The sequence below is a fragment of the Canis lupus genome, chromosome 10 (genome assembly GCF_003254725.2).
Source record: "Canis lupus dingo isolate Sandy chromosome 10, ASM325472v2, whole genome shotgun sequence".
In the NCBI taxonomy this organism is placed as follows: domain Eukaryota; kingdom Metazoa; phylum Chordata; class Mammalia; order Carnivora; family Canidae; genus Canis; species Canis lupus.
The window spans coordinates 10526944-10671122 of record NC_064252.1 but is presented as its reverse complement, the minus strand read 5'-3'; the positions used below and the strand labels follow the sequence as shown (position 1 = coordinate 10671122).

At 39.2% G+C, this 144179-nt stretch overlaps 2 long non-coding RNA genes across 12 annotated transcripts; one reads left to right on the top strand and one right to left on the bottom strand.

The window, feature by feature from the left end:
• The first annotated feature begins 16065 nt into the window (after nucleotides 1–16065).
• Nucleotides 16066–66103, top strand: LOC112677889 (uncharacterized). 11 transcript variants are annotated; one of them, XR_003147256.3, is made up of 10 exons: nucleotides 16066–16193; nucleotides 28590–28715; nucleotides 28982–29148; nucleotides 29503–29557; nucleotides 34453–34522; nucleotides 38331–38871; nucleotides 39757–39882; nucleotides 40704–40840; nucleotides 60709–60745; nucleotides 60954–64620. It is a non-coding gene; the product is annotated as an uncharacterized LOC112677889 (long non-coding RNA). The 11 variants fall into 11 exon arrangements; XR_003147258.3 differs by lacking the exons at nucleotides 28982–29148; nucleotides 29503–29557 and having other exon boundaries at nucleotides 38331–38459; nucleotides 38740–38871; XR_003147257.3 differs by lacking the exon at nucleotides 29503–29557.
• A 12687-nt stretch (nucleotides 66104–78790) lies between these two features.
• On the bottom strand, nucleotides 78791–131761 carry LOC112677807 (uncharacterized). The gene is made up of 9 exons (XR_007413365.1): nucleotides 131595–131761; nucleotides 130377–130541; nucleotides 124250–124378; nucleotides 115260–115442; nucleotides 113885–114059; nucleotides 91818–92726; nucleotides 82792–82827; nucleotides 82330–82433; nucleotides 78791–81330 (listed from the first exon to the last, which is right to left on the bottom strand). It is a non-coding gene; the product is annotated as an uncharacterized LOC112677807 (long non-coding RNA).
• Between the last annotated feature and the right edge of the window lie 12418 nt (nucleotides 131762–144179).

Below are 144179 nucleotides of genomic sequence, written 5' to 3'. Positions count from 1 at the left end.
GGCTGGCATAAAATAATATCAATAAGCAACTACTGACTGTGTACTGTAGTTGAGAGCCTTTGTGCAGGATTCCATTAGATCTAGATTTCATCAGGTGTGAAACTTTAGGAATGTCATTTATTGTATTCAAGACTCATTTCTTTCATTTGTCAAATGGGGGTTATAAGGCCCTTGTGAGGATTACATTTTAAAAACTGAATGTAATGTGCCTAGAAGAGAGACGATGCTGTGTCTATAGTATATATTATTATTATTGCTACTTCTGTTGACTATCAGTGAATCACTGTTATCAGCTTTCCCAGGGTAACGGGTTCTCTCTAGTTTTCCTTGATCTGAAAAGATTTTTACTTCTAGAAGAAGAAGAAAAAAGAAAGAAAGCAAGTAGTCAAAGAAAGCAATCAGAAGCTGTTGACTTTGTTTTAGTTGTGTTCTCATTGGCATCATGTATTATCACTTAGGCTGATATGTAAGTTCTGTCAGGCCTCATGTCTGAGTGTCGTCAGGGAGGAGTGGGACTGGGGTATACAAGGCTTGTTAAAGCTGACTTTGCTTCAGAGACTTGGGTGCAGAGCATTGTGGAAGTCAGCGAGAGGCTGTGACATGGTGGTTTGAGGGAAAGGGAGGGGTGTCTATATCGTAATTCAAACCTAGAGGCAGATGTAGTGAGTGTGATTTTTAGAGATCTGTCTGTAAAGGGCTGGGCCCCTGACGGTTGACCTGGGTCTCCATGGTAGCATCTAGTCCTGAGCAGGGAGGCTGGCACAAGGGTGAGAGGATGAGATGCTGACCTGAATATCTATCTGGTCAAGCGCACTGCAACAATTCAGGAAGACGAAGGCGGGCAGGGTGTCTTGGGCTTGGGAGTTTGAAAGAGTGTCAGAGCTTTTCCATTGCATCAGATTCCTGCTAAGGTCCTGTGGCTGTAAAAATAACAAGACGATTATGTCCTGCCTGTATCAGTATTGGCTCAGGCCCCAGGGTATGCATGGGCTGAGACTGAACATACTGGAAGCAGGGAAAGGCCAAGATAGGGGACTGTCAGTGGTCTTTAAATGGCAAAAGAAACATGAATTGTAAAGACAAGTGTGTGAAATCAGTAGCCATACTGGGATAAAAACTCTATATGATTGAGGTTATGACTCTTCTCGGAGCACTCAATTTTCAGAAATACCAAGTATTTTTGAAGATCTGGCACCATCAGGCATCAGCTGTGTGACCCTAACTCAAAAGATATCGGAGAATCAAATGATGTAATGTTTGTGACTGTCAAGTACAAAGTCCTGTATAAAAATGAGGTAGTGGGATGCTAACACAATTCCTGGAAGGAGCCCTGTAATATTTTGGGGGCTAAGACTCATGAACTATAGGAGATGAGGAAATATAGCAGGTTTTTAAAATTTTTTGTTTCTTTGAGGCTGAAACAAAGTCTAATTCTTTAAAACTTGCCAGCTCTTACTGATAAAAGATGCCTTTAAAAAGGTTTTGTGTTTCATATTACAAGAATGTATTGTATAATTGTTTTGAATCTTTAACTTGATTGTTTTCTCTGTATTTGTCTGACCTCGAATGTTCCCTCCCGATGAAAAAGACCATTCTGTGCTTCTTGTCACAGAGACGTGATGTAACCATGGAAAAATGGAGAAAAACCAGTGTCTACTTGAGTTTCAAAAGCCTAGGATGTTAAAAAGTTAAAAAAAGAAAAAACATTTATGATGTAGGCAAACAACTCTATAGAGAAAACATCATGAATTAGAAGAACAAGGCTTACCCCAACCCTGAGACCAACCAAGGACTGCCTGAGCTGGAAGGAGAAGGGAAAACTAGAAATAAAATGGTGGTGGAAAAGTGGTGAGCTCTGGGATAACTAAGAACCTGAGAAAATCATTGGACCAGAACAGCTTTTACCTACAGGTCAGCCAACTTCTATTTGAGCAGAGTAACCATACATCACCTAGAATCAAACAAATAACACCTTTCAGAGGGATGTTGTTCTTGATTTTCACAAAGGATTCTGGGAAACCCACTCTATTTCATTCTAGAAAAATCTGTTGATGTCTCATAAACCCTAGTATATGATTTCGTTTCATATTTAAACAAATATGGTTGACATTCTTCTTACTCCTTGTCACTGGAGCAGTTAAAGAATAGTACAATATGCGAGCGTGTAAGAATAGGAATAATGTATTTGCTCTTTGACCCTGGGAAAAATAATGATTAATGGAAACAAATTTCTCTATGTCCATATAATTTACACATACTGCTACGGATGCATCAAGACATTTATTAGTCTAGATAGAAAAATCAAAGGATAACAAACAAGAGCAGAATTATGGATAGAAATATGCTTATTCTTATGCTTGGAGAGGTTTTCATGGGCTGGAGTATGTTTTTGGTAGAATTCAAAGCAATGTTTATAAGTCTGTCTCTTATCATCCATCCTGCTTGGGGACACCCACTAGCAGATACATACACTTACCATTTTCATTTGCACATCATTAGCATTAAGAAGGTGAGCTTGTTGACTTCAGGAAGCACTAGTTATTAGCATATTCACTGGGGCCTGGATTGCCTGGGCATGCAAACCTATTACTTCTGAGTCTTTACAAATGGTGCTCAGGTGTTCTGAGGATTTTGCGTAGACGGCTGGAAATCTTTCTAAAACTTAAGGCATCTATCTATTGGTGAGTAAGTATCTACCTAATATCTATCTATCTATCTATCTATCTATCTATCTATCTATCTATCTAGTATCTATTGGTGAGTAAGGCATCTATCTAATAGAGACCTAGCACCTAATGATCTATAATTTAGGCCTTCAAGTGCAGCAAAAATGAGCCAATATAATATTATGGAAACATTTTTTTTTAATGTTAAATAAATAAAGAGGAGCAGGTTGTGTGATCATGTGGGTGGTCCTACTTTATCTCAGATTGGTGAGGTAAGAGTTGTCTTTTGCTTTGAAGAGCAGATGACAAAAGAAGCCTCAGCAGAACAGACTTCAAACATGGGGAAGTGAAGTAAGCTGACTCAAGGGAAAAGCAAACTCGTTTGTTTCTAAGGTGAGTGTCCAATCAAGTTTGCACCTCATGAGAGGGGTAAATAGAGGACAAATCAATTCAATGGGAGACTTTCACTAATTGCTAATATAGCAATTGCCCAGTGCAGTTTAGTTACAATGATTAGTCATTAAAATTATGTGGGAAAGCAGATTCCATTCTTATTTCTCTTTCTTAAACTTATGTAGTTTTTACATCATTGATACTTGACCATGGGGGGTCATTAAACACCTTGATACTGTGCTGCTTCCAAAAGCCCAGGAAAGGAGAAAATTCTTCCATTGGAATTCATTCAAAGACTGCAATATTTCTTGTTTAAACCAAATAGAGCTTAGTATTTGTCCTAATATATATCCTCTTAGGAAAACTATTTACCTTCAGGCCTATTACTTATTTGTTTATTATTATTACTTACATCCTACCGTTTGCCAAGAACAGAAAGCCTATTAAGCATAGCCTACTATTCACATATACCTGCAGTAAAGAAAATAGAAATGATTTATTTTGGTGGAGGAAAAATAAAGAATCATTTGTATCTCATGAGATTTTACCTCCTGACTTAAAAAGAAGCGGGAAGTGGAAACAATGTTCCTAGAGCATCATAAAGGTGTCCTCAGTATATCCCAATAGGATAATGGCTCAACTATCTTCACACAATATGAGCTTTACATGAACTTTCAAGGGATTTTCTCAGATTTTATAAATGTTTTCCATTCTGTTTGAAAATAGCACGAGTAATTAATCTTTGAGCCTTTCTGGGAGCCTATGGGTGTCCAGAATGATTGCTCACTACCTTACGTGGTAAGTTATCTTTGATGTTGTAGCGAAGGTCTCTAGAGAGGGTCTTTATGTGCCTCCCAGGGATGTGAGCAGGCCAAAGGAATTGAAAGAGAAGTACTGTCTGAATATATTGAAACAGGATAATTAATTCTAGAGGTAGAGAGTAACAAGCAATTAGGAAGGATAAAGTCTGATAAAGTTTGTCAGATGGGGATTAAAGTAGTATCTATGGGATCATTGTGCAAATTAGGGAAGATAATGTATGTAAGTTGCATGGGAAATGGGGCAATTCTTCATTGCACAGAACTGTTCCATGCATTGCAAGACTTCTAACATCCTTGGCTTCTTCACCTGTGGAATGCCAGTAAAACCTCTAGAATCATTGTGACAGTCAAAGTTACCCCTGTACATCTCCAAAGTTACCTTGGCAGGGGTAGGTTGGTACTAGTCATTTAGCCCTAGGAGCATTGAACTAATTGAATTTTAGAGAGCCTTCTAGATCTGTACACGTGTGAAGCCATAATTTTGCAGCTTTGTGTTTCTCTTGTTTCTAATCATGGTATATAATTAATCTCCCAATAGGTTGGATAAGATCATTTCAAATATTTTCCCTTCAGTTTTTTTCATTCACTGACAGTACTTTGCACCAAGTAATATACAGTGAAGGTACAAGACATTGAAAACATCAGAGGAATAGGAATCATGATCACAAGTAACTCTTCTTGGGTGAGCTGAGGGACACCAGAAATCTTGGGTAACTGAGTCTTAGCTATTTTTGTTTTTGTCATTCAGTCAAGGCACTATGACCCAAGTAGAAAATGCTGCATAATTGGAAAATGACATGCTGGAAACTCTGGTTCAGGAGTTAGGAAATCCCCACTGTCAATTTCTTTAGGCTACCACACTGGGGTTGAAGTGGGCATACTGAAGGGGCCAGACCCCAGAACCCAATGAGTCTGCAAGTGTGGCAAGTGTGCCCAGGTATTATGACAACAGGACAATATGACCCTCATCAATTTATGAAGTAACATCTGGGAAGATGGCTTATCAAAATATAGTTAAAGGCAATGACTGTTTCCCTCAGTGTGTTTTCTGCTTAATTTTAATTCCTGACTCACAACCACTGTGGATGAATCAGAAAAGCAGAGCAGGTACAGAGAAGGTGGCAACACAAAGGAATCACACCATGAACAACTGTAATCTCTCAAAATGTCCATACAACTTTCGAACAGTGGTCGCAACACCTGGGACTTGGCATTTTTCCAAGGACTTCAAGTTATTACATTTTTAACCAGTGTGTATATCCAAAAGTGATAAACTGTCTCATGTAGTTCTGGTTTAACTTCTGTCTCAGCTTTTACAGTTGAGTCTGTGGCTGCTGCTCCAGGGTTGCTGTTTCCTGCCCATTTCCCAGGAGCTCACATTGCAGGGCACAGAAAAAGCCAGACAATTTGTTATTGACCCATCACTACCATTTCCGTGATGGGATAGGGACCCAGAGCCCTTCTAGAATTGGCAAGAGGACACAAGAGGCATGAGGAGCAGCTTCAGGACGCAGACAAGGAAAAGGTAGCTTCCTGGGTCTCCATTTCTGAAGTGAGAAGACCCTGAGTTGGGAAACAAGGCTCTACTTTTATGAGATTTTTTTTCCTGCCAAATATCTTAAAGGTCACATAGCTATTAGTATAAGAATGTTTTTAACCACACAAGTTTCAGTAAAATCAAAATCAAGCGCTATGAAGGAAACCAGGGTTTTTTGCTCTTTGTTTTTTGAAGACCAGGTTAGCAAATGAGGAAAAGTGCAGCCTAGGAGGCTGAATGGCTTGAGGTTCTGAATGGCATGACAGTGCCAGGGAAACCACAGACTGGGGTTTCTACCCCAAAATGTGGAAACATATTTATTTTCATCTTTTTCCTATCTTGAAGACTAGACCAGGACATTGGTGTCAAAAACTAATTTTCATACCGCTCAGCAAACCAGTAACACCTCCAAAACAGTAAAACATGAAGGGACTTGCTCCTGGCAATGCAGGGACTTCAGGTGTGGCTGGAGGAAGAGCAGTCTCCTGATTCTGCTGACAAGGAGGGCTACATGTTTGCTTTCTGCTCCTCATTAGAGACCGTCAGTGGGAAAGAGGTAGTCTTTGAAGAGATGACAGGAAACGGCTTCTCAGAAGTGAAATGAGAGGCCGTATTTAGATTTATTAGATGGGAGTGGTAGGGGAGACAGGAAGGCAGTCTGGTAGAAGATTCGAGACTAAATGTAGGAGGGCTAGATGGCGTAAGGCAGGGCCAAGACAATGCCACTGGGTGAAATGGATTGCTCCCAGGTCTGGAAAGACTGCAGTTCAGGGGAGCAAGTGGGACTGTGCAGAGTCTGCAAAATGAGATGCTAAGAGGACATCCCACTCCCCCACCTCCTTGTTGGTTTGGAAGAGCGGAGAAGAGAACGCAAGTCACTAGAACTTTTGAGCACAGTGCCTGACACAAAATAAGCCCTCATGACTGAAAGTCACAATTTTATCATTACCATTTTTCATTTTAGTGGAGTGTTTTATTCCCGGCCTGCTGGTAGGCACAGAGGAGCTTTTTCATTAGCGCTTGTTGGCTGGGTGATTAATTGGAGTAATCGAGGAGGTAATAACGGTAGCAAACATTTACTTTGTGTTTACTATTTGAGCATGTGGGCCAGAAATGGTGCCAACCTCTTCACAGGTAGCTCTTCACATGTAGCTCTGAGAGGGGTATTATTACTGTTCCCTTTTTGCAGATGAGGAAACTGAGGCCCAAGACCCCTCAGCTGGGAAGTAGTGGAGCCAAGGCTCAACCACTGGGAGCCTGGATCCAGAAATCACACTCTCCACTAGGACACACTGCAGGAGAAAAAGGGAAATTAGCCAGGAGCTAGAAGATTCTGGCACTGGCTGAGGGCCTGTGTCTGGGCAGCAAATCCTGGAAACACACTTAACGAAGATGAAGTGAGTCTCCTTGCATCGCAAAGAAGCCCTTAGCCCTTAGCCCAGACAGCAGCTGTGAGCAGAGACGGTCTACAGGGCCAGAGTCAGGAAAGTAGGGCCCGTAACTATTTATTCTGCTGTGATACGACCTTTGCATAACCCGCCCCATCTGCCCCTGCACTCCTGGGGCCTGCAGCTCCTTGGCATGGCCTCTGACGTGACGAGGGGAAGCCGCGTGGACAGGTATTGCGGGAACCCCAGCAGCAGGAGGGTATTGACGCAATCCATGCAGAGGAATAGGAATCATAAACACAAGTAAGTCTTCTTGGGGGAGTTGAGGGACAGCAGAAACCTTGGGTAACTGAGTCTTAAGGGTCTTAAGCAGGGCTTCATGGGCTTGGACTCAGAAGAATGGTAAAACTAGGGGGGCAGGGAAGAAAATGCCTTGGGGAGCAGGAAACAAGTATCCTGTGCCCACTCACTTTGTCTTTGTGAGTCTCCTTCCTGACACCTTGGCCTGTTCTGACCTCAAAGCCCTTTGTTTATCAAGGGTTCCTCAGTTCCAGGTTTTACTTGGACCTGCTCTCCTCCATCTACAAGACCTCATATCTAGCGTGCAGCCTTCTTGTTTCCCCTATCACACCTTTTACTGGTTCTGTAATGCTCCCACCTGATGACCGGGTGGGAAGAAGTCTGAGAGGCCCCCCCTTTTTTTTTTCCCTAAGAAGCTGGATTAAATGCAGGTCTTTGAGTGTCTTAGTCTAAGGATGTTAATGTTTTCAAGGAATATTCCTGAGTGTCAATGGCATTCTAAAATAATAAAATTCTAAGGGAGGAGCTTCAGGGCCTGTAGCTTCAGGGAGTGGGGGCATTTTTACACATCCCATTATATACAAGGCACCAGTCACAGAATCAGTCTGCTTATGTGTAAAGCTGCACACTCTCTACGGGAAGCATTTTAAATGAGATGCACGGTCTACGATGCATTGGATTTTATGCTATCTGTGCTACTCTGTATTTTATCTCCTAAACAAATTATCAAGTTTTGTGGGACAGGAACAACTCTCATACATTTCTTGTACTGTATAAGGAAGATATTCAACAAATGTGCCTTTGTGTAACAAACAGGATTAAGGTAAACACTGTAGGAGGATTCATTTGAGGAAAAGACAATCTTAAGAGGCCTATAGCCCAGGGCAGTTCCACCAGCAAGATATAACCCTTTATGAACTTCACAGTTGAATTCAATCAAATCCAAATACTGCCACCATACCCTACAACTAGATTTAGGCCCCTAAAAAATGAACTAGGTTTTCATCTATTCAACAAAGTTTACAGAGCACTTCCATAACCAAGCACTGTTATATGCATTGGGTTATTGATGCTTGTGAGAGGTCATTCCTGCCCTGAAGGTACTCCCAATTTAATGGAAAAGCAGACAAGCAAATGTGTAAATGTAAGGTTCCTACAAAGTGACAGTTCAAGTGTCACGGACAGAGTAACATTGCTCTAGGAGAGCTGCATTTTATTTTATCTTATTTTTTTAGAGCCACATTTTAATAGTAGCCTCTTTAATTCACAAATCATTGAGATCTCACAGTGTCTGCAAACCTTTTTTTTCTCCTAAGGAATCTTTTCCTTCCCTCTCACTAGAAGACAGGGTGGTGCTGATAAGACCCTGTATGACTCAGTTTCTGGTAAAATATTTGACAAAGACCTGTCAGAATGACAGAGATGCCATACGATAAAAATAGTTATTCAAGTTTTCTTTTATGAAATAATGGACCTCATATTTCTTCCCTAAGCAATTCTTTCTTGTAAAATAGTCATTTATCACTAACTTTCTCTTCCTAATATAGTTCTTGAAAAAAAAAAAAGGTTTGATGTTAATCAAAGTATTATCTCTTCAGCACATACCTTGGGGTGGCACAGTTGGTTAAGTGTCCGACTCTTGGTTTCTGCTCACATCCCAGACTCAGGGTTGTGAGATCAAGCCCCGCATTGGCCTCTGAGTGGAGTCTGTTTGAGATTCTTTCCTCTTCTCCATTGTCCCTCCAGCTCTTGCTCTCTCTCTCTCTCTCTCTAATAAATAAATGAATCTTAAAAAAAAAAAAAAAACACTCTTAAATTCAATTTCTGCCACCATAATCCTGCAACTGGATTTCAACTTCTCTGGAAATAAACTAGTTTTATGTATTCAACAAAAATTTCTAGAGCACCTACATAACCAAGCATTGCCATATGCACTGGTGATATGGATACTTCTAAAAGACCATCTGTGCCCTGAAAGAACTCCTAATCTAATCTAACGTAAAAGCAGACAAACAACATAATTGCAAGATCACAGTAAGGTCTGATGGAGATGCCCGTGGAAGATGTGCCACTGGAAGAGCTAATGAGGTGAGACAGAAGAGGAATAACCTTCCAGTTGTAGGACTATAGATTTTGTCTCCTCTCCTCCTGAAATTTGGCACATCCCAAATTCAGGATAACGAAAGGGCATTTTTATAGCAATTCAAGGTGAGGATAGAGATGGAGATTCTTGTAGTATGATAACTTTCAAGAGCGCACATCAAAGAGGAAGTGGTTATAGGCTGAATGCTTGTGTCCCTCCAAAACTCCTATGTTGAAATCCTAACCTGCAGTGTTGATGGTATTTGGAGGGAGGGCCATTGGGTGGTAATTAGGTTATAAGTTTAGAGCCCTTATGACTGGATCCGAGCCCTCATAAAAAAGACCTCTGAGAGGCCCCTCACACCTTCTGACATGTGAGATTATAGCAAAAGGACGGTTCTCTATGAAACAGGAAGCAGGTTCTTACCAGACACTGAATCTGATGGTGCTTGATCTTGGTCTTCCCAGCCTCCAGAACTGTGAGAAAGAAACTTGTGTTGTTCATATACCACCTAGTCTATGTAGTTTGCTACAGTCCTCCAAACAGACTAAGACAAACATCTATTTTGGCAGTAGGAGAAGTCTGATTGTAGTACAGAAGCTCCTTCAATGACTCTCCCCATCCCCTCTTTGGAAAGGAAGGGAGGGAAATGAATAATAGAGAGAGCTCAGAGAAGAGAAGAGAGTGTTCAAAACAAGCGAAGGATAGACTTCATGAGGGGCAGCCAAGTAAAGTGGCTTTAAAAGCTGAGATTGAAGAATCCCACCTTGTTAAATTTTGGAGGACTCTAGATTGGCAGCTAATGACTCAATAGGAAGTTTCGCTTTTTTTTTTTTTTACACTTCATGTGGTGGGTTTTTTTTTTTTTTTTTTCTTCATGTGGTGGGTGTTTAATAACAAAGTATTACATCTCCATTCTGCTGTGGCTGGGGTTATGCAGCCAGATAGAGCAGCATGTACAAAGGTAAAAAGGAAAGAGAAAAATGATGCTTTTCTGGCTTCTCAGTACATCCTTAACCCTCAAACTCTAATCCCTGAAAGCCTCAGGGAACTGCTCCCCTCTGCTTTCTTTCTTACCCTGTGCCGCATCCTTCCCCACCTCCTGAAAGCCTTTCTCTGCGCCCTATGGACCCTGAAGTGAACCATCAAAAACATCCCCCGTATCTTCAGCCTCTTTTATGAGTGTTTCTTGCTTTCTACCTGAAACCTGCCTTCCGGCTGAAAAATATCTCTTCTGTGAAACTGTCTCAAAAGTGACTGTTTTCTCTCTCACAGCCCTCGTACCTCTGAGCCTGGAGGAGGGGTTGGTAGGGATCCTCTTTATTTCTCACTGCCTCATTTCCTTAACGTCCTCTCTTCTGATATTCTTGTCTGTCGTGCCACCGCAGTCACTTACTCCCATGGTCATAACTTTGACCTTGTCCTTGCAAGCAACTGGAACGTTTTCCTAATTTCAAGGTCTAACATTCTGTTTTCTGACCATTGTGTCTTCTATGTTATGACTCTAGATTTATTTCTCTAGGTTCATATTTCTTATGAGTCCTAGATTCAAAAGTTGATGGCTTACTTCACTTCTCCATGTAGATGTCTAACAGACATTTCAGATTTGCTATGTTCAAAATGGAATCCTTGAACCCAAACTCACCCCACCTACACCATCTTTTACTTTTTGTATTAGCCTCATTTTAGCAAGTAGCACCATTCTCTGTTCATCTATATGCAAATCTAGCCATCATTCTTAATGCTTCCTTTTTACTAAATACCATTATCCTGTTCATTAACAAGTCTGGCTCTTTCTACTCACAAAATGCATCGTTAGTCTGTCCACTTCTTTCTGTCTTCATGACTACCCTCCAGTCAAGCCACCATCATCTTTTCCCCGGACCGTGACCCCAGTTGTCTGTGCTTCCACACCCACTCCCTTCCTACCTAGTCGCTGTATCACAAGTCATTTTTAAAAATATATAGCAGCCTGAGGGACCTTTGTAGATCAGATCAGATCTTGTCACTCCCCCGGTCTAACACTTAGATTTCTGTTGCAGTTAAAGTCCAAATTCTTTACCATGGCTTACAGCAGTCTTCAAACTTCCGACCTTCTTTTGGTCTCAATAGTGTCATCTGCTATTGTCCTCTCTTTTGTTCACTGTACCCCAGATTCTTGCACATCACCCCTTCCTACAGCATGAAATCTGTGTTTGATTTTGATATTTCTCTGTCCGGAAATCTCGTCCTTCTGTCTATTCCAAAGATGATTTCTTGCTATCCTTTAGATCTTATTTTATACATCAGCCTTTCGAATTTGCCCTCCTAGATCACACTCCCTAAAAACAAGCCACTCAAAGTACTCTCCTTTACTTTCATTTATTTATTTCCTTCATGGCATGTCTCATTTCTCTGGTTGATTATTAAACCACATTGCTATGTTGTGACTTTGTCTTCCATCTGAAGTGCAGCCTCATGATTTTCTGGACCCTGTTGTCTGCCTGTTATATTTGCTCAATCTAATAGATTACTTAATAGGACTCTTGGGACAATCCGCTCCAGATCCTGTTTTAAAGATATCAAAGTCTAAGTCTCTGCTGAGCTTCTTCATTTTAGTATTGGTACATATGCTATACAAATCTCTCAGTTTCTCTTTTATATTCTGAATGTTGTTGTGGAGTTATTAGCTTCAGCAATCTTCATTTTGAACTCTTGCCAGTTAAAATCATATTGTTCTCTTCTTCCTGCAGTTAAGAAGTAGTTTAGGCTACTTGACAATGGGATGGGTTCTGTTTTATATGTGTGTGCTCTTTCTTCTACTGAAAATTCATAATGTGAGATCATACTTTTGTGAGTTATCTGATACCATTATCCTAATTCAGTTTCATTGGTACATTTGGAAGATAGTGGAAAGATATTTGGGCTTTTGGTTCTGACCAACCTCCACATTTACCATCTTGCCCTTTCAGAACAAGAGTGAATACATTCATGACCACACTGATAAGGTGTTGAAAAGACATGGTGAAAGACATCAGATGTGAGCATCTGACATATTTCTGATGATAAGAGGTAAATAGAATCGCAATGAGATAAGAAAGAGCTAAGTGGACACAGCCCAGAACACATGAAAGGCCACAGTGTAGGTGGTAGACGTTCACCCCCAGCGCATACAAAGAACAGGAATGTGAAGTAGATCAAAAATCAAAAAATATAATTGGAAGCTCTGAAGGGCATATAGCACATATCAGCCTTCATCCATCATGGATGCAGTGAGAGGGTTTATCCCCTTGTTGAATTTGGAGAATACTCTTTCAAATAATCTCATGTGAGAGGAGAGCATGGTATGCTGGTATGAGGATGACATGTGAAATTGGTGGAGCATTTAGGCCGGCTCTCAGACTATGCACCTAAATTAAAGGCAGTTGGGGGATACTCCTGGCCCCACACAAAGCACTTGGAATTGGAAAATTCTAGGGAATAGATGGCTGAGTAGATAACATATTGAGGTCTAGAGAGGAACCCATGCCAGCCACTTACAGTAATCAACCTGACCCCTCAACTGTAAATTTGAAAATGCACAAAGAAGTGCCCGTTATTTCAGGAAATCAGGAGTACAAATAAAGACCAAGGTGATCAAACAGAAGAGCTGACTCCAGGGACCAGAAAAGAACTTTATACATTTTCAATGAGTGCCCTCAGAACAATCCGAGAAGGTACCATATTTGTAAAATTTTCAAAGATTACAAAATTGTACTTATAAAATTTAATAAATTTAAAAGCTAAAATTAAAAATAAAATCAAAGAAATGCCAGAAGAAAACTTCAAGGAAATCTCTTATAACATAAAACAAAATGATGAAGAAGATGGGAAAGATGAAACAAAGTTAAAGAAACTTGAAGGGCAATCTGGGAAGTCCAACATAAATTTAATAGCACTTTCAGAAGAGTCAAGAAAGAAATAAGAGAGAAAGCCATCATCAGAGGGACAATATAAGACAGTTGCCTATATCTGATCAATAATATGGCTTTGCATTAAAATAACCCACTGAGTTGCCAGCATTTTGAATTTTAGGAATTCTACATGCAGACACACATGAAATTCCAGGAAACATGAGATAAAAGACAGGTTGCATGATCTTCCAGAGGTTTCAAGAAAAAAAAAAAACAAAACACTACAGAGGAATGAGAATCAGAGTGGCACCAGACTGCTCACCAACTACCAGACATGAAGTTCTGAAAAATAATTTTTAAGTATAGAATTGTATGTCTAGTCAAACAATAAATGCGATGTGGAGACAGAGTAGTGATATTCTGGAAGATGCCAGATTTCAGAAAATTTACTTTCTACACATCTTTTCTGAAGAACATTATTTGACATTTCTAATAGCTGAGTAATATTCCATTGTATACATAAACCACATCTTCTTTATCCATTCCTCTTTCGTTGGACACCGAGGCTCCTTCCACAGTTTGGCTATCGTGGCCATTGCTGCTATAAACATCGGGGTGCAGGTGTCCCGGCGTTTCATTGCATTTGTATCTTTGGGGTAAATCCCCAACAGTGCAATTGCTGGGTCGTAGGGCAAGTATATTTTTAACTGTTTAAGGAACCTCCACACAGTTTTCCAGAGTGGCTGCACCAGTTCACATTCCCACCAACATTACTCAGCTATTAGAAATGACAAATACCCACCATTTGCTTCAACGTGGATGGAACTGGAGGGTATTATGCTGAGTGAAGTAAGCCAGTCGGAGAAGGACAAACATTATATGTTCTCATTCATTTGGGGAATATAAATAATAGTGAAAGGGAATATAAGGGAAGGGGGAAGAAATGTGTGGGAAATATCAGAAAGGGAGACAGAACGTAAAGACTGCTAACTCTGGGAAACGAACTAGGGGTGGTAGAAGGGGAGGAGGGCGGGGGGTGGGAGTGAATGGGTGACGGGCACTGGGGGTTATTCTGTATGTTAGTAAATTGAACACCAATAAAAAATAAATTAAAAAAAAAAGAACATTATTTGAGACAGACTCTGGCAAAGCAAAATGGAAATCTGGGGAAAAGGTAGCCATGGGATCCAATAAACTGGGGATTTAATCAAGAATACCAAGAAAAAAAAATCCAGTATCACAGTTGTAAAGCAAGCTAGAGACAAATTAGTCCATATATGAACAGAAAGTCCTAGGCTATGAGAGAATGCTCGGGAAAGAAAGTCAATTTTTAGTAACAGTAACATTAAGAAACTAGAGTAAAAAGAAAGATCATCTCATTGTCAACACAAATCAAAATGTAATATGAAAAAAAATCATATGAAGAAAATTAAACGAAGTAACCATAGAGCTGAAAGAAGTGAGAACCAATTTGTGCTTGTTTCATCAAGCAGCTCAATTAGTGACACAGAGTTACATCTCTCTTTGGGTTCAACCCCATTATTTGTTGATGAATAGTTGACTATAATACAATAACTGTAATTTTATTCATTCATTCATTCATTCATTCATTCATTTATTCATGAAAGACACAGCCACAGATAGAGAGACAGAGACACAGGCAGAGGGAGAAGCAGGCTCCATGCAGGGAGCCCTACGAGGGACTCGATCCTGGAACCTCTGGGTCGCGCCCTGGGCTGAAGGCATATGCTCAACCCTGAGCCATCTGGGCTGCCCAACAATAACTATAATATTTTGAACATGAATTGGAACCAATCTGTGGACAAACCTCTGAAAAACTCACTTCTTGTATATAACACATTGTACACATTACAATCTGCAGCCATTAGGAAGCAGAATTGTAGGTAACAGGTTGGATAGCAATGTGAAGCAAGGCAAGTAAATGATCTTATTTTACAAATGCGAGTCAAAGATGGATCGAGGGCAGCCCAGGTGGCTCAGCGGTTTAGCGCCGCCTGCAGCCCAGGGCGTGATCCTGGAGACCCAGGATAGAGTCCCATGTTAGGCTCCCTATAGGGAGCCTGCTTCTCCCTTTACCTGTGTCTCTGCTTCTCTATGTGTGTCTCTCATGAATAAATAAAATGTCAAAAAAAAAAAAGATGGATCAAGAAATATCTATATTGTCAAAAACAGGAATATGACTGTTAAAGAAGTAAAAACAAGCATCACTAGGAAAAACCAGTAGGGGGAAGGAAGGTAGGTAAAGGTCTTTATCTATACTCCCAAAAAGGGAGTCCAAACTCCTATTTAAAGTCGGCCAATCCATGAGATAACTCAAAATAACAAGCACTTGCTTAGAATTATTAAAAAAAAAAAAAAAACAACAACCAACAAACAAAACAACTAAAACCCAACAATAATGAAAACCATTGTCTTGGGGGAGTGAAACCAGGTAGAAACCAGAGGGACAAGGGAGACCTGAGCTTTCCACTTTGCATCTCCAGGGCCTGTCGGAACTTCTGCTTCCCTATGAACCTATTAAGACCCATTATAAGTTACACGAGGCAATCGTTTCACAAGTGAGTTTTTTTTTTTTTAAGATTTTATTTATTTATTCATCAGAGAGAGAGAGACAGACACAGGCAGAGGGAGAAGCAGGCTCCATGCAGGGAGCCCAACACGGGACCCGATCCGGGGTCTCCAGGATCACGCCTGGGCCCGAGGCGCCGCTAAACAGCTGAGCCACCCGGGCTGCCCGAGGCAATCCTTTCGGAGCAAAGGAGCGAGTTTAAGGGCAATACACTACATCAGAAATTCCAGAACATTCCTCCAAGTCAACACAGCGCGCCAGGTATTCATTTATCCAAGACCAGCGTGGTGGTGGCGGTGGTGGTGGGACAACGTTAGCCTGGCCGACGCGTCATCCCACGGCTGCGCGCGCAGCATCCGCTCCGGCCGCGGGGCTCCGCACCAGCTGTGGATGACGGAGTGGGAAGCGCGGCGCGCGCACTGCCTGGCGCAGCCCAGCGCGCCGCCATCTTGAGCGCGGGCGTCCGGGGTCACGTGACCCTCGCCGCGAGGCCACCGTGGCTCCCGACTCCCGCCCCCTAACGTCGTCTCCTGCTTTTCAGAGGTAAGGTCCTCGCTGTTTCCCTCGGTGCGTCTTCCTCCCAGGCCTCACGTCGAGGGAGTAGCATTGCTGCGTTCGTGAGGGTGGGGAGTCTTTCTCGTGGCGCCGTGGTTTCGTCACCTCTGCCCTTCCTCCTCCACAGGTACTGTTGTCTCTGGAGTGTCTGTCAGCTGAGGGGTCTTTGGTGTCAGGTATATCGAATTATAGAAAAATCTGTATTTCGGGGATCCCTCGGTGCCACGTTCCGCCCAGGTCGTGACCCTGGAGTCGTGGGATCGAGTCCCACCTCACGCTCTGACATGGATCCCGCTTCTCCCTCTGCCTGTGTCTCTGCCTCTCTCTGTGTCTCTGTGTAAAATGTTTAAAAAAAAGAAAAAATCTGTATTTCTTTGTAAACTTTTTTTTTTTATCACGAAAACTTTCGAACGGGGACGGAAGTAGACACGTGGCACGCGTGGGCGCGTGCTCGCTCACCTCGACCAGGATCGACGCCTCTTCATGGATTTCACTCTTTTATCTTCCCTCTCGTCGCCTTTTGGCATGAGTCCCAGCGACTCTTATCATTTTAGGTGTAAATCTGTATCTCTAAAAGGTAAGGGGTCCTTCCGGAACAGCCATGATTCCCATATGGGAAGGTGGGACTACTTCTCTTCCAACAAGCCAGTCGACAACCATGCATGGGATCTACGTGTAAATAGACACGCGGGTATGTTTGACCTCACTTCAAATAAGATGATCATTGTCCCAGTATTGGGAGGCAGGTGATGTGTGAATGGACACCTCAGGTCGTGACTCCTGTTTCGCTTCTAAATTTGAGCTCATTGGGGCGCCTGGGAGGCCCAGGGGATGAGCGCCTGCCTTGGGCCCAGGGCATGACCCCGGGGTCACGGGATCAAGTCCTGGTTGGCCTCCCTGCAGGGAGCCTGCTTCTCCCTCTGCCTGTGTCTCTGCCTCTCTCTCTCTCTCTGTGTCTCTCATGAATAAATAAATAATATCTTTAAAAAAAAAAAAGTAAATAAATAAATTTGAGCTCATTGTTTCTGCTGAGTCCAGCTCAGAAGGGGAGCTTCTCCAAAGACAGCAGCTCAGGCCCAAGGCGGCTCTAAGGCCCGGGTGCAGGGGGCTCCTGGGACTGTGGTGAGCCTTCTGGGAGACGGATTTCTGTGCCATGTAAAAAGCATCCTCGCCACTCTCACGTCTGTAAGAAACAGAGTTTTCAAGGTTTCCTTTTCTACTCACACTGCCTCATTGTTGTTACCGTTTTCTCAATCCAAAATAAGATAATAAAAAAAAAGACAAAACACCAGCCAGAGGTGATGCCCCAACATTCCCTTGTTCTCCCCCTTAGCACTTCGACACCCCGATGGTCTGTTGGTGGGAATGGTTTTACTTTGGCTCCAGTTTGAAATAAGCAAAATACATGTAGATATATTTTCTCTCTCTGGTGTGCACATCTTATCTTTTTTTTTAAATAAATTTTTAAATTTATTCATGAGAGACATAGGCAGAGGGAGAAGCAGGCTCCATGCAGGGAGCCTGACGTGGGACTCGATCCCGGGACTCCAGGATCACGCTGGGCGGAAGGCAGCGCTAAACTGCTGAGCCACCCAGGCTGCCCTTCCAGTAGTTTTAATTTGCATTTTTATTGTGTGACTGAGCTTGTTGTTGTGGTCATGTTAATGCTATTTTCATTATTTTTCTGGGAACCATCTGACTTTACCTTTTGTCTATTTTTCTTTCTTTTTTTTTTTTTAAGATTTTATTTATTCATGAAAGATACACAGAGAGAGAGAGGCAGAGACACAGGCAGATGGAGAAGCAGGCTCCATGCAGGGAGCCCGACGTGGGACTGGATCCCAGGTCTCCAGGATCACACCCTGGGCTGAAGGCAGGCACCAAACCGCTGAGCCACCCAGGGATCCCCAGCTTAAAACTTTTAAACGTCGTCAGTATTGGTTTTAATTCGTGTTAAAACTACAATCATGCAGTAGTTTTGTGATTTACTTTAGCTTCTGTCAGTGAATGTTGTCTCTGGTAGTTATTAGTGTGATGTTCTAATGATGCTTAATTTCCCTTATTCCTTCCATATGTATGAATTCTTTATTAATTAAAATTCTTTTCTACAGAAGAGTTGGTCTGTCTCCACCATTTATTTACTAATTTAGTTGTATTTCAGTATAGACTCATGGATACTTATTTTATTGTTTGGCTTATGATCCTATAGTATCATCATTTATTTTGCTATTGTTGCTCTAACTTTGGCCATTAGGAGCTATTTCAGGTTGTCTCCTGCGGTGCCCTTTTAATATGTTTTGTTGTTGTTTTTGTTTTGTTTTGTTTTTGTTTTGCTTGGTTTTGTTTTACCATTTCCTTATTTTCTGGCAACCCAGATGCTTTAGTATCATTTACGTTTTTTTTTTTTTTCTGCCCCAGCACTGGAGTCAGCCAGGGCTACATCCCTTTTCTAGGAGAATGATATTTAGAACCCGCGGTCTGGTTGCTGGTAGGCCAAGTATCACTGTTTCTAGTTTCTTTTAATGAATGGGAGTAGCAAATATAAGTAGGGACGCTTACTTATGCATGCACATAGGTATATGTTTCTGTTTCTATCTGTATACATATAAAAAATAATACTGTTAGTCATAATGTAGCCTTGACACTTCTTTTTTATCCAAGAAATCTTCCTTCCATTATCTGCAATGTGTTTGTATTATTATTCACCTAATATACAAGTAGTTTTAGAATTGCAAGTCTATACCCTTGGAAGGAACAAATTTATCAGAGTACAATCTTTAAATTCTTTTTGTTTCGAGTGTTAGAGTATCTAGCAGAACAGTGTTTTCCAAAGTTACTTCCATCAGCTACTTTTTACTCCATCCTCCTTCTGTGTGGTTATCTTAATCATTTGTAATATTCACAGTCTGCATTGCATCTTTCCCACCTCCTCACTGATTGGTTTTAGTTTATGGAACGTAGAATTTATTCAGTGATGTACAGTTCAATGGATATTTGCCAAATGCATAGAGTTCTATTTCCTTTACCACATCTGCATTCTGTTCCATTAGCGTCCCAGTTCCCTGTGCTGTTCCTTTGTGGTCGTCCCCTCCTCTGGTGAATCAGTGCCCAGTGGCCACTTATTTGTTTCCCTTCCCTGTAGTTCCAGAGCATTATACAAATGGAATTATATGTAGCCTTTTCATACTGGCTTCTTTCACTTAGCAAAATGCATTTAAGATTTATTTATGTCATTATGAATAGTTCATTGCTTTTTATAGCTAAATGGCATTTCACTGAATACACGTACCACAGTCTATCCATTTACAATAAAAAACATCTGAGGGGGATCCCTGGTGGCTCAGTGATTTAGAGCCTGCCTTCGGTTCGGAGTGTGGTCCTGGAGACCCAGGATCGAGTCCCGTGTTGGACTCCGTGCATGGAGCCTGCTTCTCCTTCTGCCTGTGTCTCTGACTCTCTCTCTCTGTCTGTGTCTCTTGTGACTAAATAAATAAAATCTTAAAAAAAAATCTGGGTTATTTCCAATTTTGGGAGCTTATGAATAAAGCTGTTATAGATATGTACATGCAGCTTTTGTGGGAACACAAGTTTTCATTTTTCCTAAGTAGATACCTAAAAGTGGATTGTTGGATGATAGGATTGGTGTGTATTTAAATTTTTTTTTAAAGATTTTATTTCAGCTTGAGAGAGAGTGTGTACATGAGCCAAGGGAGGAGCAGAGGGAGAGGGAGAAGCAGACTCCTTGCTGAGCAGGGAGCTGCTCAATCCTAGGATCCTGAGATTATGTCCTAAGCAGAAGACAGACACTTAACTGACTGAACCACCCAGATACCCTGCTGTGTGTTTACATTTGTAAGAAACTGGTTGTACTTTGCATTCTCATGAGCAGTGTATAACAGTTTCAGAATATACCATTTTGTCTTTTCTGTGGATACCCATTGGTCTTCATGGAGAAAGAACCTTCCAGATGGCACACAGTTATTCCTGGGACTCCCACAGGCTTCACACTGTTCCACTACTCCTCATTTGACCTTCACCAATGTGTCAGTTATTTTGCTTCAACTCTTCTTCCATTTGGGAAAAAGTATATAAAAAATGAACACAAGAATGAAAGAGCAAGTGGACTAACAAATATCCAATTAAAAGTATTGATTATTTCTGCTGGGAAGGAAGAAGTACCAGTGGAGTTGGAAATGCAGAAAGCTTCATTGTATTGATAATGTTCCTTGACCTGGGTAATGGTATCGTTATTATATTATCCTTAATACCCTCAAGCATGTTTAAAATCACATGAATTTAAATAATAAATACAACAAAACAAAACTATATTTATAAACCCTAGGCAGAAGCCAATTTAAAGAGTAGGTTCATGGGCTGTTTTTCTTATGTACGCCTGTATTTGCTTTAATTTAAACATTCACATATTACTTTTTTTACTCAGAAAACACAAATATGTTTTTTAAAACGTACAAACACTAGACTTATTTTTGTAACCCCGGGGCATCCCAAGTTTCACACATTTCAGTGACTTCGTTGATATGAGGTGTCATAAAAGCCTCCCTTGTTTATAAAAAGATCAGGGGAAATGAATTATCACTGTGATAAAGGGTTGAAATTGGGGCAGACTTTGGGGCTAGACTGATGTGAAAATTTTCCAGAATGTCACACATCTTGGGTTTATTTGAATTGTCCCCTCTGTGAAAGCAACATGTTTTGGAATCAGAGATACCACAAAGAAAAATCTGGTCTTCCTTTCTCACTGCATGAAGTAAATTTTTCTTAACTTCCATTTCCTTAGCTTTTAAGTGGTAATAATAAAAACTCCCCTGTTTATGGATATCTGATATGTGACCCAGTTGTGCCCTTTGCTCACAAAGTTCCAACTATAGCTGCCTTCTCTTTCTTTCTCCAACTGGCCCTGCTATTTATGCCCAAGACCTTGATACAGTTTCCTTGGCATGCAGTGCTCTTTCTCCTGGTCCTCCCGTGGCTGCCTCCTTCTCACTATTCGGGTCTCAGTTTACATAGCATTCCCTTAGAGAGACCTTGCCTGACTTTCCAGTGTAAAGTAGCTTCTTGTCACTCTTGTTACACTCTGCATAACTCTTACTACTATGATATTACCTCATTTACTGAGTTCTTCATCATCTATCATCCACCCTATCCCAGCTCGACCATCTTGCATTCAGAAGAACACCTACCACAAAATGAAGGGTCAGTGTATATTTGTGGAAAGAAAGAATGAATAAATAATGGTCATTCTTTTATTGAGAAGTTCTTAATATTAGATAGTTCCTACTAGATGCCTTAAGATCAAGGAATAGAAATTATTCCTTATTCTTTCCCTATCTGCATTAGTCCTACATTCTTTAAAAAAATTTTAATCACTTTTTTTTTTTTCTAAAGTACTATATAGAAAATAGAGCTATTTTCAGGAGAAGAGACTTTGAATGATGTAGTTGGAGGCTGGCAACCTAAGAGATGATCTTTCTAGGCCTGAGGGGATAAGTCCGTAAGAGAAGCCTGATAAAAGAAGCCTCCTCTCTCATATAAATCAAAAGGGAGGGGAGGAAGAGGTAAATAGAGAACAAGTTAAGGAACAGGATTTTTATTATTGATTCAATATGGTAGGTAAGAGATTGGGAGAATCTGAAAATCTTGAGGATTCTGATTTGGGCCACTGGGTGGATGGTGGTGCTCTTTGTTAAGATAAGGGTACAGGGACAGGAAGAAAAGGAGAACCAAGCCTGGAGAAGTAGGAAGAGCCTGGTTGGCTCTCCAGGGTGCGGGGATATATCAAGTGCTCAGGGTCTGGCCTGGACTGCTAGATGGGAGGTTTCTTATCCTCCTGAGGTTGTGGGAATAGCTGAGGTCACTAGGTGGTATGTGTAGAGAACAGGGTCAAGGACCAAGGCTTCAGTTACAGGTAGCACTGAAGGACAGAAAGGAGGGGGCTAACAGGTGGCCAGGGTGTCAGGAGGAAGGATGGAACAGCCTCAGAGAAGCCAGAGGAAGAGAGGCGTGGTCAGCCATGTCAAATACCGAAAGGGGGAGGGTTTTAAGACTGGAAACAAGTCCACTGATTTGCCAATTTGTGGTCACTGGTGACTTGGCAGTCACCATTTGAGAGGTTGGGGCGGAGGTGGTGCGGAACTCAGCGAGTAGTAGGCTGAACGGGAAGTGAGGAAGAAGAGACAGATCTAGTTTGTCTGGTCCTTAAGCGGGGAACCCGGTGCTGCGGTGGTAGTGCTGGGACGGTGCCTGCCGCGTTTTGGCAAGCACGTTACTTACACTGATGGCTCATTTTAAGCATGATCAACTAGGATCTCTCGCTCTCTTTCTAAATGTAGGTAAGCAGTGTCTTTCTGTCCTCAGTGTGTAGAATCATTTTTTTTTGGAAAACCTCAACAGAGATCGTTAACATCCCAAAAGTGCCTTGTTAGTTTAAGTCACATTTTCTGAACTCATTCTGAAACCTGATTTCATCACTCTTGGCTGCATAGTCTTGCTTCACCCCTGCTTCCTGAGCTTCCCAGACTCCTCCTAAGGAACTGGAGATAAGGTGCTCCTGTTACTGTAACCTTTGTGCATGGAAAACAAGAGTGAGCTCAGTTTTATTCAAGGAAAACAAAATGAAACATTTTCACAAGTGTTAGGTTTAGTTACTGAAGGAGAAAAATAGACAGAGGAGTAGAGAGAGACTTTTTTTTTTTTGAGACTTTTTATATATAGCTCAGCCAATCGCGTGAAGTTAGTGGTGCTGAATGTTGGTGGGACCTGGAGGCAGAACGTGGGCAGCAGGTGCTTCCTCCCGGCCGCCCCGGCGAAAGGTTCCTAAGCCACTCTTGCCTTTTTGCGGATGGAGGCTCCGTGTCTGCACCTGAAGAACCCTGAACCCGGAGCTGGGGAGGTGTGGACCCGTGTCCCCACGCCCCCTGGCCTCTGTGGCATACGGCCCAGCACATGTTAGCAGTTTGTTTGGGAACCTGCGGCCTGTGGACATCCGATGAATGGCTTGGGTGTATGCTGACTCATTTAAGAACAACTGATTTAGAGAGCTGCTGGGGTGTGGGTGTTAGTGTACTGTGGTTGATTTTCCAGCATGCTACTAAAAAAGCAGTAGAAGGAAGCGGCAAGTGATGAAGTGGAAGCACAGTTATGGTACCGTTCAAAGTCCTACCTAGTAGTGCCTTCCTTTCCTTTGGGATGCCCCAGTAGGTAGCACCTGAATTCCGGCAACATTTTAGAAATACTGATTATATAAATAGTAAAAATTTCGGGTATTTACCAGGTGCCAGGCATGTCTCTAGATGTTTCCTGTACGTTAAATAATTGACTCCTTACCATCACCCCCTGAGGCAGATCTAATTGTCAGGTCCATTTTGTGGTCAGAGCAGCTGAGGCTGGGAATAAGAACGGTCCTGAGGATACTAGGGCCTCCATGGTGGAGCATGAGATTGAAACCCAGGTCTGATTTAAGTTTAGGTTCTAGGGGATCCCTGGGTGGCTCAGCGGTTTGGCGCCTGCCTTCGGCCCAGGGTGTGATCCTGGAGACCTGGGATCGAGTCCCGCATCGGGCTCCCTGCATGGAGCCTGCTTCTTCCTCTGCCTGTATCTCTGCGCCCCCCCGCCGTCTGTCATGAATAAATAAATAAAATCTTTAAAAAAATAAGTTTAGGTTATTAATTATGAAGTGCTAATGAAAGGTTAGTTTCCTTTAAACAGAAACTAGTGGGCTGTGCTTAATATTCTGCAAGTGTGAGTTCTGTATCTCTTCCAGGATATCTGTACATACATATACACAAAATAGAAGATGAGTGTTTGTCCATTTACTCTGAAAATGTGCACTAAATTGTGATTAAATTAGGCATGTGAAGAAGGGACTATAATCTTTTTACATGTGCTGAATAGATGAGTCCTTTTCATTTCTTCAGGTGGTTAATTCCTGCTCAAAGATGTTCTGAAGGTGACCTCTTGCTCTGGAGGGAGAAGCAGGTGGGCTGCCTTGGGTGGGACTGGGCCCTGCCTCTGGGGAGGCCCAGATTCCTTAAGACAGAGTCTATCAGAGAATCCTGGCTCCATAGAGAAAATAGTTAGCAAGGAGAGACAGCTGAGGGTGAGGGAATTACTCCAGTGGCATAATTTAGTATTTCAGACATGACACTTAATTGTCTGTGAAGTCTTTTGCTGATTCTGTCTCAGAGTTATGGGAATCTTTTTTCCATGGGCCTATTGCCCTTGTGCAATCTGAGGTGGGAGAGCAGTTAGGGGCAGAGGGTTTGCACCCACATGTCTGAGGCTTCATCAATATGATTCTAAAATAGAGACATCTAAAAATAAATAAAATAAAATAGAGACATCTTTTTAATTAAAAAATTTTAACTGCTTAAATTACTAAAGTGTGGAGGGCTACCCTCTTTTTTGGACCAAATGTTAGATATTAGCGCCCCCTGCCTGAACTGTTCTCTGACTACACTGAGCACTCCCCATGACACTTGCTCCCCACCTCCCTCCTCTAGGTCCCTGGTTTTCCCCCTCTGCAATCACCAACACTTGGGGCTGGGCTGCTCTGGTCACCCTGTCATCTCTTGGGAACCATCCTCACACTCTCCCCCTTGATCCCTGTGCTCCCATTTGCCAGTGTGTATGAACTCTAGGGCAGGCCCTTCCAAAATTCCCTGTAATAAAACTGAGACCAAACACATAAGTAGTAAAATTTAAATAACCACTCTTGTACTTGTGGCTTTTCTTAGAGCCCTCAAAATTGCTTAGCTTCCAGTTGGCCACCACCTAACACATAGACCAGTTCCTCCCCATCACCCCATCTATAGGAAGGTCCCAAGCAATGGAAACCCTGCAAAATTCCCCTAGGCCCCAGAGACAGGAAGCAGACTTTCCCACATTCTGCGTGAAGCCACCATGTTGACTATACTCTCTGTACTGGAATAAACGTCTGTCCATAGGGAGTATCCAACTGGGAGTATCCGTTTCCTTAAAGGAAAAACCTACCCCTTTGGTGTAGGTTTAACCTTCAGCTCCCCCAAATCATCAGAACACCTAGATCACACATTAGTGCCTCCCAGCTTCTGGGCTTTCCTTAAAGTTTCATTTGGATTCTGTACACTACCCTGGGTCACAGGGTCCCATACCCCACCAGTGTCCTTTCCACGGTCTTTCCTTCAGCAGGACAGAAGGGAGATTCAAGCACACACTTCTTCCTAGCATCCTAGCTCTTTACAAAGAGCTGTGGGATTTGACACATCCCACTCTGCACGGAGGCCCAAATAGGATAGGCCCAAATAGGATATAGGTTTAATAGGGCAGACAGAGGGGTGCCAGGGTGGCTCAGTGGTTGAGCATCTGCCTTTGGCTCAGGGTGTGATCCCAGGGTCCTGGGATTTAGTTCTACACTGAGCTCCCCGCAGGGAGCCTGCTTCTCCCCCTGCCTGTGTCTCTGCTTCTCCGTGTCTTTCATGAATAAATAAATAAAATCTTCAAAAAAGGCAGGGGGTGGGGGCAGATAGCATGGTTACCTAGGAGGAAACACTTCTTTCTCTGAAACATAATTTGCAGGACTAAAGATTTGTTAAGACACTCCCAGGTGACATTATATGGTACACAGTGTCCCATTTTGAATGATGACCAGCACTCAGAAGTACTCAGTAAATATGGAGTGAGTAAAGGTAGCGTTGACATTAGGGATGTTTCACTGCATTTGGGTCTTCCCCAAGCAAGGTTGGTGGATGTGTGCTTCCTATCTGCATAACAGCAGAACCTCCCTCAAGTATTTCTTTTTTCTTATTCTTTTCCCAGAATAAGGGGACTGTCTGACACAAAGATGAATTAAAATTTCTAGAAGACAGCAGTTTGCTAATTTTAAAATGGTTCTTTCCCTCATTTACTTCAGAATCAGCATTTACTACTATTTTTGTTATTTTAATGTAGTTAAAGTAGAAAGAATAGCAGAGAAGGGATTGTTTGACCTGGATTTGGATCCTGGCTCTGGGGCAGCCTGGGTGGCTCAGGGGTTTAGCGCTGCCTTCAGCCCAGGGTGTGATCCTGGAGACCCTGGATCGAGTCCCACCCCGGATAGAGTCCCACGTCAGGCTCCCTGCATGGAGCCTGCTTCTCCCTCTGCCTGTGTCTCTGCCTCTGTCTCCCTTTCATGAATAAATGAATAAAATCTTAAAAAAAAAAAAAAAAGAAAAAGGATCCTGGCTCTGTCCTTCAATAGCTGTGTGATACAGGACAAATTATAACCTACCCGAAGTTCATTTTCAGCCTCTTCATTTTAAAATGGGAATATCATGAAAACTAAGTAATAATAATATGTTATTTGGAAGAATAAAATGCTATACACATGTAAATTAAAGTTTTGTTGTTATTGTTGTAATTATTCAAGCTTTCACTCATTTCAGGGCTTCCAACATTATATTTTGAGACAGGTTGCTCCAGGAAGAATGTAATGGAAAGCTAAAAGTTTCTGTTTCCTCTTTTTAGCTTCCATGCCTTATTAATCTTTATCCTGAAGACATTAGCAAAGCTAGTAGATACTCCTTTTCCTTAGTTGAACAACTATTTTTTGAGCAGTTACTATAGACTAGATGCTGATCTAGGTGTTGGGGGAAAATGTGAAGATTATAAATTGTTCCTGACCTTGTGGCGTTATAATCTGTCTGGGAATGCAGATTTTGACCATGTAATTCCATAATTAAGTGCAATTAAGACTGGTGTTCTGAAAAAAAGAATTGAGATAAGTGTCTTCAGGTGGCTCGTCCAACCAGGCATCTGCTGCGGTGGCTCTACCTCATTTCTGGCCTTGCCAGTGCCTTCTGTAGCATTGCTTGGGATTCTTCGGACACATCAGCTCCTTTACATTCTTCAGTCACATCAGAGGCTCTGAGGAACTCCTCCCAGGGCCAGTTAGCCCTGATGGAGTTTATCTCCATTTAAAAGGGTTTCTGGGTTCTTTGGAACTATGGGTTTTCTATGCTCCTCAAGGTAAACTTGTCTGGACCTTCCAGCAGCAGCTATGTGCCTGCAAAAAGTTTTAAGGAACTTGCTCAAAGCCCTCTTCATCTGCACCGAGGATGTCTGTCAGTGCAACCCTCTATGGTGTCTTGGGATAGGGATTAGGTTCTCAACCTCTTTCTCTGCTCAAGGTGAGCCACCAGACTCCCAGAGGTCAGGAGTATACAGCCTAGGGCTTACGTCTCAAACTATAATATGACCCAAGGTTATGACATGTTCTATTGACTGACATGTGGAAATGTATTCATGCCAGTTAGAGATGATGTGAGTTTATTGAAAAGAGTACTGGAGTCAGCAGACTGATCTTATTTATTATCATTCAGCTCTGTGATCTGGAGCAAGACTTCAGTTCTGTGGTTCTCAAGTGTGACACCTGTAAAATGAATATACTCATCACTTAAATGAGGTTTATTAAATTGTATGGAACTGAACTCAACATTTATGTATACATATTTTTTTGTCATCTAAATTATTTGGACCCTGGATTTTTTTATCCTTAGAATGTATATTATTTGATGACTGAAAGAACAAAATGACATGTGCATGTTACAGATTGAAGATTTATGTCCCCCTCCCAAACTCATATGTTGAAGCTCTTACCCCCAGTGTAATGGTATTTGAAGATGAGATCTTTGGGAGATAATTAGGGTTGGATGAGATCATGAGGATAGGACCCTGGTCTCATGGGATTATTGCTCTTATAAGAAGAAATACCAGGGATCTATCTCTCTGTCTCTGTGCACACACAAAGAAGAGGTCATGTGAGCACATGGAAAGATGGCCACCACTTACAAATAAAGAGAAGAGGCCTCAGAATGAAGCCAACCTTGCTAGCACCTTGATGTTGGACTCCCTAGCCTTCAGAGCTTGAGAAATAAATTTCTGTTGTTTAAGCCTTCCAGGGCTGTGACAGTAACCCAAGTGGATAATACAGTGCATAACAACATCTTCAAACATTGATTATAAAATAACCAGACGATCATAAAATCGTCTGAGTTTTTCTCCTCCAAACTTACGCAAAATCATGATAGAGCCATAAATATCTTTCAAATACTCTGATCCTGCTTTCTCTTCCAAGAATTCACAGTGACATCAACCTCTGGGGTGGAAATGCTGCATTCTGCTGAATAGAATCTAATTAATAAAATGATAACGTAATTCAGCAATGCATTTTGTAGGCTTTACCACTGGAATTTTTTTCACTCTTCTGCTTTCCACTTTTTAAATCATGGGGGGTGGGGGTCATGAATGCTATTCACAAGCAAAATTTCATTTTGCTTCATTTTAAAAGGTCAGCGAAGAAAAAAATTTACCCTTTGATCTCCTGCATTCTTTTCTCTTTCTTTGGTCTAGTAAGCTTCATTTTAGCAAGGGAGAAGCAATAGGAGAGAAGATGTCTGTGATAAAACTTTGGAGCTCCAGAAAGTGATGAAAAAGACTATGAATCCTACTGCATGGGCTTCTCCAGTTAGAACAGAGGTAAAATGATGTGCTCTGAGTTTGTTGCATAAAAAAAGAGTTTTCCACTTTACATTGAATATTTGTTGGGAATGTATATAAAATAATTCATGTAAACTATCGTTTTTTACTAATGATGGCTGGACTATTCAGAGAGAAAGATGGATGAAAACATAAATGTGTAGATGCTGGTGATACATAATACATTGTTTATTTTCCTACTGCATGATTTGCATTTTCTTCAGTTATGAGTTTGACTTTATACATAATTCTTTTCCTTTTCTAAGTTTTGATTTGTAATGTAACTATCAACTGTCGGTGTCCATCGAAAGATGAGTGGATAAAGAAGATGTGGTTTATGTATACAATGGAATATTCCTCAGCCATTAGAAATGACAAATACCCACCATTTGCTTCAACGTGGATGGAACTGGAGGGTATTATGCTGAGTGAAGTAAGTCAATCGGAGAAGGACAAACATTATATGGTCTCATTCATGTGGGGAATATAAATAATAGTGAAAGGGAATATAAGGGAAGGGAGAAGAAATGTGTGGGAAATATCAGAAAGGGAGACATAACGTAAAGACTGCTAACTCTGGGAAATGAACTAGGGGTGGTAGAAGGGGAGGAGGGCGGGGGGTGGGAGTGATTGGGTGACGGGCACTGGGGGTTATTCTGTATGTTGGTAAATTGAACACCAATAAAAAAAATATGAAAAAAAACAAAGGAAATTTTTTCTCAGTTTTTAAAAACTTTTTCTGTTTTATTTTGAGCTTTTCATTGCCTGGATTTTTTTGTTTATCAAGGAAGAAAATGAGAACCTGAAGTCCTTACTGCTGATAAGAGTTCATTTTTGGATATGTAAGTTAGTTAAATGGCTCGTGGTGGGAGCTAGCTTATTTCAGATAACCATAGATTCTAAAATTGTACTTGATATTTTTATAGACATAGCTGTTTTCTCCCCAAGAAGTGAATATTAAACTGCAAGCATAATTCCAGTCTTATATCAGGTGATCAAGTACAAAGAACTGTTCCAGCACTTGCTTTCTGAGTCAAACAGTCAAACAGCAGAAAACCACCTACTCATTCTAATTTATCACAGTTCTTACTGCTGTATTGTAGTAACGCCTTATCACGCCTTATACTTTATTTATATATTCTATATACAAAACTAAAGTTATAGATTTGGGGGTAGTTTTCAGTGTAGAAACATCCTTCCAAGAGCTCTGGACAGATCAGCCCATTTATAATGTAGCAGTTATGTTTAACAAAGGATTTTGTTATTTTCTCACTCTTTTTGTGAGACTTTGATAGATATTTTGGCCCAAATTAGCATCTAACTTCTTTTTTATATGACCTAAATTCTCTCTCTCTTGTATTTGTTTAGTTTCTTCTAATTACATCTCTACATGTCATATCTCATCAAATACATGAGCACCACACTGATTTGATCTCTGATTTGCCAAAACAGAGAGATTGCATTTATCAAAGGAAGATCAATTCAAACTTTGACTTTCTGGTTGTCGTGTAGCTGTTGAAAAGTTTCATATCCTTACAATTCCAGTATTTTCCCTTTCACTCCCATTCACTTGACTTGATTTTTCCTCTATTCTCCACCTTCTTTTTCATCAACTTTCTCCTCTCCTTGCATCAGTTGCCTCTTTGCATCAGAAACAATCAGTAAAGAAATGACTACTCCCTTCCCTGAGATGGGACCCTGAAGTGAAGGTTGAGTTAGCTTCTGAAGCCAGCTGAAACTATTCATCCTCATTTTGATCTGGAAAATGAGGAAGCTTTGGACTCTGGATGGAGCTGGTATTCAGAGCAGACATTTAATAAGTATTCATATGCCAGTATATAATCAATACTATATGCCAGGTATACAGTAGAAACTAAACAAATTCTCTTATTCTGTGTTCTGATGAGGCAGATAATAGACAAGTGTGTAAATGTGTACCATAATGGGAGGTAGTGATGAAAGCTGCGAGGAACAGTTAGGTAAGATCAGTTGTTGGAGAGGCAGTCTCCCTGAAGAGATGACCTTTGAGGCTGAATGAACTGGGAAGGAATCATTCGAATATGTAGGGGAGGAGTGTTTTGAATGAGAACAGCAAACAGGTCTCTGATAAGGGTGAGCCAAGGGTGTTTGAGAACCAGCTCTGAGGCCAGGGTTGGAGGGGGAAGGGGAGACACTAGCTGAGAAAATAAGCAGACTTAGAAAAATGAAAATGAGAAACATTATGTATTACAACATAAGAAGTCATTTGGGACAAAATAAACAAGAAAGCTGTTGGCTATTCAAAAAGGGAAGTATCCTGTAGCCTCCGCATCAGTGAGGAAGGCTTCCTGGCAGATGATGGCCTTGAGCTGTTCTCCTTCATTCATTTGCTCGTCTTGTATTTGTTGAGTGTCATATAGGTGCCAGACTCTGTGGCAGGTAGTAGTGGTACAATGATGAGCAAAACAGACCAAACCCTATGTCAGAGAGAGAGGAAAAGCAAAGAATTCCAGGAGTAAATATGTAATTACAGACTGTGAACAATGCTGCGCAAGTACAATGTAGCACATGTATGGGAAGAATCTAAGACCTAATGTAGCTTGGAGTATGGTGGGTCATTGGGGAAGGTGATGCTCAGAAAGTGACCACATGACTGGGACCTGGCCAAGCAGGGGGGTGTAAGAGCCACCTGGATAGAAGCAGCAGACAGTGGGGAGGCCCAGGTGAAATGAGTCAGACCTGTTCAGAAAACTGAAATGGCTACTACTGCATGGCTGAGCACAGCAAGAGCAGGTGGGGTTGGGTTTCCCCAAATGGAGCTACACCAGATTGTGTGGGGTTTGGGATTTTAAATTTTATCTTAAAAACAGTGGGAAGCAATGAAAGTAAGGGAATGTCATAATCAGATTGATGGTTTGAGATGCTTATGTTCCAAGCTGTATAGAAAAAGATATTGAAAGAGATCAAAAGAGGAAGTGGAGAACTAGTTGAGAGGTCATTGCAAGAGTCCAAGTTAGGATGATGCAGGCTTAGCCTAAAGTGATGACAGTGGAGATCAAGAGGAAGAGGAGGTATATTTTTGAACTACTTTCATAAGGGAAATCTCAGGTAACATGCAGAATTTTCATTTATGTGGTGAAAAAATTAGAAATACAAAAAACCCAAAAGCTCCAAGTTTTATGCACTCTAATATTCTAATAATGACATGTATTTTAGCCAGTAACCCAGGCATTGTCACTGCAGATTTTGCATGTCAGCAATAATTGTTTTATTTTTGCAAAGTCTTTGGGAGTTTGATTTGCTGATTTCATGCAAATTGCAAGATAGCAGTGCACTTAGTTCTTCAATAAGTAGAACTCCTGCCACGTGCTAAGAACAGTTATAAGTGCTGGGAACACAGTGGTGAGTGAATAGGTCGGATCTCTTTTTTTGAAGAGCTTGTATTCTGATAAAACTGACCTTTCTGTATATAAAGAAAATAAGAGTGGTATATTTCTTAAATACCTCAGTTTGATATAGGAATGTATAAAATTATTTCTGAATTCCTATGAGAAGGACTCCAAACTTCTGTTAAAAAAATTAAAAGGTAAATAAATTAACATGCAGATGAATTACTGGGAAAGTATTTTCCACCAAACTAACGAAGAAACAATGTTGTTACCCTAGAAAAAGATCTTGCATAAATTATTAAATAAAATAGAATCTCCCAGCAGAAAAGCTTACTAAAGACAAAAAAAATAGTTAAAAAAATAATACAAATAGCTTCCAAATAGAAAAAAAATTGACATTAGTAGTAATAAAAGAAATGCAAGTTAAATCAACCAGGTTTCTTCTTTAACACTAGCAAAGATTTTTCCTTTTTGAGTCATGATACTAAGTGGTAGATGGGAGTGGCTGAACGAGTGTAATTTGGCATAGCTTTTCTGGAAAGCAGTTTGGCAATATGCATGGTATGCTTAAAGTGTTAAATCCTTTTTCTTAATTCTACTTTTTATATAACAAATTAGTAAAGCAATATAGACAAAGATTTCTATAAATATAAGTGGGTAAAGTATTCAAGATAGAGCAGATCTTGAACTTGGGAGGTCAGAAAATTATTAGCTTTATGACCTGAATTGTAATTAGGTTTTTCAGAGCTTCTGGAGATTTTATTTTGATCAGCTGTGAATGGGTTGAACAGCCTCAGGTAAGAGCTACACCATCCACATTGGAATCTCTATTTCTTGGTTGGGTGAAGATGTTATACTGATTTAGTCTCAAAATAGGACTATAGAACTTAGGGCTTCCTTACTCTCCTGCCTTCAAAGAGCTGCATCAAGCTTCTTTGAGTCAGTGATTGAGTCAGAGCCTAAACATACCTGCCAGAAGCTCTCTGCTGCCATCTCCAGTCCTTTCCTCTCTCTCAGTGCTACCTTCCACCTCCATTCCAGATTTTAGAACCCCAACACATGCACACACACACGCACACAAGGGGACATGGTGGTAGATATAAAACAGTGGATTGGGAATCAGTAATAATTGGCAATGCTTGATAGTGTGTATGTCAGGTGCTGTGTATACTATGTATATTATATAACACATATTTACACATTTATATATATTAACTCAATCCGAACAGTAACAAAATAGTATCATGTCATAGAAGCTATTATGATCCCCATTTTACAGATGAGGAAACTGAGGCACAGTAACTTCAACAAAGTCATATAGCTAGTGTGGAATTTTTAGGTAGCAGTCTGGGTTCAGAGTCCTGCTTCTTAAATCACCATATCATTCTGCCTCTTTAACCAAGTGACTAGGGTTCATGTCCTGATTCTCCCACTTAACTAGCTAGCAATTAAGAAAGACACTAAACATCTCAGAGCCCGATTACCTCCTGGGAAAAGGGTAGTAGTACCAGCTGCACCGATGTATTGCAATGATGGAGTGAGATGAGGTGTATGAAGTTCCTGACATGTAATAAGTATTCAAGTACTTAGGACATTATTATTCATAAGTGCTTTATAATTTTATGTAATTTTTTACATTGCTTTTGCCTTAATATTTAACTACCACATGCAAATGGATTGCAAAGATAAAACTGTACCTTCCTGAAACATTTTTGGGCTCATTTCTTGTGTCGCAACATTTGATGGTAACGTAGCTTACCAAAGAGTTCTGATCCCCACCTCTTCATCAAGTCCAGACCATTTGTATGACTTGGACACCTATGACTGTAGACCAGGTCTGTGCCAGCTGTGGAGTCCACAGCAGTGAGTTTGACAGAAACTGTTGGCAGTTCCCTTTTGCGATGGTGAAGTGGCAGCTAGGTTGGGTACAGAGGAATTCACAAGTATGTTCTACACTGTGGTCTCTAGATGCAGAATTTAGAAGTGGGCTTGCCTGTATGTCTGATCCCATGAGCTGGTTTCTAAGGAGTGGCTGTGGTACAGAGTTTTATGTCAGTCACAAGAATGCAACTATAAGCACATCTTAATTTACTTTCTCACTTACGTGGTCACCGTTTGCTCATTTTGATCCTGCAGAGTAAGGGTTCTAAGAAAAAGAGAATAGTTTCCTTATATACCCCCAGATTAGAAGTGGAAATGAAAACGTCTTTTCTTAGTAAGTCTATCTGTACAGTGTTTAACAAGTTTCTGTGTTTCTTCATGCAAAATATATATTTGCTTGTTTTCTTTAATTTCCTTCTTTTTTTTAAAGGTATACATTAACTGTATTTAACCCCTTCCCCCAATCTCCCACTTCTTGTATTTTATAGCTGTGCAGATCTGAGGACATTTGGAACCAGCTGCACATCTGGCTCTACTGTTGGCTGAGATTTTGAACCAGTTACGTACCTCTGTGAGCCTTATCTATACATTGCAAATAATAATACCTAGCACATGGGCGTGAGAAAAGGATTAATGGGATATGTGTAATGCATTTTGCAAAATGATTAATTTTTAATAGATAATTTACAGGGCTAGGGAGCATAGCAACGTATAAAAGAGGGAACATATGTAGGGATGAAAAACAAGAGACCAGAACAAAGGAAAGGAGGAGAAAGTATAGGAAGTTACAAAATACTAAATAGGTAAAAGAAAAACAGATTTTATTGTGGAAAAAAGATAGAAGTTCAGAGTTCAAAATAAGATTTTGTCATTTGCCATGCACCACATAGTCAGAAGTAGAAACTAGATTACTACCACACCTGAGACCAAAATTACAGGCTTTCTTTTTACATACCTCAGATATCTCAGGTATTTCCTCCTTCCAGGAATCTTGCCTTGGTGTCATCATGGGAGGAAAACCCTTAAGAAAGTCAAGTAGAAGAGTAGAGACCTTTGATACTTACCAGGAGATGAGAAGCTAGACATTTTAGTCCGTTTTAGAAGGCCATTTCAGTGGAGTTTTGAAAGGAGTTATAGTGTTTTGTCCAGGAAGGATCTATCTTTGTTAGGAACTAATTTGCTTTCATTAATTATTATTATATAGTATTATATTATTATGAAGGGTATATTTCTTCATTGTAATGAAATAGATGGGTATGTACTACTTTATGGAAGTACTGAAGAAAAAAAAAGGAGACAGTATCCACTCTATCCAGCATGTACTCATTGGGTACTTGTTTAGATATTGTGGATACACAGATGGACATATGGCTCTTGACATGGGAAACTGTTCATTTAATTTAATAATAGTTCTAATCACTCATTCTCAAATTTGATGGCTTAAAACAATAGGAACTATTTATCTTTTTAAATAATTCTATAGGTGACCTGGTGGTTCTTCTGATCTTTGTTGATGTCTCTTGTGGTTGTAGTGAAATGGTGGCTGTGACTGGAGCCATCCAGAGACTTACTTGGAATGCTAGGATAAGTGGGCTTTTCTCTTTTTCTATATAATCTCAAGGCTTCTTCTTCACATGGACCTGTTCAAATGTCCGTCTATCAGGTAACTGATATGAGGTGGCAAAAATCAGTGTTCAAGGGGTGGGTGTAGAAGCCTCTAATCCTCTTTGAAATTAAGTCAAGCATTTACACAAAATCTTTTCCATTGCATTCTATTTGTTACTGTGAATCAAAAGCAGAGGTATATTGGGTAATTGACTCTCCCACCAAACAAAAAACTTCCACTAATTTGTAACATTTGCTGATTTTTCTAGTGTAAATAATTCCACCTTTGCTGATTTCAAGCCAGGGTAACACCATTGAACACAGAATTGGGAAGAGATGAGCACAGTTGATTCCTGAGAGCTCACACAAGCTGGCTATGGCATATCACTGGTATATGTCAACCAAGGCTCATTGTGAGAGGGAACTACACAAAGATAGGAACACCAGAATTTGAGGTTCATTGAGAGCCATGTTGGGATACTACCATAGAAGCAAGTAGTCTAATGGGAAGGATGATTCATAAATAGATCATTCCATTATTAGCATTCAGAGAAGGATATGGTAAAAGAGCATATTAAATGTACAGTTAGGAACACAGAGAAAATGAGTGACTGTGCCAGGGTATGTCAGTGAAAATCCATTTACAGTAGAGATGATGATTAAGCTGAATCTTGAAGAATAAGTAGGAGGGAGTTCAGGCAAAAAATGAGAAGACATTCAGTTAAAAGGGACAACATCCAAAAGTCCAAGAATTGATACAGTAAAATTACTTAGTAAATGGCAAAATATATTTTTTTTCTCATGTGATTGTAGTGAGTACATCTTGGCTACTGAAGTATTCTGTGCCATTGTTCATATTCACCAACCCCTAACATTTTGGTGTCTAAATTATGTCTCCTCCCAAACTTTCATACATACAAGTTGCACAAAATTCTTTGTCAGACCATGTGGATCAACTTTTGAAAAGAAATTTGGTTCCTATCAGTAGAAGTTTCCCTAGAGGGCAAAACCAGAAAGGCTAAAAATGTCTTCCTGGAATTTATCCTGTAGGAAATGAGAATCCCTCAATTTCCAAATAGTTTTTTAAATGTATTTTCTATGGCTGCTGTAAGAAATCTTGATATACATTTTTTAAAAGATTTTATTTTTAAGTAACATCTGCACCCGATGTAGGACTTGAACTTACAACCCCTAGATCAAGTTGTATATTTATCAACTGAGCCATCCAGTCACTCCTAAAAATCTTGGTATTATTGGGATGCCTGAGTGGCTCTGTCAGTTAAGCGCCTAACTCAGGGTGTGATCTTATGGGTTGTGAGATCCAGCCCTGCTTTGGGCTCCATGCTGAGAATGGAGCTTGCTTGAGATTCTCTGTCTCCTTCTGCCCCTCCCCTTGCTCATGCATAAGTGTTTCCTTTCAAATAAATCTTAAAAATTTTTTAAATATTTTAATGGCTTAAGATAAAACAAATCTTTTATCTTACAGTTATGGAAGTAAGAAGTACAAAATCAGTCTCACTAGGCTAAAATCAAAGTGTCAGCAGGGCTGCATTTCCTCTGGAAGTTCTAGGGAAGAATCTGTCTTCTTGCTCTTTTCAGCTTCCAGAGTCTGCCTGTATTCCTTGGTTCATGACCATTATTTACATCACTCTAACCTTTTGGTTCTATCACATCTCACACTACACACTTGGACCTTTTCACCTCCTTCTTATTGGGACTCTTGTGATTACATTGTGTGCTTGCAGATAATACAGGATAATCTCCCCATCTCACCATCTTTAACTCAGTCACATCTGTAAAGTCTCTTTTTCCTTATAAAGTAACATTTAAGGGGGGGTCTAAGGGACTGAGATGGTTAAGTGTCTGACTCTTGATTTTGCCTCAGGTCACGATCTCAGGTTTGTGAGATCTAGTCCCACGTCTAGCTCTGCTCTGAGCATGGAGCCTGCTTAGGATTCTCTCTCCTTCTCCCTCTGCCCTTCCCCCACCCCTCATGTGCACACTCTTTCTCAAACAAAACAAAACAAAACAACAACAACAACAAAACAAAACCCAAAAAATATTTATGGGCATTAGGGATTAGAATGTGGACAACTTTGGGGATGCCATTATTCAACCTATTACACACAGTAATATTTATGTTTTAGAAGTATCACTTCTGATCACATGCAGAGTTGATTTAAGAAGCGTGACATAGAAGTTCAGGAAAATAAACAATGGGCTTTTGCAGTAGTGCAGATAAAGCCTTGAGGCAAAATGCGTCATTGGGGAGAGAAAGAGGCATACAAAATTCCCATATGGACTAGGGAGTAAAAGAGAAAAAAAAATCAATGTTGACTCCAGTTTTTGGCTTCTAATAGAGGATTATTATATAATTAAACTATAGAGAATGTATGAGAAATTGATCCAGGGGACAATTAATTTAGTTTGATCCATGTTGTTTGAGTAGCTCTTGGAACATTATGGCAGTGAGGCCAGAGACCATTGGAAATTTTCCATGAGAAAGAAGTCATCCTTGGAGAACATGTTGATTAGGAAGAGGTGTTTAAGAATAGAATTCTAGATTAATAATAAATAATAGGGGGTGGGATGTACAGCATGGGGAATACAGTCAGTAATATATTAACTTTGGCTATGGATGATAACTACACTTATTGTGGTGATCAGTTCATAATGTATATAAATGTGGAATCACTATGTTGTGCATATGAAACTAACAGGATATTGTATGTCAATTATTCCTCAATAATTTTTTTTTCAGAAAAAAAAGAACCCTAGAGACTCTAACATCTGAGAAGAATGGACAGCTAAGGAGGCAGAGAAGGGAAGAATGAGAGGTGTCATTGAAGGAAAGAGATGAGAAGATGTCAAGAAGGAAGGATGGTGTCAGGTATTTCTACAGACATGAGATAAGGCCTGAAATCTATTGGACTATGAAAGTGAATAGAAGATAATGTTAGATTTTATTAAGAACAATTTTAGAGGACTTGTAAAGGCTGATACCGAAGAAGAGTTGAGAGTGGGTCGGTAGTCAAAAAGTAGAGAAAAGGAATGCAAGCTATTATTTCTTGAAGTGTGGCCATAAATAGAATGGAAGAGATTATACAGTCAATAGAGAGAGAAGCCTGTTTCCCTTCAAAATGACTATAACTCACACTTTATAATTCAAGGGAGAGTCATTGGAAAAGAAGACAGTGAAGATAAAGGTATAGGAGGTTACTGGAGAAATACCAAGTAGAGGAGGAGATGGGTCAAGTGCACATATTTAAGGATTAGCTCCATGGACAGCAGTGGAGAAGGAGGTGCGTACATGATCAGTAAGCACATACATAGATACATTTAAGGGTGATATGACAAAGATAAGGAAGCTAAAGCTTGCCAGGCTGCATGTCTTCTATGATGTAGATGGCATTAGCATCTCCTCCAACCCAAGAATTCAAACCTGAGCTCATAAGCTGTGCCACGGATAAGTGTGCATGGGTTTGGATTCCAGCCCATCACTTCCCAATTGGGTGACTTCAGGTGAGTTTCTTAACTTCTCTCAATTTCAGCTTTCTTACCTGCAAATTTTGGATGCTAAGGTTTTACCCCAATCAGACCTATGAGATCAAATAAGATAATCTATGTAATGTGCTTAAATAAATGTTAGGCATTATTATATTGGCACAAACATGAGTTCCTTGTTCCTTCCACTTTCAATAAACATTTTTTAAATGTCTACTTATTTCTTTAGCATTTTAAGATTGCTTCCAATAAAAAGTATTTTAAAGTTTTATATATACCAGTCTGATCTTCAACTACAATATAATCTAAAGAATTTAATTCATAAATATCAGTTTGGCTCAACAAGCAAGGGTGATAGGCTCATGGAAATACCATAATATTTCAAGATTAACAAAATCCTGTCATAAATCCCTATCTGAGAGAACACTTGATATAATGTTTATACTTGGAACACCAGTAGGAAGTTTTATAAATTTCCTTGTACAAGACTTTTAGTCTGTCCTTTCTAAGGTTGGACAGCACCAAGGCTGTCTGTGACTTTGAGGGAGGGAGCTTGGATCATAAGTAAAAAAACCTCTATATATCATTTTAGCAGATTTGGCTAGCCTCACGTGCATACTGAGTTTCTACCAGTGCTGATCTCATTGAGTCTAGGCATAAAACATGGTTTGATTTCTCTCTAGAAATTTTATTCCACAAGTGACCTTGAAAAATGATAACATTTGTATCACCTGTCAGAGTGATAGAAAAAAGGAAAAACACGGAGGTAGAGAGAGAAACAAAAAGAAATAAGGAAGGTTGAGGGGAAGGTAAGAAAAAGAGTTTATGCCTTCTTTTCTCTCATACTGTTAAAAATACCTATACTTTTCCTTTTCTCAATCCAGAAAATGAAGTTTCAGGCTAAGATAGCAGCTCTTACATTCTAATCATCAATTGTGTGTGAATAGTAGGTGAGGAGAAGTTGCCCATAGTAACCAAACTGTAATTCTTATGGAAGGGAGATAGGAGGACTTTGTATCAGGAGTTTGAGTGGAAAGTATATTAGGGACATAATAGCCAGAGGTTACACAGACCGTGATGTTAGTCTCTGAATCCTGAGCAGTGCTCTTAGCCACTCCACTGCGGGGGACCCCATCCAAAAGTTATTTTTTAATAATAATGGGCTGAGAACAGATAGAATAACAATGCAGTTATTTCTCTCATTGAGATTGGACCACAATGAAGTGACCACAGTTTGATCAATATGTGGAGTCGTGGAGTAGAACCATTCTTTCCTACACCCATTGATGTTTAGAACTGTAGTGTTATAATAATAATGATCACTTTTTTGTGGTATATTATTTAATGTGCTGCAGAATATTTTCCAACATTCACTATTTTTTTTGCCTAATAGCCATAAGTAATATTGCGTCTAGTTTTTTTGTTTTTGTTTTTGTTTTTGTCTATAGGAGTTTTGTTAGATTTGGCTTCACTTTGCTGATTTTTACAGAAATAATTTAGAAGCTTTTCTTCCTTCTCTGTGCTCTGGCATAGTTTAATTAGTATTCTAGTTACTTTTTCTTAAAATTATGATAGGATTTACCTGTAAAACTATATGTTCCCAGTGTCTAACCATTATTTCTTTGAATAGGCTTTCAGCCCCTTTCTCTCTCTTTTCCTTTTGGGATGTGTAATCGGACATGAACCTGGAGAACTTCCAGGGGTCAGACCACTGTGAATCTGTGACGGACCACTGGAAGATTTTGGGTAAATTCCAGACAAGATCAAGTGAGTGAATGAACACTCTCACAACCAAGCTGATTGAGTGCGGGGTGAAGGGTGTGACTGGAAACAAGTCAACTAATTAGAACTCCATCATAATATCTCAGTCAGAAATAATGAGGGCTTGTATTAAGCCTCTGACAGCACAGATGGAGAGAGAAGGATATTTAACATGTACAGATGATTATGGGCTGATAGGCATAGAATTTGGGTGGAGAAAAGGACTCCATATAGTAACTCCTGGCTCATGACTGCAACACTTATCTGGACTGAACTGGATGCTGGACTGTGGTGCTATTGATTTGAATTTGGGACCCAAGAGGAGGATCAAGTTTGAAGGAAGATTTGATGAATTCCATTGTGAACATGATGAATAGTAAGTGCCTCTGAGATGCCCTGTTATGGCAGAAAGGCTGGAAGGCTGGAAGAAAGCTGGCAATCGGGGCACCTGGGTGGCTCAGTCAGTTAAGTGTCTGACTCTTGATTTCGGCTCAGGTCATGATCTTAGAGTTGTGAGATAGAGCCCTACTTCAGGCTACACACTAGGCATGGAGCCTACTTAAGGTTCTCTCTCTCCCTCTGCCTCCCCACCCCCAAAATAAATACAGCAAGCTGGAACTCTTTTGTGTATGGGGTAGTGGCCGAAGTCATGGAGTGGAATGAAGCTACTAAGGGAAAAAGTATACAGCTGCATTGTCCAATATGGGAGCCACTAGTCACATGTGATTATTTAAATTTGATCTTGAATTAGTTCAAAATAAATAAAATTAAAAATTCAGCTTCTCAGTTGTACTAGCCATGCTTCAAGTGTTCAAAGACTGCCTGTGGCTTGTGGCTACTGTATTAGACACACATAGACTATAGAAAGTTTAGTCTTCAGAGAAAGTCCCATTGAGCAGCTCTGGTATACAGAGTGAAAAGAGCAGAGATGTGAAATGTATCAGCACCCTGGTATTACTGTGTGGTCACTGAAAGAGCTCAACAAAAAGAGTCTGAGGAGGTGCCTCCATCCACTGAGGGCTTTCTAATGGGCTGGGCTCTGCCTGCTTTCATAGGCTATCTCTGATCTCTAAACTGCCCTTTCGTAGTGGTAATACTAATTATTTTTTATTAAGGCTTGTTAAGGTCTATTTTCCCAAGACCCCAAGCTAGGAGGTGGAAGGACTGGATTTGTAACCCAGATAATACTCCAAATCCAATGATTTTTCAGTTGCTCCAGCATACCTAGCCTAGGAAAACACAGAGACAATGGTGCTGAGAAAAAGAGAAGAAGGAAATTTCGTGAATGTGAACATGGTACCATGGGTTCAACTGAAGGTTAGGTCAGAAAATTGTGAGTAAAGTCAGGTGATTTATTGAATTGGGCAACTAGAAGGTCATCACAGATTTTGTTGAGAAAATTTCAGTGTAGTATAGGGGTTGTGCTGAGGATAGCTGTACCCATGTAGAGCATAGACCAGTTTAGCCTGTCCTTTTAAGAAGTTAGATTTGGAGATTTTTCTTGATACAAAAGATGGTTTACTGAAAAGATATTTCAAGTTTTTAAAAATTACATAATCCCTAAGATTACATCTCCCATTTTTGGAATAGTCAGAAGAGACTAAATCTTATGATACACTCCTTATTGCTTAGTTTCCAACTCCTAACCTTGGTCGGGTCACTAAACTCTTTCGTTTTTGTTGTTTTGTTTTTTTTCCCAATCTGTGAATGAATTTGGAAATATGTACCTTGGTTACCTAATAGGAATGTTTGCACATCAAATGAAGCAATATATTTGATAGTGAACTGTGAAGTGATGTAATATAATACGCTATTCCCAACCTATCAGGCAAAAGTAATATTTAAACTCCACAGATTTATCCACAAAATTTTATGCATCTAGTGGGTGTTTTCATTTAAAGTTATTAGCTCTATATCTCTGGAGAAGAATAGAAAAGTGGATGAGCATGTGTTAAATTTCTCCCACCCAGTCTTCCAGCTTGACACTTGATTTTTGAAACCAAGAACCCTGGGTTCCTGTGGCCAGTTCTGATTTAATCTTTACGCCCTGACTAACTCCATCAAAACTGAAAGAGAAGAGATATTCCCCCCACCCTAAGATCTTTAAAAGAAAAGAAAAATGATTCAAACTTTCTAAGAAAACTCAGAGTATCAGGAAAGGTATATCTAATTGTTTTGTTAACCAGATGAATACTTATATCTAGAACCTGATAAGGTTGTGGAAAAACTTACCTTGGTTCCCAAAAGAAGCAAATCCTAGTGATTACCTTAACTGGGAGCTCCTCAAATTCTCTTTGTTTTGAGCTATGCCTATGACTGGAGATCAGAATGTTACTAGGAACCATTGTGGTTCGATTAAAGTGCATATAAGGACCAGAGGATGTATATTTGTCACTAGACCATGGGAAACCTAAAGGGTGTTCTCATGCTTCTCTAGACCTGGATTCAGCAGCCCAAAGTATTTTCTGCCCAACAAAAATAGTTCTAGGTTCCTTAATTCCCAGGGTTTAAATACTAAAGCCCCACCACATCTATCCCAGCTATGTCTTAAGTAACTATAAGGAGAATCCTTAATATTTTTGGTCAGAATAAATCAGGAAAGGAGTGTAAATTATTTGTCAATAAAGTATTTCTTAGTATCCTCTGGAACTTTTCTAATTAGCCTCAAGGCTTATTGAATGCACAAGAAGTTACTGGAAATGTCAGTTATTAAATAGACTTTTTACCGTAATTGAATGTTAGTGTCACACAGTTCAGACCACAGGCCCGGGCAGCCCAGAGCAAGGGTTGCTCATAGCAAACTGTGCACTGACAGGAAGCAAACTTCTCAGTGGGTCCCACCACAGTGCTTTGGCTTTAACTTGCAGGAGGGAAAAATTATCAGCCACCACCCTGGCTATTGTCACTAAATGGCTGTCATTGAAATAATACGGAGGTCAGGTAAACTATGAAGAAAACCAAAGTTCTGGTGGGATTTTTAAACTCACTCTCCTTTTTTTTTTTTTTTTCTTGAGGTTATCATGTTACTGATAAATGGTCAAAGTAAGGTACAGAGGAAAATCCCTAACCTCTGTGGTGGGGTTAGACCGTTGACTTTGACTGTTTACAGATATTTTAGCAAGAATGTTATGAAACTCATCTGTTTTTCAAATGTATGTGTTGTTTAAAATTGAGATAAAATTGTCATATAACATTATATAATTTCAAGTGTATAACATAATTTGGTATCTGTGTGCATTATAAAATAGTCATTACCAAAAGTCTGGTTACCATCCACTGCCATATAATTGAGCCTCTTCACCCATTTTGCCCACTCCCCACCAATCTGCTTCCCCTCTGGTAACCATCAACCTGTTTTCTGTGTCCGTGAGCTTGTTTCTGTATTGTATTATTTGTTTGTTTAGATTCCACATATAAGTGAGAATATGCAATATTTGTCTTTCTCCATCTGACTTATTTCACTTAGTATAATATACTCAAGGTCCATTCATGTCACAAATGGCAAGATTTCATTCTTTTTAAAGAATGAATAGTATTTCATTATATATATATATATATATATATATATATATACCAGATCCTCTTTATCCATTCATCTGTTCAGGGACATTTAGGTTGTTTTCATATCTTGGCTATCGTAAACCATGCTGCGATAAATGTAGGGCTTGCATGTACCATTTGGAATTAATATTTATGCATTCTTCAGATAAATACCCAGAAGTGGAATAGTTGGATCATATGGTAGATCTGTGTGAGGAATCTGAATACTGTTTTCCATAGAGGCTGCACCAATTGACATTCCCATCAACAGTGTGTGAGGGTTCTCTTTTCTTCACAATCTCTCCAACACTTGTTAGTTCTTGTCTTTTTTATTATAGCCATTCTAACGGGTATGAGGTGATATCTCATTATGGTTTAGATTTGCACTTCCCTGATAATTAGTGAAGATGAATGTCTTCTCATTTGTCTGTTGGCCATCTGTATGTCTTCTTTAAAGATATCTCTATTCAGATCTTCTGCCTATTTTTAATTGTTTATTGTTTTTTTTTTAATTTTTTAATTGCATAAGTTCTTTATATATGCAGGATATTAACTACTTACCAGATATATGATTTGGAAATATCTTCTCTCATTCAGTAGGTTCCATCTTCGTTTTGCTTATAGTTGCCATCACTGTGCAGAAACTTTCTAGTTTGATGAGCTGTTTGTTTGTTTTTGTTTTCCTTGCCTTTGGAGTCAGATTCACAAACACATCACTAAGACCAATGTCAAGGAGGTTACTGCCCATGTTTCCTTGTAGGAAATTTATAATTTCAGATCTTACATTCAGATCTTGAGTTAATTTTTGTGTTTGGTGTAAAATAGTGGTCTTGTTTCATCCTGTTGCACGTGGCTGACCTGTTGCCCCAGCACTATTCATACGTGGTTTTAAGTTATCAACTAAGGACCAAGAATGCATTTCTGGTTGAGTTTGTCTGCTGAATTCCAGACAAATAGGAGAAATTATCACCATCTATACCCAAGATAGAATGCCATCATTGTATAATACTGCTGCAATTCTTGATCAGCTACTTTTCGTCCCTAGTCTTAGTGGTGAGAATGATTTATAAAGTGATGCTTAATTAGCCCTTGTGACATTGGGGTTTCTTCCCTTCTGTTTAGGGCTCATCCTCTTCTGTGTGCCCTTAGTTCCATCTCTGGCCTCCTCAGGATTCTCTACAAATCATTCCTCTGATCCTCCATTGTGCTCAGTGTCCTCTTAAACAATCTTAAGCAATAGAGAGAAAAAGCAAATGAACAAATATCCACCTACAAGTTTTCACTTACCCTGTTAATAGTATCTGTCTTAAATGTCAAAACCAGTGACTTCATCATTATCTATTAAAAGAATGTTTTTATTTTGCTAAGCAGACCCTGTATCCACTGTACTAGTATATCCGTGTATCAGAGATGAGCCCTGCATACTTTCATAGTCTTTGAGTAATAAGTTTACTTGACCTCATGGTAAGTGAACCCAGACGGCACACTGAAGCTTCTTCCTTGATCCTAGTCTGCCTTGCCTCCCTGCCACATGGCTCAAGGTTCCTTCTATGACTGGTGATCCAGAACTCCAGGAGCTTGATTAGCTCTTACAAGTCCTCTTTCCTTAGGATTCAAGTTTTGCATCTGGTAGGAATTCCTATTACAAATGGACGGATTTCCTAAGGCATACCATTGTCAGACTGACATAATTTCACATGATATGTCATGTCATATATCATCAAAATAGGGAGTTTACTACTATGTGGCTAAAGTTATTATTAAAAAGAAAATAGTGTTGGGGCTTCACTAATCATTTTTTTTTTCATAGTCAAATGCTAAGCAAGAGAATAACAAACTTTAGTACTTACAGAAGCTGCAGTCTTTTGTCTACCCTTGCTAGGATTGTTTGATCTGAATGGCTGAATTCTTGTCACTTTAAAGAAAGATGGTACACCGATTTCCTTTTTTGGGAGCCCTACTCTGAACCCAGCCCTTTTTGGAAGGGAGTTTAGCAACTTGGCTGGCCATTAGCAGCCCTCAACACTGGATAAAGCACTCAAGAAGGTCCTAGCAATATCACCACTTACCTGGCTCTTAGCATTATGATTGTCAGGTGATTCCTGCATTCTGGTGACCAATGGGTTACTCTTGGCTTCCTTTACATGTTGAAATCAGCTTGGACTGCATCTGCATTTGTTATGCGTGTGCTTTTGTAATTATGATTTTGGGATGCTGGTTGCCTGTATATCAGGAGTTATTTATAAGCTAGCTTGGTCTCCAAACCCTAGGCCTACATATTTCTAGTTTCCTCTCTTCACCACTAGCCCAGTGTGGGGGACACACCATCTAGAGTATGACCATTTCCTCTTCCAGATTCTGCTCTAAGTTTAAAAATGTATGGAAAGAAAAAAAGCAGAAAGACACTTTAATAAGCAAAAGATAGTTTAATATAGGTATGATGATGGTTATTTACTTAGAGAAGACATGCTATTATCTGTTAATTTTTAATTAGTCAATAATAACATTAACACAATAATAGCAATTCTAGTAAGTTACAAGTGCCACATAACTTCCATTCACTGTCTCTTTTATTGTTTACAATGTCCTATGCTGTGAGTATCCATACTTTCCTTGTTTTATAAAAGAGGACCCCAAGAACTAAATCACTCTGTCTAAGCCATAAGTTAGTAAGTAATGGAGTCAAGGCTTGATTCTAATTTTATTTATATTATGTAAATGGGCTCTTCATTCCTACACTAATTCCACCATAAGTAAACAAATGATGTAGAGTCCTAGCAAGTTGTGATGATGGCTGGGTAAACAGAGCCAGTTAAATCCCAGCCTGTGAAGTTTGCATTTGATCCTATAGGCAATAGGTAGTTACCACAGATTTTTGAGCCTCGGGTTTAATGTGGTAAAACTCACTTTATAGTTGTTGGATATTGATGGCCAGGAAAGATAAAGATGAGTAAGAGGTATGAAGACCATTAAAAAGATCCATAAAACCTATGTGAGAAAATTATAAACTTTCTTTTTTTTTTAAAGATTTTATTTATTCATGAGAGACACACACAGAGGGAGAGAGAGAGAGAAAGAGAGAGGCAGAGACGCAGGCAGAGGGAGAAGCAGGCTCCATGCAGGCTGCCCAATGTGGGACTTGATCCTGGTTCTCCAGGATCACGCCCTGGGCTGAAGGCGGTGCTAGACCGCTGAGGCTGCCCAAATTATAAACTTTCATATTGAAAAATATTAGACCTAAATAAATGGAGATATTATATACTGTGTTTTTTAACATTTATAGATAAGAAGACTCACCATTTTAGAGATACCAATCTTTTCCAAATTAATCTATAGAATCAATAAAATATTAATTGAAATCTCACAGATTTTTTTTTCCAATGGACCTTGACAAATAGATTCTAAAATGAACAACATGGAAAATTAGGGCCAAGAAAAATCACAGCACTGCTGAAGAACAACAGCGAGGTGGGTTATAAGAGTTCATAACTTATAAACATATAATAATTAAGACAGTGTAGGATTTGTGTATACTAATACAAAAAGACCAATGCCAGTGAAGAGAGGCCAGCCACAAATTCAGCAATATATGGAAACTTGGTATTACAGAGTTGGCATTTCAGATCATTGGGGAGAGATAGAGTTGCTTAAGAAATGGTGCTGGGACTATTGCTTACAAAAGAAGTTGGATTCCTAGCTCACACTATACATAATGTTTTTTTCTTGTATGAATTAAGGGCTTAAATATGAAAAATCGATTTAAAATGTTAGGAGAAACTTTTATCACTGTGTGATATGGGAGAATTTTTAAAATCTTAAATTTCTAAAATAAAAACATGAAATATTAAGGATGAGAATGATATGTGTAACTACATTAAAATTAAGAACTGTTCATCAGAGAGTCTATAAGAAAGTAAAAGGATAGACTATAACAGGGGAGCAGCTGCTAACCACAGTATTACCAACAATACATTAGTATCTCAAATGTATAAAGCACTAAAATTGATAAGGAGATAACTACTCATTTAGTAAATTAACACAATAAAAAAGTAGGTATTTGACATAAGGGGTGAATAAGCCTATGAAAAAAGAGTGTGCTTAACCTCATCAGTAATCTGAAAAGGCAAGTTAGAAGTATAATGAAATACCATTTCACAACTAATTTGACAAAATTGAAGAGGTCTGATGATACTCTTAGAATGTTTATTAATACTTTATTGGAGGAAGCAACATAATGACTTTGAAAAGCAGTTCAGCATCGTTTTATAAAGCATGTATATTCTGTGGCCCAGGACTAAATACTCATAGGCATACATCTTAGAGAAGTGCTATGTATGTTTTAATATTCATACAAATCATCTGGTAATGTTGATAAAATACATATTTGCATTCAGAATTCAAGAAAAGATTAAGTTTTAAAAATACATAATTAGACATTTTAGAGAAACTGCAAAACATTCATTCATTCCTTGGACAAATACTTACTGAGTTGGATACTTACCATGTGCCAGACAATTTTATAGTATTAAGGATACAATAATCAAAAGATAGAAAGAAAAGCAAAACCCTCCCTGCATGGATCTTATATTCTGGTGTTTGTGTGGTAGGGGAGGGCATTAGACACAAAATAAATAAAAGGTATAGTATATCTGATGGTGATAAATGCTATGTAAGACTCTAAGCAGAGAAGGGAGGTAGAGAATGCTTGGAGGGGTAGTCATTGTTATCTTAAATTTAGCTATCAGGTGAAGTGGCCCTGAGAGCCTGAAAATTGAGCAAAGGCCTGGAAGAGGTGAGTGAGTCATTTGATTTATCTGAGAGACAAATGCATATGCAGAGGCCCCAAGGCATAAATATGCTTTGTGTGCTGAAGGGATAGCAAGAAAGTTAGTGTGGTTAGATCCAAATGATTAAGAGGAAGAGAGATAAAGATAAAATCAGAGAGGTAGAGAGGGCCAGATCATGTAAGTGTTGTGTAGACCATTGAAATGACTTTGCTTTTACTCAGAGACAAACGAACAGCCATTGAAGGCTTTTAAGTAGATATGTGCTATTATCTGATTCAGAGATAACAGGGTAACAACATTTTTCTTGTTACTATGTTAAGAATAGATGAATTGGAGGAAGGCCAAGTATAAAAGCAGGGAGAACATCTAGGAAGCTATTGTGATGATCCAAGCAAAACATGGTGGTTGCTTGGAGCAGTGTGGGTGGCAAGAAGGGATTGAATTTTGTATAAATTTTGAATGTAGAGGGCATCCCTGGGTAGCTCAGCGGTTTAGCACCTGCCTTCGGTGCAGGGTGTGACCCTGGAGACCCGGGATTGAGTCCCACATTGGGCTCCCTGCATGGAGCCTACTTCTCCCTCTGCTGTGTCTCTGCCTCTCTCTGTGTGTGTCTCTCATGAATAAATAAATAAAATCTTAAGAAAGGACAGCTTTAAAAAAATTATTTTTGAATGTAGAGCTGATGAAATTTCTGAAGAACTGAAGGAGGAGTCTAAGGAAAATGATTACTTTTTTTCTTAAGATAATGGAAAAGTAGTGTTGTCATTTAGTGAGATAGGGAAGAACATGTTTGGGGAAAGGAGTGAAATCCATGTGCTCAGATTTAGGCATTTTTATGTTTGAGATGTTTCAAGAGGAGGTGTTCATTAGACAGTTGGGTATGCCATTGTGGAGCTAGAGAGAAGTCTCGATTGGAGGTATGATTTTGGGGTCATCATAAGTGGTATTTATAGACATGAGACTGGCTGAAATATCCATAAAAGGGGGTGACAGGAGAAGGGGCCTGAGCATTCCAGTGTTTAATGTAAATATCTTAAAGGCAAATAGAAAAGACAAGTTACCTGCAAATTATCAACAATTGGACTTAAAGATGACTTTTCAAGAGCAACAATGGAAGCCAGGAGAAATGGAGTATTATCTTTAAGGTGATGCAAGAAAGAAAGCAAAATTATAGTTTTATACTAAAGGTGAAAAAGAAAAGCCGAGAGAGTTTACCACCAATAGACCACTCTTAAGTAAATATCTAAAGGATGCATTTCAGGATGTAAGAAAATGGTGTTTCTTAGAAAGAACGTCTGAAATGAAAAACAATACAGTGGATGGGGAATGAAGAAAGACTCCGGTATGGCTGGCATATGTCTTAACAATGATATTGTAGACACTAACCCATTTGGATGAAATTGGAAATTGTTTACCAGGTATATCAGAATTGCTCATTCCCAGAGGCTAAGCTGCTGGGAATGTAGATTTCTTTCTTTCTTTCTTTTTTTTTTTTTAAAGATTTTATTTATTTGACAGAGAGAGAGAGAGCCAGAGAGCACAAGTGAGGGGAATGGCGGAGGGAGAGGGAGAAGCAGGCTCCCTGTTGAGGAGGGAGCCCCAACATGGGGCTTGATCTCAGGACCCTAAATCATGACCTGAGCTGAAGTCAGGTGCTTAACTGATGAGCCATGTAGGCACCCCAAGAATGTAGATTTCTAAGTGATCTTGAAATTAATCCTCTCTTGCTGTCTTCAGCATGATTAGCAACATGTTTATGCTGCTTCTAGGTGTTATTACTTGTTAGCATTACTCAAATAAGCAAATATAATTTACAGATTTTTTTTTAATAAATTGATGGGAAATTTAAAACTAAAATTTTTATGTAAAAATGTTAACTTAATAACTTAAGCTCTCTTCAGATCACTTGCCTGCAGGGAAGTCATTTCATGTGGTAAACTTCGTGCCTATTCCAAGAGGGAATTTGGAAAATTCCTATAAGGCAATAAATAAGAAAAGGCAAGTAATGACCCATACATACATATCTACATGGGTTAGATAATTACCATTTTAGGAATGCAGTGTTTTGGGTAATCACTTAAAGACCATAAATGCCATGGTAAGGACTTGAAAAAAATTGCTGATAAATAATTATATTAACGTTTTTATCAAAAGAAAAAAATTACCAAAGAAATTCCTTACGTTAACTAGATGAGAAAAGGAAAACCATCTAATCAATATTAAATAAGTATTTGTTAAACTTCAATACTGATCCAATTTTTCTAAGTAAAAACTCCGTAGCAACTAGAAACAGAAGAAAATTCTTAGAGAATACACTAAAACCCTACAATTAGCATAAGCTTAAGGACACCACATTCAACTCATTTCTGTTATAGTGAGAACAATGTCAAGATACCAGGCATCATAGTTACTGGTTGATAGTGTACTGGAGGACCTATGCAATCTAATACAAGGTAAAAATAGATAAGGGACAAAATTGTTACCAAGAAAGATACAAGACATTATTATTTATATATGTTTGATAGTCTATATAGAAACTCTTAGGGAACCAGTGAAAACATTACTAGAATAAACTGGAGAGATTAAGAAGGGGTATGAATCAACATATAAAAATTCCAGCAATGACCAATTAAAAATGTATTAGAAAAAATATTTGCAGTTACAGAAAAAAAATATAAAATATCTAGGAATAAGCCCAATAATGAATATATATTTATGGAAAAACTAATAAAATTACTGAAGAAGACCTGTTTTTTATTAAACATAAAAAACATACACAGTGTCTGTGTGTGGGAAAAGATATCACTTCTACCCCAACTACATTGTGAATTCAAGAAAATCACAAAATCCTAAAAGAAATGTCATAAGCTAATTCTAAAATTAATATGGAAACATAAATGAACAAAAAAAAGGAGATCATATTTTGGTTCCCACCAGGAATCAAAATACATAGCAAATCTGTGGTAGTAAAAATAGTATGATATTCAAGTAGGAAAAAAAAAAACCCAAAATATCAATAGAATAGGATTGAGAGTCTAGTAATGAGCCTGTGTATATAAAGGACAATTAACTATCCATTTTAGAAAATACAATGAGGCAGCCCAGGGGTTTAGCACTGCCTTCAGCCCAGGGCGTGATCCTGGAGACCCGGCATCGAATCCCACGTTGGGCTCCCTGCAAGGAGCCTGCTTCTCCCTCTGCCTGTCTCTGTGTCTCTCATGAATAAATAAATAAAATCTTTAAAAAAAAAAGAAAATTCAATAATTTCATTGACATAATTTCATATCAATACCTAATACCATTCATTAAAAAATTCAGGTGAATTAAATAATGCTGAAAATTATAAAATATTAGAAGAAAATCTAGGAGGATGTGTTTTTGTCTTTGTGGTACAGTGATCCTCTTAAAATAAATATATTAATGAGTCAAGAATAAAATATAATTTTTAGTACATTAGCAAACTTCTGAATAATACAAAAGGCCATATCAAAAAGTCCGTAATAAACTGTGATAAGTAAGAAGAAGTATTTTTAACATACCATAGACAAATGAAAAATACTCAGAATTTATAAAGAGCCAATGGTCATCTATAAGGAAAGGACAATCTAAATGAAAGAATATGAAAATAATTCACAGAGGAGGAGTTGCAAGTGGAGTATAAACATAGATGACTCTGATGACTATGACTATGTCTATGTCTATGACTATGTCTATGATGACATAGATGACTCTACTACTGGTAATCAAGGAAATGCAACTGATAACATTCACTTACCACATTGAAACATTTTTGAAGTTTTTGCTAAGTTAATCTTTTTTTCACAATGTAATATAATGCAGTTGAAAGATAACCATAAATCTATGCATATTGACACAACAACCTTTCAGGAAAACTATTGCTTCAGAAAACTAATGATATTATCTTGACGTTATGTAAAAGTTACTCTCATACTCACATATGGATATATAGACATACGCTATTTTAGTTGTAGAAGCCGAGGCTGAAATGATTCTTCCTCAAGCAACTCATGGAGAAAATGCTCCCAGGAGTGAACGATGCAGATTAGGACACGGGGAGGTGACTGTGGTCCTGTGTGGAGACCACTGTGTGATTCTGCAGGGATGCTCTGGAGCACTGATTGCACCAAAGTGGGTCCTACCTTGAGGCCGCTTACATCCTCGTGTCTGTCCATTATTGAGCAAATGTGACGTGCCTCCATCTGCAAGGGATACGGGGAGTAGTCACAGGATCGGTTGGCTACAGGCAATTCTCCAGAGAAAAGGGAGGCTGAGTTCCTATTAGCTCTGGCAACAGCAGAAAAGGGGACCTGGTGGGGCAGCAACTGCCTCTACCACACATGCACACGTATACACATACACACCTACACGAGTGCAAACACACACACAAGCAGAAGACTCAAGGAATTCACACAAAACTGGTGAAATGGTGACTTCTAGACAGGCTTGAGGTTGAGGGGTGTTATCAAGATGGACTTTAGTTTTATATTTGTTTTTTAAATAATTACAATATGTTATATTATGCAATTAGAAAATAAGCTTTTTAAAAAGAAGCATTTTACTTTCTCACATAGGAAGGACTCCATTATCCCACTCTTTCAAGCCTTCCTTTCATTTTTATACTTAGTACAAATAGAGTTTATTTGAGGGAACCACATTAAAATTCCAGTGAACTTTTTAATATTGTATTTCATAAGTCAAGATAATTACAGAACTAGCTTTTCTTAGGCAGATGTCATTTCAGTTTTCTATTTATTTAAAGATTTTATTTATTCATGAGAGGCAGAGAGAGAGAGAGAGGCAGAGACACAGAGGGAGAAGCAGGCTCCATGCAGGGAGCCCGATGTGGGACTCGATCCCAGGACCCCGGGATCATGCCCTGAGCTGGAGGCAGGCACTAAACCGCTGAGCTCCCCAGGGATCCCCTCAGTTTTCTATTTAAAATAATGTGATTATTCAAGACCAATTATGAACTGTGAGCAACATATGCATATGTTTAATGAAACAGAAATCCAATGAATATACAATTTCATTCTTCTCATACTTAGTGACTTTGATCAGAGTTTCTGATGTTGAATGCCTTGATGAAGATAGCAAACAGCCACCCATTAATTAGTGTCCTTTTCTGTTAAAAGGAGTAGGAAATCGGATACTCGTACTCTACCTTTTAATGTAGATGTTGTGAAAACTCATTGCCTTGGCCTCTTATTTAACTTGTTTATCTATTAATAACGGAAACGAGAAGAGACTTCAGCCTTTAAACAGGTCCTTCATGCTTCTCTACTTAACCATTAGGTGAGATCTCATCCAGTCCCATGGTTTTAGGTACCCTGGTTGGGCTGAACATACAACTTCACTTTGACCTTTTTCAAGAATTCTGTATTCAATATGCCTAGGTGGCTCAGCAGTTGAGTGTCTGCCTTTGGCTCAGGGCATGACCCCGGGGTTCCAGGATTGAGTCCCACATCAGGCTCCCTGCATGGAGCCTGTTTCTCCCTCTGCCTGTGTCTCTGCATCTCTATCTCTCTCTGTCTCTCATGAATAAATTAAAAAAAAACTTAAAAAAAAATCCTGTATTCAACTGCTTGGTTGAACTTTCATCCTGGACATCTTCAGTTAGCATCTCACTACTAAAGGAAACTCTAGATTCCCCCTCCAGCCTCACTTCCTACACTCCTGTTCCTCATCCATCAGTAAAAGACATTGTCATTTATTCATTTGCTTAAGCCACAAATCTTAGTAATCCTTGATTTCCTTCTTCCATCATTCCCTCACGCCTGATGCATCAGAAAATCATCTTGATGATACCCTTAAAACTTCTCAATCTGTATTTCTCCATCTCTGTTAATGCTGCCTTTGAACATAATCTTCTAGACTATACCCATGTATACCCATGTCGTATTCCATTATTACAATAACCTACTCTCCCTGTTTCATTTTTTGCTTTCCCTCACATACAATAGCTAGAGCATTTAAAAAATGTAAATCAGCACTCCAGCCATCGAAGATGCTGAAAGGAAAGAAGGCTGAGGGGAAGAATGTTGCCCTGACCTCTCTACTACCTAGAATTTAAGTAAAAAATGGAAATAATATAGAAGCGCCTCCTGTGATTAGCCAATTCGCCCAGGCCTTGGACTGTCAAAGAGCTACTCAGCCGCTTAAGTGGACTCACAGATACAGACCAAGACGAAGAAGCAGAGGTTGTTGGCCCGGGCTGAGTAGAAAACTGCTGGCAAAGAGAATAGAATGTCTCTCCCAAAGAGGCCGCCTGTCCTTTGGGCTCGGGATAGTACTGTCACCACCATGGTAGGATGGTGGAAACCCAAAAGGCTCAGCTGGTAGGGACTGCACATGCTGCGGATCCCATTGAGTTGGTGTCTGCCTCCTTCCCTTGTGTCCTAAGATGGGGATTCCTTCCTGCATTATCGAGGGAAAGACCAGGCTGGGGCACCTAGTACCCAGGGAGACCTGTACCACTGCTGCCTTTACACAGGCTAACTCAGAGGAAAAGGGAGCGCTGCATAAGCAGGTGGAAGCTATCAGAACTTCAATTGTAATCATTGATTACAATCAATTGTAATCATTGATTACAGTGACAGATGTGATGAGATCTGCTGTTACTGAGGAGGCAATGTCCAAGGTCCAAAGTCTGTGGCTCACGTTGCCAAGTTGGAAAAGGTAAAGGCTAAAGAACTGGCTATCAGACTGGGTGAGGTATGTGCTGTTGTGTATTTTGTGTACATAAAAATAGTAAGTTCTCCTTAAAAAAATAAATCAGATCATGTAATTTTCTTGGGTAAAACCTTGTGCTGCATCTAAGGATAAAATCCACATGTCTGTGTTCCCAAGCCCTGAAAAGTCTTCCCTACTGTTCTCTCACCTCCTCTCTTATCACATCCTCCTCTCTCAGTATGCCCTGGCCGCGAGGGGCCTCTGCTAGTTCCTTTGTACATGCCCAGCTCACCAGATCCCCATCTAGATGTCACCTCCTCATAGAGGTCTTGACCACCCAGTTCAGTGTAGCCACTCAGTTCCTCTTTCACATGACTCTCATATTTGTCACTGCTGGTCTTTTTCAGCAGTGACAAATATTGTCATCTCATTCAGATTTCAGCCCTACAAGAGTAGAGACTTCATACAGACCATAGCCTGTATGTGCAATGGATCCTGACAGTCGGCACCCAATGCACATTAGTTGAATAAATGGATGAATAAATGCTCGCAAGCACGGCCACTTCTGGAATTGTGGGGGATCTGTGACAGCTGTAACAATGGTCCCTGTCATGTATGGAGCTTCCAGTCGGCTTGGGGGCCCAAACAGTAGAGGCCGCATGAGTAAGCAGTAAGCTGTGAGGTATTGACCATAAGTGAGACAGGTTCAGAGAAGAGTGTGAGAAATGCAAGAGACCTAAGCTCGGGACCTCTGTTCCAGTATTTGCTTACTGCTCCAGTATGCAAATTATTTAACTGAATGTATAGAATTTCCATTCCCATCAGTGTGGTTACAGCAGGAGTTGAATGGTTTCAAAACTGTCCAGTGACAGTTTGACAGGTAAACAGCCTGTCCGGACAACTTTTTCCAGTGCCTTCTCATTCGAGTCGGCTTTCAATAGAAATATTTTGAGTAGGTTTAACGCCTTATTCAGACTGGTCTTGCTAAACAAGATCCAGGGTTGGGATGACCTTAAAGACTTTTCATAGTAATTCTTAGGCAGTAGGGTAAGAGGCACAGTAAAACCCTGATGGCATTGGCATACCAAAGAACACTTGGCTATTTCTGGTTTTTCATTTGAAATTAGCTTTTGAGGGGCCTTAGCCTAATTCTTCTTAGAACCTCTTATTCTTCATTTATTTAACAGGCTACTAGAACTCAAGCCTTAGTGGTAGGTTGGCCATTTAATACTCTTGCCATTGGTCCACGTGGAACTTACACTCATGTCCTTGGGAGTTCTGGTTTCACACAGTAGAGGTAACAGTGAACGTAATTAAATGCAGACTCCTAAAGGCTAAAAATAACTGTCTTATTTTATAGGTTTCTGTTGCCAAAAAGAAATAAGGTATAAAGAGTTTCCCTATGAGAAAAAGTGAGCAAGGAAGACACTGGAAAGGGAAGCTCAGTGTTTCTTGATTTTTTTTTTTTTTTCTTTTCCTCTGGAGCAATCCTAACATAGCGGAGGCTTCAAGAATTTACTGCCTTTGCTTTTCAAATAAATGACTTGGGTGTGAAAAGCATCACATCCGCCCTGTGGTTGAGCTTTTTTTTTTTTTTTTTCTTTTTTCTTTTTTTCTTTCTGTGAGTGGCTTAGCTCTGAAATTCTCTGTAGTGGTGGGCTGGTGGCACTCCCCTGGCCTCTCTTGGAGATTCCTCTCTCGTTCAGTTACTTTCAGTTTACTGACAGACCCCCGGATGGCCCGAGGACAATCTGCTGGTCTCATTTTCTGACTTCAGACTGTAGTGATCATGTCTTTGAAAGTAGGAATCTAGATTTAGGGAAGTATACCATGCACTATTCTATCGGGGAAGCGAGATCCCAGCTTATTGCATTTATAACTTATTACACTGAAACCTCCAATAAACCAAACCCAAATTTTTAATTAACCAGTGTACCCCCACTCCCTTGTTTTCCCCAATTTGACTTTTAGGGAAAAAAGACAGAATAACAACTGTTTGGGGGATGTATTTATTTACCTTTAAAGTTTTCTATTATGTTAGCCGTTCAATATAATCGTTAAGTAAAAAAAATATATATGATTCCAAACTTAGTTCCTTTTATTTGTAATAAAGTGGTATTCTTAGTTATTTCCTCCCATCCTTCAAGGTTCTACATATGGAACATACACCCAAGGATCATACTTGGATAAAAGTCAAAGTGTTACTTTATTAATATTAGCAAAAGCCCTGTACTGCCTAAAGTAGGGTAGCTTCTCATAAACAAGTGAGGTCCTCAAAAACTGGTGTTTAATATATACTTACTTTCCTACATATTGATGAAAATAGGCCTGCAGTGCAAACTCCCCGACTAGAAGAAGTGAAAAGACGGCATCCTCTTCCCATTTCTACTCCTAATCAGGGAAGGCCCTGATCAGATAGGCAGAAACTTGAGGAGGACTCTCTGCCTCTGGGCAGGAAGAGGGCCTCCATGAGATGGACAGTGACCTTACTTCTCCAGGAGAATATGCAGCAATAAATATTAGCTCCCACTGATTAGGGTAGGGAAGGCGAGATTCCGGGGGGGTGGCAGTGAGAGGTCTTACACATAAAACTTCACCAAGCGCAGGAGGAGGAGTCAGGTCACTGTATGTGAAGGCACAAGTCGTGCCCTTCATCACTGCACTGTAAAGTGTGGAGGGTTCCATTCACAGAGAATATGATGCCACTGGGTCCCTGGGGGTTGTATAGCAACAAACCTATATAAGAAGCAAGTCGTTTTACTTTGGCAAAGTCATTTAATCTCAATTAGCCTTAATTTCTTTGATTGAAGGTTATTGTTTTTCTACCCAGCTGTCATTTTCCCCTACTTCCTTAGCGATAGATCTGTATGCTGATGAGGCTAGATTTGTGTCCAGATTAAGAAAAAAAAAATTCAAAATACATTTCCTAGCTTTCTTTGCAGATTAGAGTGGCCAATGGGAAATCTCTAAATGAAAGTAGCTCAGTGGGAGATAGACCCTTCTTCTTCTTCCTACCCTGAGCAATCTCATGATAACCGGAACTCCTGAGACCTAAGGTTGCTGTGAGGTCACCTTGAGGATGGAAACCACTCATTGTAAATGATGTACATTACATGTACAATGTAAATTTGTAAACTCATTACAAATGATTGTAAAAGAAAAAGAAGAGCCTGGGTTCCTGGTACCAGTGGAGCCACCAGTTCAGCCTTGCCTTTGCAGGCTTCTATTTACTTGAGATAAAAATACTATCCTATTTTGATTAAGTTATTGTTGGTTGAATTTTCTCTTACATATGTCTGATCTAATCATAATAGATAGGTACAGAGGAATAAGAGAGAAAATATCTGGAAACATTCTGTGAACAATAAAATGCCTTCTGAGAGGCTAGGCTCAAGCACTATTTGTTGCTTTGGGGGGCAAATGACCTGTGCTCTGGGTCATTCTCTTCCTGCCCCATTTGGTTCGGGATGGTCATTCCCTGAAAACAGCTCTGCCCACCCCAGTAGTGTTTTCTGCACCTACAGCAGAGTCTGCTGTGAGCAGGAGCTGAGAGAGAGCCAAGTATAGGAGTAGACAGGTCCTGCGAGCTGTGGAATCCTTCCAGAGAGTTCCCTGGAGTTAAGATCTTGTCAAAGCTAGAGTAGCTGACAGGAAGGGTTCTGAAGCTGTGCTGATGAGATAGAGCTATAAATAAAAAACTTCTGTGCATGACCTAGAGGATCTTTAGACATTTGGATATAATAGGTCAGTCATCTGGTAGGAGGCGTGTGAAAATAATCCCAGGTGAGCAAAGGATAAATGCTGGTCTCTTCCTGCAGATGCCAGGGAAGCCTCATTCATCCTTGGTTCTAGAGGCTGGCTAAGAAGTCCATCTGCCCCGTAACAAAAGAAAGAGGATATATTCATGTAGTAGAATGTTGGTCCCCAAAATAGTGCTGAGGACAGGAGGTCAGGGTGCCCTGGAGATAGTTACAGGAATCTTTTCTGGCATATCCTCAACAAGCTGACATCTAACCTGTCTGCGTGCCACCAGAGGCTAAGACGTTGAGGCAGTAGCAGAATTTACTAGCCCTTTAGAGAGACCACTCTGCTTTTGCATTTCTTCCCTCTTGGCAAAACGTTTCTCTTTATAGTCAGCCCCAAAGAGCTTCTCTGCAGCCTATACTCTTGGGATTCAGATCTGATTTTGAAGGCAACAAGGAAAGTCTAGTCCTGCCCATCTGTGAGCTTACCCTTAAAATATCCGCAGACAGCTCTCATGTCTTCCTCCAAGTCTTCTCTTAAGGAAATGTCAAGTAAAGAAAAGAAAAATATAAAAATGCAAAACCTGGATTCTAAAATCAGTCTAAGGATAAAATACAAGCTTTATCTTCCTAATGGCTGTGTGACCTAGTTTATCTAACTTTTCTGTGCCTATTCTGTTTTCTTAAAATGGAAGTAATGATTTCCAACTCCTGGAATTATAAGAATGATGATATTGAAAATAGTAGCTAACCTAATGGCTACAGACTGTAGGTGAGGCATATATATTGTTTCACTTACTGCTAACAAGAGCTCCATAAAGTGGGGACCATTGTTAGCCCTACTTTTCAGATGAAGAAATTTAGACAGAGAGGTTTAGCAAGTTACTGATGACCACGCAGCTGCACTTAACCACTAAGCCATATAGCCTTCCTGTAAGATTGAGTCCCCATCAAAGGCCAGTCAGGACTGATCCCACTAAGTTTCAGAGATCAGATCAAATGAGGCACTCTAGGGAGGTAAAGACCTAGAAAATTAATGAGCTACTATCCGTGCCTACTACAGAGCTGGGCACATTAATACGTGTGACTTCATCTTGCCTTTCTTTTCCTCTAGCTTAAGAAGCCACAGTTCCTCTGGGTCAGCTTAAAGGGTGAGTACAAATTTCAGTTACATTAGGGGGGAGAATTAGGAAGATATTTCTTCCCTCAAGGCATCATAATTACTCCTAATTAACTCCAGCTAACTTTATGAAGATCCAGTTAACGTGCCAGGCTCTGTTCTACATGTTGTTTGCATATATTAACTAGTTTGCTCTTCACCCCAACCCTAGAAAGTATTATTATTCTTGCTTGCCACAGGTCCAGGAGGCACATCAACTTTTCCATCTTTGTGAGACGACTCTTCACTCGGCCCCCAGAGGTTCTTCACCTGCCCCTCAGCCCCTTCTCACCAGGCTGTGAAGGGGGATATAGTTGCTCCAGTAAAAATCTCTCTTCATTTTAAGGATTTACTCTAATCATAATAGTGAGAAGTTGGAGAATAACAGATACAATACGAGTCAATTAAAAAGCTTATGAATAACAGACACCTCCAGGTATGTGCCCTGGGGTAATAAAGTCTGAGAGTATAACAGAAGCCTTATTGGACTCTGCTCCTTGATTTGATTCTGGAGGGAGAAGGTTTCTAAAATGTCCGGTTAAGGCCGTGTTCACGGAGTTTTCAGGGCCAATAGAAGCCGAATCCCAGCTGCTCCCCTGTCTCAAAATGTGACTTTCATTTCTGGAAACCTCTAAATACTCATTTCAGTGAGTGCCCTTTTCATAGAGTAATGGTCTTCTTTGGGTATTTCCTTACAATAAGAGAGTTTTTGTTTTACTTATTTATTTTTGGGGGGCTACCCAACAACCCAGTCAATTAACATTTATATAATGCTGTTTCTTCATAACAAAAATTTTGATGTCTAAAATATCAACTTGCAAATGAGAGTTCGGAACTCAAATTTTGAAGTCATGGCATTTATGTATTGACTCACTTTGGACGTTAAATTTCTGGGTAGAATAATACGTATTTTCAGTTCATGTATTATGTGAATACCATTAATTTATTCTCTTTATTTTGTAAAATAATCCAGTACATTTGGATAAGACCTCATCCTGTAAAGATGACAATTTTTCATCAGGTTAATAGCTTTAACATCAAACAAAATTTTTAACCGTTTTTTTCAGAACTAGACCAAATGGTTTTTAAATTGCATTGGAAATTAGCAAGAAAAACATCAAGGCATATTTCAAAGACAATGAAAAATAATGGGAAAGACCAATCCTAACAGATAGTAGATTATGTTATAATAATAATAGTTAAACAGTGTATCAGTGCTAAAATTATCTGTTGAGTGAATGTAGTAGAAATTCTAATCAATTTAGTTTATAATAGTAGATGTGTGCTCAAGTTTAAATTATAGAAAACTTTATTAAATGTTCTAATAAGTAGATAGCAATATGGAGAAAAATTAAGTTTAGAGGTATATGCCAAAATGCAACATAGGAGAGTAAAACATTAAATTTTTTTTAAAGAGAATAATTCCCAGATATGTCAAAGAGATAGATGCTTTTGAGAGAATTAAAGCAATAGAAGAAATCATAGAGAAAAAGATGGACAATTTTGATTAAGTAAAATTGGGTATAAAATTCAAACTAACAACAAAAAAAGAATTTGCTAAAATGGAAAAATGGCAGTAGATAATGGGAAAGAAGAAGGTCCAGGAGGGGTGGGTAAAGCAGGGGCTTTAACGTCAGACCATTGGGTCCATATCCTGCCTTTACTCCATGTGTAAACATGTTCAAGGTATTTAATTCATCAGTGTCTCAGTTTCTTTTTCTTGAGGCTAATAGTATCCGACTTGTAGCAATGTTGGAGATGCGGATGCATGAGTGTGCATGAGAACATGAGTTCTCATGAGTGCATAAGAACAGTCACTTGGAGCCGTGTTAGACTTGTAGTGACTGGTTAGTAATTGACAGCGATACCTGTCATGATCTATGACAGTGTTCTTAGGGCAATTGCCTTCCGGGGACATTTGGCGATTTCTGGAGACATTTTTGAGTGTCACAAACTGCTACTGTCATCTAGTTGATAGAGACCTACTCAGCATCCTATAATTACAGGACAGATCCATAGAAATAATTGGCCCAAGATATCAATAGGGCTATGCATGAGAAACTGCTCTGTGGTGTGTGCAGAGCTCCCACAACTAAAGAACTGCAGTCATATTCCAATAGATACATGGAAAAAAGGGCATCAACAGTTCACTCAAGAAGAAGTTTAGAAAATAAATATTTGGGAAGGTATTCAAATCTGCCAGTAATTAAAAATGATTAACTCAGCTGATGAAGAATTTTATGAAAATTTCAAGAGTTCATATTAAAATTCAAAGTCCGGGATTTACCAGGGGAATGGGTATACTCATACTCTGGTGGTGGCTCTGCAAATTACTATCTATCCTTGGGAAATAATTTGGAAGAGAGCTATGAAAATGTGCATGACTTTTAATCCTTTGATAGCCTTTCTAAAGATTCATTCTAAATTAAGTATTCAAAAAATGACTTGTATGGGCCAATATCTTAATGCATACTGTGATATTTCTTACATTAGCAAAAACCTAAGAGCAATGTAAATGAACAGAAAAGGGAAACAGTTAAGCAAATTATACCTTATAATGAAATGGACTACTTAATCACCACTGAATTTATGATCAAATAAAAAATACAACTCTGCAGAAAATGTAATGTTCAAAGTAACGTTAAATGAAAATGAGCAAAACATTTATTTATTCTATAATTACAATTTTATGAAATGAATACGCATAAATACGAAACAAAATGTGTTCCATGATATTGGTTGAATGAATTAAAAACAAAAAGAAATAAAAATGTGATGTTATAAGGGTGGTGGTATATATGCAGTTTTTCTTTTAAATTTAATATTTTTTATGTGGTTTGAAAGTTGTTTAAACAAATAGAAAAAGCAAGCAAAAACTCACCAGGCATGCCTGCATTTTGTGATTTAAAGTTAAGTCAGAGGACAGAGGTGCAAATAGATGATGATCTTCACACAGCCACAGTTCTATGGCCAGTGAATTCAGCTGCCTGTGGTATTTCTAAATACACAAATATCTGAGTTTCTGCTCAGTTGGTGGCCCCTACAAACTTTGCATTCAGCTTGGGGCAGGGTCATTTTCAAGATGCTTTTTTTTTTTTTTTTAACCATTTCAATTGAAGTCTGCCCGGGATCCTGAAGTAAATGATGTAAACAAACTCATCAGACTTACTACACACATTTTTAAGGATTAACAATAAGACAGTAATGTGTTTGTGACTGTAAGAAGTTGGTCATGGGGAAAATTCTTTTTTCTTAGGGAGTTTTGAATAATGGTCCTTGGGAGAAAAAAAATAATTCATAGGTTAATTTTTTTTGATTGCTTATTTTTTATATATACAAGTCAAGGTTTTTGACAGCAGTTTTCTTCTTTAATGTTTAAAAAGGTATCATGGTTTATTTATATATTTACAGATTTTCTAAGATTTTACCATTGGGCAAAACAGTGTATAGATAAGGAAAAAGGCACAAAATCACTTCGGAATTGGTTCTGAGAATCTGTAGGAAGGAGAAAGTGCTACTGATGGTGTGTTTTGCTCCAAGATGGATGATCAGTGTGAAATATCAGGCCACGTCATCATCTTCCGTTCATTTTTTTTTTTCCTATAGATTTTTCCTGGGTGCAATGACCCACTCGTTACTAGAAACAAACTACAGAAACACTTTCTTTTCTCCCACAGGGGGAGAGAGAGAGAGAGAGAGCGGGAACTTTGACCAAAAATTTAGCTCTAGCTTCCCTAGTAGTTTTTAGTAATCTTAAATCATTTAATTCTTTTGGCCTTTGGATTTCCTAATTATAAAATAGGAATAAAATGTCTTTGTCTTCACTTCTGACCCCACCAAGATTTCAAGTCACAGGGGATAAAGTGTTTTTTTGTTTTTTGTTTGTTTGTTTGTTTGTTTTTTCTAGAAATGAGCTTCTGGCAATTGGAGAGCCATTTGTGAGGAAAAAATTGAATCCATGTCTCACTCTTATACACCAAATAAAACACTGAAAATCATTGAAAATCAACATTGAGGGGGATCCCTGGTGGCTCAGCGGTTTAGCCACCTGCCTTTGGCCCAGGGAGTGATCCTGGAGTCCTGGGATCGAGTCCCACATCGGGCTCCCTGCATGGAACCTGCTTCTCCCTCCGCCTGTGTCTCTGCTTCTCTCTCTCTTTCTCTCTCTCTCTCTCATGAATAAATAAATAAAATCTTAAAACAAAACAAAACAAAACAAAGAAAATCAACATTGAAATATGTGAAATGAAACTGCAAGTTACCAGAAGTTAGAATATTTTTATAATTTGGGAGGGGCTGTTAGGTTTTTAATATTTCTCTTTATTAATTTAAGCCTGAATGTACATATGACATGTTCTGGGTAAAAGAGAGGTTTCTTATACTTACCTTGCAGTAGTGACAAGTGAGAAAGCTCACTTGTCCCAGCCCTTATCCTTGGGGTAATGTGATGAAAACCAGGCCAGCCAGGTCAGACTCCTATGAGAGCAGGACGCAGTGAGTTAGCTACACCGATTTTCCTTATTTGTGTATAGAAGGAGAGACAGCCATCCTTCTCCCCTCCTGAAAGGAGAGAGAGGAAACAAAAACCCTTTGCTCCTTCTGGAAGGTATGGAAAGAGTCCTGAGTGCTTACTCTAATCTTCTGGAATTTAAATATGTCTTCTAAAGGAGCACAGAAGTGGTGGATGTCTGCATCTTTTACAAGCTAGGTAATGTGTTTAAAGTCTGGGCTTCATCCTTTTTAGAATGTAATTACCTAGGGAAATAGAGCTCCCATTTTCCTGACCCCTTGAAGGCTTGCCTGGGTACCTATCCCAGGCTTTAACCATTTGATCCTCTTGGATTAGAGCAATTCACTAGACAAATGGCTACATATCTAATTTTCATGGTAAATATGGAGCAAAATCCTTCCAGGGGAAGTGAAAAAAACCATACAGTAGAGAATATTTTTCTGAACAGAACACAAAAGCCAGAGAACCCCACCCTCCCAAAAAAATTTTGACAGATTTGACTAGGTAATTAAAAAATGTTGAGAAACTTATGATGACTTGTAAAAAAACCTCCACATTTACAGCATATATGCTAGGCAAATATTTAATATCTCTTGACTCTGAGAAAGGCAAACAAAAAAGACCTTTAAAAATTGTGCAGGGCAGCCTGGGTGGCTCAGTAGTTTAGCGCCACCTTCAGCCCAGCGTGTGATCCTGGAGATATGGGATCGAGTCCCACGTCGGGCTCCCTGTGTGGAGCCTGCTTCTCCTTCTGCCTGTGTCTGCTGTGCCTCTCTCTCTCTCTCTCTCTCTCTCTGTCTCTCATGAATAAATAAATAAAATCTTTTAAAAAATATATAAAAATAAAAATTGTGCAAAGGGGGCAGATTTTCTTCACAGAAGAATAAAAGTTCATCTATATGCTTATACTCCTTAATAATCGAGTAGGTTAAAAAATAATAATCAAGTAGGTACAAGTAAAACCATATGTGATATCATCGTCCACTGAAGAATTAGCAAAATGAAAAAAACAAAACACCCAGCAATGCCTAGAGCTAGCAAGGTAGTGGTGAAGATCCCTTTTCAAACTAGATTGGAGTGTGACTGCTTCTCCAGGATACCTTGGCGTTATGCATTCTGGGAGGCAGAATGATAAACCCACAAATGTCCACATCCTAATGTCCAGTACCTATAAATATGCTGTTACAGGGCAAAAGGGGATTGTGGTTGCACATGGAGTTGAGGTTTCTAGTCAGCTGACCTTCCAATAAAGGGAGTACCCAGGTGGGCCCATGTCATCACAGGGTCCTTAAAAGTAGAAGAAGGAGTTGGAAGAAGAGGAAGGTTTTATCTGTGTTGCTTGTTCTGAAGATGGAGGAAAGAGGTCTCCAGAAACTGGAAAAGGTAAGAAAACAGACTCTTGCTCTGAGCCTCCATAAAGAGACATGATGTCGCCGACACAGTGATGTTATCCCAGTGAGACCCGTGCCAGGCTTCCAGCTTGTTAGAACGATAAGGTCATACATTTGTATTGGTTTAAGCCACTAAACTCATGGTGGTTGGTTCTAGCAGTGATGGGACGCTTGCACAGCTAGACTTTGGGAGGCCTTTAAAGAGTGTGTGGGCTGAGAGCTGGCCATGAGCCACCATTTAAAGTCTCTCTTTAGCATCCCCACTCCACTCTCCTGGTTCTTGCTGGCCTTGTCATATCCATCTGGAAAACCCAAGTCCTCTAAAATCCTATTCTCTCGTGCTTCACTCCTTCACCAGCATAGCTGGACATTGCTGAAGAAAAGCCTGCAACTGCACTGGCTGGGCTCACTTTATGCCCGGGATCATAAAATTGCAAAAGGCATCTGAGGACTGCCCGGCAGCCATACTGCATTTGTCTAGTCCATTATTTCCCCAGACTCTCAGATAGCCAGGTGCTTTTTGCCCTCTCTCCAGTTACCTCCAACAGCTCCTCCTTGGGCCCCACTCTCAACCATGAACCTGCTTGCTTTTCACTGGGGAAGCTGAATTATTGGAAGTGACCCCCCCCCCGGCTCCCACACCCCATCTTCCCACCATCTGCCTCTGTGCTCATATACCCCACCCCATGCACTGAACCCTTTTCTGTCTTGCTGACTCAGGGATCTGCTCTAGTCCTTGTCCCATCCTGCTCCTTTATCCACAACCTTTTTCTTTAATAATGACTTATTCTTGCTAGCAAATAAATATATTTTCACCATCTTAAAAAAAGTTTTAACCCCGCTTCTTTGTTCAGCTCTATCCCCAATTTTTGTTCACCTTGAGAATGAAACGTAGCAAAGGAATTAGCTATACTGACTGTCCCAAGTCTTCTCATTCTCTCTTGAACCTGTTCTAATTCGGCCTTTCTCCCCACTGTACTACACCACAAGGGTCACTGATAAGTGCCAGGTTCTTCACATTCAATGGTCCTCTCTCCACCCTCTTCCTATCAGCAGCATTTAACATAATTTCATCACTCCTTGCTTCTTGAATTTTCTTCACTGCCTTAGCATTATTCCCTGGTTTTCTTCCTACCTCAGTGACCACCATTGACTCTTTTGCTTGGTCCTCTGTATTTCCCCAATCTCTGAGTCTCCATATATTTGAATCCTTTCATGAATTAAAACTGCATGGGAGTCTAAATTGAATCTCAAATTAACATGTTCAAAACAGATCTATTCTAACTTGCTTCTCTCCTGGTCTTCCCCATTTGCTCGGGGAAAGATTTGACTCTTATATGCCACGTGCAGTTCCTTAACAGATCCTGAAAGCTCTAATTTCAAAATATGCACAGAAGCTGCCCAAGCTCTTCCTCTCTAAAGCCTTTTAACTCTTCATGGCTACTTTCCTAGTGCCTAGAAAAGAGCCAGCTACATAGTAGATACAAAAAACGATTTATTGAATGAATAAATAAGTTAAATGAGCCCGATGTTAGGAATATAAGGATATTATCAGGTATATTATCAGGTAAAATGTGTGAGAATGTTCATAGTAGTTTAAAGTATTCACTGAGCATTATTTATAGTAATTAAAAATTGTAAGCCTTTTATATGTCCATTAATGGAATTTGATTAAGTGAAAGATGATGAACATCTGTGATTTCGTCTGCTCAGAAGCTCTGTTCTCAGAGGACCTGCCTTTGTTCATCCAAATGGCTGCTATGGGAGATGCCATATTCTAGTAGCTAACTGACACAGGGGTGGATGGAAATTAAGTAATGAGCATCTTCCCCGAGATTGAACGTTGTACCCTGAAAATTATAGTTGGTACATTTGGAGCAATGTTTCTTGCTATGTGGAGAAATCCATGCAAGAGTGAAAGAGCATGAAGTAGACCCAAGAAAGAAAATGGAGCAGGAGATCAGAAGTCTCAATGCTGTTGGGGTCCCTGGTTCTAGTTTTTCCTGAAGTTCCATTGCATCTTTGCTCTTTACTCAATGCTCTTTACTCAATTATTCAACCTTTCCTTAGTTCCCATAATCTGATTAGCTTCCTCTTTTGTTCAAGTCCAATTATATTTGGGTTTTGTCACTTGAAACCAAAAGCACAACATAGTACAATGTAGGTATTGGAAAGGATGATCATAGCAATATTCACGGATGTAGGAAAGACTCCATGATAAAATAGAAAGCAAGTTGTAAATAAAGATGACCCTATTAATAAAAGAGTATATATTTTCAGATACAAATATGCATTTAGAATAGAAGGGAAGGATGTATGTATGCTAAACTATAGTTATCTTTGGGTGGTGAGATTTCTGAGGACTCCAGTTGGTTTTTTTTTTTTTTAATGACTTCTGTAGTTTTAAAAATTTTCTACAGTGAACATTATAATGGCCATAGATCTTTTACATACAAAAAATAAGCAACACTTCCTCTTAATTTATTAGCCCGGTATTTTCACTCAAAATATATGAGTAGGAGAGAAAATGGGGAAATCATGCAAAAATTTTTCTGAGACTTGACCCATTTACCCTCTTGAATGCTTTAGTTAGTTGATACCCATCACACCCCTCCCCCAGCACCACCACCAATTTACTAATGAAAAACTCAATTGAAAATGCAATTAGAACATATATCTTCTGTGACACTTGGGTGGCTCAGTAGTTGAGCATCTGCCTTTGGCTCAGGGCATGATCCCCAGTGTCCTGGGATAGAGTCCCACACTGGGCTCCCCAAAGGGAGCCTGCTTCTCCCTCTGCCTGTCTCTGCCTCTCATGAATGAACAAATATTAAAAAAGAAAACATATATCCTCTGAAATGTTCTACTTTTTTACTCATTTCATTTTGGGATGGAAGTCTACATATAATTCAAGAGATGATTATTGTTTTTTAATGTTTCACCTTGGGTATCAAGTGCAGGAAAAATCAATGAACAGTTATTCATTGAGCATCTACAATGTGAGAGGTCATGCTAGTTTTGTAGGGAATTTAAAGAAGTTCAGTTTTGCCCTCAAGAAGCTTAAAGACCACATGGATTATAATACAGAAATACTTAAAAATACAACTACCCATGCCAGCCAGTGAGTGCCAAATAACCTGTAAATATCAGGCCTTCAGAAGTGGGGACATGGTAGTTCTGGGCAGGAATGGTCAGAAAAGCTTTACAGAAGTTAGATTCAAGCAGGACATAGACAAAAGAAAGGACATTCCAAGTTGGCACATGTGAGTGTGTGGGTGTGTAGGGAGCACTTTGAGTGAGCACAAATAAGCATGTGTTAATAGAACATTTTGGGGAGGCAGAGAGTAGACCAAACGGAGTGAAGGGATTTTGCGTAGTTTGGGGTCAGATTGTAGAAGGCCTTTTATGGCTATATATGTGTGTATATATAAATATATAAATATAAATATATATATAAGTAATATATATATTATTATATATAAATATAAATATATATATTTATATATACACACACACGTATATGTGCTCTAGGTTATATATATATTTATATATATAAATATATATATATTTAATTTTAGCTGTTCAGAATTACAGACAATTGAGTTCACATGCCAACTCAGTTAGTAAGTGGCTATCTGGAATGCTTTGACAGGGATTGTGAGGCAGTTCTTGGAAAAAAACACTGTCATTGATGAATGGTGTCTGTCCTGGATGTGAGAAGCAAAAGTAGCAAGTGTGATATATTGGACCCCACTGAAGACTGTGGGAAGCCAACACTTGACTTTCTTTTATTCCCATTTTGCTCAATTCTTTAATGTTGATAAATGCTCAGAGAGTGAACTTTTGATTCTCATGTGGGTTTGCCGACGCAGATATAAATATGAAGCTAGATTTTTTTGTATTAAGTTTCTAAGGCATTCATATTCTTTGTAGCTGCAGTTCATTTTCACAGTTGCATGATCAGTTGCTAAATCAGTGAACAAAAATTCTTCCGAACAAAAATTCTTATGGAAAGTCAATAACTTGACTACCTATGCAATTTGACTACAGCTATAGGATATGCTAATCATGCTAGATGAGTATGTTCAGTTATGTGAGTTTTTTTTTAAATTATAAACATGTATATTGATTGACATTTTGATGTCTTCCTCTGGTTCATGCGTGTTTTATCGAGCATGAGTAAATCTCCTGTGACTAGTCAAGACAGGTCTCCAATGCCTGGAAGTGAAAGGCCAGATCCAGCCAGCCTTCCCTGGGAGGACATAGAATCTTTGCAATTTCCAGAAGGTTGTCTGTTCCTACTGATTTTAATGAACTACTCTGGCTTTATTGGTCACCCTTTAAATATTTTTATTATGTAATGTTTGGCATATACAAAAGAATGCAGTAACATAAAAAAAAAAAAAAAACCCGGGATCCCTGGGTGGCAGCAGCGGTTTGGCACCTGCCTTTGGCCCAGGGCGCCATCCTGGAGACCCGGGATCGAATCCCATGTCGGGCTCCTGGTGCATGGAGCCTGCTTCTCCCTCTGCCTGTGTCTCTGCCTCTCTCTCTCTCTCTCTGTATGTGACTATCATAAATAAAAATTAAAAAAAAAAAACCATGACCCTTCTTTCCAATTAAAAAAATAACGGATTAATGCATTACTTATATCATGTGCTTTTCTTCTCCTGCCTCTCCCCAAGAGGCAACTATTTCCCTGTAAGTTGTGGTTATCATTCTGTTGATAATTTTAGCACACATACATATATAACAGTGTAGTTCTGCTTGTTTTGAGCTGTATTGAAATGGCGTCCTACTGTTTGTCACCTTTTGGAACTTGCTTTTCTCATATACCTTTTTAAGATACTGTCATGTTGTCCATGTAGCTCCAGTGTATTTTGACCATTGTATGATACATCCTTTTGTGACTATTCCATTTTTTATTCTATTGAGGTTTTTTTGTTTTTGTTTTTTTTACAGTACAAAAACACTCTCACAGGAGCATTTTCTGTTGTGTCCTCTCTCCTGTACCCTGTGTAAGAGTTCTCCAGGGTATACATCTGAGAGTGGAAATTCTGGGTCACATATAGGGTATGTGGATATTCACTTTTTATGAGATAATGCAAAATTGTTCTCCAAAGTGGGTTGTCACCATTTTATAGTCCCACCACTGTTTATAGAACTTTGTCTTCCTTAAGGTTTTAGGGCAAGGATTAAATTGGAAGTTGAATAAGAAAGCTATTGAAATAGTCCAAATTTGAATTGATTCCAATTTAGAGGTTAAGCAATGGGCCTGGTTGACAAATTATTTTGGTCATTGTATTTGGTTATTAGGTGGGAAAAAAAACATTAAAAATAATTCCAGCATCATTTGCTTGGGACAGAATTCATTATTCAAACAGTAAAAATATATTGAGAACCAAGTACATGTCAGGTGATAAGTTAAGCAACAGGAACATAAAGATGAAATACAGACTCCGTTTCTTCAATTAAGAGAGAAATATCAAGTTATATCAGTTACAGTATAGAGTCATCACCATGATTATGAGAATTAGAACAAAGGGATCTTAGAAGTGCAGAGAAGGGTCATCTAATCCAGTCTGGTGGGAGTCTTCTGGAAGAGGGGATCTCTGAACATCTCAATTTTGAGAAGCAGGAATTATAGAAAGTCTTTGGGCCAAGCACAGCAGAAAAGGTCTTTGTGAGCCAAGAGTACAAACTATGGAAAGGCAGGGACGAGCCTGTTGCTGCATTTGAGACACTGCAATTCTTTCTTTGTGGCCAATGCTTGGTTGGTGTATAGGGGAACTTCTACTCATCTTACAGAAAGATTGTAGTGGTAGGCAGGAGCCAAATCACGCTGTGTGCTAAGGAGTTTGGACTTTATGATAAGGCAGTGCGAGGCCTTCAGATTTCTAGCCTTGTACTTGTACCCGGCTCCCCAGGGATTTGGTCCATCCTCTACTTTTGACTGTGGCTCATCAGCTTACACTTGTGATGGTATCATCTAGTTCCTTCTACTGAAGGAATCCTATAAGAGCCTTCCTGGGTGAGGCAATTAGGTCTTTATACTTCCAGTAGCTTAGTACCCCTGGCCTCAGCTACTTCCCTGCCTGGTTTCCAACCCACTTCCCTAACCAGATCATCTGTGTGCTCCCTGAGCCTGCCTGCATTATGACTCAATGACCATACAATTCCTCATCCAAACTAGGCCTCTGTGGAGAGTGAAACAAGGAGCTATTGGTAGTTATTCTGGGCAATAGGATAAACAAGGATTCTCTCTGGGGAAAGTGGTGACCTATTGTCACCCCAGATTCATCTATAATGCTTTATCTTGTTCTTGTGTGTTTGTGTTCTACAAGCAATTTACCAAGCTTCTGATCCCCCAGCTCTGTCTTAATGGCTACATTTTGTGCATTTCCTCAGTTGAGCAAACTTCCTCATTTAGACTCTTCTTTTTGGATTTGCATTAGATCTTCTTAATGTAATGTCTTTGAAAGTGTCTGGAATCTGTTATCACCTGGTCCTGGCTGTCAGACTGAGAGACCAAGGCAATGAGAATGCCAAACCTGGATGGTGAGTGTGTTCCTGAGAGTGTAAATGCCCTCACAAAAGTGGGTAATGTTTTTGTATAACTTAACTGTATCACCCCTGTAGGGTCCAGGGCTCCCTGTTACTTCAGACACCTGATCTCATAACAAAGTTAGGTTATTATATCCATTTGGATGCTCACAGAGGTTAAGCAGCTATCCAAAAACCCCATAGCTAGCAAGGGTATGAGCCCCAAATTTCTCCCGTGCTCATCCCTTTCCATTCTAATACGCACAGGGATGTATTTTAAATCTTTTTTTTTTAAGATTTTATTTATTTATTCATGATAGTCACACAGAGAGAGACAGAGAGGCAGAGACACAGGCAGAGAGAGAAGCAGGCTCCATGCAGGGGGCCCGACGTGGGATTCGATCCCGGGTCTCCAGGATCGCGCCCCGGGCCAAAGGCAGGCGCCAAACCGCTGCGCCACCCAGGGATCCCAGGGATGTATTTTAAAAAGGCAGTCAAGGTGATGTAAGGGCATCCAATCCAGCAGGCAAAGACTGAATCAGGAGAATGTGGTGCCAAGAAATGCCTGGGGCTCTGAGAAATGTCAGAAGTCCTCGCAGTAGAGTGGATGGAAGGGCATGGATGACCCTTGAAGATCCAGGCAGAGAGGAATCCTGGTTAACTTAAGTTGCTCTCTCACAAGGCTGAGTTTACAACAGAAATTAATGAACAAGTTGACTAAGGTTTAAGGCAACTTACCTTGAACGTGCATAATGTACCAGGAATAAGACACAGCTGACTAAAAAGGTGTGCAACCAGAATTTCTCCAGGCTTCCTTATTAGATTGCATCAGAAAAGATACTAATTGTGTAATATTCAAATCCCGCTGGTTAATTGTTCCCAGTTTCTGAACCAAGACCTGAAGTCCCTGCTAAGTTTCCTCCTCACCAGCCTTCTGGGAGCCATCGGAGAATGTGTTCAAAGATAAGTGTGCTCACCCGGGACCTGCGGCCTTTCTGGCATGCACCTGCCAAGTCCTCTCAGGGGATTCTCTGTGGTCTCCTGGCTGGCACAGACTCAGCGGGCCTCCCTGTCGGGCACCATCACTGAGTCCTACAGATTGACCTCAAAGTGGGCACAGAGATCTACAAGTGCCCTCAGTGAGCTCCAAATCCCACTTCAACCGAGGCAGTCCTCTTTTATCCAGTTCATAAGGGGTCTCTTTCTGTGTTGACTTCACTAAAGAATTTGAACTTCTAACAGGTGTTTGAAGACCATTTCCCCAGAGCCTCCCTGGTGCCAGGACTCTGCTGCATTCCGGGGATAAGTGGGCAAGTGCTCATTTTCCTGCTCAGCGTAGAACTTTGTTACGTGGGGAACAAAGTCCTGCTGTTCAGACCCTAAATGCCACAAAATTGCTTATTAAAATAATTTCTGCCATTTGGGCTTTCAGTGCCTTTCTCCAGAGATGTCAGACCCGATCTGTGGGGCAGGCTGGGAATAAACAGGCTGCTTGTCTCTGTCAGAGTCCTCAGTTGTTACTAATTGAAATGTTCTGTGAGCAGAAAAGGAATTTATTGAAGAATATAAGATTTCCCAGAAGGCCAGCAACCAAGCTGGGAGGCCCGGGACAGGACCAATGCCCAGAATCACCCTGAAGAACCGCTTTGGTAGAAGGAGCACTGTTGCTCCTGCCAGGCACACACACGTTGCTGGTGCTGGGTCTTGGCTGGTGCACGACCTTGGCCACCCCTCCTTCTGGAAACTGATTTACCTGCAGCCATTCTCACCCTAATGGACCCCAGATGGCACTTGTTTCTCTGCCAACACCTGCTTCTGGGTCACAACCTTGCTCGGGTGTGTGTGGTTGTCAGGGCCTGTGTTCCAGTGTGTTCTAGCTGCAGGGGAGGTGGGCGGTTCTCCAACTGGGGGAAGCATGTCCAGTTGCACTGAAAAGCTCAAAAACAGTGGGCCTCAGTGGAGCTCCCAGCGAACAGCCAGCAGCCAGCCTCCACCTGCTGGCTGTGTGAGTGGGCCATTTGGAGACACTTGATGGGATGAGCACTGGGTGTTATGCTATATGTTGGCAAATTGAACTCCAATTAAAAAAAAAAAAAAAAGGAAGTGTGTTTGCACAGGACTTCCTGGATCCTTCTCATTACCAGGCTGGCCCCAGTGACTGCTTTTATCTCTACTGAGATCTTTATTAGCCAGAACAGACAGCAGGCTATCCATGACCCTGAGCTCAGCCTCTGCCTTGCGTGGCTCAGAGAAGGCTTCTCCCTGGGTTTTTCTAGCCAGATGGTCCAGTTACCTTGCTAACTAAGGTGCATCTGGCACTTGGCGCTTCCACTTCTGTTCTTTTTCCTCTGCTGCCCTCTAGGGGACCCATTTAGGTCCTTCACGTGCCAGGCAAAAAATCTCCCTGACTGGTGGGAACTATTCCAGACATCTCACATACACCTTCTCCTCTATTCCTGACGACTTTCTGAGGTGGGTGCTACTTTCAGTCTCCTACGAAAGCAGAAACGTAAGAATCCAGTAACTGGGCCCAACCCTGGCGTTTGAACCAACGCCGTCTTGTCCTGCAGTCTATGCACCGCCCTGGTCCCTTTCTCTCCTGGCGTGGCAAAGTAGATCCGTCCAGGCATCTACGTGACACTTGTTTATCCCCATAAACTTTGCTTTGCAAGGTGGGTGTTTACCTCTGTTTTGGATTATGGCACAAGAGGCCTTACTGGTTTCCCTGTTGTCTTTTCCCCACCTAATAATCTATTCTCCAGACAGAAGCCTGGAGGATCTTTTAAAAAATGATGTTACTCTTTAACTCATACATTCATTTCCTTTTACCTCCTTTCTATACAGGAAAAATAGAAGCATCTGTCTTACCAAAGGGGCAGATTAGCCAACCAAGCAAATGGGGTTCAAATCTGCTAACACCCTGAAAACCACAATCTAAAATGGAATCTATTGATGTGTGGTTATAACACTTAATGCACATGGTTTATTTCTGAGTAATTTTAGCATCTATCTTGTTCACCATCACACTTATCCTACAAGGAAGAGAGCACACCTCCTCTCTTTTATGAGACAATGTTAGCAGGGCTCTGGCTTAGACAGAGCGGCATGATCCGTGTGGTACAGAGTTGGCCCTGTTACTTAGAATAGACCTGTGACTCCTGACACCTAAAGGGTTTTCAAAACTTGAATGAGGTGTGTACAGGAGAGCCCTTTAAGTATGATCTGAGATAGCAGGTTACTATGTAAAAACAGATAAAGCTGCTCAAGTGGAACGGGGGAGGGGGGCAGTAAACTGTAGGGGGTATGTGTTTGGGCCATTTGCAAAGACTTTGGAAGCATAACAGAAACTTCTTGAGCTGAGCTTCAGAAACTCCTGGAAAGCATGTACAGTAAAGAGCCATTATCAGCAATAGGGGTGGAGATCCAGAAGTTGCCAACCCCAAACCCATAGTCAATATTTGTACTCTTTCCAGCGTCTCAGTTCCTTTCTCTCTCTCTCCAGGCATCCTAGTTTTCCATGGCACCGGAACGAGAAAGAGAAACGTTGACATTCACACAGTCACCCTTCTGACCTCACTTCAGAGCTGTGGCACCTCCCGGCCAAGACTTCCAGCTTTGTTCCTCCCATTTTCCACTTCATGTTGAGCACGATGAGACTTGACTGAGACTTAAACTCCCTTGCCTGGTGGGTGGGAATGGGGAGAGGGGATGCAATAAGGAGGTGGCTTATCATGTTTGTGCTCTGGGGGAGGGGGGGTTCTGGGATCAGAGCTGCACACCTGCTGACTTGTCAGCTGATACGTGAAAAGTAAAGAGCCGTTACAAGAGGCAGCAAGATGGGGATCCCTAGGTGGCGCAGCGGTTTGGCGCCTGCCTTTGGCCCAGGGCGCGATCCTGGAGACCCAGGATCGAGTCCCACATCAGGCTCCCGGTGCATGGAGCCTGCTTCTCCCTCTGCCTGTGTCTCTGCCTCCCTCTCTCTCTGTGTGTGACTATCATAAATAAATAAAAATTAAAAAAAAGGGGGGCAGCAAGATACTCAGGGTTCTTAGACAAAAATACCATTTCTCAAGCCCCTGTCTTTCCAGTCCAGTTGCTGAGAGCAAAATCACCATTTTCAACTTCAGTGTGAATTTAGATCACCGGGGGAGATGATCCGTAGATGGAGATTCCCTTATGGTTAAGGAGATTTTCTTCTGCTTGTTTTCATTGTTTTAAGAAGCAAGTGTCTGATGCAAGCAACACTGGCCTATGAGTTTAGCAGGGAAATTGAAATTAAGTAGTATTAACATTATTTCCCATATTATTCTTTTAATGTGGGTCATTTGGATTCTTCCCAAATTTTGTTTGGCTTTGCTTTCTGAAGCAAACAAACAAACAAAACAAGAGACCTGCAGGGGAAAAAAAAATTGCTATGGTCACATTGGCCCTGAGGATTGAACGATTTCTAGATCCATCTAGCCTGACAGACATAGTAATTTATTCTTGTTCTGTTGTGCATTCACCTGCCATGCCACGTCTCCCTCTTCATTTTCAACTAGGAGCTTTAAAAACCTGTAGTTGTAAATCTTCTATCGTGTAGACCGATGCCATGGCTCATTCCTGCCTCTGCCTTCCATCATTGGAAGAAAAAAGTGATTATCTTTGTGACAATAGGATTACTCCCACCTCTGACATCCCTGCTCCGTGGTGACATCAGTAGGGAAATAACTTGAAAGGGGCAAAAATACACATGTTCTGATTAAAGGCATAGCAGGCATGTACTGAAAGTCTCAGAAAATTTGAAATGTTGAATCAGCTGAAGACAAGATCTTACGAATGTAGTATCATGAGGAATTTTCGAAAGTCTTAACAAAACAATTATTTTCAGTGTTTCACTACATTTATGAATCTGTAGCTCACCAATGGAAAATATGATGCTGTGAGAGGCAGCTATGAGCGCTACCTGGGGTAGAGTATTGGGTTATCTCAAAAGACACTTGTCCTGTACTCATAAATGTACTTCCCAGCTATTACACGTCACTGTTTTAGACCATAGGGCTTCTAGACACCGAGTGTGATTTAAAGGCAATCCTTCAAGGGGTCATTGAGGCTTAGGAAGTTCGAATGGTAAGACCAAACTGGGTAGCTTTATACAGAGCTCAGATTTAGTTGTCAACATTAATAGGCAGATCCTTTCATCAATGTCAGACAACCAGTGGATTGTAACACACCACGGTCCAAACTTTGAAAATTTTACTTTGTGCTCACTTAAGTTTTCTTCCACCCGGTCAAGCATGACATTGTTTTCCATTCTTGCTGTTCTTAGTCAAATGAAGGCTAAACCACTGAGTTTAGCATCAGATTTCCAGGCATGTTTATGAATCTGACCCACCCAGTTGGAAGAGGAGCTAGAAATGTTATCAGCATTCAGGTCAACATGCTCACTACAGGGACCAAAATTCAAGCTCTGTGGAAGGCACAAATAATTGAGACTCCAAACCCAAGGTGGGAGAAATTAAATTCCTACTTAGATCGTGGAGTTCTCAGACATGCATTAATTTGAAAAATATTTAGTATGTTCTTCGTGCCAGAGATTAGAAATGAGTAAGATTAATTTTGAAGCTTTAGAACACTGACTTTATAACAATCGATTGAAAAGTCTACATCTTGTGTCCTCATGTACAACTTTTCTCTGAATGGGTAAATTTGTAGAAAGTTAGAATGAATGGCCCCAGAGTGGGAGAGCCAGATACCTCCCTCTTAAAGGCAGCCTTTGGTGGTTTCTTTTGGGAAACTATTTAAGCAGTTGATTTCTGTTCTCTCTGGGATCTATCTGCCTCTTTGCTGACTCTGGCTCAGTGGGCCAATCTTAATGTATCAATTCATACAATTGGAATAATAGCACCTACTTTGTAGAGTCATTGTGAGGATTAGAACTTGTCAGGTGTGATAAATGGAAATATGACCAGAATCCCAGATGCCCTTTGTCTTAAGTTGGGTTCTCTAGAAGCAGAGCCAGAGACAGATTCAAGCCAAGTGACTTACTGAGAGAGTGCTCTTTAGGAAAAACCTGAGAAAGGGAGGTGACACTGGTATAGTCAAATTGCTCATCAAGGATATAGTCACAGGTAAATTCTGTTGTTGACCTGAACAATGAGGGACTCTGAGGCATAAATGTACAGCAGAATTACCATGATTTGAGGCAGACTGGCTCTTCATATTCCATACAGTCAGACATTGGCTGAAGCGGAGCAGTGGAGGCAGGTGGTGGTTGTGTTAGTGGTAGGGTAACTTCCCAGGCATATGCAAGTATGGGAAATAAGAGGACTTCTATCAGCCGAGGGCCATGTACTTTTAACCTCTGCTCCTCAAATGGAAATTTCTTAGGACTTAGGTCCCTGAGGACCCCATTCAGTCCTTAGTACTTCCTCCTCTGGTATCCAAATAGAAGGTATCTTTGAGCCCGCCTTGGAGTATTCTGTGTGAAACAAACACTGTGCTTCAAGGTTCTTTCACGGTGCTAGGCAGACAGGGGATCTAGAGATGCCAACTTTTCTTTTATGCTCTTTTTGTCCCTAGAACTGTCTCTCATTTTAGATACTCACTGCTAAAGTATCCTCCTTCAAAGTCATGCCAGAGGTGAAAAAAAAAAAAATAGAAGAGACTCTCATCAAGGCAATGGCACATGGTACATGTTAAATAAGTGTTGGGTACATTCCCTTCCTTCCCTTTAATTAGCCTTGTCTCACGATCATTTATGTGATTTGAACTTTTGTAAGGTACAGCAGAAGTTGTGTAGTTGGTCAGTTCTCATGGACATTATCAATCACCATAAAGACTAAGATCCAAATGGATTTGGAGTTATAACCATTTGGGGGGAATGTATTTGCAGAAAATAGCCAAATTTTATCTTTTTAAAACCTTTCTTTTATCTCTGATTCTTTAAAACACATGACACTATCACCCAGTTTGGTACTTAAGTATCTAAAAAATTTTCTTTTTTTTTTTAAAACAGTCTTAAGGGTAACTTTGTATTGTATCCATTGACCATCCAATGCCTTCTCCCTAGCCCTTAGTTAACTGTCAGAAGCAAAGAAAATGCTTAATTAATTAATACTTGTTATCTTGATCAAGTAGATTAGTGGGCAAATTAAGACATCCATAAGTCAACTGAAAATAATCCCTTAGAAAAGAAACCACATGAGGAATTCCTTCTAAAATTTTGTGCCAGAAATTTAGCAATAACTAGTAATATTTTATATGCTCACGTCTTTTTGCCTAATGATTATGCTTCTATGACTGTATCCTTAAAAATATGGAACCAATCCCTATGTCCATTAAAATAATTAAATCATCACAGTCAAAAGCCATTAAGCAAGAATGAGATAAATGTATGTACTGATGACAAAAGTCCAAGGTGCAAGTGAAAGAAACAGTTGCATATATATTTTTATGTATACATATATATGATATATATAGAAAATTTTTGTATTGAGCTGTGAGGTAGAGATTAAAAAATTAAACTTTGTTTTCTTTTAGCTGGGTCAGCAATCCAGCAGTCTATTTGTTAAATAGATGAAATTTTCCCAACTAAATTGAAAATACTAATTTTGCCATATATTGCCTTATATCTAAGTTAGCATAGATAACTGGATCTTTTTCTGGATGCTACTGGTTTGTCTTTTCAGTGATATCACCATAATCTGGTCACAGTAGCTTTTTAGACTATCTTAATAGTTATGTAGCAAATGTCCCACCCTGTCTGGTTCAACTTATGGGTAATCTTCCTCACCTACTTTTGTATTAACTTACAACTTTTATCTGGTTTTTAAAAAGCTAAAAATATTTTAGTGGGATTGAAATTGCATTAAGATGAATTTGGAAAGAATTGATAACTTTATAAAAATGTCTTTCTGTTCATTGTCCCTCAGTATAATCTAACAGGTTTCTTATACTCCCACCCTATTTGGGGAAGAGGGGAATAGGCTATTTCTCCTTTTATTTTCTGACTAGTTAATGCTACTATAAAGAAAAGGTATTGATTTTCATTTATTTTACATCAAGTCACTTAAACTTGTATTCTGATTTTTTTTTTTAAGTGTTGATTCTTCTTCAGCTTTGTTGGAAAAATGTTTGTGGTTTCTTTTAACCCTGTCAGATACAGAAAGGATACAGTAAATGAAAAACCTTCCTACAATCAAGTTCAAATTAGTTTCACTCTTATTCTTTATTAATCACCATTCCTAAAGCACCTTTCCACCCTCTGAGGGAAGAAGAGAGGAAAGCAACATATAAGCACTGTGTGATCAGGTCCTCCTGCCCTCACTCTGTCTAGGACAGGGTGACCACCAAACTCCTGAACTGGAAACTCCCATGGTCAGTGGAGGAAAAATCCAGCAGCTGATACATGAGGACCCACAGTCTGCAAGTTCCCTGTGTATCCTATCAGGTGGATAGAAGCCAAGGAAGGTAGGTTCATTTCATTTTTATAGGACTGATTTGCCTGGTCAGATTAGGTACCCAGAGGCTAGCCTCAACCATCCCCATTCTCCTTTCTCCTGGGTTAAAAAATGAGGATTATAGTGGCCTGGTCCTGATGATGGTTCTACATTTTACAAAACAGCTTCACAAGATAATAGTTTCTAAATAGGTCTTGCAGAAAGAGAAATGTAAATTTATTCACTGTAGCTGGTTCAACAATTTTATGAACTAATTTTAAAAGAAGGGCCTTGACTTTCTTACATGTTTTATACAAGGTAGAAGGACAAGGGGGAAACTCAGTAAATGGTTTCTGGCTCGAGGAATGAATGAGCATGTGGAGATTTCTGTGACCCTTCATGACACTTCTCTCCCTCTAACCTCTGTGTTGAACTTCTTGGCCCTTTGTCCCATCAGCACATTGTAGTTCCCATCTATTGTTCTATTCATTCATCACACGGATTTCAGTGAGCTGTCAAGAATCACCCTCACGACACACCTCTACGACTGCTACTAGCACCACCAACAAATAGTGTTGAGGTGGAGTGATTTTATAAGTATTTAAAACTATATTGAAATAAACTCAGATGCCTCCATCAATGTGGGGTTTTTTTTTTTTTGTTGTTGTTTTAAGAAAAGAGAAATAGGTGATAAAATTTTTGCAGCACTTACACAAATGAGCCCTCTCTAGGCAAAGTTCCTAGTGATTCAGTCACACTGTTCACAGCATATATCTCTGCTGGATACACAAGTTTTAGTTATTTGTATGTTGTTTTCTAAAAGTAAATAAATAAATAAATTTTTAAAATTCTGGCTTTGACTCATAATGGCTCTATAGAAACACTTATTCTGTTATTAAACACTTGGAACAGATAGACTACTGGTATTTCTCTACTGTGCTGCCTCAGCATATGCAGGCAGATGAAATCACCCTTCCTTACTGAGAGACCTGTTGCTGTCCAGCAGACAGTGGGAATTCTGAATGTATAGGATTATGTTTTAGCAATTTGGATAAGATCTTTTTCTTAATTATTATAGACATGTGCTACTTTTTATTTTTTATTATAAATATAATACATTATTAAAGACATTTTTAAAAAATCAAGAAGATAAAAGTAGTGACAGTGCCCTTACCAAGCATCAGGATTCTCCACTGTACCATCTCTGCATCTGTGTTAAATATGATTAGTTACAAAAAATACTATTGAATAGTATCAGCAAAACAGTGATATCTGTGCTGTTTTATTTTGTTGCTATTATGAATGATGAATATAAGTTGTATACGTTATTGATTAGTTATAATTAAATAATATAATTGTTTTCAATTTCCCTTTCACTTTTACTTAATTTTGCATTTATTTGTATCTCCCTCCCCCTTTTACTTCTGTGGAGTTTTTGGTCAAGTAATATAAGCTCCTGATACATTTACATTTATTTGTATCTCCCTCCTCCCTTTACTTCTGTGGAGTTTTTGGTCAAGTAATATAAGCTCCTGATACAGTAAGATATTAATATTTTAATATTTTTCAGCAGACGTTCCTATAATTTGATCCTAATCTCATGATTTTCTGTTTCTGTATTGAAGTTTTATATTTTCATATAGTGTGATCTTTCATTTTTCCCCTTATGTCTTTAATCATTTCTAAACTTAGTAAATCCTTTTTTGCTTCCAGACATTTGATATTCATCTTACTTTTTTTCAACTAATTTCTGTTGTTTGATTTTTCATGTTTACTTAATTTATCTAAAATTTGTTGTAGGGATCCCTGGGTGGCGCAGCGGTTTAGCGCCTGCCTTTGGCCCAGGGCGCGATCCTGGAGACCTGGGATCGAATCCCACGTCGGGCTCCCAGTACATGGAGCCTGCTTCTCCCTCTGCCTATGTCTCTGCCTCTCTCTGTCTCTCTGTGTGACTATCATAAATAAATAAAAATTAAAAAAAAATAAAATTTGTTGTGGTGTGTGAGATGAAATGAGGTTCTAAACAGATTTTTTCTCTCAAATTGCTAACTGATCACTCAGACAGCACTATTGACTAAAGCTTCACTTGCTCATTGAATAATGGTGTCTCCTTTATCGAATACCATGGTGCTATATATAATAGGTTCTAGTTCTGAGCCATACATTCTGCTTACACTTAACCCAGTAATGCATATTTATTTCAGAGGCTATACTACATATTGTAATAGGTTATATCTGACAAGATTAGTCCAATCTTAGTTTTTGTACTAGTTTTATTATCTCATTTCTATTACTTTCCAGATTTATTTTAGTATAATTTAGTTGTGTGTGTGTGCATGTATTATCGGAATTTTGACAGAAATTATTTAGAATATGCAGATTTATTTTGGAAGGGCTAGTGTCTTTATAATAGTCAAAGAAGAAAAGTTTTAATCTTTCAGACTCAACAAATAACCATAATCTATGTTAGTACTTATCAGAGTATAATGAAAGATTTAGAAATGGAAAATGCAAGCAGGTTTATTACTATGGTAAGTAATTGGTTAGCACAACCACATGGACACTTTGGTCGGGCTCCATAGCAAGATCCTATTTTGTCATTATTAGTATTATCATCACTATCATGATTTCATAATAAGCATAAAATGAATACATCATTTTCAGCCACAGCCACAAGGTCTACAGGTTACAATTCATTACTGGTTAGGTGCTAGATACTGAGGGAACCAAAAGGTAGAAGACCTCTTCAAGGTGGCAGAAGGCTTACTGTGATCTTAAATACCTCCAGGCTTTGTCCCTTCTGTTGCTCTTTCTGTTTCTCCCTTTCATAAAATCTTTCCAATCCATCAAGATCCAGGTCATTAGGTAACTCTGTATAGGTCTTCTAAGACACCGGCAGTTAGTCACTTCCTTCTCTTTAACCTTAAGGTACTCGTTTATATTTCTCTGATCAGCTTGTCTCTTTGAGTTGTAGCTACTTGCATACTCTTCTGTCCTTCACTAAACCAAAGTCCTTGAGTTTAGGAACCTTTGCTTTTCATCATTATAAACGGAGTGCTAACTCTTGAGGATGGACTTCAATGTGTGTTTATTGAGTGAGTATATAAATGAATAAAAAAAAAACATTTGTCGGAAAAATATTGAAATAAAGATTTCTCAGAAATTTTTGATAAGTTTCAAACATTCTGAAGCCATTTAATAGAGCTTGGTGAAACTCAAATATTAAAAACTGGTGTGTGTCTATGTATGTGTCTTGTAGGCAGAATTTCCTCCTAAGATTTCAATATGACATATGTGGGTTAGTTGGCTCATCACTTTTGTTTTCCAAATAATTCTTAGCTTTAGAAAACATCGCTATAAAGCACACAGCAGCCAATAGGTAAACTTTGTGAGCTGGACCGAAATGTCATCGCCAAGCTGGACTTCCCCAGGTGGAAGGCCCATGTGCTAAATAGAAACTGCAGTGTCTACCTGTGAAAAACATTTATGTGTCAGCAGAATTGACTTTATATGTGGATGGGGTTGGTAATTCTCTACAGGGTACTTATTTTCCTCCCAAAAAATCATCCCTGTCCACCCACCAAGGAGCCAGATACTCTTGTCATTGCATTGTCTTTTAAGAGTGTTAAATTAAATCATTATGTTGTAGAGCACTAAATTAGGCATGTGTTGGATTATATACATTTTTTAGCCACTTGGTACAAATGACCCCCCCCCCAAACCTATTCCAGATTCTTTGTAAAAGAAACTGTTGCATATTCCATATTCACAACCTTACCCATGAACACAATCCTGGTTCCAACTTCTCCTCGACATGAGCTTGTTACCCACTGGTGCTTCAGGTCTTGAACTTGATTTTTGGTTCCAGTTACCTGGTTGTAGCCTTGGCTCTATTTTCTTAGTCTTTCTGGTTCTCTACTTCCTGAAAGGTTTAAATTATCTCTGGCCATTGTAGATAAATATCATATCCAATATCTTTAGGCCCTGGGAGCTTTTGTAGATGTAGATGGAGCCTCTTCTGGATTATTCTGGCACAAGTTGGAATTAAATCCTACAAGGGGTCTCTGATCATCAGTCAGAGGAACAATGACTGTAGGTAGGTGGTTTAAGGGAGACTAGTTCTTTGGAATAATGTTAAATATTGCGTATTTCTGGCATCATAAGCCAAGACCAAGCACCTCACATTAAAAAAATAACAATTTATTCTAGGGTCCTATCAGTAAGCATGACGTTTTGTTTTGATTAGCTCCATTGTACTTCAGTACACATCCAAGCAGCATTCCCCACATTTTTCTGAGAGCCCTCCCTGCCAAAATGTATTTTATCAAAAGACTTATTTGTAAGAGGCCTGTGTAGAGTATCTTATCAGAAATGGCATACTAAGAAAATGACTCTTATTGCAGTACTGATTATTCATATTGACTTGTTTATAATTTACAAAATACTTTGCTTTCCATATTATTATTTGGTCTCCCTGATTCTTACCTTATTTTATTAAAATATGTTCTCATCAAAATAGACTGTTAAAACACAGTCAATGATGGTGTATCACTCTTCTGCTCAAAACCCTGCGATGGCCTCTTCTCTCATTGGAATTGAAAATTCACCAGTGAATTTTCTTTGTGGAAAGGATTTTCATTCAACTTCTTTAACAGATTGCAGTTTAAAAGTAGATTTAATTTCTTAATAGAGAGAGGAATATTCAAAATCTACCTCTTCCCTTCAGAATGAGCTAAAGTAGCTCATGCTATTCAGCACCTTTTTTGCATTTTATTAAAGTTGTTGAGTGTATTGGCATAAAGTTATTAATAATCTTTCTTTCTTTCAAGCGTGTGAATGTGTAAGCAGGAGAGGGAAGAGAGAGAGGAAGAGAGGCAATCTTAAGCGGGCTTCACGGCCAGTGAGGAGCCCGATGCTGGACTCCATCTCACGACCCTGAGATCATGACCTGAGCTGAAAGCAAGAGTCAGACACTTAACTGCCTGAGCCACCCAGGCGCCCCTATTTTTCTCTTTATTAGTAGAATTTGTATTGTCACTTCTCTTATTCCTGATGTTGGTAGTTTGTATCTGTCCTCTTTTTATGATCTTTCTTATGAGGGGTTTATCAGTTTTATTGATTTTTCTCAAGAGCCATTTTTTTATTTAATTGATTTTTCTCTATTTTTCTGTATTCTCTTTCATTATTTTTTGCTCTGATCTTTATCATTTACTTTCTTCTCCTTGTCTTGGGTTTTATTTGCTCTTTGTTTTCCAGTTTCTTAAGATAGAAGCTGAAATTGTTAATTTCAAAACTTTGTTCTTCTCTGATATACATATTTTAGTTCTCTAAACTTAACTGCATCTTACAAATTTTGGTATTTTGTATTTTCAGTTTCATTCCATTTAAAATACTTTCTAAATTCCATTTTGATTTCTTCTTTGATTTATGGGTTGTTTAGAAGTATTAGTTTTCAAATACTTAGGGATTATCCACAGATACTTTCTGTTATTTATCTTTATTTATTAAATTTATTTATTCCCATTATGGTCTAAGAGTATACTTTGTACAATTTGAATCCTTTTAAATTTACTGAGACTTATTTTTATGACCCAAAATATCAGAATATGGCCTTACACACTATAGACGTGCTTTTGCCTCAGGGCCTTTGTACTTGTAACCTCTCACGGAAATGTTCTTCCCCCAGATAGCCACATGGCTTGTTCCTTCAACCCCTCTGAGTCTGTTCACATCTCATCGTCTCCATGAGGCTTTGTCTGACTACGAAATACAAGATGTTCGTATGAACCAGATACTCTTCACCATCTTTTGTTGATTTAGTTCTCTCAATTGTACTTAATATGTGTTTCGGTATTTAGTTAAACGTCTTTAATATAGCATGAGTTCCACGAAGGCTGGAATCATCACTAATGTATTCCTAGCACATGGGAGAGTGCCAAGAACATAGTAATCGCTTTATAAATATTAACTTAATTTGATTAAAAATATAAACCTGTAAGATAGGTAGGGCTGATTTTATTGCCACCATTTTATCAACATAGTAACCAACTAGTAAAATCAAGACTTTCTATGCACTCTGATTTATATAGTAATTCCTGACACTTGATTGCTTTGTAGCCATTTTGTGCCTGGTACCCTGCTGGAGACCAAGGATTCCAAAATAAACAGGCACAATTCTGGCCTTTGAAATTTGTTAAGAGCAGTTGAGAGTAACTAGAAGTGCACCTGAAAGGGCCTTATACACCATGCAGGATACTTGGATTTTACCCAGAGAGCAATAAGAAGTCACTGGAGGGCTTAAGAAAGGAAGTGGCATGACAAAAATTTCAAAGTAGAAAGATTTAAATTGCATAAATTATTATTGCTGAACTAATATTTGCTGAGTGTTCATTTTATGTCTAAGACTCTTCTCAGTGCTGGTGGTATAGCAGAGAAAAAGAATCCATCATGAAGCTAGTCTAGTAGAAAAGACTAACAATAAAAAAAATAAATAAAAATACAATATAGTTTCAGACTGTTGTAAATGCTTTGAAGAAAAGTAAAGGAGGGTAAGGGAGTCATTAGGATGGAGGTGGGTGTATTTTAAATAGGAAGGTCAGGGAAGATTTTATGAAGGAAGTCATATTTGAGCAGAGACATACATAAAATAAAAAGAGTTCTACAGAGTTTCAAGCAGAAGGACTAGCACCACTGTGGATGTTGGTTATGACACAGAATTGAGCTTTGCCTGGTTTGAGAAAATCAAGGAAGCCAAAATGACTGGAGTTAAGTGAATGACAAGGGCATGGTGATCTGCAATAAGGACAGAGAGGTTAGCAGGGGGTGATGATGGTGGGTCATAAACTGCAGTTGGGTTTTGTTCTAAATATAATGAGAAGCCATTTGGGTGTGTTGAAATCAGGGAGGTAATGATATCTAACTTACTTTTAAACCTACTTCTGGTGGATATATGGAAGACAGACTGTAGCAGAGCAAGAAAGGAAGCAATAAAACCAGTTAGAAGACTGTTGCAGTAAAGCAGGCATAAAATGATGGTTGAACCTGACAGTTTGTAGTGGAAGTGGTGGGATGTGGAATTGGTAGAGTTGCCATAACTTGTTAATGACCTGGGTGTAGGGTATGAGGGGAGGAGATATCCTACATGATTCTTTAGGTTTTGGCCAAAGCAACTGGTCAATGGTGGTGCCACTTCCTGAAATGGAAGGCACTGTGGAACGATCAGTCACGGGCTGAGTTGTATCTTTCCTCAACCCCACTTCTTGTGTTGAAACCCAAATCCCAATTTGACTGCGTTTGGAGACAGGGGCTTGAAGGAGGAAGTTAAGGTTAAATTAAGTCAAAAAAGTGGGGCTGGGATACCTGAGTGGCTCAGCGGTTAAACGCCTGCCTTCGGCTCAGGGCGTGATCCTGAAGTCCCAGGTTGGAGTCCCACATCAGGCTCCCTGTGTGGAGCCTGCTTCTCTCCCCGTGTGTGTCTCTCATGAATAAATAAGTAAAATCTTAAAAAAAAAATAAAAATAAGGCTGTAATCCAACAGGTCTTGTGTCCTTATAAGGGGAGGAAGATGAAGGATGTTTGTACATAGAGAAAAAGGTGTGTAAGACAACAGCAAGAAGGTGGTCACTTAAAAGCCAAGATGGATCTCAGGAGAAACCAACCATACTGGCACTTTGATCTTAGACTGCTAGTCTCCAGAACTGTGAGAAAACAAATTTCTGTTGTTTAAGCCTCCCGGCCTATGGTATTTCACTGGGGCAGCAACGTTACTCTAGAAAACCTAGCAAACAATACAGAAATGAGGAAGATAGTGGGGGGGGGGGGGAATCAAATTCTCTACTAGATATGTTGAGTTTGAAATGTCTATTAGACTTCCAAGCAGAGAAGCTGAAGAGGCAGGTGGATATATAAGCTCAGGGGAGAGATGGAAGCTGGAGATATAATGGAAAGGTATTAGCACAAACATATTTATTATAGGAAGAACACATTCCCCAATGTCTATGTTCCTATGAGGAGCCTCCATCAGTGTTACAGTCCTGACTTTTCACTGTTTTCGGAGTCCCTCTTCCCCAGGAGGAGGTTTGACATAACTGGTGAGTTTGAGAGAAAGAACCAAGTTTCACTAATTTTCTTGTATCTGTTTGGGATGTCTGCCTTCAGAGAATATAAATTTTCTAATCTTCCATGCTGTGAGTTTTTCAAGATGTAGTTTGCACTGGGAGAGGCCTGTGGTTATCCAAATGTTCCTACGACTGAGTGAGATAGCAAAATATTAGCAAGTCTAGTTACCCTGTGACTCAGGGCAAAAATAGTTCTACGGAGTTCCAGGCAGAAGGACAAGGACTACCATATGCAATGGTTGTAACACAGAATTGATCTTTTCTTTCCTTTATGTTCTGCAATATAAAATATTTCAAAAACTAATAACAGAGGTGACATTTTGATCTTTCTTTGACTCTATATCTACCCTGAAATTGATTGTGAACTTGAAGGTTCACTAGATAAGGTCACCTATCTGATAGATACCAATAGAGAAAATCATAGGGCCAAACTTAGAAACTTGGGGCTTTCCAGAGTAAGATAGTGGGAGAGGAATCATTAAAGGAGATTAAGAAGTTAAGCTAGAAGAAACTAGGAGAGTCCTCTCACACTCTCTCCTCTTGCTTTCACTGGAAACCAAGTGAAGAAAATATTTTAAGAAGGAAGGGACAGTCCTCTGTTTCAAAAGCTGTTGGTTTGTTGATCTAAATGAGAGTTTATGAAATTGGTGGTATGATCATCTCCTGTCTTTCTGGTTAATTTTGTGAAAAGAAGAGAAAAGCTGTGACTCTAGCTGGCTTCACTGGAAACGATGTAAGCATAGCCTCCTCTATTCAATCACTTAGTTAAACAGCTCCCTCAAGAAGGGTGACCAGTTGTTCTGGTTTGCACACTAGGGAACGAACAGTTTCCTGAGATGTTGGATTTCCAGTGCTAAAATAGGAAAAGTCTGGGGCTAACTGGAATGAGTTGGTTACCCTGTCTTCAAGTAATACCTCCTGCAAACACACAGTTACACACATAATCATACCACTGTGGCTCATTATCTTGCACCTCTCAAGGTAGGCTACCCCTCCGAATGTATATTCTTAGTAGTGATGTAGACATGGATTGGTGGAAAAGAAAAAGGAAAAGGAAGAATGGCTCACCCATCCAATCACAGGTAAGGATGCGAGCAACAAGACTATTTGCATTTGTGTAAGATCAAGGCCATGGTCTCCTGGTGGAAGGTGATGATGGTAAGGAGATGGATAAGAAAGCATGATTCCATACAATGTGGTTTCTTCTCAAAAATGGGGGAGGTTTCTTTGGGCATGTAAGTAAATGGTAATCCTTATCAAAGTAGGGAATATGAAGAATATGGGGTCTGTGAGAGAAGAGTGATTTTTGTTTTGAACATGTAAGGCTTGGAGTGCCTGGGGGCCACTAGAAAGTGTAGTGCAGCACAGTGTAGATCTTAAGAGCATTGACTTGGGCCTTCCTACCTGGATTCAAATCTTAGCTCCTTACCTGTGATTAGCTCTGTGTGACTTTGAGGAGACTTAACCTACTGGCTCTCAGCTTTCTCATATATAAAATGAGCAGAATAATGATGGCTGTGCCTGGTAATGTGATGGTGAAGAACAGTTTCTGATACATAGTATACGATAGGTACTCTTCATAGACTGGAGGATCTGAATCTATGGGAATATGGATAATTTAAAAAAACTGAGCTGGCAATACAGAAACACGGACACTGGGAAATGAAATGCCCAAAAGAGTATATGAACAGGGCAGGTGGGAGATTGAAGTGTGTGTGTGTGTGTGTGTGTGTGTGTGTGTTGTGTGTAGGGGGAGTAATAGTGGGAGGGTAGTTAGACAATATACAAAACTTTAGTGGTGATTGTTTAAAAGATAGTATGCTGTATCATGGTAATATAAGAGGTATTTGTTTCTTGTCTCAATTTTCATTTCGAGTTTTTATCAATTAGCCGTTCCTTCATAGCAAACTTTGCCAAAACTTATTTTTTCTGCCCATAAATTGCTGTGTTCTAGAAGTTTGGGCAGGGCTCAGCTTGGTGACTCTTTTGCTGGCCTGCCTGGGGTCCCTGATCTGGCCACAGGCATCTAGCAGCACAAGAGAGGCTGGAAGGCCTCCTTCCCATGCCTTGAGGTTGGGTTTACCTGCCGGCTGGGATTGGTGTCTTCTCATGGAGGCTGGCCCAGGATTCCTTACGTGGTGCTCTTAGGGCAGCAAGGGCCTGAGAGCAAAAGCTGAAAGGCCTTTTAAAGCCTGAAGTCATCTGATGCCCCTTCTGTTTAAGTGAAGTTGCGGGGCTGGCATAGAGTCTAGGGGAGGGGAAATAGCCTCTGTGTCTTGATGGGAGTAGTGACAAGATTACATCACAAAGGGGCAGGTGCATAAGAATTGGAAGAATTGTTGTAGCCATCTTTGAAGACTGTCAATGATCTGGTGTGACATTTTTCATGTCATTACCGAAGGCCTACTGGAGAGGACATCAGATGCATAACAATCTTCCTACCCCCAGTCATGCCCAGAATAAGCCTTGCATGTGATACAGTATGTGATGGGTATGGGAAGGGTAAGAATGAGTTAAAGGTCCAGTTTGTACCAGGTTTGTAGTCTGATGTGATATTACCTACTGTGACACTCTCCTTTCATGACAATATGGGTAGCTGGCCAAGTGGACAGCAAGTGATCATAGGAATAGAACTAAAGAAGAGAGCATTCTGAGAGCTGGAGAGAAGCCAATATAATATATCTTCAATATTGGAGAAATCAAAGTGGAAACCAACGAGTAGACCCCATAGAAACACAAAGTCTAAAAGAACCAGCATAGAATGGAGACAGTACCAATAGCACTCACAGCTCAGCCCTACTTTCCAGCGGGGTTTACTGTGTGGGCTAATAGGGCCCAAAGGCAGACGAGTACTTACTGCAGTGGTTGACGGGGGCACTTGGTACCAAAGAACAAAGCCAGACTGCTGCTGTTCTCTGCTCTGGAATCTTCTGGGGTCATTGAAGTCATTACTCCTCCCTCTTCTCAATGGCCAATCACAGCTATCAGCTAACTAGAAAGTAAGAGAAGAGGTCACTGTTTCAGTAAGGAATGGATATGTTTTCTTTTGGGATGCTGCTTTTTTGCCCACTAACACTGTCTCTAATTGATTCACATTTATCTTTAGATCCCAGTAAGTGGCAGCACATGAGGATAGAGGCATCGCCGTGGAGGCAGAGCTCTGAGGAATCACGTTGCCTTTAGTTTTGATGTCAAAGATGACCCTGTATCAGAATGGGCCACAAAATCCTGCATAGAAAGATCGTTTCCCACATTTAAAAAAAGCCAGCCCTTACTTGATCCTCCCGTCTTATCTGTAGTTCCTAGCTAGGACCTCTGATTTTCATTTTTTTTCCTGTTTTCCTTTTTGAATTTAAATTTAAAAAAGTATTGTAGGGTATGTTGAAGCACAGTTCCGGTGTCTGACTGCCTGGGATCATACATTTACTGGCTATGGGAGTGTGATAAAGATAATTAACCTTCTCATGGCTCAGGTTTTTCAGGTGTAAATTGGGGGCAGTGACAGTATCTACTTCAGGTACTTGTTGTGATGATTAAGTGAGTTAATACATGAACAGCTCCAGCAACAATGCTGAGCACATGGTTAGCGTTCAACAGGTCTTAGCTATTGTTGCGAATATTGTTCTCTTGTTTGTTTTTACATTCCATGCAAGCCATGATGATAAAATTACAGAAAGCTACCCAAATACTCCCATATTAAAAATGTTTGCAGTTAAATTGATAAAATAAAGTATGCATACATAAAATATTTAAAGAAGGGTTAAAAGGCCATGTTTGAGAAAAAACATTTAGACTAATTACCCACACAAGTAGTGAGGATGATGAATTTGGGGAAAGACATTTAATAGGGAGCCTATCGCTTAAAAAGGGGAGGACCTTGAAGAAATAGTATTTAAGTTTGGGATTTTGTGGGAGGACGATTGGCCAGTGTGGACAACCGCATTCGACGGCCCAGCACCCATCCCCGCATGCCCTTTTCTACTACTCTCACTCTCACTTGACTCTTCTGAAACATTCTTTCAGTCTACTTTTTTTGGGTGTGTGGGTCAAAAGTTCAAGAACCTGTCGCTCTGACATAGTACCAGGTTGCTCATGTCGAGTTGCAGTTTTCATCGTGATTTCAGAAGTCGAGTTTTCCACAGCACTCTATCAGCTTCTCTTCAAGGCATATGAAAGCTGATTTCAAAGAAAACAACATTGGCCCTACTTGGTGAAAAATAAAGCACTTCTTGAGCTTTGAACATTTTGTTTACTTCTTTGCTTACTTCACATGCTCTGTCCAGGTTCCGTTCTCCGGTGGAAATATGTGCGTAATTCTACAATGGCATGTCTTCGCACATCTGCAATTTTATGTAGTAGTTTCTAACAACTACAATTTTTTTGGTTTGATCTTCCTTAGTGGCTGTAATGGCGTATTTCTATTTTCAGTCCAGTGGCAAATAACTTTTGGCCCTTCCCTTTTAAAGATTTTAATATATTGATGTATTTTGGTGTGTATCTTGATTATGTTGGTGAAAAAGAAAACCAAATGTTCCCCTATACTCTCTCCCTCAAAATCGGTCTCCCTGAATACCTAGGCTCTTCACTTTAATCCACACACAGAACAGCACACAAATTGTCTCGCACTAAAGCACAGGTCCAAGGATGTCCTTTCCTTTTAAATGTGACATTCAAGGCCTGCAGAGCTTCTTCTTAGACAGCTTCCCACACCTCCTTCAGTCTTGCTGTTGTTCAGAGCCCGCTCCCCTTTCACTAACCCTGTGTGAAGGGAGTTCTCACGCCTCGGTGCCTTTGATCATGCAAATTCCTCTCTTGACATTGGCCTTTCCTCTTCTCTTTCTGGAAATGTTCTGATCATGCTTCAAGGACTTTTCTCAGTGCTCTCCCCCCGCCCAGCCAAGTAATTGGTCTCCTCTGGGCTCATCAAACTTTTGACTTGTACCCCCTGCTGGTCGTTACCTATTGGTGGGCTTCTGTCAGTAAAAGCCACAGTTCATTTACACATAGTGAGACAGCCCCTGGCTTCAGGGGCTCACTGCCTTTTGAAGCAATTTGAGTTTGGGGAAACTCGAATTTTAAGCCTCCAATCTGTCCATTCCAGCCATTACACTTGGTGTCCATAGGCTCTCTAGATGCTGAATTTTATTAGAATTTACCTAAAATTCTGATAACACACTATGAACCAGTTGGAAATGAAAGGCACTTGACCTAGTATGGGTGACCCTTTGGTGTCTAGGGTTCTACTTACCTTGTCTTAGGCCTCACTGAGGTTGGCTCATAGGACCAACTTTTACAGATGAGGAAACTCAGATTCTGAGAGTCAGATGATGTGTGCCTGAGGCACATGAAGGCAGGTGAAGACAGTGGATATAGGCCTAGGTATCTGGAGCCAGACTCCATGGGCTTAGAGCTACACTGCCTGGGTTTGAATCTTTGGCTCTGCTGTTAACCAGCTTGTACTTGTTAACTAAACCTTTCTGTGCCTCAGTTTCCTTCACTGGAAAATATGATAGTAGTGTCTTCCTCGTGGGTTTTATTTTTCTTAAGATTAAGTCACTGTATATAAAGCACAGAACACTGTGTGTGATGTGGCAAACACATTCAAGTGTAAGTATTAGTCTTAGTATTAACCACTCTACCGAACACAAAACTAAAAAGTGAATGAGTCAGGATTTGGACACAGGTCTGTTTGGCTCCCAGAACTGGCGGCTCGTACATGTCAAACTGCCTCCTGCTTTGCCCATTTGCCTTGAGACTGCAAGGTAGAGTGAAACGCTCTTTCATCTTTTCCCTTAGGAATTCAAACCCTCCATCAAATTATTGTGGTTTGAAAGGCATGACTAGTACCTCCCCAGGCTTTCTGGAGATAGAAGGCTTTAGCAACCTTAGCATGAGAGAAACCAGATTCTGAAATTGTTTTGGTTTAAAATGCACAACCAGTATGTCACACCTACTCTCTGGGGCATGAAGACTCCAGAAGCATTAACGTGAAAGAGCCCAAGCTGTGCTTCCCAACAAGAGCATGGCAAAAACCACAGATCCTACCCTGAAGGTTGTTCCAGGGTCGTTTGCTACTCTACTAACGTTGCTATCTGCCCACTGATGTGTGGACTGTCTACACCAGACCACCCGGGAAGAAAGGACTCAAAGGCCCCTGAGTGCGCCTGTTCTGGTACATACAGTAGCAGCTTGCTCTACCTTCTTTTCCTCATTAAGGGGTGAAGGAAAGTTTTGTCAAGTTGTAGGAGTGTGTCTTCCTCCGCACTCCCCTTCCCCTTTCTTCTGTTCCACAGAAAGGCATGGGCCCCACATTGCTCAGGAAGAACAAAGCAGAGGTGAGAGGTAGATAAGAAAGGTGTTATGTTTGGCATGACTGGTTTAAGCTCAAGGCTGGGCCTAAATAGACACTTAGGGTGAATTTTTTATATCCTTTGGGTGTAACTTGCTGTGTCTGCATCCATATGATACCCTACAATTAAATAAGAGACTTGGTTTGTGAGATGCATTTCCTAAGACTATCCTGCTTTTTTTTTTTTTTTTTATCCTGCTTTTAATTTAGCTAAAATCATTTAAATCCAGCTAACTCATTCTGGGCTTCGAGCCATGACATCAGACTAATTTCTATGGATATTAATGTGTGTAAGCTAAGGCCAGCTACTTCCAGGATTCCTAAGTCTTATTCAGAAGACAAAGAAGTATAACTCTAATGTGTGTTAAGGCCTACAATTGTGCAAGCAGGAGAAATGGCCTAGATGATCAGCTGGGGTCAGGGGTGGTAGGAGGAGGAGTCAAGGGAAACTATCCATTAGGGAGGGATATAGGAAATCATCACATGGAAAAAGAGGTGAATCCATCAAGCAAAGGGCAGGGCAATACATACCTGATTTATTCAATCAATTTAAAAATGGTAGCTCCAAAGTGTTGCAAATGTTTTATAGGATAACCACTTTTATGGCACCTTTGAGGCAGGTTCTATTATTATTTTCATTTTATATGTGAAGAAATCAGCTTTCCCAGCAATATAGCTGGGGAGTGACAAGACTCGAACAAGACAAACCACCTCCAAAGAAAGATATGATTGTGAACCATTACACCTGACTGCCATTCTCTATAGGGCTTCTCTGGGTTGCCTCCTCTCAACAAGGGCTAGCCGTCAGAATCACACCGGAGATTTCTACAAAGGTAGAGATCCTGGTGCTTCCTCCAGGGGGTGATTTCATGCCTCTTCTCGGTAAATCGGCTCTACGATTCTGACAGTTGTTCAACCTTGAGCTTCAGAAGAGTTCATGGCGCCTCTTCCTTTTTTATTTTCCACATTCAATCCAGCATCAGATTTTCTGAATTTTCCACTGAAAATCTATCTCAAATTCTCCCATTTGTGTGTCTATCTCCACTCTCAGCACCCAAATCCACGCTGTCCAAACCAACTGTTCTTTCATCTTCTCTTCTGTCCCCTATCTAACCCATCCACATCATAGCCTCAGTGATTATATCCTCCTCTGGCTCAAAGTCTTCCAATGGCCTCAAGTTGCCCTGGGGATTCAGCTCACACCTTCATGATGGTTTACAGGGTGAGCCCATCCCTGTTCGCCTGGTTTACCTCATATTGCCCTTCTTCTCCAGCCACATGGGTGTTCTTTTACTTCCTCAGGGTCTTCCCACATGCTGCTGTTCCTTCTGTGAGAATATTTATTTATTTATTTATTTATTTATTTATTTATTTATTATTTTTTTTTAGAAAGAGCATTCAGGAGGGAGGGGCAGAGGGAATGAGAGAAAGAGAATCTTAAGCAGGGTCCCCACCCAGCATGAAGCCAAACATGGGACTCCATATAGGACCCTAAGATCATGACCTAAGCCTAAATCAAGAGTCAGATGCTTAATAGACTGAGCCATCCAGGCGCCCTGAGCACTATTATTTTCATACATGGCTCCTTCTTAGGTTTCAGACCTTCCCTGACCCTCTTTGACAAAATATCCCTTCTGTCATTTTCTTTTAGGACAAGCTGTACTTTTACAGCACCATAGGATTACTTACTGAAGTCAGTGTTTCCAGCACAGGCTTGAAGGGTCTATGAGGGTAGATATGGCACCTGTTATATCCATCATTGTATACTTTCTACTTGGTCCAGTGTCAGGCCCAGAACAGATGTATAGTACAATTTTAATAAATAAATAATGGACAAAATGAATTCAAAGATGCATGAAATTGGAAAAGAGGTCACTGCATTTAGCAAGGGAGGCCACTGGTAATATTTACTTGGCTCGTTTCAGTTAAGAGATGGGGAAGAAATAAAAACTAATGAATCCTGAAGTTGAATGAGGAAGCAGAAAATAAATCAAGTTAATGTTATGTGGAGGAAAAATAATTACCATGTTCTAAACCTTAAACTTGGCACGAAGCATTCATTCATCATCATCATCATTTAACCCCTCCCTCCCACTTTTTAAAAGATTTTGTTTATTTGAGAGAGAGAGAGAGAGAGAGAGAGACCGAGCAAGAATACAAGCAGGGGTGTGTGTGGTTGGGGCAGAGGGAGAAGGTGAAGCGGACTCCCCGCTGAGCAGGGAGCCTGTCATAGAGCTTGATCCCAGGACCCTGGGATTATGACCTGAGCCAAAGACACCCGCTTAACCGACTGAGCCAACCAGGCCCCCCTCATTGCAGTAACTTTATGAACTTCTACTATCTCCATGTTTTGAACGAGGTAAAAAAAAAAAAATCTCAGAAAGGTTAAGCAATATGCCCAAGGTCACATATCTAGAACAGAGCAAAACCAGGACCAGGCCTAATTTCAGAGTCCGTGCTCCTGACCAATAAACCAATGGCTCTTGAGTGTGCAGGACAATCATGGCAGTGGGTGGCTTATTAAAAACCACTGTCATCAAGAAATTCTGCTACTATCAAGAGAGTGAAATTAAGCAGGTCTCAGGGAAGAGTCTAGGAAGAAGCATTTTGAGGGATTCTAAAGCAGGTTGATGTGGGGATCCTACTCTGTAGAGCATCAGTCTGTGCTATGCTTCATAAGAGTAGATTTTAGGTCACTTGAAGCTTCTGATCTAAGTTCTGGGATCTCTAAGACTTCATCTTTATACTGGTAAAAATGTTTTTTGGGGCACCTGGGTGGCACAGTCAATTGAGTGACCAACTCTTGATTTTGGCTCATGTCCTGATCTCAGTATTGTGAGATCGAGCCCTGTATTGGGTTCCATGCTCAGCAGGGAGTTTGCTTGAGATTCTCTCTCCTTCTCCCTCTGCCCCTCCCACATGTGCTCACTGTCAATCAATCACTCCCTCTCTAAAATAAATAAATCTTAAAATGTTTTCTCACAAGCTTTAGTGGTTAAATGAGCTGCCTTGTAGAATACTAACATATAGTAGGTGCATAATAAGTGTTGGCCCTCTCCTCTCTCTCAGACTTTTCTTTCAGGAACTTTTACTAGGTTAGGAATGAAAGAAATAGGCATAATTTGAAGTTGTACTAATTTCTGGGAAAGTTTTATCCTCCTCCCCCCTACTCACTGGTATCTCCATTTTTTAGATAGAGAAGTATAGTCATGGAGAGTTAACTAACTGTGCCCAAAGTCACAGCAGGTAAATGGCAGCCTTCTTAATGTCTGTCCAATGCTGGTGAAGAAATTAGATTTGGAGATAATCTGCAGTAAATGTTTATTGAATTGAATTTCAAATTTAGTTATTCTTTCTATCGCTTTTCTCTTAGAACATAATCTTCCCTTTCTCCTTTATTTGTTGACTACTGTCTTTCACTCTCTTTTTTTTTTTTAAGTTTGTGTCTTTGTGCTTTTGTTATAAACATCAAATTCTTTTTAGGAGACCACATAGTACTGAAATAAAATAAGTCAGTCAGTGTGTCAGGTAATAGGTGGACCATAAGCACAGTTAAGGAGGATCGTGGTGTGGTTACTTAGAAATCGTTAATGAAGCTACAGTAACTCTAGAGGCTTCAAAGTCACATGGGCAAGAATAAGGTAAAGCCTTTGCTCAAAAGCGTGGAATGACTTGCTCCTGGCTCTTTGCCTCATGCTGGGTAAGGTCAGTAAGGACCCTGGGACCTTGTCTTGTGCCTTTTCCACCCAAATCTTACATCAGTTCTATGCCTCGGCTTTTCTTCAGTTTTTCTCTGGCTGTGCCTTTATCATGCAGAAGCTTGTGACCCCACATCTCTTCTTCTGTGGCTTTGCTTTTAGAGCATGAACACATAAGCGAGACTGAGTTGGTGCCTCTGCCTGCAAGTCAGCTAAAAGCTTTAGGTCTGTCTGGCTTACCTTAGATAAGACCTCAGTAAGAGACCAGGATTTTTTTTTTCATTTGATGTTTTTATCTCTTTGTTCTTTTATTGGTGCTTTTGCTTTTAAGATTCATTTTGTTTGTTCTGACATGTTTTGTATTTGGCCTCAGTGCCTGGGTTTTTAGCCACCCTTTATCTCAAAAATCTGTATGGTGCATCAGAAATATGTTCGTTCCTCTTGCTCTCTCTCGCTCTCTCTCTCTCTCTCTTTTTTTTTTTTAAGCATGAATGGCAATTAATCTACTACCTGGAAATAGACTCCAGTCTATTTTCCAAATTTACTGTAATTTAGTGTGTGAGTCAGGGTTCTCCAGAAAAACAGAGCCAATAGGATATATAGATACAGAAATTAGATACAGATTCATTTTAAGAAATTGGATCATGTGATTGTGGAGGCTTTGGGAGTTGAAAATCTGAGGGGGAAAGGTTGACAAACTGAAGACTCGGGGGGAAAGGTTGCAGCTCGGGTGCAAAGGAGCCTGCTGGCAAGCCAGGAAGAACCAGTACTGAAGACGGAATCTAAAAGGCATTCTCCCGGCAGTTTGTTCTTGCCTTTTGTTCTATCAACTGATTGGATGAGGCCCACCTACATTATGGAGGGCAATCTGTTTTACTAGAAGTCTACTGATTTAAATGTAAATCTCTTCCACACATCCTCACAAAAACATCCAGAATTATGTTTTTGACTAAATACTTGGGCACTGTGTGGCCAGCCAAGTCCATACATCAAATCAATCAACTTGCTTATTGTTTTTCAAATTGGAGTCAACAAACCCTATCACAGATACTAATAGATTGGCATGAAAAATAAAGGAGTTCAGTGGTTAAATAGACTTGTGACATGTCGCCCACTGTGACCTCCTTCTTGGAGGACGCGTCGCCTACGGTGACCTCCATCTTGGAGGACGTGTCGCCTACTGTGACCTCTGTCTTGGAGGACATGTCACATACTGTAACTTCCCTTTTGGAGGCCATGTTGCCTACTATAACCTCCCTCTTGGAGTGTCCTATTGCACGTTCAACTGTTAAAGACTTTGGGGATTCCTGAGGTCAAGAACATGACTTACTTTCTGTAACTACTGCCCAAGGAAGGCTGGACAGCCCTAACTCTGTGGTGCTTTACTTGGCAGCTGCCACCTTCGCCAACACATTTGAAGGACGTTGTCTCCCTAAAAGTCCAGACTTTGAACCCTGGTGCTCAGAACTAAATTGCACAGAAATATTTGTCTAGGTGTTAAAAATATCTGCTACCAACTAGTCCAGTAAAACAGGACAACCATTTTATGTTCTGCTGTCCATGGGCTTTCCAGTAAATCCCAGGCAAATGCTTACCATGTCTATGCTGTGGTGAGGCTGAGCTGTCAGGAGCAGCACCTGTTTGTTCCAGTTCTACAGTTGTTTTCTCCTTTGATAGCACCTTTCCATTTTGTTTGCACTCTTCTGTCCCATGCCACTTCACCTCTCTCTTTTGCCACTGCGTGTTTCTTCCTTATACCTGAGGGAGCTCTAACCCAGATGAGCTCAAAAAAAGCAGAACTTCCATCGTTTTTATTCATGTGTGCTGTTTTCCTTCTGTACTTGGTGGCAAAGTCTTTTATACCCTGTACTGCATGCCAGTAATTGTCTTTCCCTAATTAAATCACCCACACGCTGGAATTGTATTGTGCACATGAAGTGATAAGAATAGGTATTGTTAGTGATGTAGTTAAACATATCATGCTTGAGTTTGATGGGGTTTGTAGAAGTTATACCAACTTAGGGAATCTAGACTTTCTACCTCCTCAAACCATGGGCCTAGGTTAGGTCCATGGCTTTGACATGACTCACCTTGAAATACTTTCTGGAGGAAGCTAGTTGCACATGTTCTTCTCATTCTTTCCCTTTCCTTTATTTTAGGGAGAAGTGGAAGCAGCATTTCCTTCATTTAGCATAGCCTCTTCTACCCCAAATAATCTTTTCTGTCGAGATGGATACATCTACATATACACCTTTCCTCTACCTGTCCAATGGCTGTCGTGTACTGAACTCAAGGTGGACCCCTCTGAATGTAGAGCACCTTGATGTCTGTCTTGTGAATAACCCTCTATCCCAGCTCTGTCTATTGGCCTGGATGCTTCATTATGCATTGAGGATAAGTCACTCAGCCCTGTGGTTCCTGCTGGCTCCCATCTGTACACCATAGCAGCCCACTCCTGTGATCAGACCCTTTGCAAACTACTTGGAACTCTTCTATCTCAGAAATTTAAAATCCCTCTCACTTATTATAGATTGTTTTTCTTGTATTTATTTTTCTCTTAAGAAGGTAGATACTCCTAAGTGGTTTAAAACCTCAAGCTGTTCCCAGAGGGTCATTACTAGTCTTTCATTCTCCCTAATTCCAACCTTCTCCAGAGTAGGTGAAGGAAGAACTGTTGAAGACTTACAGTGGAGACATTGGAATGAAAATCCTCTATGTGGTGGAAACCATCACTGACGGCAGGCTAAGAAGACCAGACTCATGCCTTCTCTTGCTCTGCCTCATTTCTATCCCCAGGCTAGAAAGGGGATGGTGTAGTTGCAGCTGTTTAGAGGATGGGAGTTAAATAATACATAATAGAAGGGGGAAGTCTCCTGAGGGGTGAAGAGATCCTTTGGGGAACTGGTTTGGGCCAGATCTAGGGCTGGTGCTGGCTGGTGCCAGGGCTAAGAGCAGGACACCCCAACACCAGAGCTTGAGAATATGGCACTAAAAGGAGGAAGTAGAGGGCTTGTGGCTTGTTAGGTTTTTGGATCAGGACTTTCAGGGAGAGCTAGAGGCAAAGTATGTTTCCTTCTGGGTCATTCCATATAGTTCACTAGAGTTGAACAAAAGGCAAGGATTCAAGACTTGATGTCCAGCCCTAGAATTGAGAGTATGTTAACTTTGGGAGATTCTGGGGGGCAATCTAGCATGTGTTATGGTGTGGAGTCTGGAGCCAGACAGTCCTGTGTGACTCTGGGTAAAGCTCTTTGCCTTTCCTGGCCTCAGTTCCCTCCTTTGTAATATGGGAAGACTTAAGATGTGTCAAGTGCCTTGGCCATTGTCACTCTGCATTCTTTTTATTCTCTTATGGTGATGATGCATCCAAAGCAAATAGGTGATATATGCTAAATGAGTCAAGCAAAGTTATTTGATTGAGAAGACTGAAACAGACACAGAAAAGTGTGTGTGTGTATGTGTGTGTGTGTGTTTGTTTAAACAAACATTGACATTCGACATCTAACATTTCCAAAAATACCAATTTCTCTTACCCCTTTAGTGGTCATGCAAACTGCTTTGGGTCCCAGGTAGAGGTAATTGCCAGGAGACATGGCCAGAGTTGAAGCTCAAAGCCTCGTATGCCAGCTGCTCCCAGGATAGTCACTGTAGCTAGGGTCAGAAAAGAGAAGTCTGGGAAATCTGAGGAGGTGTCAAGCTTTCTCTGAGAGGTAAATAGGTAGCAGTGGATTTAACCCTCTGTGATTAGGGGATGAAAGCCATGGAGGTACGGGACAGCGCTGTCAAAACCCACCATTCCAGGAGTATCAGCAAGAGGGCCTCACCCAGGCCCTTATAAATCCATCTGTCCATCCTGGCAGGAGGCTGCTACCAGCTTTCCTTGTTACTTCAAAAACATTACATCTTTAGTTAATGTGACTTAAGACACTTGGCATGAAGAGTAAAACCAATTAGAAAGAAATAAAAAGCAAAACAGCCTGGAAACCACAATCTAGCGACTGGGGCTCAGGAGGCAGAAAAGAAATGTCAGAGTAGGATGTGCTACATTTCCACACTTCACTGCTGAAAGCAGGAGGCTAGCTTTTTTTTTTCTTTTCTGATAAGTGAACACCCCCACATAAAGGAGCATCGGACCTTTCCAAACTCAAAACAGATTACGTGTTCTAACATTCCAGAATAGCTGAAGGAGGCCTGTGACCCAAACAGGAAACAGGAAAGCAACGGCTCACCCTTGCGTTGGAATCTGGTGTGTAATCCGTGTCTGTGGTTCAGAACACCTCTTGCCTTGTAGACTGAGCAAGGGGTGTGGCCAGCAAGGCCGGGGTGAATCTTGGCTACCACAAGTTTGGGCCAAGTCCGATCGTCTCACTTCAGCCTCTGATAGTGGGCTGTGGTGGAAGGAACCACAGCCACCGGGTGTCAGCTTGCTGTGGTCGGCCTGTCCCTTTGACACCAGCACTCCTAGTTGAGTTCGCCTTCCTCTCCACTTCAGTCTGTCTACTTCTTCAGTGGGAAGTAAACAATAGAGATTATTATTGAGGAAACTAAAGGCTCCAAAGCTACGGCCACTATACTAAGGACACTAAATGTAAAGGGCTAATATTTGGGACTTGTCAGTGGAATGTCATCTCAATATCTGTCCCATGATGCCTCTTTAAATCCATACCTTGACATATGGGGTCCATGGGGAGGCAGCTCCCTCTGCATTTAGTGTCTCAGTTACCGGGGAGGAATTACAGGGTATATGTGGCAGTGAGAAATGGCAACCTTAGTTTCTGAGAGAGACCGCAAGAGAAAGACTGCATTTATAGTGGTGGTTAGACACTTTAAATTCTTAGTAACCAATTGTCAAATAATCGAACCACAACCCACATTTTGATTAAACTAGGTCAAATTTAAGTTTGTGTTGCTTGACTTTTGGTAAAGTGGGCTGATGTGGCAAAGCACCACCACAGAAGTGTTGCTCAAGTGAGCACACAGTGTGACTATGGTATTTATTGTAAATGTGCCTCTAGTCATAACAGTTTCTGTTGTTACTGTACTTCAGGAAGCAAGTAAAGGAACTGGGTTGATGTCATCTGGAAACCCGAAGGCTCCAAGGGCTATTCCGAAATTGATTGAGCTGCTTTACTTTCCTTTGTCTCAATTTCTTTGTCTAAAAATGTGGGCATGATATTAGGAACATACCTCCCAGGGATGGTATAAGGATTAAATGAGATAACACATTTAACACTTGACAGAGAACCAGGCGCATGGTAAGAACCCAAATCAAAGGTGGCTGTTGTCTGAGGCTGGGAAAGTGTTACCATCCCTACATTGCAGAGGTGGGAGCAGAAGCTGAAATGCTCCAGGAATTTCCTGAGGGCGCCAGGGTAAGAAATGATGCTGTGAGGCTTGGTGAATGGACGGTACCCCAGGTGTCCTTCCTCCCTCTTCCCTAATGTATATGTGGTCCAGCCAAGGTCAGCACTCAGAAGCAGAGAAACCTACTGAAGTGAGAACATTGCCTACCATATTGTGAATGAAGCACATGGGATGGAGGGCGCAGGTTTGGATAGGGTTTTCAGGTCAGCAGGAAGTTCATCAAACTAGAACAAGGCCTAAGGGGTAGAACCAGGCAGGCAGACAAGGCGGATGTGTTCTAAGATGCTTCTTAGAGAGGACAGCACAAAAAAAGTGTGTGATTGTGCAAAAGGGGGACAGGGAGTGGGATTTGAAGTCAGGGAAGTTGGAATATGATGGAGAAACCAAGAAGATGAAGCATGCAGGGCTATATTTTGCTCTTAGTTGTTTTGATTAAGGATGTATTCCCCAAACTGGAATCTGAAGACTAGAAGACTTGGTTTCTGGTTATATTCTTGGGGCCTAGTGAAAATTAGTTTTCTGTAAACAATGTCTGTGCATAACTCAACCTTGAGAAATGCTGTACAAGGGTTGTTCCCTCCTCTCTGTGTTGAGGCAGCATCCTCCCCATAATCCAGACTTCAGGACCACTCTATAAACTAATCCTTTCAATTATACAGAATTCAGCTTATCAGTGATAGGGTCACTTGCTTCAGATGATAAGCAGTGCATAGCCCAGGTCCAGTTCCAGACTGGTGTTCATGGCATTCCTTAGGTTTAAATGTGGCAAAAGTTAAATCTAAAAATATCTCAAACAACCTGAATCATAATATGTGATAACCAGATTATTGTGAATCTCAGCCCTAGAGTTACACTACCAACATTTTTCAGTTCCTTAATATTTTAAGATTGCTTTCATTTTATTTTTATTTTTTTTAAGATTTTATTTATTTATTCACGAGAGACACAGAGGGAGAGGCAGAGACACAGGCAGAGGAAGAAGCAGGCTCCCTGCAGGGAGCCCAATGAGGGACTCGATCCCAGGACCCTGGGATCATGACCTGAGTCAAAGGCAGACGCTTAACTACTGAGCCACCCAGGCGTCCCTCATTTTATTTTTATTTTTTTTCCTCATTTTATTTTTAAATTAGAAGAGTTTTCTCTCTGTGAGCTTCAAATATTCTAATACTGAAACCCCTAATTCTTAGCTCAAACTACATCCCATATTGCTTCTGCATTGCATCTCTATACATTGGATAAAATTATGATAAAGCCCTTGGGACTGGGGAAACCTCCAGATGGACGAAGATCGGATCTCTGAATGACTGCATGGGAGGTGCTTCCTAACGTGAACATCTGCACAGGAACTTTTATAAGAGCAAGAAATGAATTTCTATTCTGTGAAGATTCTCCCTTTTAAAACTTTCTCAGTCCAGTAATTCAGCTGGAATAATATATTCTGATGTAGTGCATTTGATTTCTTAGCTCAAATAGTAGAGCCTCTTGCTTCTTTGTCTTCCCAAACCAACAGTACAGTTAGAATGAAATATTTGTACCTATTGAATAAATGTCAATCATTATTCAAATGAGTTTAGGCATTTTATCTCATTTCAATCTCATAAGAATCTTAAACTGTAGGATTTTCAAATCCTCATTTAAAAGCTGAAGAACTGATAAGATTAAGGCACAGAGAAGGGAAATATTTTGCTAAGATCAGACAACTGTCAAGTGGCTAAGTTTAGAAACTAGATTTTTTCTTTTCTTTTTTTTTTTTTTTTTAAGAGAGAGAGTGGAGTGGTGCCTGGCTCAGTCAGTTAAGTGCCTGCCTTTGGCTCAGGTCATGATCTCAGGGTCTTGGGATTGAGCCCAGGTAGGACTCCCTGCTCAGTGAGGAGTCTCCTTCTCCTTCTCTCTCTCCCCCTCCTCTCTCCTTATGCATGCATGCTTTCTCTCAAATAAATAAAATATTTTTAAAAAATGCATGTGAGGGTGGGGGGATGGGGGCAGAGGGAGAGAGGGAATCTTAAGCAGGCCCCCTGCTGAGCATGGAGCCTGACAAGGGGCTCAATCTCAGGACCCTGAGATCATGACCTGAACTGAAATCAAGAGTCTGATGCTTAAAGGACTAACCCACCCAGGCCCCTGGAAACTAGATTATCTTGACTCAAAAGTTATGTTTTCGCCTGTAAATTTTCAACCATGTGCCAGTTGCACATCCGGACCGCATGTTGTTTATGGCAGAGACTGCTTCCTGTTCACTGAAATCCATTTTGTCCAACTGGCACAAGAGCCCCACTGTGTTTCCCTTTCTCCTTTGCAGTTACATATGGCCATGTGACTGAGTGGTCCTTAATAAAATGAGAGCAAAGGGAAAATTCATTCTACTTTTCAGTCTGGTCCATTACAACTTCCCACATGTGCTCTTCTATGTTATTTCTACTCTGTCAGGTGGAAGCAAATAGCAATGAAACCATAGGATACAGAGTCGCCTACAAGATGGAGAGAGTCTTGGTTAGTGAGTGATTGCATGGAAAGGAATTTCCCTGTCGACCTCACTTTAAACCATCTGTGAGCAAGAAATTAGTTTCTATTGCGTTAATCTGCTGACATTTTTGATGTTTTCTTTAAAATTAAATCAATTCAACCCAGGGAATTCAAGATATATCTTCTCATGATCATGATTCCAAGTAATCTATTTCCTCCCTCCCTCCCTCCCTCCCTCCCTCCCTCCTTCCCTCCCTCCCTCCCTCCCTTCCATCTACCTACCTACCTTTTATTCTACCTACTGTAGCTAAATAGCTTTCCCCAAAGTATTTTGTTCAATTATATTGTATAGATGTGGAATATTTGCATTGTATAATTCCTTGGAAATAACATATAGCAATTATAACACAAGAATTTAGCAGCTGTTCATGTGTTTTAGTGATTACTTTGGAACTGTGACTGATTTCCAAATCTTAGGAGAGCATAAAGAGTTCCAGATATAGTAAGCCCCCACACACACCTATTTTTGTAGTTTAAAATTGAGATCACGTTTTCTTCTGTTATCCTTTATTTAACTTTTTTTCTGACTGAAATTGACTATGGAAACTCAACACAGTGATAAGTTTGATCTTTTCATCAGGATGCCTTGAATGTTTTTAATAGGGTGATACTCTTATTTATTAAGAGGGGTATTTGAAGAAAGCCTTTGATGTATCTTGATCCATTGATAATTAGTAGAGAAGCATCATGTAAAGATAGCTAACGTTTTATAGTGTGCTTACTGTGTGCCAGGTGCCCTTGTAGGGACTTTGCATAAATTAAATCCTTTAATCCTCAAAATGGTTGTATAAGGTTAAGCCTTATTTTTATCCTTCTTTCATAATGAGGACATCAAGGTATGGAAGCATGGAGATACACAAATTACATGGCAAGTACGTGGTAGTGTTGGAATATGAACCCATGTAGCCTTTAATCATAACCACGCTGCCTATTTTAATAGGTAAGTATTGATTCTGTGTGATTTCCCTTACCATTCTAAAGGCATATTAATTTTCTATTGCTTTATAAAAAATTTCCAGAAATTTTAACTTAAAACACTATATACTTATATCTCACAGTTTCCATGGGTCAGGCTTCCAGACTTAGCTTAGGTGAGTCTTTGTTTAGGATATCACAGATCTCATCTGAGTTTCAAATTCCTTTTCCCAGCTCACATAATTATTGGTGGAATTTATTTCCGTGTAGCTGTAGAACTTATTACAGCAGCTTGCTTCTTCAAAGCCAAGAAAAGAATGTCTTTGTGACCTCCTTAAAGTCTAAAATGTTTTTAAAGGGCTTCCAACTGATTAAGTCAGGTTCAGTCAGGATAACCTCCTTTTTGATGAATTTGTCAACTAATTTGGGATCTTAATTATACCTGCAAAATCCTTCAATTCTTGATATGTAAGGTAACCTAATCAAATATGTAACCGAATCATGCACGTAAACCAGGGGCATTGATCATGGGGCCATTTTAGGATTCTCTTTACCACAGTGGTGCAATGTCTGATCCCTTCTTCTGTGGGTGAAGGAGATGGATAAGCACTATCATACAATGAGATGATATGTTCATTAGAACTGACTTATCAACTTCAGTTTATAAAAACATCAGAAGTTTGTTAAAAGTTCTTTACATAAAATTTTCCTTCTTTAATCCCCTTCTAGAAGAACTCTATTCACACTGAAGGAAGGTTGATGGTATACATAAATAAGTTTTTTGAGTTTATTATTAATTTATTTTGACTAGTTTTCCAGGGCATTTCTTAAAACTACCTAGTTACTTTTGTACTAGGATCACCCACTGGATAAAAATGAAACTACATAGTGTGGCAAACTAAGATCTTTCTTACTAACCAAACATACCACATTGCCATCAACTCTTCTCACTGCCGTCTCCTCCCATCATTCCACTCCCAAGTCCTTTTTGTGCCTCTGGATCTCCACACATGATGTACCTGCATAAATGCTCAGTTTTATCTGGGGTACTTTTTATATCTCATTCCCACTCCATCCTCTACCACCTGTCAACTGGTAGATTCTCTGATTCTTCAAGACCTGGCTCAGATGTTATTTCTTCTGTAAAGCTTTTCCCAATTTCCAAGCTGAAAGATAAGAGTAAAAGCTGCAGAAAAAGGATTTGAGTTCTAGGTTCAGCTGGAGGGTAGAAATGGGGGATAATACTGATATGAACCCCTTTTGAAGGGTCCTGTCTCAATCTGGATTTAATTATGTCATAGAGAAGAACAATATTTAGGAGAAAATAAAATGGGTCTAGGAAATCAAAGCTAAACTAAAAATAAACACGTGGATTCTTAGTATGTTCTCTCACTAAAGAGGTTGAGAAATAAAATGTCAAATGTGCTCTCTAGTGTCTGGAACTTCATTCTTTTCTAACTCTCCACTAAAATGAACCTGAGCAAATTAAAGATTAGGGGGACCTTTTTCCTCTTGTCTGAATGCAGAGCTGCTTTAAAAATACCTGGAGTAATGCTGACAATAGTCAGCTTTGAGGGATTTCCACTATCCAACTCAAAACCACTTCAGCATAAAAAAATAATTATTCATAAACAAATTGAGTTCTTGATTTGACAAATCTGTGATGATAACCAAATAGGAAAAGGTGAAATTCAAAACAGAACTTTGTGATGCGAAGAAGGTTAAACATAATAGGTATGCTTAATTTGTATTAATTTTAAGAGAAAGGTGGTGTTGACATATGTGAGTGTTCTGTTTCTTTTATTGGATATATGGCCCTTTATTAAACATAGATACATACTTTTCCTGTATGTAGGTAAGGTGAAGAGAATTATGAGTAATTCCAGGAGTTCTGAAAAAGTAAGAAGCATACCAAGACTAAGAAAGATTGTGACCAGCCGTGTCGGAATACATGTGGGGTTGAAATACATTGAGGGTTGAAAGAAGATAGATTCACCACATTACCCAGAGTAAGCTCAATCTCTCATCTTCTCAGAAACAAAACCTCTCGGATGATTGGTCTAATTATCAAGACGTGCTGATGAGGCATCATAAGTTGATCATAGTGCTAACAAATCCTGCCAAAATTGTTTATAATACTGAAAGGACAACAGCATGTCTTGCCAGTCATAAGTTAAGAACGTATCATTTCAGGAAAACATGACAGGTTGCCAGAAAAGAAAACTGATCTTGAAAAGACCCACTGACATGATAAGTGCCCTGTGACTCTAGAAAGAGGAAGGAGGCAGGCAAGGGGGGAGGGCAAACATGGCCACTGGATTAAGTCTGAATCACTCTGGAAATGTCACTCAGGGCTCAGGTCCTGACTAAGGATCATAACATGCAAACTGCAACGTTTGCTGGTCAGAGGCAATATTTCTTCCCCTGTTGGTTAAAGGTTTCTTTAACACTGGAAGATATAAACTAATTGAGAGATATGAATAAGTGAGTCAGTTTTTAATATGCTAAATGAGGGTACAACAATAGCTACTTTAATCATTGTAATAATTTGTGTTCTTTTTATATTAATCTACTTGTCTGCTCCTAACGTACAATATTATTTATTTATATATATGTATACTTTAAGTATATTGCTTATTTTCTGCCTCCCTTTTTCTCACCTTTTTCTGTTCTTGTCAAATATGAGGGCAAAGGTCATAGTCCTCTTTTTAAACCTCTATATTGATAGATGTTTGACATACAAAAAACCATAGGAGTTTAGTATATACAACTTGATGTATTTGGAGATAAGTACACACCAATGAAACCATGGCCACAATTGATGCCATAAACTCCTATATCATCTCCAAAAGTTTCCCCCTGCCTCCTATGTTTTGTTGTGAGTTTTGGGGTCTTTTTTGACCACTGATGCATCCAAGAACCCGACACAATGCTTGTCACATAGTAGATGCTCAGAAAATATTTATTGAATGCATAAGTAATTGTCTCTTAAAGGCTTTTGTGTTTGTGTTTGTAAATTGTGTTTTTAAGGTTTTTGAATCATTTAAGAAAAGGCAACACATTAGACTTGTAACTATATTGAAGTTTTAACAGCCTCTTGCTGTTTGAGCCTAACACAGATTGAAGGACATTTCCAAAGAGGGGGATACGAGTGGAGAATGATTCCATGTGCACATGTGTGTGCATCACATGCTATTTTATGGCTAATCTAGCAGGATTATATGCTAGCATAGACTTTCTGAGAGGGCAAACCTTCTATTAAATAGACATCTATACAATTCCACTTTCTAGAGATTTTATCCAGAAAGATTTCAAGAGAGCTCCTCATCCTGGGAGTTGGGTCCAGATATTATTTTCTCCATTTTTTGGCTGAGGAAACTGAAATTTATACACAAGTTCGGTGTGTCAGAGAATGTTTTTGGGATCTTTCCAGCTGCATTTTTCTTTAGGAATGAATTAGCTTGTCTCTCTGCAGCCTGTCTACTGCTATGACTTTAGAAAAAGAGACAAATACCATCTCAGAAAGGACATAAAAAGAGAGGGCATGCAAAGAAATTATAAAAAGAAGTTTCTTACAGGTAATGGGATGTTTTCCCTTCCATGCTGTGGAGTGCTGAGGAAGAAAGGAAGGAGAATCAGGGATGTAGTTTTTTCAGTATATGCAACCTGCTTAGAAAGTTCAAAGAAGAATCCAATTTCTCCCCCATCACTGCTTGAAACTCTGGAGGAAAGAGCCTTGCAGACATGTGAAGTGATTGAGTGTGGCATTGGCAAATGACTAGATGGATGAGACATAACTGACTGCTGGGGATTCTGGAAGGTCCCTTAGGCCTCAATGAGTAGATGTGTTGGTGCTTAGAAGACCAGAGAATTGGCAGAGAGAGGCCTGAGAATGCACGATCTGCTGCAGTGTGAGAAGACACACCAGAGGCAAATAGGGCCAGAGTATGTGCCAGCAAAATGTTCCAAACACCAGGGTGGACCCTGTGACGCATCAGCTGGGAGGGGACCAGACCATTCACTGGGAATCAGGAGAGCCCTGTCATGCCTTGACCTTGCTGCCATGTGAGTATATCAGCCCCATCCTCCCCATCGTTGGAAAGAGCAAAGGAAGAGAGAGAAAGGTGGAAAGATTCGACATGTATCCAAAAGAAAATGCATCATAGAAAAATCCATTTAAAAGAGAAGTGACAATAATACCTAATTTTAGTAAGTTTGAAAGAGTGTTTTCCATCCCCTGGTACCCAGTGAGGTGGGTGTTTATGAGGAAGAGTAAATCTATGATATATAATAAATAAGCCACATATTCTTCATATATCTAGGTAGTGTTTGGAGTTTCCATCCCTGCTACCTGAGGAACATATTGAAGCCTACCCAGGTGTGCGGAGTATAACCTCAGTCTCAACCTGGATCCTTAGGACAAGGTTCTCTCCAGTATATTCTAACATCCCATTCTCAGATGTCAGCAAAATCTGGCTGCCCTATAAAGAGTCACTATATATAAACTAACTTAGCCTTGGGTATTCTCTGAATCAGTATAATTCTATGAGCATTGAAGCAAAGGAGGCATTCAAGTTTGATAAAGGAAGAACTCCATCTGACCTGAGTCCAGGAAGGGAAGAATGTGATTTGGAATCCCCGAGGGGCCCATGGGCCCACGAAGGAGGGGCTGGGGAAGGGAAAGTGAACTCTGTTGAGCTCATGGTATCGACTCTTTCTCTGTGTCCTTTCCAATATGGACTCACAGAGGTTGGTCAGATGCTCAAAGCAAAAGAATAGGATCAACTTCCACGGGCTTCACACTGAGCAGGTCCTGGGTGGGTTAAATTGTGATGAAGGCAAGTTTGCTTCTGAAACCCATTCAACTTCATTAAAAAAGAATTTGGTTCCCAAAGGTATCAAACCAGAACAGTCAGAATTGGCAGATTCAAAAGATAGTTTTCATATATTAATTAGAGCTAGGGCTCAGTAACACTCACATCTAAAGAGGAACACTAAATCTTATAATAAAAGACCGATTAAAAGGCTAAAGATGGTAAAGTAGAAATGAATAATGAGCTACATTAGCAAAAAACAGACTTCAGTAAATTTTAGGCAGTGCAGAACATTTATGTAATTATATCTGGGACCATTCTGAGAACATAAAAAGGAAACATTGCAATTATCTCAAACATGATAGAATAATATAAAGCATTCCATATTATGCCCAACCATCCTTCCAGACCCTTAGCCTTTATATCGCAAATACTTAACACAGTTTTTGGCTAAACTGTCAAAATTAGCTCTTTAGTTTGCTTTTACCTGTTTAGAGAGATTTGGAAGCATCATGGGAGAAAAATGTGGTGCACTGGTATTTCCAGTTGTACAGATGCAGTACTAGTCATGACCGTCCTCAAACCAACATGGACTGTTTTTGATTATAGAAATATCCGACTGATTCCAACTAACATGTACAGTTTTCCTCAGAAATGCTTGTCTGTGAAATGAGCACAAGGGATTTTTATGCAAGGTGGAGGAAATGACCCCAGAATAATGAGTGGGTGAGGCGCCATCTCATGAAGAGACCAGTTGGATTCAAGTCCAAGCCTAAGATCAATCACCTGCTCATTCAAACTGTTTCAGCACAACTATTGGCAGAATTGAAGTAAGTTTTAAAACCATTAAAAACAGTAATTCATCACCTTTCCCGTGTTTATACCAATCAAAGAAAAAAATGGGGGAGTAGGGCTTAGGTGGGAAAGGAAATAGAAATAAAGAAGCGGGGAGATACAGCCATGATGGTGGAGGGACAGGGAAATTTAAATTATTTTACTCCAAGTAATTTCTAACTTCAAGTTCAAAATACCATACACGTGTAAGGAGACCTCATCAACCCAACATCAGCAGGATGAGCGCTCATTTTGATTCAGTTCTCCAGTGTGGGGCTGGCCTGGTCCTTGTACGTACGCTCTCTCTCTGCATCCCCTCTGCGACCCACGATGTGCACCTGCTGGTCACAGTGAGGAGGTGGACCTGATTTACAGAGATGTTCACTGATCCATACACAAATTGAACTCAGAGACCTTGGCCTCATTGATTCTGGACAAGCTCATCCTTCATTTTCTAGATTCGATTGCATCAGCCAGCCAATATTTTTTTTAAACATCACCAGGAGAGGAAATTTATTACTGCCAACCTTTCTCAGTGTTGAATGGAGTGTTTAACCTAAATCAATAACATAATTAACAAATGAATGTAGGTGAGCACTTTTGAGAACAAGGTTGAGGATTACATTCTTGCAAAAAAGTGAGTTTTTCCCTCCGAAGCTCTTCCTGTCCTCCTCTGCACATGCCTCATTTGTCTTCCCAATGAGTTCATTTCTGGAAGTGGCTGACTGCAGATTTCAAACCATAAGAATCAGAGAACCTCACAAGCAAGTGGGCTTTGTTCGCCCTATTTCTTAATGTCTTATGCCCTCTGGTGGTAGAAATTGGGAGACTTGCTGTGTTTTCGTTTGAGTTCTCCAAAACAAAACATTTCATTAAAATGAAATTGAAAAAGTATTCATCCTAATTAGCTGCAGGTTGTAAATAAATATATTTTAAGAAACTAGAAGGCTTCAACATAACTTAAGGCTAAGAATGTGAAGTAAGCACAGAGTAGTGAAGAGTCTTGTAGTTGGCAAAATTGCTCTCACCTTTCTGGAGCAGGGATTCCAGGCCTTTATCCTGTTCTCCATTTCTCCACCTTTCTTTTTGAAATAGAGAAGAAAACTCCATAATCGCACATGAGTACTTGTTACACGTGAGCCAACTCTTTCTTTACTGCTAAATTACATCTGATAGTTTGGGTAGAAAAGGAACTCCCTGAGATCTGTTGGCTAGAACAATATATACGTAAAATTCGACTGTAAGACAAAATGACCATGGAGGTACAATCACTAGGAGTTTATTCATACAAAAATTACATCATTCCTTGGATCATATCCTCTGAAAATGTGAGGAATAGTTGGAAAATTATAAACTAATGAGTCAAAGGGAACATATTAATCTGGGGGAGAATTTACATATAAAAAATCTTTCCATGTATATTTTTTAGCTTTTCATAAAGCAAAATGTTATTAAAATTTTTATTTTGAGAAGGAAATAAAAATGAGAGGGTGTCAAATTTTCCCTTTAAAAACAAAATTGTAAAAAAATAAATAAATAAATAAAAACAAAATTGTATGTAATCAGAGATGGCAGGATTTTAAAATGCTTTTTTTTTCTTTTCAGCATATATTTTTAAAATTTTTATTTTCAAATAGTTTCAGGTTAATAAAAACTTGCAACAATGGTACAAAATATAGTATAAAATTTCTATATGCCTTTTATTCAATCTCCATAAATATTGATAATTTAAATACAGTATAATTTTCAAAATCAGGAAATGAACATTGATATTATAGTATTAACTAATCTACAGACGGTATTCCACTTTTGCCAATTATTCCATAAATGCCCATTTTATGGTCCCAGATCTAAATGAAGATTAAATTCATAACGATTAAATTCATATTATACATACATAGTAAGAATACCACAGAAATGACATCATAGTTTTCCTAATTCATTGTATTTGGAGTCTGTGATGTTGATGTAGCTTATTCCTGGTGATGTTAGGTTTGATCACTTGGTTAAGGTAGTGTCTGATGGATTTCTCTACTATAAAGTAACTGTTTTTCCCTTTTTACTTAGTATCTTATAAAGAAATGCTTTAAAACTATCTAAATACCTGTACCTTATCTTCTCTTAAGCCACTAATTGCCAACTGAATTTTTTATTTCCATAATTTTTTGACACTTATTAATTAAAATTCTGTAAAGAAGAGAAGGTTTTCCTTTTTTTCTCATTTATTGGTTAACTCAATTATGTATATATATTGGCATGGAGTCATAGGTATTTATTTTATTCTATATGTTCTAATCCATTACTATCACCATTTATTTTATTCTCCACATTGGCCTGTATTTGACCATTGGGAGCCTCTTCAAGTTGATTTCTGTGTCCTTTCAACATTCCCTGCTATTTTTTTGAGCACTTCTTTTTCCTGCACCACAAGATGTTCCAGGCTAATTTTATGCTTTCCCTGCTCCAAACCTGGGGTCATTTTTCCAAGGATAACTCTAAAAATTAAAATAGTTACTTATGGTTTTTCTTATTTGCAACTCCTTTCTCCGACAGTAAGAATCTGCTTCTTATATAAGTTTATTTACTTATTTGCACAGTCCTATAAGATACACAAGCTAGTTTCAGAATTACTAACTCATGCCTCTTTCGGAGGTTGGAGGAAGTTACTAAGTCATATACAATGGTTGTGTACATTTCCTTTTGTCTTTAGTCTTAAGAGACATAGTCAATATACTGTTTTCAAACTTATTAAGGTTTACTCTTGTCTTCCCCACTCCCTTCAGAGTGGTATAGTTTGTAATTGAGTTAGGCTCATTTGTTATTATTTGTATGAATTTTGGGTTCTCCTCTCATCCTGCTTGATTTGAATCACTTATTTGTATTTTTGGTCTATGACATATCATCATGGTTTCAAAGAGTCAGAACTGTACAAACAATTATACTCAGGGAGCTGTTTCTTCTCCTGTCCCATCATCCTTCCCACCTCATGCCCCTGCCTCTTACTTCTTTAAGTAAGTAATCTTTAGTTTCAGGTTATACTTTTTTGGGGTGGGGGCAGAAATGGGTAGAAACATGTATATTTTATTTCTCTTTCTTTTATAAAAGATGGCATATAAATAGGTACTCCCTTGCACTTTGTCTTGTTTTTACTTGATGTATCCTGGAAAAGAGTCCATATTAGTTCATAGAAATACTCTTTAGTTTTTTCCTCTTATAGCTGTGTAGATGTACATTTGCAATGCTGTGATTAATAACCCATGCAAATGTATTTTTTGTATTATTGGAAGGGTATTTTCTGGATAAATTCTTAAAAGTGGACTTGCTATGGATAAAAAAGTAAGAGTCATCTATATGCTGGCTACAAGAGAATCATTTCAGACCTAAAGACACATGCATGTTGAAAGTGAAGGGATGAAAAAGCATTTATTATACAAATAAAAGTGAAAAGAAAGCCAGGGTAGCAATACTTATGTTGGACAAAATAGACTTTAAAACAAAAACTGTAATGAGACTAAGAAGGACATTATATATTCATAAAGGGAACAATCCAACAAAAAGACATAACAATTGTGAATATGTATAAACTCATGATGGGGGCACCCAATGCATAAAGCAGCTAATAACAAATAAAGTAATTGATACTAATACAATAGCAAAAGGGCACTTTAATACCCCACTTACATCAATGGAGAGATCATCCCAACAGAAAATCAATAAACAATGGCTTTCAGGGTATCTTCAGTTCAGGTCATGACCCCAGGGTCCTGGGATTGAGCTCCCCATTGGGCTCCCTGCTCAGTGGGGAGTCCGCTTCTCCCTCTGCCCCTTCCCTTGCTTATGTGTGTGTGTGTTCCCTCTCTCTCTCTTTCTCTCAAGTATATAAATAAAATCTTAAAAAAAGAAACAGTGGCTTTCAATGGCACATTGGGCCAGATGGCTCTAACAGATATATTCAGAACATTCCATCTTAACACAGCAGTATACACAGGTGCACATGGAACATTCTCCAGAATAGATCACATATTAGTCCACAACACAATTCTCACCAAAATCAGAAAGATTGAAGTCATCCCGTGTATCTTTTTGAACCACAATAGTTTGAAACTAGAAATCAACCACAAGAAAAAAAATCTGGGAAAACATAAATACATGGAGGTTAAATAAATAACATGCTACTAAACAATGAAAGGGTCAAACAAGAAATAAAAGTGGAAATTTAAAAATACATAAAGAGAAATGAAAAAGAAAGAACAATGACCTAAAATCTTAGGGATGCAGCAAAAGGTGTTCTAAGCGGGAAGCTTATAGCAATATAGGCCTACCTCAGGAAGCAAAAAGAATCCCAAATAACTTAAACTTACATCTAAAGAAGGTAGGAAAAGAAGAACAAACAAAACCCCAAATGAGCAGAAGGAAGGAAATAAAAAATTTTAGAGCAGAGATAAATGGTATAGGAAAAAAAATAAAATAAAAATAGAACAGATGAAACCAGGAGCTGGTTCTTTGAAAAGATCAACAAAATTGATAAACAATTAGCCAGACTCATGAGAGACAGACAGAGAGAGAGAACTCAAAATCAGAAATGAAAGAGGAGAAATAATAACTGGCATCACAGAAATACAAAGGATTAAAAGAGAATACTCTGAAAAATTATATGCCAACAAATTGGATAACCTAGAAGAAATGAATAATTTCCTAGAAACCTACAGCCTCCCAAAACTGAATCAGGAAGAAATAGAAAATTTGAACAGACTAATTACCAGCAATGAAACTGAAATAGTAATCAAAAAACTTCCAACAAATAAAAGTCTAGGACCAGATGTTTTCACGGGTAAATTCTACCAAACTATAAAGAGTTAATACCTATTCTTTTCAAACTATTCCAAAGAATAGAAAAGGGAAGAAACTTCCACATTCATTCCATAAGGACAGCATTATCCTGATACCAAAGCCAGATAAAGACACTACAAAAAAAAAAAAAAAAGAGAACTATAGGCCAAATCCCTGATTAACATAAATGCAAATACCCTCAAGAAAATAGTAGCAAACTGAATCCAACAATACATTAAAAAAAATCATTCGCCATGATCAAGTGGGATTTATTCCTAGGATGCAAGAGAGTGGTTCAATATTCGCAAATCAATCGATGTGATACATCAACAAGAGAAAGGTTAAAAACCTTATGATCATCTGAGAAAGGTTAAAAACCTTATGATCATCTCAGTAGATGCAGAAAATGCATTTGACAATGTGCAACATCCATTCATGATAAAAACCCTCAACACAATGGTTTTAGAGGGAACATACTTCAATATAACAAAGGCCACTTATGAAAAATTCACAGCAAATATCATAATGGTGAAAAACTAAGAGGTTTCCCCCCAAGGTCTAGAATAAGACAAGGATATCCACTCATCACCTTTATTCTACATAGTACTGGAAGTCCTAGACACAGCAATCAGACACAAAAAGAAATAAAAGACATCCAAATTGGTAAGGAAAAAGTAAAACTTTGACTATTTCCAAATGACATGATGCTATAAATAGAAAACGCTGAAGAAAAAAAAAAAAGAAAAAGAAAACGCTGAAGACTCCACCAAATAACTTCTAGAACTGATAAATGAATTCAGTAAAGTCACAGGATATAAAATCAATATGTAGAAATCTGCATTTCTATATATTATTAATGAAGCCGATAATATGGCCAATCTTCAACAAAGGAGGCAAGAATATGCAATGGAAAGAAGACAGTCTATCTTCAACAAATAGTGTTGGGGAAATTGGACAGCCACATGCAAAGAATTAAACTGGACCACTTTCTTACACCACATGAAAAAATAAACACGCGGGGATTCCTGGGTGGCTCAGTGGTTTAGCACCGGCCTTTGACCTAGGACGTGATTCTGAAGACTCGGGATCGAGTCCCGGGTTGGACTCCCTGCATGGAGCCTGCTTCTCCCTCTGCCTGTGTCTCTGCCTCTTTCTCTCTCTGTGTTTCTCATGAATAAATAAATAAAATCTTTAAAAAAAAAAAAACTCGAAATGGGCTAAGGACCTGTATGTGAGACCTAAAACCATAAAAATCCTAGAAGAGTGGACAAGCAGTAATTTTTCTGACTTCAGACATATGAACAGTTTTCTAGATATGTCTCCTGAGGCAAGGGAAACAAACACAAAAACTATTGGAACTACCTCAAAAAGCTTCTGCAGAGCAAAGGAAACAATCAACAAAACTAAAAGACAACCTATAAATGGGAGAAGTTATTTGTAAGTGACAAGTCCAGTTAAGGGTTAGATTTCAAAATATATAAAGAACTTATAAAGTCAACATTGGAAACACAAAGAAGCTAATGAAAAAAAAAATGAGAAGACATGAACAGACATTTCTCCAAAGAAGACAATACAGATCACCAACAGACACATGAGAAGGTGCTCAACAGCACTAATCATCAGGGAAATACAAATCTAACCACAATAGGATATCACCTCACGCCTATCAGAATGGCTAAGATAAAAAAAAAAAAAAAACCACAAGAAACAACAAGGGTTTGCAAAAAATGTGGAGAAAAAGGAACCTTTGTGCACACTGGTACAGCCGCTGTGGAAAACAGTATGGAGTTTCCTCAAAAAAATTAAGAATAGAACTACCCTATGATTCAGTAATTCCACTGAGTATTTACCGTAAGAATACAAAAACACTAATTGAAAAAGTCATCCTTATGTTTATTATAGCGTTCTAATATGCTGTATCTATTAAAGCCAAATTATGGAAGCAGCCCAAGTGTCCACCAATAGATGAATGGATAAAGAAGATGTGGTGTATATGCAAACAGCAGAACATAACTCAGCCATAAAAAAAAAAAAAAGAATGAAATCTTCCATTTGCAACAACGCGTATGGATCTAAAGTGTATTATGCTAAGTGAAGTAAGTGAGAGAAAGATGAATACCATATGAATTCATTCGTATGTGGAATTTAAGAAACAAAAGAAACAGAGACCAACCCAAACCAGATTCTTAACTCTAGAGAAGAAACCGATGGTTATCAGAGGAGAGGAGGCCGGGGAGATGGGGAAAATAGGTGAAGGAGATTGGTAACAGAACACTCACCATGATGAGCACTGAGTAATGTACAGAATTGTTGAATCACTATATTGCACAACGACTAATATAACATTGTATGTTAACTATATGGGAATTAAATTAAAAAGTGGCCTTGCTGAGTCAGAGGGTAAGTGCAGATGTAGCTTCTCAGGTTATTGCCAAATTTCCTTCTAAAAAACTTGTACCACTTTGCATTCCTACTAGTAATGTATGAGCCTGCCTATTTCTCTGCAGGACGTGTTGTCATATTTTTGTTGTTGTTGTTGTCATATTTTTAAATTGTTGCCAATCTGATCATTATATACCGGGATAGTTTTACTTAATATTTCTTTAATTATGAGTGAGGTTAAATACCGTTTCGTATATTCAAAGTTCATTTTTACAAGTTGTTTGTTAATTGCCTTCTCTTGCCTTTTCTGCATTTTAATGAGTTTATAAAAATTATTTCCCCCCTCAATTTTTAACAGTTCTTGATATATTAGCGGTATTTGTATTCTATCTGTAGTTAGAGCTATGCTGTAAACACTTTTTCAAAGTCTTTGATGTCTTTGACTTTATGATTTCTTTTGTCATACGGAAAAATTTTTATTTTTATATAGCCAGTTTCCAATTTTAAAAAAATTGCCCCTGGGTTTGAGTCCTAGTTAGGAAATCTTACCAAGGTTAAGGAGGAATTCACCTGTTCATCTGTGTTTTCTTCTAATACATTACAGGTTTTTTTTTTTTTAATATTTAGATCCCTGTTACAATTGGAATTTTTGCTCATGTATGGTGTGAAGAGTGGATCTAATTTTATTTTATTCCAAATGGCCATCCTGCTGTCTCAGAAGAATCTATTAAAATTATAGCATTTTTCTTAGTAATTTGTGATACCACCTATATCATATACTCTATTTACGTATGTACTTGGGTCCATGTCTGGACTTTCTTAACCTATTATCTTTGTCTGTTGGTCTACTCACACACCAGCATCTCACCATTTTAATTATGAAGATCATATAGCATATTTTATGTTGATTAGAGCTATTCCTTCTTCCCAGCCTTTCCTTTTCAGTGTATTCTTGGATTTTCTTGTATGTTTGTCTTTCCACATGGTTTTTTAATATCAACTTGTCTACCTCCATAAGAAAGCTTATTTGTGTCTTTTTTGGGATGGTGTTACATTTTACATTAACTTGGAAAGAACTGACAATTTATGATTCAGAGTCATGCTATCCAAACACTGGGGGTGTCAGGGTGCCTGGGTGGGTGAGTTGGTTAAGCGTCCAACTTCTGATTTTGGCTCAGATCATGATCACAGGGTCATGAGACTGGGCCCCCCGTATTGGGCTCTGCACTGGGCGTGGAGCCTGCTTAAGATTCTTTTTTCCCCTCTTCCTCTGTCCCTCCTCCCCCAGCTTGCACACTCTCCTCTTAAAAAACAAAAACAGACTGTCTTTCCATTTGTCCAGCTTTCCTTCTATAGCTTTCAGGGGTGTTTTCCTTGCAGCTTTCCTTTTATATTTATTCCAAAGTACTTAATCTTTGTTAACGTAAATGAAGTTTTTCAATGACGATATCTTCTATTTGGTTATTCTATGTATATATGAAAAGTAATTTCTATATCCATCGCTTTTATCCTGCTACCTTTAACTTATTTTATCATCTGAGTTCATGCCTTTTCTTGACTTCAGCCAGAAATAAAATTTTATTGTGATAAGCCTTTGAGATTTGGTTTATTTCTTATAGTAGTTAGCCAGTTTTTAATACAAGGCAGGAGTGATTTTAGTCCTATCTTGTAATAGAGAAGCTGGGACCAGAGATATTGACAAATTTGCCCAAGTTCACAGAAAGAACAAGGGACAGAACTGGCCTTTTAATCAAGATCCTGTACTATTAACTATCGCGTGATACTCTCTCAAGTTATGGCTCCCCGAGTGTCTGCTGATTTCCATTTGAAAAAGAGAAAAAGCAAGTTCATACCTCATCCTCCTCTTCTTCATCTACTGTGGCAGCTGTATTATTAATTATTGGGAACTGATTGGGAGTGTGAGGAGGATTGATGAATGGGTAATAGCCCTGGCCTGCATCAGCAAGCCACACAGATTTAAGAGAAAGTGAGTTTCGGGATCCCTGGGTGGCGCAGCGGTTTGGCGCCTGCCTTTGGCCCAGGGCGCGATCCTGGAGACCCGGGATCGAATCCCACATCGGGCTCCCGGTTCATGGAGCCTGCTTCTCCCTCTGCCTGTGTCTCTGCCTCTCTCTCTGTGTCTCTCATGAATAAATAAATAAAATCTTTAAAAAAAAAAAAAAAAAAAAAAAAAAAAGAGAAAGTGAGTTTCATTGCACTTTGCAGACTTCATGTAGATAGAAAACTATACAGGATTTTTGGCTATAAAATTCATGATAGCTCAATCCTGGTCCACTTTCCAATTTGTTTCCACTGTGCAACCAGTGTGATCTTACAAAAATGAAAATAGTTGAATATCATTTCCATTCCTTAAGTCTTTCAATGGATTCACTTTGGTCTCAGAATGAAGGCGGAACTTCACATGACTCCTGCTTCCATCTCCAGGCTCAGCTACGTGCCCTACTTTACCACCCTGGTACTCTGGCCATAGTGAAGTCCTTACAGTACTTCATTCTTCTGCATGCATCCAGACAGCATGTTCTCCAGGGGCCTTTCCTGATCCCTGCCTTCTATCTCCCTTGCATGCCTTCTGTAGGGACTTGTTCTAAGCTTTGTCACATTGCATTGTACCACTTAATTGTCTATCACAAACTCTTGAGGGTACAGGCTACTTTAATTTTAGATTCTAGATCCTAGTACCATGTCTTACGTAGTAGGCACTTAATATGTTTGTTGACTGAAGAAAATAACTTTTCATTACCAAGAACCTCTTTCCTTCATGAATGAATAAATATTATTTTCTTACCTTTTTGATTTCATGGCACACTCTTATCTCTTCTTTAGAATATTTTCTTCTTCCTGCATGGGAAATGCTTTTCGTATATCCTCAGGATTGTCCCCATCATGAGCTGTGGTCTGTCATAAACTTTTCAAACTTTAAAGAGAAACCTCAAATCAGTGATCTAAGATTTTTTTTAAGGAAAATAATCAACTGACATATTTTTTCCACTTTCTTTTCTGTCTGGGAATGATTTATAGCTGTCATTGGGATGAATAATCCCTGGCCTTTTATAAAATGCAAACCTAAAAATGTTCTTTGAAATCTGATCATGCCATTTCTAAGAGGCATCACTTTCTGTCAAAAGCTTGGTCCAACTCTGGCAACTGATATTTTACAAGTATCAGATGCATTCTCTGAACTATTTTTCTTTACCTATGGCAAAGATAAGAGCCAGTTTTTATTGAGCTCCATCTATGTGTTAGACACTCTTCTAAACATATGGCCTAAGATTATTTTATGCAGCAGATTTAATTCTTTACCAGTTTATAGATGAAGAACTAAGGCATGCAGAGATTAAGAAACTTGCCCAATAATAATTAAAAGAAACTGAGATTAGATTTTCAGGGGAACCAAATCCAGAGTTCATACTCTAAAATTGCAGTAGACCATTTCATCTATACTTCACCCTACTATGCCCCCTGGAATATTTAATGTTGTTTGTGTGCTACATGTGTGTCTCTTGTTATCTCCCCAATAAGATATTTCTTTAGAAGGAGTGTCTTATCTCTCTAGCTTCTACAAAATGTTGTATAGTGCTAGATACATTGTGTGACCATTACACAAACACATCCTCAGTTGCTTTGAAAAATTTATTTAAATTCACCCCCAGTCTTAGGAAATTGTATACAGGGATTTTAACAAGCTAGGATAAGATAGAGTATTTTTTAAATCTCTCAATTTGTTGATCTAAGAGATGAGTTTATGATTATTATTATAATAGATGCAATAGCAATTGAAGAAGGAGAGAAGACCCTCATGAAATCACCCATTGACTGTCTCTCGTCCCTATCTGGCTTCTACATGAGTGTAATGATACTTTGATGCATATTAATGAAACTGAGTGCCTTGTGACTGATTTACTTTGTACCAACACTGATTAATAAAGCATTAATTTAACTCATTCTCTTTCAGTTTCCTCTTTTGAGGGTCACAACTGCTCTCTGAAGGAATAGGAAGCTTGTTGTTACTGTAGGCAGGTCTAACTAAATTCTTCTTTGCCCCAAGGACACCCTCAACTAAGCTTGTGTACTCCAGCTCTCCAGTAATGATGAGTGACTTCCTCAACTGGAATGCCACCCAATGCTTGGGAGGTTAAAATATCCCCCCATGCTATAGTGGATTGGGTTTTGGGAGGACATAGATCTACAGAATAGATCTAGTTAGTTATAATTCCATTATTCTCTTACACCAATGTCAAACTCAAGGAAGCAAAAGGGAAAATAAATGTATATATTATGGCCTCAAAGCTTTTACATTACAAGCCTAAGTCTTCCCAGAACTTTTGCTACATTATCCTTTTTATTAATAAGTACTTCTTATTCTAATTATTTTGGGTTACATGGAATACATGTTTTTGGTAGAACTATTGAAAATCAGAAGTGCATTTTTAAGTGTTTACTAATTCATGATCTCTTCACTTAACCATACCCACTGCTAATATTTGGTATATATCTCTATAAATTATTACATATTATGTATAAGTTTCCACTAACTCAATCTTATATCATGGACATTTTTTAGATCACTTCAGATTCTTCAATGACCCTTTAAAAAGGCTTTCTAATGTCTATTGATAACTCTATAGTGTTCTGTTTAATGATCTGACATTGCTGGCTATTTTGATACTTTCGCTGAGTTGAACACCAGCTTGTGCTTCCAAATCCTGCCTGAGTAAGAGTGGAAAGTCCATTATAAGCTGCATAAACACAGAGGGAGATTTTCTAAAGGAAACAGCCTTCATCTGCCCAATAAAATCCTGAAATTAAAACAAAGAAAAAGAAGTTGTTTTTTGTTTTTTTTTTTGTTTTGTTTTTGTTTTTGTAAAGGGCCCCAGAACTCAGATGCTTATCTGAGGGTTTTTCAAAGTGAGTTAAGTCCAGTGGAGCTCTGTTCATGTCTGAAATCCCTCACCACCGTGCAAGGATAGAAAAGTGACAAGACTCTGGGAAACGAATAAGGGGTGGTGGAAAGAGAGGTAGGCGGGGGGTGGGGGTGACTGGGTGACAGGCACTGAGGGGGGCACTTGATGGGATGAGTACTGGGTGTTATGCTATATGTTGGCAAATTGAACTCCAATTTTAAAAATATGTAAATACATACATACATATATATATATATATATATATATATATATGAAAAATGACAAGAGCACATCTTTATCAGATTTACAGTAACTTCATTTTAGTAAGCCAAGCTGCAAATAACACAAATGCAACCTTACATGCAGTGCTTTGGCTGCTCCTGTGGTTACCAACCTGTGGGAGGACTTAAGGGAACAAAAATCAAGAGACATTTTCTGAACCTTCGAACTGACCCAGCCGTATTACCTCTACTTCTGTGAATAATTTACCTTTTCTGTTACTAGGTGAAGTAAACACCTGCTTTGAGATATATTTACCCAGAAAAAAGCTGGTGACTAATTTGTCAGCTAAAAGATCACAAACTAATCCTTTTAGGATTAGTCCTAAAAGAAATTGGATTGTGGGAGGTAGCAAGAGAAATAAAAGAAAAAACTTCTCTTCAATATTCTGTACAATGAAGCACACAAGGCTTTTAGAACATGGGAGTACAAATTAAAATATATGCTATTTTATGACTGTTAAACTGAAAAGGATTAAAATAATGAGTGTGAGCAAGGATGTGAAGCAATGGAAACTCTCACACAGTGCTGGGAAATCACAGAGCAGTTATGTACCATCTTGTGAAGCTAAAAGTATATATGCCCTTCAGTGGAACTTAGGGAAAGCCAGAGAAAAATTAGGGTGTTTTTTGGTCTTGTCTTTTAACATAATGAGGTACAAATGAAGATGAAACTTCAAAGTCAGGTGTCTTGCATCCTTGCTAAGGCTCAGAGGAAAGATTCTGGAGCACTGGTAATACGAGGACAGAGCAGCAGGGGCATCTTTCTCTGGTACAGGTAATGAGGCGTGCATGGTCTATAGAGAACGTGAAAACAGAAATATAACCAACTAAAAGCCCGCTTTCCTAGTGTCACCCTATGCCAACCTCCTAAACAATATTCCTCCCTGAATAGAAGTCTAAGTTTTTTTTACAATTATTGTGGCTATTGTATATTTTTTAAATTACTTCATCCTTTCGTTATCATTATTTTCTACATGGAAGTTAATTCAGAGACCTTTCGGTGATGCAGGCAATCCCTACTCCCCATGGACTCAGCTACCTCATACCTCAGGGGATAATGGGATTGAAGGGAGGTTCTTCTAGAACAGGGTTTGTTCTATCAAACTGGTAGATAAGGGAAGGGGTCAGTGGAAAGGGTGGGATGAAAGAGAAGGGGTAGTGTATAATTGATGCATCAGAGTCTGAAGGCTTTTTGTAGTTGTGTCTCCCTTTGGTGGCTCTAGGCCTGACCTTGACTTTGTCTAATGAGATGATAATGCATGTGATGCAAACAGACTTGTAAAGTGCTTGCTTGCACACAGAGAGCTGTTCTCTTTTGGCCTTTGTGGGAGGGTGTGTGTGGGGGGATCCAGCAATCACTGACTAATATGTGAACAGGCTTTGGATGTTTTGGATGATGAGTGACACGTGGCCTAGCCACTTTTGTCTCCCCAGCTGACATCAGGTCGATTTCCAGACATGTGAGTAAGGCTATTCTAGACCGTCCAGTCCCAGGCAGGCCTCCAGCTGGTCATGGGAGTAAGTACAGCTACATTTAGCCAAACCCACCCGTGTGAGCAGAAACATCCAGCTTACCTTTACACTTGTGGGCAGTGCTGTGCAATTGTTTTAGGCCGCCAGATTTGGAGGTGATTTGTTATACAGCAGATACAAAGTCTTTGAGTAAGGATGGGATAGAGGGCAGAAGAGACAAAGTAGTCTTGGATATGACGTAACATATATATACCTATGTTCAAATCCTGCCTCCCCAACCCAAACACATACACCCCTTTCTCTCCACTTCCTCTCAGGGTGAGGGAAAAGAATGCAGGCTCTGAGCTGAAACTGCCTGAATTTAAATCCTGTCTTTGTTTTTTACTGGCTGAGTGATCTTGGGTGCACATCTTATTCCTCTGTAAAATAGAGTTGATCTCACAATGTTGTCGAAAAGATGAGGTGATACTATATAGATAAGATTTTACTTATTTGATGTTAGCTAAGTAGGTCCCTGGGTGAAGATATGGCATAAACTGGAGATACAATGACAGGGAGAGTTGAGGAAGTATCAGGCAACATCAACATTCTCAAGACAGGCTGTGAGATACCCTCAGGAAGTAAAAGCACAGTAAGGATCTGAGGATAAAGAAAATGAAAGGCAGTGAAAATTTTAAGACGGTGATTATGGAGGGATTTGTAAAAATGGTTGAATATAGTGTTTACAAGAACACATACATGGAAGCCGCACGCAGCACGGTTCAGATTTTCTACAACAGTGCTCAGGCGCTTAGGAGTAGAATTGGGGAGAGCAAGTAAGGGGATTGTTGGATGGCAGATGAACAAAGAAAGGGGATCAGGAGAACCAATACCTGTTGGCCATACAGCCTGAGTTGTCCTGGAAGCAAGGAAGACCATAGAGGAACTGATTGAGAGAACAGAATGGGGTCAGAGGGCAAAGAGCAGAAGTCACGTGGTCCCATTTGAATGTAGGAAGCTGCCACTTTCTTAGTTGGTGGATAGTATCATTTTCACCCTGAGTGACCTGCTCCCTTCCCTAGAGCCAGTGGGCCTGTTAGCCTATGATTTTGTATAGTTTCTGTTCGGGAAGACATATTTTCTGAGCTTCTTTAAGGAACTCTAAACTATTTAAAAGAGAGCTCTGGTGTTAGAACCCAGCCAGTCTTGAGGAATGTTGCTATGGCTGACGTCAGAGTCCTTAGTGCCTGAGCTCTCTTCCAGGATTTTTTTTTTTTTTTTAATGGTTTCAGGTCTCACATGTAGGTCTTTAACCCATTTTGAGTTTATGTCTGTGCGGGGTGTAAGGAAGTGGTCCAGTTTCCTTCTTTTGCATGTAGCTGACCCGTTTTGGATGGAGCTAGAAAGTACAATGCTGAGCGAAATAAGTCAGTCTGAAAAAGACAGATACCGTATGATTTCACTCACATGTGGAATTGAAGAAATAGAACAGATAAGCAAAGGAAAGAGAGAGACAGAGAAACCAAGAAAGAGACTCTTAACTCTAGAGAATACACTAGTGGTGACCAGAGGGGAGGCGGGTGGGGGGATGGGGGAAATAGGCGATGGGGAATAGGAAGTGCACGTGTTGTGATGAACCCTGGGAGATGTATAGAACTGTTGAATCGGTGTGTTGCACACATGCAAGTGAAATAACTCCGTATGTTAACGATATTGGAATTAAAATAAAATTTAAGAAAATCCAGTCGATCTTCACGGCTGTCTTCTGAGGATGCTCATTTGATCATCTGTCTCAGCTACTAAACCTTTTCTACAAGAGACCTTTATTATCCTTGCACATGAAGGCAGCAAGAAGCAGGACTTTCTATAGTACTCGGGTGTGCGCCTGGCCATATTTGAACATGCCCTAAATCTAGCCATATTCGAGCCTCTGCTCCTCTGCGGAGTGAGCCTAGGGCCTCCTATCTCTCCTCTCTGCCTTCTTAGGTTTGTGCCCTTTTCCAGACACAGCTCATGCTCTTAGTCTGCAGAGTCCGTCTCAGGTTTCCCAGCCCTATGTAATGTCTTCCTTCTCAGAACCAACACAGCACCCCATCTGATACTTAGCATGTGCTATCTTTTATTCCAGGTTTTCTTAAAAACCTAAGGATCAGCACATTTTAAGGGTAGGAAAGATTTCAGAGAATACCCAATCCAATGTTCTCATTTTGCCCATGAGAAAATTGAAACCAGAGACATTTAGTAAATGACAGAACCGAGTCACTAGAATCCTGCCTACCTTTGTCGTCATTTGTTATTTTCCACTGTGTTGTATGTATGTCCAGAGAGGAAGTCCGGTTCCTCAGCACAAGGACTTCTTCGGATTGATGGCATTTACAGGTTGGGATCTTCAGTAGAGATTTTCCCACAGTGACGTGTTGCTTTACCAAACTACATGAGATGGCTGAAAGAGTTATACATTCTTGTGTAGAACAGATTTTACAGTCAAAAAAAAAAATCACAGTTTTTCAAACTCTTAGATGTATAAAGTTTTCCAAATAAAATGTATTTAAGGGTTTTTGTTATATAAGATGTTCAGGTGTTCCCACCTTTGTTATTACAAGGAAAAGGAAGTTAATCCACCTTAGCTTTGTTCCTCTAATTTACTGCTAAGGGTGGTACCTCTAGGTCGGACATGGACCAGTTCTAACCAGTGTAGGTTACAGATAAGTATTTGAATCCCAGCAGAGGAAAATTCTCCCATCTGGCCCTTTTGCCAGTTACCTGGAAGAAGCTTACCTTTGTGGTTACTAATTTTATTTTCATTGTGGGAAAAAAACAAAAGCATCAAAGAGTCCATAAACAAAAACATTTATGCAGTTTAACTTAATTTGATAACATGGATTGGACAAAAATGAAAAAAAATATAAATTGGCAGCTAAATAAATATTGTTACTAGAAATTGCTAATTTCTCCAGTTTTGAATTTTAATTACAAAAAAATCAATCTATTCTCTAAGATTATTCATTACGTATAATATGTGACTTCTCATCTATTGCCTTGAACAACTTCTCTGAACCCATTTGAAAACTGAGTTGGAACCTGCCACTTTCACTCCAAGTCCACTTGTGACCACGTTAAGGAGACATTACCCCGCAAAGTTTAATCACAGCTTACTGTGAACACTATCACAGTTTAATTAACGCTCTACATGCTCATTTCAAGATGATGGCTCTGAAATCTCAGGACAACCTTGTGAGCATCCCAAAATCGAAAAATCCTTCCAGTTATTCTTCCCCTGAGCTTAGCTGGGGGCATTCCAGCCACACAGGTCTCTTTCCTGCTCTGTACTTCACCTTCCTTCTTCTACTCCTTCCCTCACAACAGAGAAATGACAACCACCACCCACTTGCAGTCACTTCGAATTCCACCCGCAGGAGCTCAAAACATAAAACACATGTATTTGTTTAAATATGTAAATTGCAAACAGCATTTTCACAGGAAAAAATATTCTCACCCTCTTGGTGCTAGTCCTCTGTGTATTTTTCTTCCAGACTTGTTCTTGGGCTACAAATGACTACAGTTTTTGCTGGCATTTCTCTGAAAGTAGATTCAAGAGCTCGTTAAGAGTCAGAAAAGCTACCTGAATTTGCAGGCAACTTCCTGTTGGGCTCACGTTTTGCAGAATGCAAACGTGGTGTGCAGAAGGTGGGCAAGGTGTTTGAAAAAACAGGAAGCACCTGTGAACGTGTGACTTTATTCCTGGAAGCAGAAGGCTCCCCTTGAGATGGTTGTAGATGCTTCCTGCCTTTTCACCCACTAGCACTTTTGCAAAGCCCTTAATGTATATTAAAGACCAAGAGTGGGCCTCCAATTGGCAAGATTATTTGGAAAGTCTGGCACATCCATGGGCATGGTAGAAATACAAAGGTTTTCTATTTTTTCTTTTCCTATGCAGATTTCCCTTTTTTGCTGGGGATATCGATATGCCTGGAAATTAAAGTAAGCCTTAAAAGATGATTGTTATTGTGGTAGAAACATAATATGGCATCTGCCCTCTTAACAAAATCTTAAGTGGAGTGTATAGTATTGTTAACTGGATGGCGAAGAGCAGATCTCTAGAACTGTTTCGGTTTGTATGACTGAAACTTTATGCCCATTTAAGAGCTGCTCCCAGTTTCTACTCCCCAGCCCCAGGCAACCACTGTTCTTTCTGCTTCAATGAGTTTGACTCCTTTAGATAACACATATAAATGGAATCGTGCAGTATTTGTCCTTCTGTGGTTGGCTTTTTTCACTTAGCATAATGTCTTCAATGTTCATCCATATAGTAGCAGATAACGGATTTCCTTCTTTTCTTATGGCTAATATTCCATCATGCCTATATACTATGTTTTCTTTACCCATTTCTCTGCCAATGAACAAATGAATGTTCATTGGGTTGTTTCCACTTCTTGGCTATTGCAAATAATGCTGCAGTACACGGGAGTGCAGGTACCCCTTCAAGATACTGATTTCAGTTCTTTTGGATATGTACTAAGAAGTGGGAGGGCTGATTCATATGGTAGTTCTATTTTCATTTTTTTGAGGAATTTCCATGTTGTTTTCCATTTTGCATTCTCACCAACAGTTGCACAAAGGTTCCAGTTTCTCCATATCCTCACCAACGCTTGTTATTTTCTGTTGTTTGTTTTGATAATGACTATCTTTGACTTATTTCACTCAACATAATACCATCCAGTTGCATCCACATCAACATAAACATTAGAGAATCATCCTTTCTGATGGGTGAGTAATATTCCATTGTGTATATAGACTACATCTTCTTTATCCATTCATCTGCCGAAGGACATCTGTTCAAGTCTGTTGCCCAATTTTTAACCATATTATTAGGAGGTTTTTTTGTTTTGTTTTACTATTCAGTTGTAGGAGTTAATTATATATATAGGAGGATATATATATATATATAGAGAGAGAGATAGATAGATAATCTTTTCACTTATTGATTTTTCTGTGCAACAGATTTTTAGTTTGATGTAATTCCACTCATCTGCTTTTGCCTTTGTTTTTCATTTCATTTCCAAGAAATCCTTGCCAAAACCAATGTCATGGAGCTTTTCCCCAGGGTTTTCTTCTAAGAGTTTTACAGTTTCGGGTCTAACGTTCAAGACTTTAATCCATTTTGAGTTGACTTTGTGTATGGTATAAGATAGTGGTCCAGTTTCATACTTTTGCATGTGGTTGTCCAATTTTCTCAACACCATTTGTTGAGACTATCTTTCTCTATTGTGTACTCTTGGCACCCGTTGACCACATGCATAGGTTTATTTTTGGGCTCTGTCTTCTGTTCATTTGTTCTATATGTCTGTCTTTATGCCAGGACCATACTGTTTTGATTGCCATGGCTTTATAATATGTTTTGAAATCAGAAAGCATGATGCCATCTTCATTCCTTTTCAAGATTATTTTGACTATTTAGGTTCCTTTTTGGTTCCATATCAATTTTAGGAGTGTTTTTTCTATATCTGTAAAAGATGCCACTGGGATTTTAATAAAGACTGCATTTAATCTGTAGATTGCTTAGAGTAGCATGGCCATTTTGCCAATAAGTCTTCCAGTTCATGAACACAGGATGTTTTGCCATTAATTTATGTCTCTTAAATTTTTATCCAGCAGCATTTTATAGTTTTCAGTGTATAAGCCTTTCACTTCCTTGGTTAAATTTTTTTCCCTAAGTATTTAATTTATGTATTTTTTGATGCTATTGTAAATGGAATTATTTTCTTAATTTCCTTTTTGGATTGTTCATTACTAATGTATAAAAATGCAACCGATTTTTATATGTTAAATTTTTTATCCAGCTTAGCTGAATTTGTTTATTAGTTCTAACAGATTTTTGTGTGTATGTAATCTTTACAATTTTCTACATATAAGATCATGTCATATGCAGAGGTAACTTTCCTTCTTTCTTTCCAATTTAAATGTATCTCATTTCTTTTTCTAGCCTAATTGCTTTGCCTAGGCCTTTTAGGACTATGTTGAATAGAAATGGCAGAAGGGAGCAACCTTGCCTTGAATTTTATCTTAGAAAAAAAAGCTTTCAGTTTTTCACTTATGGGTATGATGATAACTAAGGGCTGTTTATATATGGTGCTTTTATGTTGGCTTTCATGTAATTTCAGTTTTTATTGTGTTTTTATTATAAAAAGGTGTTGAATTAGTCAAATGATTCTTGTCTACTGAGATACTTTGTATTTTTAAAATTTTGTTTTGTTAACGTGGTTCTACATTGATTAGTTTTTGTACATTGAACTAACATCCCAGGGTAAAACCCACTTGGTCATGGTATATGATAGTTTGTGAGTGTCGTTGAATTGGATTTACTAATATTTTGTTTAGGATTTTTGCATTTATATTCATCAGGGACATTGGTCTCTACTGGTTTCCTTATATTGTCTTCTGGCTTTAATATCAGAGTAATGCTGGCCTTAGAAAATTAAGGTTGGAAACATTCCACCCTCTTCAGTTTTTTGGAAAACTTTGAGAAGGACTGATGTTAATTCTGTAAATGTTTAGTAGAATTCACCAGTGAATCCACCTGGTCTTAGGGTTTTTCCTTGTTGGATTGTTTTCGATTACTGATTCAATTTCTTTACTAGTTGTAGATCTGTTCAGATAGTTTATTTGCTTGTGATTCAATCTTGGTAGATTATATACCTAGATATTTATCCATTTACCCATTTCTTCTCAATTACCCAATTCTTTGGTATATAATTATTCATAGCAGTCCCTTATAATCCTTTTTTTTTTTAAGGTAGCATCGTTGTAGTGTCTCCTTTTATGTCCAGTTTATTTGTCTTCTCTCTTTGTAGTTAGTTCAGCTCAAGGTTTGTCAATTTTGTTGATGTTTTCAGTAAGCCAACTTTTAACTTTATTGTTCTTTTTTATTTTCTATTTCATTTGTTTCTGCTCTAATCTTGATTATTCCTTCTGCTAACTTTGGGCTTATTTTGTTCTTTTTCTAGTACCTTGAGGTGTAGAGTTATTTATTGTTGTTTATTTGAAATCTTCTTTGTCAATGTAAGTATCAAGGTAAAATTTCCTCTTTTGATGCACCCCATAAGTTTTGATATATTGTGTTTTCTTTTTCATTTGTCTTAAGGTATTTTCTAATTTCCTTTTTTATTTCTTCTTTGACCCAGTGATTGTTTGAGAGAATGTTGTCTAATTTTTGCATATTTATGACTTCTCCAGTGTTCTTTCTGTTATTGATTCGTTTCATTCCACCGTGGTTGGAAAAGATTCTTGGTATAATTTCAATCTTTTTAAGTTTGTTTAGACTTGTTTGGTGACCTAACATGTGATCTATCCTGGAAAATGTTCTATTTGTGCTTGTAATGTGTATTTTGCTTCTGTTGAGTGAAGTGTACTCTATTTGTCTGCTAAATCCATTTGGTCTATAGTGTTGTTCATGTGCTCTGCTTCCTCATTGACCTTCCATATGGATTTCTATCCATTATTGAAAGTAGGGTGTTGAAATTTACTCTTATGGCATTGCTATTTCTCCTTTCACTTTTGTCAAAATTAGCTTTATAGATTTAGGTGCTCTTATGTTGGGTGCATATATATTTATAATTGTTACATCTTCCTTGTGATTTGAGTCTTTTATCATTATATATTTGTCTCTTGTGACAGTTTTTGACTTAAAGTATATTTTGTCGACCACCCCTTCTCTTTTTTGGTTAGTATTTGAATGGAATATCTTTTTCCATTCTTTACTTTCAGCCTTTGTGTGTCCTTAAATCTAAGATGAGTTTCTTATGGATAACAGATAGTTTTGCTTTAAAAAAAAATCCAGCCAGCCACTCTGTCTTTTGATTGGGGAGTTCAATCCATTTACATTTCAAGTAATTGTGGACAGGAATAACTGATTATAGATATTTAAAAAATTATTTTCTGCCCCTCTTCTAGTTTCTGATTAAGGGATGTGATAACTCACTTCTGTACCTAACCTTCAGATCACCAGTCTAGTTCTGGGATTCACATCTTAGGAGAAGCAATTTTGTCAGTGACGGAAAAAAAAGCTCAATATGATTGAAGAAAGATTTATATAAATCATGATATTATAAGGAAAGGTTGAAACCTGTGAATATTTTGCCTGGAGGAAAAAGTATTTGTAGACCATTATAGTTGTCTTCAAATATATGAAATTTGGGATAGAATTTTAATTTTTCTATGTACAGATCTTTCCTGACTTATGATGAAGTTACATCCCAATAAATCCACTGTAAACTCAATGTACTGTAAGTCAAAAATGCATTTAATGCATCTAAGCTATCAAACACCACAGCTTAGCCTAGCTTACCTCAAACATACTCAGCATGCTTATATTAGTCTACAATTGGGCAAAATAATCTAGCACAAAGCTTATTTTATAATGAAGTGTTGAATATCTCATGTAATATTGAATACTGTGCTGAAAATGAAAAACAGAATGATTGGGTACAGATGGTTTAAGTATGATGGCTGTATACCCTCATGATCACGTGGCTAACTGGGAGCCACCTTGGCACCACTGCCTAGCATCATGAGAGAATATTGTACCCTACATATATTGCTAGCCTGGGAAAAGTTCAAAATTCAAAGTACAGTTTCTATTGAATATATATTGTTTTTCATCATCATAAAGTTGAAAAATTGTAAGTCAAGGACCATCTATAGTTGCAAGTGTGAGTATTCCTGCAAATTGGCTGAATAAATAGAGGAATAGATTTTGGTTTAATATAGGGGAGAACCTTCATTATCTTTCTCTGAAAATGACAGGAACTACTTGAGAGAATATGTGTCTTATCCTTGGATGCTCCAAATATCAAGAGCCACTTATAAGAGATTTTGTAAGAAGGAATCATATATTAGGAAAATATTTAATTAAATGGCTTCTAGAATTCCTTTAGTCTCAGAGATTATGCTTCTAAGAATCATCACCTCAGATTTCTCAGTTTTCTCAATTATGCCTTGCCACACTTTAATTTGTTTAAATCAAGACACACTTGGGATACAGAGCAATATATATGCACTTGCTCCAATTGCAAGTTTTGCAAACCCCCAGCAGATTCAATCTGGATTCAGGTTGACCCCGTGCTCCTCTTCTGCAATCAAATTTATACACAGACCGTGGGGAGCTAACAATGGAGCAGCACACGGAATTTCAGCTCCTCTTGGGGAATAGAGGACATGCCACCTAACAGGTGGCTTCAATTAATAGAGCTGCTACTGCCAGGGGAAAATAGAGGCTGAATAATCAAACCACCAAGGAAACGACTACAGGTTGATGGGGTCAGTCTTGGAGTCCTCTGGAACATGGCCAGAGAGCACAGTCCCACAAGGCGAGCACACCAAAAATTAATTGAAAAGAAGAGCAGTAAAGCACTGTGTTTTCTGTAGGTATATTTGCGACAAAACTGACTTCCTTTTAAGCTTTAAAGCACAGTTAAAAAAAAAAAAAAGGAACACAGAGAAAAAGGCTGCTACGTAATGAGATGACAGCAAAGATGTGCTGGAGATAGTGACTTCCAAATGTGAGCTGTAAAATTCTGAGCACAGTCCATCCGACGACAGTCTGTTGCCAGTAAGCTTTGGAGCCTTCCTGTCCCCATGCCTGCTGGAGCCCACATCTGATTCATCTGCTGAAGTTAGCCTCCAACACCACCTCCCTCTCTTCTTAAATACAGCGACAGTGGGAATGTTCTCTTAGCACAGGCCAGGAACAGGCTGTTTTGAAAGCATCATGTGTTGATTTTAAAAGAATGAAAAGGGATGGTCAAGGAGGAGGACACATCAGAACATCTTTGGTTGGCCATTGCTTTAATTCCATTCATATTAATATAATCCTCTTCAGAATCTCTGATCACAGTAGCATTTCCAAAAGTCATTTCTCAGGGCAGATCCTATACAACCAAAGCACACAAAGGCATCGTCTTACTCTGATTGGGCTGTTCTAACAAAGTACCATGGATTGATGAACAATAGAAATTCATTTCTCACTGTGCTGGTGGCCAGAAGTCCAAAATCAAGGTCCCAGCATGGTCGGCTTCTGGTGTCAGCCCTCTTCCTAGTTCCTGGCTGGTGCCCTCTCATCGTGTGGAAAAAGGCTATGGCTCTCTCACGTCGCAGAAAAAGGGTGATGTCTCTGGAGCCTCTTTCATAAGGTGCCAGACTTATTCAGTATCTCTCAAAGGCCCCACTTCCTAATACCATCATGTTGGGGGCTAAGATTTCAACATATGAATTAGCAGGGAACAGAAACATCTAGCTCACAGGAGTGGTGACAGAAGGGCCATGTCAGGTTGTTCTTTCTATATCCCTTGAAAAATGAGAATTAAACCATTAACAAGCCATGACCCCAAAGCCTGTGACACCAAGTTAAGTTCCTTCTCTATTATTAGTGATTAGATTACAAAAAAATCTGTGAACCCATGGGTAAGATGCTTAGTTATCTTCCAAGTCAGATGACTCCTCATGCAGTCTTCGTTGTCAGTAAAGCTTGTGCTGCTGCAGAGGAAGCAGAAGGAGGCCTGGACACCATTTGGTTAGTGTGTCCACGAAGCCATGACGGGGACTCTCATGTTCTCAGAGTGGGGAGTGGGGGGGCTAAGATGCCGTGTTTCATTCCTATCTAATGTTCTTTTCATGGGACTCAGGTGGTTGGCATCATCCCTTTGTAAAATGAATTAGCAAGCACCACAACTTCAGTTCTGGGATACAGAAATTTCCACTCACCTCAGGATACTTAGGAAAAGTAGAAAATAAAGATCGAGAATAGAAAATCTAGAGAAGCAAGAAAGTTTTTGGGAATCAGAAATTTGTGCAGGAGATTTGGGAAGACAAAAAACAAACAAACAAACAAACTAGGGCTGAGTTGCCTATAGCCTGTTATAACCTCACTTCTGTGAGGACAGAGGGAGCATGAAATTTAACCCACAAGATAGCCTCCAAATCAGAGATGACCCCCTTCTGTGAGGTAGAAATGATTTTCCGTATTGTAATCACAATGAAAGGGGAGTTTTATGACACCATGAAACAGCAACTAAAGGATTTGTTTGTTTTTCTGGCTTATTTCCTTGACCATTTATTTATTATAAAAGCAATGCTAAGCTAAAGCCAGATGTTATGCCTCCTGCTTCCATCCCGGTTCAAAGGTGACATCTAACTACTCCCTCTCACCCCCTTTTCCTAACAGAATCACAGGAAGCAAACAAATATAGTCTCCAAAAGGGATCTGCACTAGACACTCTGTCTGAATTTGTTATTTTCTCCTCTCTCGTTATGGTCCGTATTCTCAGAAGAGGCACTCAGATCTTGGGTAATTTCCTTAAGGGTGACAGATGATAGTCAGACCCTGCTAATTTTATGAGCTTCTCAGGAGGAAAAAGAAAAACACTACATGCAGAATATGAGGAGGTCTTTAAGATCATAACATAATTTCCTGTTTTAATTTCCAATGATAAAAACCTATTACATGCCCATAGTGTAATATTTTGAAAATGGAGAAAAGCATAGAAGAGGTAAATAAAAATTACCCATAACTCCATCTATATAAGAGGAGTCAACTGGAGAGTTAAATCCTGCTCAGGGTCTGTTTTTGTATCCCCTTGAATTAAGAATGGTTTTTACATATTTAAAGAGTTGCAAATCACTACCAGCACCATAACACACACACACACACACACACACACACGCACACACACACACACACACACACAGGAACATGCATGCAGCAGAGGCCTTATATGGCCCACAAATCCTAAAATATTTACCATTTAGCTCTTTACAGAAAAACTTCTGCTGACCCTTGATCCAGAAGCAATCATTATTTTTTTAGGTATCTTTTTTCCTAATCTCTATTGAGTATCTGTACAAATTTTTAAGAAAAAAAAATCCGTGGTATTATTTTGTATGGTTTTGTATTTTGCTTTTTACCCCACTTTAAGATCACATCGTGAACATTTTCCCATATCATTAATTTTTTAGAAAACCAATTCCATTTTAATTCTACAAGCCAAACGTAAAATATCTACCTTTATGGACCAGGACTCTTTCCCCTAGAGTTCCAAAATTTCAAATAATGAACATCTTTTAATCTTTTAAAAATTATTTTTGGGTTAAAATACATATAAAATTGACCAACTTAACCATTTTTAAGTGTGTATAGCTCAGTGGCACTAGGTACATTCATAATATTATGCAACCATCCCCACCCTCTGTCTCCAGAACTCTTCCTCTTGCAAAACTCAAACGCCATGTCAACTAAACAATAACTTTTCATTCTCTTCTCTCCTCTGAAAACATTTTATTTATTTTATTTTATTTTATTTATTTTATTTTATTTTATTTTACTTATTCATAAGAAAGACAGGGGGGGAGGGAAGCAGAGAGACACAGGCAGAGGGAGAAGCAGGCTCCATGCAGGGAGCCCAATGTGGGACTCGATCCTGGGACTCCAGGATCACACCCTGGGCCAAGGGCAGATGCCAAACCGCTGAGCCACCCAGGGATCCCCTGAAAACACTTTTAATAGCTACATAATATTTATTTTGGTTTCATACCTTCTGGCTCTTTTCACTTGATGTCTCTCTATCAATGTTGGAAATAAGTTATTCTTCTGAGCCTTGCTTTTTGTGGTGACGAAAAGAAAGTAACACAAGTATTATAGAGCTGTCAACAGTGCTTATGACAGCAAACTTAAAAAATCTGATTTATGCTAAACTATCATTCATAATTCAACTAAAGGGTAGTTTAGGATTTCATGGAAAATTTTAGAGATGTTAAAATTCTGGCCTTGTAATATATTGGCTGGAGGTTTAGGAATAGTTAACCACTCTGAGTCTCAATGTTCTTATCTGAAAACCAAGGGCAATAAAATTGATAGGGTTAATGTGATGTTTAAGTGAGATAAAGTATGTAAAAGTCATTTTAAATAATATCATGTGGTGTAAATATTTGTTATGCTCTAAAAACTATTTATATATCAAACAAGGTAATCACTTATCGGAGAAGGAAATATTTTAAATAGATATTTTTTAAGAAACAAGGTCATTACATTCAAATAATAAAGAACAAAGGACAATTTCAGAAATGACTTCTTAGCAGCTCAATTTTTCCCTGGAAATTTACTATTATCCTGGGAATATCACATGGTTCAAAAGCTGAACACTTCTGCATGACATTTAATTAAAATGCAGTCTGAACATGCTACATGAAGAATTTTAAATAGTCTTGCTCAATTCAAAATATGCCCAATGTCAGCATATAATGTCTTTTTTTTTTACTAACAGTTTCCCCATTGGGATGTATTTGACAGTTAGTCTGTTAAAGAGATAGATTAGAATTTTGTAATTTTGAAATGCCTCTTAATATACTATCTTAGTTTTGTGATAAATGTATTGTTACTACTCATCCCATTTGCAATGGTTTAGGAGATAAATACCTCTTTAAAATATTGTCAAACTCTATAAACTTGAGTTCTCAAGTTTTCATGGACCTAAAAAAGAATAAAATAATCTAAAAGGGTTTTTTTTTTTTTCCATAGGTGCTCTTCTTTGAAAACTTCCTCTGGATAGACAAAGTAAAGTGAATATATATAAAGAATTTTTGTTAAATATTAAACATTTGCTAGGCTGTTAATTATCCACATCAATTCTCACTGTTAATAAAGTGTACCAGATAATTTTACAACTTAACTGCTTTCTATAGCTTCTTGTTTCTACACAGCAATGTGGAAATTAGAATTGAGGAATCAGATGGTGACAAAGGCCACTCAGAGTTGCTAGGATTCCCCAGTAAAAGAGATGAAGCCAAATTTGTGGGTCATAAATTTATATTATTTCTTTTGGAAAAAAGTAAAGAAAAAGTATTATGAATATAAGCATATGTAAGTCAATATTTATTTATGAAAGTCTCCAAAAATAAGGAGTCATTGAAGCTTCAGCCTCCTGGTAAATCCATCCCTGCCCAGGTAGCCTGAAAGGAGAGCCTTTCTTTTCTTTCTACTTGTCTTCTGCTTGTCTCTTGCACTAATGCAAAAAATCCAGATGGGCAGGGTGTCTGGGTGGCTCAGTCAGTTAAGCATTGACTCTTGATTTTGATTCAGGTCTTGATCTCAGGGTTGTGAGATGGAGCCCTGCAGTGCTGAGTGGGGAGCCTGCTCTCTCTCCCTCTCTCCTTCTGCCCTTTTCCCACTGGCATGTGCACACTCTTTCTTAAAAAAAAAATCCAGATGAGTGATACTGTAGAGACAAATGAATGTCATGTTTATGATCATAAAGCTCAATAGTGCGCACATTGAAGAGCTAGCTGTCCTGATGAAACAAATGTTTCTAAGATTCAGTCTATGGTTGAGGAACAGAAGGCCAACTAAAAATTCACACCAAGTGCACAAATAGAACTTGGATCCAAGAGATGTGTCCATGGTTTCTTTCAAAGCAGAGAGGAGAATCTGTCAGCCCACAGATTTACCACCATTCTTGAGTGAATTTCTTAATATCATGTGCAAATGTGACAGTGCTGGGAAAATATTAAGGCGACTGTTGGTAGCTTGCTGTGTACCTGCTTATGGTCTCTGTTAGGAGCATATCAAGCTGATCTTTTTAGGAAAATGATGTCTGGCTTGTTGGGTGGATTAACTTCCACTCTCACACTGAAGCAAAGGAGTTTCAGAGAGCTATTTGGGTGACAAATTGTACAGATAGGATGGCATTTCTTTTCTGTCTGGGTGACAATGTGCTGAGTGGCAGTCTCATTGCGTGATGATGGCTGGGCGGCTCTAAATAGCAGGCTATTCTCTTTCAGGCACAGATAGCTGGTTTAGACAGAAAGTGACCAGAGTTTTGGAAGAAAAAAAGAGGAGTTATATAAGCAAATGAAAGAACTTGTTAGTAACTTTTAAAACTAATAAATATGTATAATTTTTGTGGAAAACTTAATTTTTTAAAAAAGTCATTTATCTGCTATTAAATTTTGGTAGTACATACCCAGAATATGGATGTAAACCCATTCAGTATAAAAGTAAGATTGCATTTGGGGGAAGAATTTATTTTTAGTTTGATTCAACTTCATAGTTCTTTCCAAGTAAATTCTGGCCTTCATAAATACCATTGTCTAAAAGTGTCATGTCATCATTCCATCAAAATCACCTTTCCAAACAGGACTTGGAGCTATGCTGGGCATTGTGGAAAGGAGGTGTCAGGGGGAAAAAAACCCCAGTAAATTAAGCAGTTTGTCTTCCCACATCCTCCATCAGCCTCATTATTTCTTTCTTTCTCCTGGTGTTCATATTCCTCTGGTCCTTTCCCTGTCATCACTTTTCCCACTCCACCATGTTCTGCTATAGTGTCAGCAGATAAGGTGTTCTGTCATTAAAGAGTAAGCCTAATTCTCCAATGTGATATTTAGTAAAATTGGCTAAGACTTTGCAATGTGAAAAATTAAAATATACTGGAATGACAGGTAGTAGGATTTGAACTTGAGGCAAAGATTCCTTTAGTTTTCTCTTAATGGAACCATGGGATTAGCTTCCTGCTTCACTCTCTAGTGAATCCAACTCTATAGAGATCCTTTTAGGAGGGAAAAATCTAAGATACAAAATAAAATAGACTCTGTATTGACAGAGACAGCCAGGCTCCAAGTCAACAGAAGAATTAGGCTTTCAGAATTTGACCTTAGGGTCAAAACCTGAATTTTCTTCATCATAAAATTGAGCCTAAGAGAAGGTAAGTGAATTGCATATGATCACTCAACTCACATTTTGGTAAATCTGGTACTGGAATTCAGGTCTCATAAAATTTCTAGTCCAATGTTCTTTTTATTAGCCATGTATATCATGCCACCTCCAAAAATATGTAAATCCAATGAAGCATAAGTGAAGTAGAGTATATCAGAATGTTTTTATTTTTAGTATGTAATGATGATGAAACAGGAGATTCAAGTTTTATGAATGTACTGGGGAGAGGTGGAGGGACAGAGACAAAAGAGAAATGCATAAGCTTTAAAAACAGAATAGAGTGGTCCTTCCTGAAACCAGGGTGGGAAGTGTATGTAGGGAACA